This window comes from Lynx canadensis, chromosome B1 (genome assembly GCF_007474595.2).
Source record: "Lynx canadensis isolate LIC74 chromosome B1, mLynCan4.pri.v2, whole genome shotgun sequence".
Lineage (NCBI taxonomy): Eukaryota > Metazoa > Chordata > Mammalia > Carnivora > Felidae > Lynx > Lynx canadensis.
In genome coordinates, this window is record NC_044306.2 from 91,838,804 (window position 1) to 91,982,982 (window position 144,179).

Genomic DNA, 144,179 nt, shown 5'->3' on the forward strand with positions numbered 1-144,179 from the left:
AAATCATTTTAGAAAAATAGATGCTGTAAATCAAGAAACTATCTTCATATCGTTCTTGGGACACAAGTAATTTACTTGATAAAATTGTCTTTAACCATTTTGCCCCAGTCTATATTTCAATTTATGAATCATATTATGACATACAAGAGACAATCACATTTAAAAAAAAAAAAAGATGGTAATTGTCAATTACTAATTGAGATGTTGCCAGGCCATTGAAGCAAATGAGGGAATGAAATGAAAGGTAGAAATTAATGAAATAAGGAGCAAAGAGAAGGCCTTTTGTGAATTCTAACACTAACAGATGGAATCCAGCCACAGATAAACCAAATTTTAAAATATCACCAATTAGGGGAAAAATAAAAAAAATAAAATATCAACAACAAGGGAAAATGATTTTTTACCTATTGTTTGAAACTCTTGATCAAACAAGATAAAATCAAATTCTTACCCAGCGATCTAAGTGTTGTTCTAGACTGTCATTAATTTCAATCATACTCTTACACTATCATTAAAAATATTCCAAAAATTGTATTTTAAAGCAATTGGTTTTAATTTCTCATTAGTCGAAAACAGGCAGCCCATACAACCATGAAAATGGAGTGTGTTACCCTACATAGTCCTGAGAAGCTATAAAAGTCCAAATGTGACTTCTGCTGAATTGTTCCTTAATCTAGTTGCAAACTAATGAACCAGACTGTCATTGCTTCATGAGTGCTGACCGAAGGCACTACGCTATTGGTTCAGAGACAGAGAACTTTATTACTCATGGCAGAGAAAGCAGGATGCTCATTACATTGTTGGTGCTGTGAACAAAACCCTGGAAAACGTATTCCTGGCATACTCAGCAAGAACGTTCAGGGATGCTCAGGGTCCACTGCCTCTCCCAACAGCCCTCTTGGCTTCCCAAAACATATTATGTTTAACTCTGTGGTGCTGTTTACAGCGCGTCGCCCTTTTGATGCATTAATTCTTTTCTTCCAACTAGACTGTGAAAACATTGAAAGAAGAGTCCGTGCATTTTTGTGACCTTAGCATCTATGGACATTAACATGAATTTGGTCTTTCCTCTGCTTCTCTATTGCTGTGTAGTGAGTCACTACAAATTTAGTAGCTTAAAGAAATAATTTCACTAACTCTCCTTATTTCTATGATCAGGATATCACAAAGGGCTTATCTGCGCAGTGCTGGCTCAGGATCTGAGAAGTTTGTAGCCAGATAGCTACTACTGCTAGTACTCTGTGAGCTGGAGAAGATAGGGACGATCTGGTAGTCTTCTCATTCCATGTAGCATCTGTTTTTTGTTTTTGTTTCTGTTTTTTTTTTTTTCCATCTGGTCTCCCATCGGGAGTAACTGTGGCTTTTCACAGCGTGGATGTCTCAAGGTACTTGGATTCAGTGCTCCAAAGGGGAGTGTCCCCCAAAGTGAGACAGAGACATTTTTTCTCTCTCAGTTACTTAGCTTTAGAAGACACTCCCTTCCTGTTCAGTAGCCTACCTAGATACAGGAAGAGAACATAGGACTTCTCATAGCATGGCAGGAATAACACGATTACATTTCAACAGAGAAAATATTGTGGCCGTGCTTGAGAAATACAAATTGCTATATCATTTTAGACATTATTGTTGAAAGAAAAAAAAAATAGAAGACAGAAGTATGATACTGCGATTCAAAATAAGAAATACATATTGGTCTTCTCCATTTCTGGCACATAGTTCCTAAAACCTTTTGAATTTTTCGAATGATAAAGTTTTCTTAATATTCATAACAAATCCCTTTCAACTAGACCTGTTATATTAATGAGGTGACGTTTGCAGGATTCCTAAGGATGGGGGCTGGTTCCCAGGGGAACCAACCACGTGATGAGAATGTTGGAACTTTCAGTCCCGCCCACTGACCTCCAGGGAGGGAAGAGGGCCCAAGGTTGAACTGACCACCAAAGGTTAATGACTTAATCAATCATGCCTAGGTAACAAAGCCTCTGTAAAAACATAAAAGGATGGGCTTTGGAGAGCTCAGAGTTTGGTGAACCAAAATGATTCCATGTGCCACCATGCTGGGCCCAAACTCCACAGAGACAGAAACTCCATTGGTAAAAACCTTGCCATATGTATTTCTTCATCTGGCTATTGATTCCTATCCTTTAATACCCTACATAATAAACCAGTAATCTAGTGAGTAAACGGGTTTCCTGAGTCCTGTGAGCTGTTCTAGTATATTAATCGAACCCAAGGAAGGGGTCATGGGAACCTCTGATCATAGAAATATAATTATAGTGACAAGGAAAACTATAAAACATGCATAAAATTCCTGTGATTGCATACATTGGATTATTTTATTCATATATCGAGTACAATCATCAATAAAATTTATATCAAATGAAGAAACTAATGGATGAATAAAAGATTGAAAATATAATGAAACGCGATTGAATGTTTTAAAAAGAAAAATAAAATATGAATCTCCTAATTCTAAAATAAATTCATACATCTTAACATTATTTTACATTTTCCTCCAGTCATTAGTAGCATAGTATTATTTCGTTCTTACTGAACACTGGCAATAACTAGTAGTCCCAATAAAATAAAAAAAGCTGTTTTATTACCAGCACTGATATAAAGGAATGAATTAGTGGAAGAGAGAAAGAATAAATAAATGAACAAATTATAATTCACTAATTAAATAGATGGGCGCACCCAATTTTAAATTTCAATTGGTTAACAGGTTAGACTTTTTCTCCCACACTAGAATGAATTTTTAGTGATTCCAATTGCCTTTATTTCTGAACAAAGGGTTTGTGGAGTTTCTAATACATTTTCGAGTCTTTGAAAAACATCAGAGCTATACCTTAAAATAGATATTGTCTATGTCTTATAACATTGTTGGTCAATGGGCTTTTTATTACTTTTCTTTTGACCTTTGCAGCATTTCCTGAGAAGTTTCTACTGCTGTAGACTGATAGGCAATTTACTTACATGTAACGTGACTCTTCCACTTGGCCCTGTAAGCGTCAACTTCTTTGAATGCCACCAGGAACTTCCCAAGTGGGTGTGAGTGACAGGTCTGCTGATAATGGAGGTCATGCCACGTGGAGATGAGGTGTTCTGGCTTTGCAGTCTTTGATGCAGCTTCTGCCTATCAATTGTTCTTTCTGCCTTGATTGCCGAGTGGGCAACCCTGTGTCTATACGGAGATAACATTATCTTGGAGTGTTTTCTGACAATATATTATGCTACAATTATGTCTATTTTTCAAGCATGTCCCTTTCCCTATGCAAACATTTCAATCCCTTTAATCAGTTTTTCAGTCAGCACATTATCTTTTTTAAATTCTAATCAGAGAATGGTATTCTTTTACAGAAATAATATTTACTTAATTTCATGAAATACCATTTTCCTCTTTCCTCTTCCAGTCATTTTCATATTCCCTATATTTCCAGACGTGATAATAATTAGAAATATTTTGATTTAGATGTTCTTTCTTAAATGGAGATTTGCTTTAAAGGTATTTTGGTTTCACTACATGAAACTTTTTTTCATGAAACTACATGAATTCTTTTTTTTTTTTATTTTTTTTTTAACGATTATTTATTTTTGAGACAGAGAGACAGAGCATGAACAGGGGAGGGGCAGAGAGAGAGAGGGAGACACAGAATCTGAAACAGGCTCCAGGCTCTGAGCTGTCAGCACAGAGCCCGACGCGGGGCTCGAACCCACCGACCGTGAGATCATGACCTGAGCCGAAGTCGGACGCTTAACCGACCGAGCCACCCAGGCGCCCCTCACTACATGATTCTTAAGGCAATGCTCTTTACGTAGTAAACATAATACTAAACTGGCATCCTTGGCAGCAGTGACTCTCAGTATTTCTCTCTTCACCATCTGTTTTCCTGGCCAACTGAACTTCTTTATTCCTGGAAGTTATTGTGTTAGCTTCCGCAGCAGGACCTTCAAGAGGTTCTTCCTTTTTTTTTCCGGAAAAATTATTATTCCCTTGACTCCAAGCAGTCCCTAAATACTCCTTCCTCATATGCTAGTTCTCCTCCTAAACATTCTTTTTCTGAAGACTGACATTCCTAGCCGTATATTAGGTTCTGATTCCGTGATTCCCCAGAAATTCAAAGCCTCTCTCCTTTTTCTTCCCTTTTCCCCCTCCCCTTCTCTCTCCTTCCATCAAAACTTCCTTAACTCACTCTTACTTGGTAGACTATAAGCTTAGTGGGGACAGAAATCAAGTTTGGCTCATTACCACAGTGCCTAGTTCACCATAGGTGCTCAATAAATAATACATGAATACATTTGAGCTCAATATTAATCCCTCTTCCTAGCTTGTATCAACATTTTGAAAAAGTGCTCTCTGGGAAAGAAGAGAAAGAGGAAGGTGAGGAATTACAAAGAGAAAATGTCAACAGAAAGGAGATGTCAGAAAGGAAGGAAGGTAGAAATGAGAAACGCTGAGGGAGACAGAGTTAAGACAAGTATGTAGTGGTCTGTTCTCTATATAAAAGAAATGAGCTATATTAAGAGTGACTGAAAAGACTTCAGTTTCTAACGATAAATCTGCACTTAATAAGACTAATACCAAAGAGTATTTACTTTTTTAATTTTGCAGGGTGCTCTGACACATCCAATCTAATACGTCCTTATATAAACAGTGTGAATGAGTTTCGTATTTTTACCTGTGTGATAAGCGTTAGAGGTGAGTGAGTCTGCTCTGTGTGAATCGAGGTCTTGGTCCTTGGACGCCCCGCGAGAAAATTTACGTGAGCGTCCATGCTCCAATAAAGACAGCCAGAAGGAAAGTAGCAAACACATAACAGCTTATTGAGGAGAAAGTACACTATCAAGGTGGGAGAGAGGGCAGGTTCTGTGAGGCAAAATCGGGCCCTAGGCTCTTTTGGGATTGGTTATAATCTGGTCTTTCTGGGCTGGGAGGAATTATCGCGCACAGTGGGTGGCCTCTAATGGACTTCCTATCATTTGGGAAATTCCCCATGCAGATTGCCAGGGAGAGTTTTTAACCCTACAAAGTTTGTGCTGGGACAGTCAGGGCAGTCTTTCTGCACCTGCTGGGGCTGTGCCCGCATGCATTGTAAGGACGCCAAGGGTTACCCTGGGGCAGAAGTGGAAGAGAAGAGCCCAGGCATGCTCTGCACCTGTGACTCTTGGTCTACCCGCCCCCAAGGTCTCCGAAACAACAATGTCAAGATGTTAAGCATCCCCACCCCGCCCCCGGTTTATAATGTGTAGCTTTTATCATCGTCCTTACCCCCCGATCCTGTCTCCTTCAAGGACTTGGGACTCTCCTCGAGGTGTTCCTTCTACCCCTCCTGTCTAGTTTCTACCTAAGGTGGGTACAAAGAGTCTCTGAGAGTGTCCCATGCTTGTGGAACATGCTGGTTATCTCCTAGTCCGTTCTCTCCTGCCTGTCACCGTTTCCCCTTGCTTATTCTAGCTATTTACCGTATTGCAAAAAGAAGTTTCAAATAGCTTCCTCATGTCTCTTCACTTGCTTTCCTGGCCACTCCGTATCTTCCAAGGTGCTTCCAGAGTGCTCCTCTAAAATTTAAAATTTATCATTTCACCCAGCTTTAAATCTTTCTGTGGCTTCCCATCACACTCAGGTAAAGGTTGAGTATAATTTGTTGCCTGTCTTATTTATATTCCATTTTCCATTATGCCTCCCTCTTCTTCCAACACTTTTTGATTATTTATAGATGCTTGAGAATGACCTTCTCTCATACTCCTCTGGGCCTTTATACAAGTTTCTGCTGTCTAGCATGACTTTCTCCCACATTCTGCACTTGTTTAAATGCCACTTATGCTCTAACATGCAGTTCAAGTATCATCTCGGCTCACAAGTCCTTTGTATCTCTTTAACTGAATGAGTTCCCTTTCTTCTTTAGTCTTCCAAAATATGTCCATTATATCCTGCATTATAATATTTTGGTCCTTATTATAATACTCCACTCCTGTACTATACACATTTACTGAGGGCACAGACATTTCTCTGAACATATACATAGTATGAGTACTTGAATCCTGACCTGGCAGGGCACATGCATCGAGAATATGGGCTGACCACGGTGGTTTTAATCCAGATTCTTTAGGGTGCGAATGATAAACATCCATTTCAATGCTGCTTAAATAAAAGTTAACTGTATAAGAAGTGAATTTAAATGTTCGATAGAATCCAAGTAAAAGTTGAACAAATAGGAACTTGGAATGATGTTTTTCTTTTCTTTCCTTTTTTTTTTTTTCTCTCCGCTTTTCCTTTGCTTCTGGAGTTTTAGTGCTCCAGAGGGCATATGGCCACTGCAAAGCTCCCGGTTTGGTACTGAGAGTAGTTAATTTGCTTTGCTGAATTCCAATTCCAAATTCCTATAGAAAGAATTACTACGAAACTTTCATAGAGATTAAACCATTTGTCACATGGCCACACTTTGGTCAATTGCTGGCATTGAGGTAAATTCAAGTAGAATTTCTTGGATAGAATCATCCTTGTTGGCTAGAACAGCTCTCTTAGAGAAAAAGGATTATTAGAACCTGAGTAAATAATTTTACATTGGTCACTAGGTTTCTCTTCTCTGCCCTTTTTTTCTTTCTTGACGTGCCGTTCTGGTTCTTTTATTGTTTGCTAGATTCCTTTTCACCTATTTTTATCAGATAGGGTGAGCGATACATTTTCAGTGTATATACAAATAAACTTCTTTCACTTTGTCAAATGAGTGACATCATTATTACATGTAGGATTCTGGGGGGCAGCTCTTTCCTTTTGGTCACTGTAAATGTTATTTGCCATCTTTGGGTTCCAGGGTTGGTGAAAAGAAATCAAATTTACTTATCAGGTAGCTTGTTTTCTTCTGAGTAAGAGTCCTCAAAACTTTCTTTTAAGTTTTGAATTTCTTAAAGTTTGTACTGTTTTGTTATCAGTCCTACTCAACCTAATGGCATCGCTTGCATATCCAGATCCTTGTGTATCTTAGGGACATTATTCTCCTTCTGTTGGAACAAATATTATCTCAACTCCATTCATTTCTTCCCCCCCTCCTGTTATTTGTATATTTCCCGGATTTATCTGTCATTTTTCTTAGTTTTTCTCTGCAATTCTTACGTCTTTGATTTTTTCCTCCCCTATGTTTGTCATTATTGTTTTTTATTTGATATCCAAAGTCTCTAATTTAGGCCTCGACTGTAATTATTCTCACCTGCTACCAAATATTTTTGTGGGAAAATCACATATTTATATACATAGATATGTACATATACATTAGAGACATATTGTGTATATGTGCATATACCCAAAATATAAAGATTGTAATTTGTGTTTAATTAAATGGGATTTTTAATGATATATGCCGTCTTTGCATCTTGCTTTTCTATCTTACTATTTCCATATGGAAAATACTAGGTACTTTACGAGTCAACTAATAGAGGTGTTTCTGTGTTTTTGTTTAGAGTTGCATAAAATATCTTGAATTAAGTATACCTCAGTCTGTTGAACTGTTTGCTTGGCATAAGTCTTTATTTCTCAACTTTGGTTCATTCCTTTTAAATAGGGAGGTATCAGGATAAATTTCAGAATGGCTTTGAAGCGGGTCAAGTATGTCTGTTGAATAGAGCATTAGGCATTGAAACATATTTAAACAGACATGTGAAAATATTCTTGTTGCCTTTGTATTTGTACAAAACTGACTGTCAAAATAGTCTGTTTTTACAAAAAGACTGAAAATACCATCCCCAAATCAAGAAGAAGAAGAAGGAAAAGATTAGAGATAAATTAGAATTAAATCAGTTAAATGTTTAGTTCAGGACAAGTGAGACAGCCCAGAAAATTAACCTCAGAAAAAAAAAAAACAAAAAACAAAGAGGAGTCAATGAACATCAAAGTTCATACATGGAAATCATGATTAAAATCACAAACCATTCATAATCAAGATCCCACAAGACAAAGTACAATTATTTCTAACACCCCAGTTTATATGTTCTTGAAGGGAATTACTAAATATATTTATAAGGATTAATTGTAGACTCCATACTCTTTCCTTCTTATTCTTAGAGTGGTCATATGTCAGACTAATGTTAGTAATAATATACCTAAGTATTCAATTTTCTTTTCAGTTTTAATTATTACATTGAGATTTTTGTTAAATTTGATGGGAGGCTTTGTCAGTGTCAAACATAAATAAGAAAAATAAAATTTTAGGCAATTTAAGAAAATAATCTGTGTTAAAATTCTCAATTTTTCTGTGTATAAAAATAATTACTGTGCCTTTTCTTTTAATAGGCTGAAATAAATAATATCTTTGAGAAGTGAAAAATAATATCAGTGCATCCTGTTATAATATGATAACTAATCTTTGCAGGTTTTTTTTTTTTAATTTCATCCTCAATTGGGCTAGAATAGCATACATTTCTTTTTGTAAAGTTCATTTTATGGGTTGGAAGATGAATGTACATTTTGGATTGAATTCAGTTAAAGATACTATGCATTCTAATTTTTGTCCACCAAGGCTGCGTTGATGTATATGCACATGTTTGCATGCTTATCAGATATTTATAATTCCATTTATTTATTTGTGTAGTTAGTGTAATTTAGTGTATTTTTTTAGTGTATTAAGCTTATTCCATGTAATTCAGCTTTATTCAATCTCAGCTTTCATGTAGTGCTAGGTATAAAATAAAACTAAGATGTTTGTCCTTCATAATTGAAAATCAGCCATTGAGAATTATAGGTATCTTTGGTGGTGAAATGTGGGTGTGACTGAAAAATGAATGACATTTTTTGATACAATGGGATTATATGTATAGTCCATAGGTCAAATCCTGTCAGCTGCCTATTTTCATATGTCCTCAAAGCTATTGCTTTCCCATGGGCAAAAAAAAAATGTAATGAAGAATATTATTTCATGATACATAAAAGTTACATGAAATGTAAACTTCAGTGTCCATAAAGATTGATTGGAACACAGCCACATTCATTTATATTTTCTTTGGTTGCTTCCATGGTACAACCACAGACTTGAGTAGTTACAGTGAAGGTTGTATGGCTTGCAAAACTACAAATATTTACTCTCAGGTCCTTTACAAAAAAGTTTGCTGACCCTTGTGATACAAGATATAACACACAATTTTTACAACTGAAATTATATTTAAGGTATAGCTTTCATGTGAAGATCCATTGCTAACTATTAACCATGGCTTGTAATTCTCTATTTTTTCTCAGTATGAATTTTGAAATGACTAGATGAAGGCAAATTGTATGTATAACAAATGTAGGTTTTTAAAGAAAATTAAGAAATATAATAAACTATAAGCTGGATTTTTGAACAAAAAAAACAGTGTATATTGATTATAACTTGTGACATTAACAGAACCTGCGTAATAATGCTAGCATCAATCCAGTTTTGAATGAGAAAATGTTTGTTCCATGCATGTCATATGCAGGACTTAGAAGATGCTGTGGAGAATAAAGGGATGAGTAAGACACAGTTTCTGCCACAAGGTGGTTAAATTCTAGTAAAAAAGATTGTATAAGTGTGATTAATGGATATATAATAAAAATCAAAATGAGAAATACAGGGGCACCCAGATGACTCAGTCAGTTGGGCGTCTGACTGTGAGTTTTGGTTCAGGTCATGATCTCATGGTTCCTGAGATCGAGCCGCCCCTCAGGCTTTGTGAGAACAGCATGGAGCCTGCTTTGGATTCTCCCTCTCTTTCTCTCTCTGCCTCTCCCCTACTCTCTCTCAAAACAAATAAGCGATCTTAAAAAATACATTTTTAATGAAAACATAAAATATAAGAAATATATGTATGAAAACATCAGTACTGGGAAATTCAGAGCCTGTTTCTCTATGTTTTGTGGGGTTTATAGAACGTGTGTCCCTGATGAACAGCTTCCATATAAACAAAAGAATAAAAAAACTCCTTTCCGACTCATTTTGTAAGAAAAAACATATTACCCAGAGCGTCATATTGCTTTTATTGAAATAAGAGTTTTTAACAGTCCATATCAAAAGTTCATTATATTTCAATAAAGTGACTTTTGCAAATACCCGATTTTATATAAAGTAAATGGCTACAATCTTGGCTTCTATCTTCTCCCTAAAGACTTATGTAGAAAACAATATTAGAAAGAACCAAAGTGTAATTTTTGTGTCCATGTTGGCAAGAAACACTTTTCTAACACTTCTATACAAACAATGCACCTTAAAATAATTAGGGTGAATATATTTCGCTACTTTTCTACTTTCGTTTTAATTCAAGCAAAATTAGTGAACCTCCACTCTTTACCTCTCATAAATGTCCTGGTTTAAGTGATTAATTATACAATCACTCAAATTATTATAGCAACTCTTTGAATAAAGGATAGTGGGTGGTTTTAATGCTGGAAATTTTTTGCTAATATCAAATTTTAATTGCTATTCTTAATTTTTGGTGGACTTTCAATAGTGCCATTTTTTAAAAGTTTTTATTTATTTATTTTGAGAGAGAGAGAGAGAGAGAGAGGAGAGGGAGAGGGAGGGAGGGAGAGTATATGTGAGTAGGGGAGGGGCAGAACGAGGGGGAGAGAGAGAATCTCAAGCAGCCTCAGGCCACCATGGGGCTCCAACCCACCAAGTATGGTATCATAATCTGAGCCAAAACCAAGGCTCTGATGCTTAACCGACTAAGCCACAAATCCCCCTATTTAGTTGTTTAAAAATGACACAATTATAGTACAATAAGCCTTTCCTCAATCTTGCCATTTGCTTGTCAAAGCAGAAGAAGCTCTTCAACTTTCTTAAAATACAACTCAACATCATACAAAATTAGAGGTATCACTAGTCTTATTTTGACTTCTACCACATAATTTTGCTTATTTTAAAGTATGGGTCATTTTTGTAGTAGCCATAATGTGATATCACAGTCATGAGGCTAGGTCTGTATATATTCTCCTGTGTATGATCACGTATCTCTTCCTGTGTTTCATAAATTAGGGATATAAGAAAAGAAGGGTAACACTACTTCCCTAATTTTCTTTTGTTTTTGTTTGTTTGAGTGAGAGAGAGTGAGAGAGAGAGAGAAGGTGAATGAGGGGCAGAGGGAGAGGGAGAGAGAGAGAATCTTAAGCAGGCTCCATCCACATCTGGCACAGAGCCCTGGCAAGGAGCTCAATGTGGGGCTCGACCTCATGACTGTGAGATCATGACTTGAGGCAAAGTCAACTAATTGAGCCGCTCAGGCTTCCCCAATCCCTTGTTTTTCTAATTAAAATTAAATTAATTCTCATTTATTTTTTTTTAAATTCCGGAAGTATATATGAAAATGGTCTTTTTTTTATTACTTAAAATAGCTAAATTGTTCTCTTTACTTAAGCTTTAAAATAACAAATCTCTGAATCACATCTCTCCTTCATAACTGTATGATTTCAAAAATAGGTATAATAAAATGCATTTGCGGCCTATATGAAATTTAGAAGGCATTAGAGGCTATATTTAGATGGAAGCCTTTAATATTGATGTTAAGAATATTGAAAATACAAGATGAAGCAACAAATCTTATTGAGTATCTGGAACTGAGAATCCATAATAATATATCAAATCATGAGGTTTTTGATAAAGAGATACTTGAATATAAACTATGTTATTTAAAAACTGAAACACCTTGATGGGTGCCTGGGTGGCTCAGTCGGTTAAGCATCCAACTTTGGCTCAGGTCATGATCTCATAGTTTGTGAGTTTGAGCTCCAAATCAGGCCCCCTGCTGTCAGTGCAGACCCTGCCTCTGATTCTCTGTCCCCGGCCCTCTTGCCCCCTCTCTGCCCCTCTCTGCCCCTCCCCTTCTCTCCAGCATACACACACACATGGGCTTTTTATCTCTGGGGAAAAAACAAAACTAAACAAAACAAACAAACAAAAAAAACCTAAACTAAATCACCTTGAGTAAATTACTGATTGATTTGAGGTTTTGTTTCCTCATCCCTAAAATTAGGTAGGTGCTATCTAGTGAAAAAGACTGCTGTAACAAAATAATGTAGAAAAATTCTTGGCAAACAATGCTGAGCTTGAAATACTCAAACTAGTGATCTTTGCATGTTATTCTAAATAGTAGAAGTTCTAACACTTTAATATGCACCGTGCACCCACTTTTTACCTGGCATTTTATGGAAATGTTTCCATTATTGCCTTTAATTAAACCAGCTTGAACTAACTTGAGAGATAATATTTTATTATCTATGTCTGAAAGGTTTTATTAAGCATATTAATAAAGTAAATGTAACATTAGGATTCTTATATCAGTGAAGACAATATTAAAGTATTAATCATGGTATCTAACTTTGGAAGGGTCCTTAGAGATCAAGTATCTATCTACTTTATAGATGAATAATGGTTAAATGATATTTCCAAAATCATTTTGCTAAATTATTCTTATGTGTTTATGAATTTTGCATATACAGTAGGCAGATCTTTTTAGCTCTGTGAAATTAAAAAGGAAATAAATAGAAAAAAGAAGTTGGAACTCAGTGAAAGTGAAACAAAGGTATAGTATTTGATGTGCTTTAAAGAAGTTAAGTCACAAAATGAATATGTTATTGTCAAGAAATGACAGGTTTTCCTACTAGGTAAATTCTCCACTTAGTTTAGTAAACTAAGCTGCTCGCTTAGACTTAAAAGAAGCAATGTCAAATATCTGCCAGCACTCTATATGCCTGTGATATAAATGGGTTAAAGATGGACCCTGTATATTGACCCCATATTGTTTACTTCTTCAAGGCAGACTGAAACCATTAGTGCCAAAACCCAAACTCCAATTTTTACACAACTAATTGCTTTAAATATAGCTAAAATCAGCAGGTATTTAGACATGTAAAGGCTTCCTTCTTTGCAAACCTCACACACTATACACAACACCTGCTAATCATAGATAAGATAAACCCTGGGACCAAGAAAGACCACATGCCAGGGCTCCTGGGTGGCTCAGTCAGTTTAATGTCCAATTCCTGATCTCAGGGTCATGAGTTCAAGCCCCACATTAGGCGCTGCACTGAAAGGAAGGAAGGAAGGAAGACCTCGTGCCACTGCTGCCCTTCAGAATTCTCTGATTCCGAAGTCTTCCCTGTGCTACTAAACAACGTCAACAGGACATGTAAGCTCCCTGTGTGATCCCCTCCGAACCCAGAGCTCCCGTCCCTTCCTCCCCTTCTGGTTGGTAGTGGCTCAAGCTGTTGCCTCTAGAAGGTCACAGGCTGTGAGGGATTCACCCTCACATGCAACCTCCCAAAGCTGCCCCCAAATAAAGCTCATTATGTGCTATTGCCACCTTTTATCTTGATCAGCCCTAAATTCCTTTAACTCACTACAGAGTAAAACTTAAAAACACAGATCTTTTCACTTATTGAATTAATGAAATGTATAAAAATGTAAATGATATTTAATTCTATTTTTTAATTTTTGAAACTAACTAAACCTAAATAGTCATAGATCACATTCCCCCACTGTTTCTGTGAACCAAAAATTCTCCTGAAATTATTCTGATTTACACTTAAGTGAAAGAAAAAATCTGATGCAACTGGTTTAGGTAACCAACGATGTAGTAACAATGTACTTGTTTCATAAATAGTATTTTAAGGATTCAGAGCAATAACCCATAACATACTTTACACATAACATACATAACATGCATTGCATAACATTTCTTTATACAATCATCATTCTTAACCCTGTCACTAACCCATTTGGTACACTTGAAGATTATAGAATTGAGAAATTCCATGATAATAAGAGAAGGAAGGCAATTTCTTCCTTAAAGCGCTAAACAAATCTTGCACTTTTGAGTATCAAAAAGAATAAGACTGAAAAAAAGTTGTATAAATTCCTTCTCATTGCAGAAGTCTCACCACACATGTTATCTTCCTTTAGAAATTGTGCCTGAAAGACTTCCTCACTCTGTAAGTTCCTTTCTTATGTTTCCCATTGATTATGGCAGTTATTAAACATTTCTAAGCTATCTATTTTCTGGCTTTTCTCCCTCACTAATTGTTATATTCAATAAAGTCAATGGTCGTGTCTTTTATCTCTTCATTCTTATAATGTGTTACAATTCCTTTTATTGTTTCTGGCATAGAGTGCTCCTTTTTTTCTTTCCCCTTCCTTCCTTCCTTCCTTCCTTCCTTCCTCCCTTCCTCCCTCACTCCCTTCCTTCCTTTCTTCCTTCCTTGAACAGATTTTCTTCATTTTTTTTTCCTTTTCACAACGAAATTGAACTTAATTCATTAGAATAATTTTATACAATATTTAATTACGAAGTAATTGGGCCAACACAATGCCCATCATGGTGAGAGGGATATGTGGAAATTATATCAGAACATCCTAATATTTTAAGAAAATTAAAGTTAAATAGAAATATAAGACTTGATCAATCATAGCTTTCAGTTACGATTTTGGTACTAGGTTATGAGTCATAACAGTCATGTCACGTACAGACATTGAGTTAGTTAAGGCATGTATGAAAAAAGCAATAGGATAGGAATAATGTGACTTTGGAAAAGAATTGAATCACTAGAAAAATGTATAAGCAGGAAAGTATAAAAAAGAGTAGTTTTCTCTTCCAGTTATTTATTTATTTATTTTTTTTACATTTATTTATTTTTTGTGAGACATAGAGAAGAAGAACACAAGTTGGGGAGGGGCAGAGAGAGAAGGAGACACAGAATCCGAAGGCAGGCTCCAGGTTCTGAGCTGACAGCACAGAGCCCCACGCGGGGCTGGAACCCACAAACCGTAAGATCATGACCTGAGCCGAAGTCGGACGCTCAACCGACCGATCCACCCAAGCGCCCCTCTTCTGGTTATTTATAGCCATCTCTTGACATGTCCCTGGTTCTGAATTATTTAAAAAAGTCTTTTCATCTTTTCCTCCACAGTTAACTTTTCAAAACCTAGGTCACATAATTTCCCTTCTCAATAACCTCTTATTACTTATCATTGATTAAAGGATAAAGTCCACTAAAGACTTTCCGCAGCCAACCATTTTGATCTAATTCATTACATCATTTTACCCACTGGACAAATGTTCAAAATTGTCTTTGTGTGTTGCTAGGGATGAAGTCTAACCATATCATAGAAACAACTAACTCATCCTATTGGGTTTTCAAGATGTGTGTATGTGAAAAACACAGATACTTAAAACTTTTAAAATGTAAATTCAATTTTTATTTTATTTTATTTTTTAATTTTTAACGTTATTTATTATTAAGAAACAGAGACAGCGTGAGCAGGGGAGGGGCAGAGAGAAGGGGAGACACAGAATCTGAAACAGGCTCCAGGCTCTGAGCTGTCAGCACAGAGCCTGACGCGGGGCTCAAACTCACAAATCGTGAGATCATGACCTGAGGTGAAGTCGGACGCTTAACCAACTGAGCCACCCAGGCACCCTGTAAATTTAATTTTTTTTTTAATTTTTTTTCAACGTTTATTTATTTTTTGGGGACACAGAGAGACAGAGCATGAACGGGGGAGGGGCAGAGAGAGAGGGAGACACAGAATCGGAAACAGGCTCCAGGCTCTGAGCCATCAGCCCAGAGCCTGACGCGGGGCTCGAACTCACGGACCGCGAGATCGTGACCTGGCTGAAGTCGGACGCCCAACCGACTGCGCCACCCAGGCGCCCCTGTAAATTTAATTTTTAATATCCAAAGAGTTATCATTTAAAATATGCCAATATTTGACAAAAGGAGGCATCTTTGGAATCTAGAATATTTTAGTTTTATTGGCTTGTTACAATTAAGCAAGTACATATACAGGAAATGCTTAGCTGTGTATTTTCATATTAAAATACCTCTTATTTAAAAGTGTCATCTTAGGAAATTTGTCACTTGTTTTGAAATATAGCAATGCATATTTCAAATGCTTAAAAAAATGTATGTCAGAGTTTCAAATACTGGACTGTTTCATGAAAAATATTATTTGCCATAGAGGTATATTTTTCAGTTGAAGTGTGTATATCTCTGCAAATTGAAAATGTCCTTTTTAATATCTCAAAAGAAATGTTCCAGAATCTGACAATATTTGCACTTGATTTTAACTTATGACCTAATTTTTCACACCTGCAGTTAATGTCAGAATAATCCCGTCACTGTGATTCATTGATAGAGACCTACTTAATCACATGGTTATATTAATAATTTTTGTTACACTTTATACCTTACTGATTTTAAGAGGTCAACATTTATCATTCTAGATCTTGTTGGGCAACATTTCTCTGAGAAAAGCTAAAAATTGAATTGAGTTTTCAACTTTATTAAGACATGAGTGCCCTGGTAATACGTAATTGGTCATGCTTGTCTCCTATTTGCATTTACCTCTCAGTGTTTTTTTTTTTTTTTTCTGTGTGGTTTGCAAAGCAGAAATCTGCATTTGCTGTAGATATTGACAGGTTTAGAAATCATCTAGTAGATGTTCTAAATGACTGAGGTTTGAAGATGTCTGGAAACAGTTATAAAAGAGAGAAATGGTTGAAGTAACCAGAAAAGTTTGAACTGAGAAGAGAATAATTAAATGGGATTTGGTCATTTTTTCGAATATTTGAGAACCAGGAAAATGGAATAGTGTTATACCTTTGATGTGTGGTTATAGATGTACCGCAACCAAGTAAGTACCTAGGAGCTCACCAACAGAATTTGGAGAGATGTCTCAAGGAGGTACTGAATTGTGCAGAAACATAGTATGTCCCAAGGATAAGAGCTTTCCAAACTTTAATGTCCATACAAATCACCTGGGTGTCTTGTTAAAATGAGGGCTGTGACTCAGTGGATCTTGGGTGAGCCCTTAGATTCTGAATTTTTAACAAGCTCTTAGATGTTTTAAATATTGCTGTTCCAGAAAGATCGCTGAGTAACAAGACCTAAGATAACTGCCAAAGAATTACCACCTATGTTCACCTGTTGGTAGTCAGGGGCAGGGAAAGGAAGTACTCAAAGACTATTAGCACTCTGTTGAAGTCCTCCCAGAAAGAAACTTTTACTGAGGAAGACACCAGGGGAGCTTTCACGGAAGCTTGAGGCTACCTAAAGAAATTTATAATCATGAGAAATCTAGGGTTTGTTTCATTCTGGCTGGTGAGACTGAAGGAATAACTAGGATCTGAGTTCACGTAGGTTATTTTGGGAATAAGCAGAAATTGCAGTTTAACTCCGTTACAGATTCAAAGAAGCTAGATATCCGCGCAAATACAGAAAACAGCAGTGCCCAAAGCATCCAACTGAATGAAATGAAATATACAAGTAATCCTGGATAAAAATCAGATCACATTTAGTATTGCATGAGAAAAAAAAAAAAGTTATCAGCCTCAGAAACAAAATGAACCTGCTGACAATTGGCAGGATCTAAATTTTGGAGCATCTAACAAAATTAATTGATTTTTCCCCCCACAATACACACACCACTGTTTGTTTATTAAATGAACTATATTACTATTTACCTTTGTATTAGAACATATCTACGGGGGCATCTGGGTGGCTCAGTCAGTTAAGCAGCCAACTTTGGCTCACGTCATGATCTCACGGTTTGTGAGTTCGAGCCCTGCGTTGGGCTCTGTGCTGGCAGCTCAGAGCCTGGAGCCTGCTTCGGATTCTGTTTCCCTCTCTCTCTGCCCTTCCCCGCTCAGGCTCTGTGTCTCTCTCTCTCTCAAAAATAAACATTAAAAAAAAATTTAAAGTATATAGAATGTATCTATTAAAGTCATTGAAGCAGTAGAATTAGGACCAGTAGAAAATAAAACAAAGCCAATTCAGCTGACTATAAGAAATTCTTTTCTTAAAACATAATGAATGTGCTTAAAAACAAAACAAACAAAAAATCATAGTGGATGGCCTTGCATTATGGTATACACTGCAGTTTTTGAAAACCATGGAACCACTCTACCCTTAATACATATAAGAATAGGGATTCTGTTTTAGGTTAAAACAAAAACAAAAACATACATTTAAAAATTCTTTTATATTTCTGACTTTAAGAATTTTATAATACTAAGTGAAAGCTATGAATTGTTAAGATTTTTATCATTTTATGGTCCCCACTGATTTCTACTGATGCGCCGTGCCACGATAGTTCATAAAAAAGCACATCTAAATTGAGAATATCGCCCTTTTATTTTGAAATGTCCAGTAGATTTCTTTTTGACTCTGACAAGTCACTGTAGGGGAGGAAAACTAATTTTCTCTCTGTTATAGGTTCCTTCTCTCTCTCCCTCTCTCTCTGCCTCTACCTCCACCTGCCCTCTCTAAGAATAAATGAATAAACATTAAAAAAATAAAAAAATAAGAATATCCCTGGTGATTCGTATAGGCAGTGAAGGAAACTAATTACTCTATAAAGCTTGAGAAACAGTTGAAATGTTTTGTTTCATACCTCATTTATGAGCTTCTCAGTCAAGATAGCAACTTAACACATCATAGCATCATTTCTTTTACTTTGAAGATCATTTGGCTTCATAATATATAAGAAAAATAAAATATATTTTGAAGAAAATCATATAACAGACTTGGGGATTAATGGTTGACATAAGAATTACCTTATTTAACATAGTTGAAGATATTTTCTGTCCAATTGCATGCAGAAGTCTGCATATTTTAAGACATCTTAGTAGAGAGGGATGGTAGAAAAAATACAGTTTTTGAAACGAAATTAGATTTGTGTGATCTGGGTCATTTAAAGATAATTTGACTCAGCTTTTGAGAAGTGGAATATTTTTAATTCTATTAAATGAAAAAAAAAGCTAGTCTGGGTAGCAAATGTTGATATATTTTAAGTTAAAGCATGGATTGAGTGAAACATACACATCTTTGTATATAACCTAAAATCAAATGCGAATTGAAGGGATAATCTATTTTTAGGTATGATAGAAACATTGCCATTTATTTGGAACATAATTTATTGGTCTCGTTTCATATCTTATCCACACACATACTGAATAAATGACACTATTGTAATTTCACCAGTCAATCTAAACAAAGAGGCTATTGCTGCTTTTCTTTTTCCTGACTTGTTTGGTTGTTAATTCCCACAGTTGTATAAAAATAAAAATGTTGTTTACAATTTGAATTGACAGTTTGGAGCGTCATGAGAGTTTCATTTGTTTTAGAAAAGTAGAAAATAGAGAAGATTCCTTTCCTCTTTACCATTTTCCAGCTTTAACTGTTCACATAATATACCCATGACCGCTTCAAATAAACCCAGTGAAAATCTTATTGAAAATAAAAAGTCATCAGTAAGAATTCGTGATGTTTGGAAGCAAAAGTTTGGGCAAAATTTTCTCATGCAAGGGGGGAAAAATCTCGTCTGAACTGTGTTAGTTACCTAAATTAAAAATCTCAGTAGAGTCAAATCTTAGTTGCCTAAAATTTACTGTAATGCAATATTTCAAAATGCAAATACTGATACAACATATTAGAGTCACAGTGTTCTACCTTTGAGTTAAATGATCTTCTCTCTCTCTCTCTGTTTTTAAGAGAGAGAGTGCATACTAGGGAGGTAGGGGCAGATGGAGACAGAGAGAAAGAGAATCTCAAGCAGGCTCCATTCTCAATGCAGAGCCTGATGGCAGGCTCAATCTCATGCCCCTGAGATCATGACCTGAGCCGAAATCAAGAGTTGGATGTTTATTTATTTATTTATTTTTTTCAATAGATGAAGTTTATTGTCAAATTGGTTTCCATACAACACCCAGTGCTCATCCCAAAAGGTGCCCTCCTCAATACTCATCACCCACCCTTCCCTCCCTCCCACCCCCCATCAAGGAGTTGGATGTTTAACGGACTGAGCCACCCAGGCATCCCTCTTCTTTTTCTCTACCTGGACTTCTGATTTTGGATACAATAAACATATTAACAAATAAACAGGAATATTACAGTACAGTTAGCAACTTTACTAATCATCATATAAAAATATTACAAAATTATTTATATAGGCCTTTATACTTGAAAATACAGAGATTCCAGGGCTGATTCAATGTTAGCTGCTATTATTTTTCTGTTTCCTTCCAAAAAACTTTGTTTTTGACAGGAAATACGTATTTCTCTTAGAAGGCAAAAGGAAAACAGCAAGAGGAAATGTATCACTAAAAGTGATATTTTATGTCTTCATTTTGGTTATAAATAAACTCCCAATTAAAGCTCTATACATATGTTTATTCCTTCCTAAAAATGATTACTTGCTGGAATTTAGATAGTCCACAGAGTAAGCCTTTTTCCAAAATTGTAAAAGAATTTCCTTCTGAGAACAATTTGAACTATTGACTGATCTGGCATTATAATAAGTAGTGTCATATTTGACTTTGTTCTATGGGAATAGTTCACCTTTAATTGGTCAACTAAATGAGACGAGATACCTTAGCATGGTACAATCCAGGATAACATTTGATCTATGTTATAAGGTAGGCTTGGAAATAGTAAAAATACCCCAGCTTCTTCTTTTTTTTTTTTAGCCCTTTTCCAAAAACAGATCGAGTAAGTGCATATACATTTAGTCTGCATTATCATATTCATGCATTCAGTACATACATTGATTATCTTTCAAATATAACACTTCTAGTAGTGATTACCAAGGGACTGAAATCAACCCTTCTTTATAACACAGGGAAATCCAAACAAAATGCAAGGGTTTTGCTTAATCACATTTCAAATTTATACGAAGTAAATAATGTGCTATTTTCTTTCTGAATTGTAGTGGGTGTGCCCTGGGCACTTAAAAGTTGTTAAATTTATAAAAATTCAATATTCCAACAATGTGCTGCTTCAATCTTAATTCAATCAGGATGAATTTGTATTTCAAGGGAAGAGACGGACTGTAATTATGAAGTTGTTTGATGCTCTTAAATCGATTCAGGGGCTGATGGTTGGAGCTCCAGCTGCATTATCAAAATGTCATGTGTGGCTCTTGAATTTTCCAGAGTACTAAGGTAGTTCTCTGAAGGACAACAAAGGATGGGAAAGGAGAGAGTGTGGCTGCTGAAATGAATGCAAATGGATCTCCATTCATTTCATTCACAGCAATCTGTCACCTTTTAGTTTCTCTTTCCAGATAGAAATAGGGGATAATGCTGGAAATAGTAATGCATAAGTGGACAGGGCCTGACCATTAAAATGTTTACCGTTTCCAGAATGATGCCTGCAGATGTTACAAAATTGAAACTGGATAGGTGTTAGAATTGCTGCCGGCTTCTATTCATTTGAATGGCAGCAACCCAGAACTCTGTTTTAAGGTTTCATGTGGAGGGGCAACCCATTACCTTTTTTTCCTTATCTAGGATCAAATAGTATTTTTGTGAGGATTACATCCCTGTGCTAAGCAGCAATAGAACCAATACTATGAGGTTTGAATGTCAAGCTTATTTCCAAATTCAACTCCTTTACAATTGCAGAGTTGACTTAGAAATTGAAATCCCAGTGATGTAATTGATTTTTTAAAGTTTTGAATAGAAAACTCTTCCTTCAAATTAAACACTGAAGAGACTCATAGGAAATAAAAAGTAGCAGAAGAGAAAAATAAATGTTTTTGCATCGTTAGAATTCTTGAAAGATTGTATGGATACCAGATAACCGGTACGATATACCGGTTTGCACATACCATTTTGTGCAAATAATTTTATCAGCAGTTTTTGTAAATTACAAAAGTGAAGCATAGAAAAGATAAGTGTATTTTTTTCTCCGAAAATTTACACACTTGGGTGGCTTGAGATTATAAAACAGTGATTTTTGGAGACAAAAGTCTACTTGGCTTTGAACGTTGCACTTAATATCAAACCCAAAGAAAATAGTCATATTTGTAGAAAGACAGATTTTTTTTTCTGTAATAAAAGATGGAATGAGTTCAGTAGGAAAAAAAAGTACAGAATATTGTTCTCAGGCATATTTTAAAATAATCTAGAATATTATGCCCAGGAAACAACTCTTATTGACTCATTTGCAAAGGAAGACCAGATTGTGTATGAATGGCTTCACTGTTTCTCTCCAGCCCTCCTTTAGTCCAAATTCTATAAAGAGCTGTTTATACTTACTGGTTTCAATTTTCTTTTTTTTTTTTCTTTCTTAAACCCACTTGATTCAGGCTTTTATCCCTAGACATATGTAAATATGCTTGGCAAGGTTATCAAAAAGCTCCACATTGCAGACTCCAGTGATCAGTTCCTAGTTCTCATTATATGTGCGTTAGCAGTATTTGACTCAGTGGATCACTCTTTCCTTGTTCAAACAGTTCTTCTCTTGGCCATTAAGACATCACAAGCTCCTAGCCTTCCTCCTACACAGTAGCCTCTCTTCTCATCCTCCTTGTGAGAGTTTCTCTCGGTTCCCCACCCTCTAAGCAGTTGAGTAGTCTGACTACAATTCCTATCTCCGAGCTCTTCCTAGAGATCCTCTTTCATACTGCTAAATGTCTCTATATGTCAATGAGACCTCATTGTTTACCTAACATCCAAGTATCTCCCACTAACACCAGAGCTGATAATTCCATTTGGAGTTCTAAATAGGCAACTCCAACGTAACGTGTTTGAAATCAAAACCAAAATCTTAATTTCTCCCTCCTCCCCACCAATCTTGATGCTGTCTTCCCCATCACAATTAATGGCAACACCAGCCTTCCAGACATCTGCTCCCTTAACTTGTCTTCTCCTTCTTTCTTCCTCTCTGTCACCTTAGCATATCCTACTAGTTTTATGCCTGCCTTTAAATTTCTGTAATAAACAGTACCTTATATTCACATAAAATGGTGCTAGTGTTATGTGACCACACATATTGGCTTGACACTAGGCAAATGTATTTAAAGTTCAATGCAAGGCCCTGGCTACGTCTTCCAAGCAGATTGCTGTTCTTAAACTACCTTTAGAAATAGTAGGGAGCATGTAAGACTATTACAAGTATTCAGAGCCTCAGAGTTTAATGAATACAAACAGTTTCCAGGTCTTAAAAAAGAATAAAAAAAATAGATAACATGGTTTAGGATAATTAAATGCATTGCTGAACATCTTCCTATCAGGCAGAAAGCTTAAAAATAAATAAAACTATCTGCTATTTTCATCCAAATTGCTGACGATAAACAAAGATAGTAAGTCCAAACTAGCTTCTTAGTTAGGAACAATGATACAAAAAGAAACAACAGAATCAAATGGAAGAGAAGTCATGGTCAGATGGCTTAGGAGGAAAAAAAAATAACAGGGGGCAATGAGACATCTCAGAATGTAAACTCTGTAGGAGTTTTCTGCTGAACCGACTGGTTTAAGAGGATGCCAGGCACTGGATGGGCATCCAAGTATTTGCTGAATGAATAAATGTTGCAATGACCTTTTCCAACCCCTGAGCGTGCATTTTCACATTTGCTCTGGATTCATTTAGAGGAGCTGAGACAAGAAGCAGAATCCAAAGCTGAATTAGGAGTATATAATCTCAAAGGGGACATTTTCAGAAATTTGATTCTTTCTTTTATTTTTTTTTTATTCTGGTCTGATGTCTTTGATTGGTCTGAAAAGTGTAAAATGTGGCAAAACTGTTTTCCTTTTGGCATTTGTAAGTTATTTAAAAATATAGCAGCTTGGACATAAAATCCTGTTTTTCCCCCTTTCTTTCTCAGGTCTGATGTTCAGTGGTTTAGTGGATGCAACCTGAGTCTCTTCCTGAGTCTTTTTTTTTTTTTCATGTAATCTTTGAATCTTAAAAAGTATGTCAAGAATCTTGAAGATTTTAACTTTAAAGTGTCTTCAAATATTGTACACAAACTGTAAGCACTTCCTCGACTAGTAGACATCATTTGACAAGATGTATTTTTTTTTTTTCTTGATACCTGCTTCTCTAGGCTTGGGCAGGTAATCAGGTTCTGGTAAGCATTTTCTTCCCAACTAAAAATAATAAAACAATTACAATACACATTACTTGCTTCCAGATTGTTCTCATTGAACAGGATGAGGTGATTTTTCCACCATCTGATGTTTTAAGCATCCATGGATAATTGCTCCATAGTCTTATATTTAAATGATCTTTAGAAGATAACACTTTCTAAATCTCCTTTCCAGAATGTTATGCAAGTAGCATTTTTACATAATCTGCATAAGAATATAGAGCCTCACTAAAAGTTGCTGGATACCAAATGTGATGTAAAATGTGTTATTAAAATGTAAGCTCAATTTGGCAAAAATATATTTCATATCTTTTCTTATGGCTTGGCATTTATTTCTTTAGTTTCTAAAAACCTGTTTTCCTTGAGGCTAATCAGGGTCCCCACTTAGAGATGTAAGGAAGTATATGAGATGTTTACCAAAAGGTGTCTTAGTGATCTCAGGGAAATATTGAAAATCTCTTTGTAGAGTTGATAGAGCTATTACTTTGGAAGACAGTGAACATTTTCTTTGCATTCTCTAATTTAATAATAGACCATTGAAAATGTACAATACCCAGAATGAGGCTTATTATTTGAAGGAATTCTACATTTTGTAGAAGGAATGTGCAGGCTACTGTGTATTTTTGTGAATGATTTACCCCTTAACTGAAAGTTCAAAAATTAAGCCTGTGTTGATCTTAAGGCACAAGTGGTTATCAATCAAAGTAAAAGTTTTACAAAGTAAGTTTGATTTTTTTTTCTATAACCATATAAAGCCTATATTGTCCCCCTAAAAATCATTGTGCAAACTTCACTTCTATGTGTTTACCCTTCAATCCACTTTGATCTTCTAACCTACTCTGAAGAAACCCCAAGTTTTTTCAAATTATTTTCTTGCATTTGATACGGAGAAGGCAATAAAATAAATAAAATTTGAATAAGTTATTTATTTATTCACAAAGTGCATTGGGCATTGTTGGGGAGCAAGAACTCCTGTCCCCTTCACAGGTCCTTCTGGCTGGACTAAGATTCAAATTGCCGTGAGGCACATTAACAGAAGTAAATCAAATTTAATAGCATAGAGAGAATCCACACAGGCATGGAAATTCCAAAGACAGTCATGCAAAATGAAGTATATATGTCATTGTGAACTAAGGAGAAGGGACTGGAGGTCTGGGACTTCAGAAGAAATGAATGCTTCAAAAGGTGATAAGAAAGAGTGGATATTTGGTAATTAGACATTTGCTCTGCCATACAGATGGGTCATTCAGATAAATTTATATCTACTAACAACCCTTATTCTGGGAAAGACCCCAATTTAGTTCCTTCTACATAGTTAAGGGAGGCACAAAAGTTTCTCTTGAGCCCATAGGCTTTCAGTTGCTTTCAGGTCAGCATAATCTTCCTGCCAAAGTGGCCAGTATTGGGGCTGCAGACTCTCAGTCCTTACAGCACTCTATTTTGCAAAGAAAAGCTTTAGGTCCTGGGGCTACAGTAATAAAACAAAGAAGCAAACAAAAAACTGTCAGAATCTCTGGTTTCAAGGGGCTGACTAATAATAAATACTGTAAAATAATGCTAATGATGATGAATGTATTCAAGAAAAACAAGTAGAGTAAAAAGTAGAGTAGAGGAGTGACTAGGGGTGTCCTCTTAGGGTGATCTGGAAGAAGTTCTCTGTGGGGAGGGTGTGACATTTTAGCAGAATCCTCACTGAAGCTTGGGAGCTAGCCAAGAGTATAGCTGGGGGAAGAAAATGTCCCTTAAAGGAAAAAAATAAATGCAAAAGTCTTGAGATAGGCGTATGCTTAGGTATGTAAGAGAGAGCAAGGAAACCAATGAGGTTGCAGGAGAGATAAAAATGGGAGGTGAGAAGCAATGAGCCAATCATACAATGCTTTGTAGCCTAGGATTTTTTTATGGATTTGAATACTATTTGAATGCTATTGTTAGCTTTAGAAGGTTTTCAGAAATAGATGTATATGACCTCAAGTTTGAGATCCACTGACTTTGGGCGCCTGGCTGGCTCAGTCAGTAGAGCATGAGACTCTTGAGCTACAGTTGTGAGTTTGAGCCCCACACTGGGTGTAGAGATTACTTTTTTAAAAATCTTAAAATTACTGATTTGCGGCTCCCCTAATACAGCTAGTTCATTGATTGCTATTACATGTTTTCAACCTCTTCTAGACTAAGTGTAGCCTTTTTTCACCTCTACATAACACAGAGATAGGCACAATGATGATGATTACCTGAAAACGATATGTAAGAAGCTAAGGCAACTCAGATAAAATTAGCTTTGAAGTGGTGACTCATGAAAAGTGAAAATCGACCAAGATGAAGAAATAGTGACATGTTTAGAAGTTGGTGATTTGGAGGGGCGCCTGGGTGGCTCAGTCGGTTGAGCGTCTGACTTCGGCTCAGGTCATGATCTCTCAGTCCGTGAGTTCCAGCCCCGCGTTGGGCTCTGTGCTGACAGCTCGGAGCCCAGAGCCTTTTCAGATTCTGTGTCTCCCTCTGTCTCTGACCCTCCCCCGTTCATGCTCTGTCTCTCTCTGTCTAAAAAATAAATAAATGTTAAAAAAAAATTAAAAATAAAAAGAAGTTGGTGATTTGGATACCAAAGTTACAGTAGGCCAAGGATTCAATATGAGAGCACTGTCAGTAAGTGTAGAGAATATATAGGTGGTAGTTATTAAAGATAACCTGAAACATATTTAAAAAATTAAGAATTCAAACAAAAATTGATCCTAATCTGGCAGTGCCAACCCAGACATGACTAGGAATGTGACACCAAGAGGAGCTTGGAGAGAGATTTGTAGAGAGAAAAGGTGGAAGCAAAGTAAGAAGATGGTTGATTGGCTCGTAACTTAAAGCCCCTTTGGCTGTTTGTGATTCGTTATCCTTAGGTTTTAGTTTTCTCACCTTGAAGTGTCATAGGCTTAGGTCTGGGTGCACTTATGAGGGCTACCATAACATCAAAGCCACCTCAGCCTAGTGGCCTCCTGTTTAATTAGTTTAACAGGTGAATAATCTATTTAATGTTTGATCTATTATTGGAACATCATGTTTTATGTTCATGTTATTTTGTGAAGAGCAGAGTTTTATATGATCATGGAAATCATTACATAGGTATCAATATACACATTCAGACAACACATTGTTATGAGTATTTTAAAATTCCTTCTAATCTATGGCCATTGTATAATAGTAGAGTGAGTACTTCGTTCTTTGAAATTGCTCTTTGAGAGGTAACAGAGAACGGTTAAGTCTGTTATACATTCAGAACCATATTGTCAGATGGAAGACATGTGGAGTATATTATCAAGCTCTATATTACAGATCTCTCCTAAAATCTGAAGGTAATTAGGCGAAGAAGATAAAGAAGTAAAAACATGTTTATTGAACTAAGTTTACCAAGAATATGGATAAAATTGGAAGAACAATCTGTTCTGGAAAGAAAAAACTGTTACCTTGAAATAACAAACTTTAAGAGGCTGTGAATTTTAATGGACTTTTCGTAAATAATGTCTGGTGATCCTAATAAAAAATGCTAACTTAGTTTTTCATATATAATGCCCCTAATCTTTTACCTAGTAGTGTTTATTCGTTTGTTTGTTTGTTTGTTTGTTTTTTAACAGGTTAGCAATTTTAGTATCCAGGAACATAACATAAAGGAACTAACAGAAGATAAATTAGTCTTTTATGTTCTCATAAGCAATTTATATTTCATATTTTCCTAATGAGATTAATGGAATCATTGGCCTTCTTGGGTATTACTTCAGGGTATGCCACTTTAATTTACAAGTAACATTATTTTAAAAGAAAAATACTGCTTTTAATATCACTTTATTAATAGCATCTTATTTGTTAAATGTCTGCTGTGTATTTTTCAGTGACTTAAACATATTTTTTAGTTACTTGACAAATGGTGAAGAAATCTGTTATTACAAGCATAAGGTAGACATATATACTTCTTAGGCTAAGAAAGCTATAATGATATGTTTCTATAGCTGAATAAAATTTAATCAATGCTTTTGAAACTAATTTAAAACCATCACTTGAGCTAAAGTGCTTTATGCCTCCAGTTGTTATATGATATTACTTTGCATTGCAAGTGAATTTATTGCTCAAGAAAATGGTATAGAATGGATGCTTACAGCTATCGTTATCTTTATAGATGAAGGTAAAAACCAAACAAAATATTCAGCAAACATAGAATTTTGATATTACAGCTTCTTTTATACTCTGTAAGTTTGAGTCTACCTATGTTCTAGTACTGAATTCACCTTCATTGCTTGGGGTGGGAGAGTTACCAGTGGTGGGCTTACTCACGGGTTCAGGATGCCTTTCAATAAAAAAAATGGAAAAATTGAACGAATATAGAAATGGAAAAAGAAAAGAAGATGGCTATAACATTTCTTCAAGCTTCATAACGCATCAAGGGTGTTATTTTTTTTAAGTACTTTAATGTTTATTTTTGAAAGAGAAAGAGCCCGCAAGCACCCGTGCGTGCGCAAGCTACTGTGGGGAGGGGCAGGGAGAGAGAGCGAGAGCGAGAGCGAGAGCGAGAGAGAGAGAGAGGATGTGAAGTGGGCTCTGTCCTGTCAGTGAGCCTTATGCAGGGCTCAACTCACCAACGGTGAGATCACGACATGAGCTGAAGTCTGATGCTTAACCTGACTGAGCCACACAGGAACCTCAAGATTTGTTATTTAATAACTATGTTTCCTAAAATTTATTACCAGCAAAATCATTGAAATTAAAATAACACGTGCACTAGTGTCTGGAGTGAAACAAAGCTATTTTTTGGGGGGGGGTAGAATTCCAAGGCATAGAGGCGCCTGGGTGGCTTAGTCAGTTAAGCATCCAACTTCAGCTCAGATCAGGATCTTATGATTCCTGAGTTTGAAGCCGCATTGGGTTTGGATCCTCTGTCTCCCTCTCTCTCTGCCCCTCCTCTGCTCACGCTCTCTCTCTCTCAAAAATAAATAAACATTAAAAAAAAATTCCAAGACATAACATGCATGGTGACAGATTGAAAGATGAAAGAAAAGCAGTTGGATTTCCCTGGGTCAGGCCACAAAAATTTTTTTAAGTATATAAATGTATAATAAATATTTAAACATATCTCATAAAATATAAATAAAAAATGTAAACATAAATATAGTCTGAGAACTGCTTGTAGGGCTTTTAAAGTATTAGGAGTTAAATCTTTTTCATAGAAGAGCAATAGAAACTAAAAAAGAGACTAGAGCCATATGGTTAGCTTACATTAAAAACATTGTTAATAAAAAGCAAAATAGCAAACCCCTCCCAAAGCAAACCAGGCATTTGAACATTAGAATTACTCCAGATGATTTCATGAGTAATGCTATTTGAATTTCCAGTGACACTGATGGTGTTCTTATAAATTATTAGAAATCAAGGGCCCTACTGGGGTGCCTGGGTGGCTCAGTCGGTTTAGCGTCTGACTTGGGCTCAGGTCACGATCTGGTAGTCTGTGAGTTCGTGTCCCACATTGGGCTCTGTGCTGATGGCTCAGAGCCTGGAGGCTGCTTCCGATTCTGTCTCTCTCTCTCTCTCTCTGCTCCTCCCCTACTCGCTCTCTCTCTCTCTCTCTCTCTCAAAAATAAATAAACATTAAAAAAAAAAAAACAACAAAAACAAGTGTCCTAGTCTTTGATAACCTTAATATGTCACTCACTGGAAGGACTACAAAATACAGATAAACCATGAAAAATAAAACCAAATACAAACAAACAAACAACAAAAAGAAAAACAATGGGAAAGAGCCAAGTCAAAAAAGAAATGGATTCTATTAAAAAATTCTTGGATGAAAGGGAAAATACAACTGAAATATCAGCATAATGAAAACAATAGAATTTATGGGCTTTAAAACAGTGAGCAGAGGATACTTTATAGCTGTATGTATGTTTGTTATTAAAAATAATAGGATGAAAAATAAAAGGATGAGAATGAGTAAATTAAATCCTCAGATTAAAAAACTCAGAATAGCAAAGTTGGAAGAAAGAACAAGAAAGACACTGGGGCACATGGGTGGCTTAGTCAATTAAGCTTCCGACTTAATTCAGGTTCAGGTCATGATCTCTTGATTTGTGGGTTCAAGCCCGCGTCAAGCTCTTTGCTGACAGCTCAGAGCCTGGAGCCTGCTTCGGATTCTGCATCTCCCTCTATCCCTAATACTCTGTCTCTCTCACTCTCAAAAATAAATAAACTTAAAAAAAAAAAGAAGAAAGACAATGATAAAGAAAAAAGCAGAAATTAATAAATTGGAGAATGTAAAAAGAAATCTATATATTAAAATTTTATTGTTTGTTTTTAAACAAATCACTAGTTTGATCAAAGAGAGAGAGATACAGATGGACAACATTATAGAGACAGAGAGTAAAGACCTGGCAAAGGGAAAACGAATATTTAAATAGAGAAAATTTAAAGAAATTCACAGAAGGTGCCTTGCAAATGAAATGAAAAATTTCCTAGGAAAAAAGAGTTTATCAAAATTATTCCACACAAAAAACGTATACAGTCAGATTTTCATAGAAAAAAAGAGTAATGATGAAATCACCTTGCAAAAAAGAACCAGGCCAAGATATTTACACAGGGAAATTTTTTTTTAAACTTTCCAAGACCTCTCAGTCTCAACCATGTTTTAGGTTCTGTGACATATCAGTCGTACCATCTTGAAAAAGACAGATTTGGGGATACACTATCCTATGTTTTGAATGTTAATGTTAGTTTCACCAGGATCATTCTGATCCTAGGATGATCTTACCCTAAGATAACATTCACTAGGATATATTGTCATCAAATAATATATGGGGCTTTTTTGAAATTGGTGCGTTAACAGGAAGAGACATGCTCACGCTTTAATGTTGAGGAAAACACACTCCAGACAGAAGGGGAAAAAAAATCAGCCCTGAACAAAAGATGACGGTAAGGCATACTTCTCCTCCTCGGCAAGGGTCTACTGTGAACATTTATCAAGTCTAAATTTGAAGACAAAACATTAACATCTTCACTTCTTAACAGTAGCAGAATCAAAATACAGTCTCTTTCATCCTGGTAATAGAATCTCAATGCAGTTGTTAGAAGAGAGAGTACAAACAGATTATCCCTATGGACTAGCTGACCTTTCCTAACCTTTTGATTTCTCTGGGCCTGAGAGTGATACTGGTCCACAGGCCTAAATTCTATCTCTAAATGTAAGATCCTATATAAAAACAAATGAGCTCATTTTTCTCAAAAAGTAAAAGAACCACATGCACGTCTACATACACAGGCTGTCTTCTCATAGAGATTCGAAAATGAGAATTGCGGACTATTAAAACTTGGTTTACAATACCTCCTTGAAATGAAAAGTAATCTACTAAGAAAGCCCTTTAATTCTTTTAATTTTGTCAGAAAGCCGTTCACGTTGTCTTCTGCCTATTTGCCGAAATGAGTGATGTCCCTTAACCTTTTTAGAGCACTTTATTTCCGCTTTCAGAAGTGTCATTTCACTTTTCGTGGAGCTAATCAAGATCCATCACACATTTGCTCTCAGGCTGAAAATATACACAGGGAGTTTTGAATTTTGTGAACTCTTCTATTATTAAGTTTCGTCAATTGTCAGCATCCGTATTCCATTCTGATGATGAATAGAGGCATTATATTTCAGCATTAAAATGCAGTTAGGGTTGTGATGAGCATCATTAGGGACTCTAATGGAAATCAGGACTGTATGTCATTTCATTCAGGTTTATTTTTAAGTTTATTTGTGTTTTATACTATTTTTACATGTTTCTACCAAGCAGGTGGGAGTGGAGCACTGCTGTGATCTTAGATGTACATGTATACACATCATTCTGAAACATCTACTCAAAAAATATTGTTTCTAATCCTATCTAGCTTATTTAGTCTTACCTTCAGTAGCCTTTTTCTGTGGAGTAGGGTAACAGTCCTTCCTAACGTCAATATTTGCTTCCAATTCTTTCTTATAAATCAGGTCTGAGCTTTTATTGAATATATATATTTAAATAAATATTGGACATCTGTATACTTAAATCTGAATAGATGACCTTATCCACTATAGACATGACAAGACTTGCTTTGAAGTCTGACTCATAAGTGGCTCTTTGATTTTGCTTTAGAAATTAGAAGGGGCGCCTGGGTGGCGCAGTCGGTTAAGCGTCCGACTTCAGCCAGGTCACGATCTCGCGGTCCGTGAGTTCGAGCCCCGCGTCAGGCTCTGGGCTGATGGCTCGGAGCCTGGAGCCTGTTTCCGTATCTGTGTCTCCCTCTCTCTCTGCCCCTCCCCCGTTCATGCTGTGTCTCTCTCTGTCCCAAAAATAAATAAATGTTGAAAAAAAAATTAAAAAAAAAAAAGAAATTAGCATATATGTTTGCAGAAGTTGGTGAGATAAACTTTGTAACTCTTCTCAATCTCCTGTGTGATACATTGTGTAGTTCTATACAGATTAAACATGGGTTAATATTCATTGTCAATCTTTGTCTGAAGCTCATTTTCAACGTGTTAAACTTTTTGCTAGCTCTTAGAAATGAAGAAAACTATTCTTTAAAGGAAAAATAAGTTTTTTAAAGGAAAAGTTTTTTAATGGAAAAATTAAGTTTTCAGAATTTAGTCTTAATTCCTTTATTCTGTAATTTCCTACAAATTTTATGTAAATATAATTTTGAAACTTCTGTGATAAATAATGATGTTTATTAATCAAAAAGGATGGGTGACCCCTTTCTATTTCATAAACTAAGTTTACTATCATGGTACTTTTAAAGCATTAAAGATCTTAGACTTACTCTGACGAATTAACCCTACTCCTCTGAAAATAGATTTTAGTGGCAATGAAAGAATAAAAGAACTCCCAAATGAAATATCAAACACAACTTAGACATTCCAAGCCTTGCTGCTGTATTGGGAACAGAGGTGAAAATCAATGTCTGAGAGAGCGCCAAATGCAAATTACCAATGAAAGAGAAACACTGCTCTGGGTATAACAGCAAAACCAAATAAGGTGACATCTGAGAGGTGACAGACTCATAAAGGACACTTTTTAGATTCTCTTTTGAAGTAAGGCATCTGATAAAAGTAGTTTAAGTAGAAATAAGAGATCAAATCTTGATTTCTAACTCACACTGCATAATTCAAAATAGACACAAATTTAAGGACAAGGAATATTTCCCCAAATATTCTGAAACACCATAATAAACCACATGTATTTTTCTTCATAGTTGAAGTTATGATTATTTCCAGTATGATACAATCATTATATTTGAAGCATAACAAGTTGGCAGGTAAAAACAATCTTTAATGAAGAAAAAAAACTAATATCAATTTTTATATTCGTTTGATCAATTATATCTTTCCGGTCACTTCAGTAATTTAAAATTTTTTCCTTACAGTTTAATTTTACTGAAAATCTGTTACTTGAATAGCTGTTACAAATACATATATCATTTTATAAAAACTGTCTAAAATTAATTTTAGAATTGCTATGATTTTTTGTAGATCTTAGCTGTTATCACATCCAGTGACTAAATAGAATGATATTTTATCTCTATTTCTGTGAAGTAACAGAAAAATGTCACATGCACACACACACACACACACACACACACAGGCAGTCATACATTGTTACAATAATTTTTAGAAGATAAAAAAATTTAAAAAGTAAATGCTGCAAAGTTATCTCTATACGGAAAATTCAGCCTCCTAATGCTGGGACTACAATGGCTATTTTTCAGTCGCTGAACTCTTTATTCTAGCAGAGTCTAACAACTGAGTAATTTTATTTTCCAGGAGACTGATCAATGCTAGCCCACCATGGCATCCTTTTTAACCTTTTCTTTTTCTTCTCTTTTCATTCTCTCATTCGTTCGTTCTTTCTTTTTAATGTTGAGCAATAGAGCAAGCTCATGTCTTAGGAACAGTGGTTTTCATTTCCTGTTTGAATAACCACTTTCTTTTTAGATCCTTTTAAATACACAGTATGTGACACATCCACAGGTGATATTAACCAGAAAAGAAAGCAGCCCACGTCTGTTATTTTTATGCACATGCTTTTGGGGCTCATTATTCCATTTATGGAAAAGTTCAGGGAATATGTTATGCCTTAATTAGGAAAGTAGGATGCATGAACATGGCTGAACTAATTCAGATAATTCCTGTGCCTGGCATGAGTGTAGAGGTATTTATGTAAGCTTTTGCTTTAGTGTTAGTTATGTAAAATATGGGAGGGGTCATTTTAAATTAATTATCATCTATCTTAAATAATTGCATTTCTAATGAGTTGTTTTAGATAAGCAGTTTCATGCTCATACTTTGTTACATCTTTTTGGTCCTAAAGGTATGAACCTCTGTTTTTCTTTACTTCCTTAAACTTTTTTTTTCTCATGGACATTTACCAAGACAGTGATATTCTATGTAATTTAGTTAAAGATAAATATTTAATTGCAAAAGCATGATCGAAATCTACATCTCACATAATTACAAACTTGATGAAAGCAATTTGAAGAATATATGGAAATAGACTCATACTAAGTATTTTTTTAAGGTTTCTTTATTTCTGAGAGAGAGAGAGAGAGAGAGAGAGAGAGCAAGCATGAGCAGGGGAGGAGCAGAGAGAGGCAGACACAGAACAAAGCAGGCTCCAGGCTTCGAGCTGTCAGCACAGAGCCGGATGCGGGGCTCGAACTCGGGAACTGCAAGATAATGACCTGAGCTGAAGTTGGATGCTTAACCGAGCTACCCAGGCACCCCTCATACTAAGTATTAAGAACAACCTTCCAAGAGTGTAAACAGGCATTAGAATTTCTAAAATAGGAGAAATAAAATGATGAATGAGGAGGGTGGGAAACAAGGTATAGAAAAAAACCCAGACAGAATATAGGAAGTTTTGGTCTTAGAGACTTTTTAGGTAGGAGGTGAAAACATGTGCACACTACTCTGAGAAATCACTTACAGCTTTTGTTTTATTGCTAATCCACCTATCCCCAAAACATACCTTGTTTATCAAACCGCACCCCATGGGTTAAGCCCCATAACCAAGACCAATAATTTTATCTAGGGTTCTTTGATTTGCACAATGTGTTGAAGCTTCCTATTCCCTCTTCTGGAACTCTAAAACATTGAATGAAACAGTGGTTATTTATTTATTTATTCATTCATTTGTTTTTGAAGGAGAGATGGAGAGCAAGTGGGAGAGGGGCAGAGAGAGGAGACAGAAACCCAAGCAGGCTCCGCCCAGTCAGCGCAAAGCCTGATGGGAAGCTGGAACTCACAAACCATGAGACCATGACCTGAGTCGATGTCAAGAATCAGATGATCAATTGACTGTGACCCCAGGAGCCCCTATAAGTGGTAATTTTTATAGCAGCAAAAATGCAAGTGCCTTCTTAGCCTTTCACCAAAAATCTTACTATTGAGTAAAAAAAATACTGTGTGCGTCCAGATTGCCTAATTGTATGGCTGCATTGGATAAATTGATATAAAGAAAACAATGGTTAATAAATGTACCAGAAAGGTATGTAATATTGGACAGAAGAGCTCAAGACTGAAAATTTCATGAAACTGAATTCAATCATATATGGTACAGAAGACACACATGCACACAATTTAAGCAATATAGAAGATACAGAAAAAGGTCACACAGCAAACTTTTCCCAGAGAAGTTTGTTACCATGTATGATAACAAATCTGTACACAATAAGCTGTATATCAGGTAAACTATTAGTGCTATAAAAATGTCACAATGGGCAGTAGTAGCACAGAGGTGGAAATATTGTAGGAGATAAACAAATATAACAGGTCATTCATTATTATGGACATAAGTGTCATCCACATGATGACATTGTGCTCGCAAAGTATTTACATATACATACGATGCATATATACATACATATACATGCATATCTTCATTCAGATATATAGTAGATACACATACATATATACAAATATGTAAGTAATTTTAATTTAATTAATTTAATTTAATTTAATTAATGTATTTTTTTTTAAGTAGGCTTCATGCTTAGTGTGGAGCCCAACATGCGGCCTGAACTCATGACCGTGAGATCAAGACTTGAGCTGAGATCAAGAGTCAAACGCTTAACCAAATGAGCCACCAAGGTGACTCTGTAAGTACTTTTACATGAAAAAACTTTTGTGTATATACGTATACACACATATCTAATTTTGTCTTGAGCTATATCTTTATCCACATCCGTATCCAAAACCATTGTCCCCTCTAAGCTTCAGACCTCCATGCCCGATTGCTTGCACGAAACATCTTGTTGGATATCTCACAGACATTTCAAATTTAACAGGTTCAAAGCTGAGCCTTTAATTAATTATGGCTTCAACAGATTCCCCTCCATGAGTCTTACTTTCTCACTAAAAGGCACCACTAGTTATTCAGCTGCTCAAGTCAGAACCTACATATCTTATGATTCTTTCTCTTTTCTAATCCCCAACATATAAGCCAAACTGCAAGCACTAATGATAAGGTCTTCAAAACATGGGCCTATTCTTTCCACAGTTAAAGTATCTTCATTTCACTGTGATTGCTGGCCTTATGGTTCCTGCATCTATCAGTCCATTCTGTACTCCTAAGGGAATGTGAGCAAAAAAGTAAATCAGATCATGCCACTTGATAAATCATCTCACACACTTCCTATTTCAGTTTTAATAAATCCAACGGCCTTATCTTAACTCAGCCTATCTCCTAAACTCATCTGTTGTTAGGGTGGTTGTCAGAGACTTTTCAGACTCTCTTTCTTCCTCAAGGCTTCTTTGACCATTCATAACCCTAATTTTCACTTTTTAAATTTCCTTAAGTTCATGTTTCAGCCAAGTCACCTTCTGTGAAAAGTTTTTTTTTGTTTTTCTTTTCCTGAAGATTCTACCAAAATCAGATCTCTAGGTCACTAATCAAAAAGAAAAAAAAAAAAAGGAAAGAAAAAAAAAAAAGAAAGAAAAAAAAAAAAGAAAGAAAAAAAAAGAAAGAAAAAAAAAAGGAGTGTTATGGTTCCTCTTTCTTTCTTTCTTTCTTTCTTTCTTTCTTTCTTTTTTGTTAGGTTTTATCATAATTAATGATTTTTCTGTGCATTTGTTTATTTTCCTATTTCTTGGGAAATATGTCTTATTAACTAACTTACCTTTATCACTGAGCTTATAAATGTCATAGACAATATATATATATATTAGTATACTAATATATATATACTAATATATTATATTATATATTATATTATATTCTATATTATACACTAGATATATTAGTATACTAATATATATATATATATATATATATATATATATATATATATATATTAGTAATCTCTATGCCTAATATGGGGCTTGAACTCACCATTCCGAGACCTAGAGTCACATGCTCTACCAACTGAGCCAATCAGGCATCCCCCAGTATATATTTCTGAATAAATAGATGGATGTATGTACAGAGACATTCCATGAGTACAGTGAGGAAAAAGTAGATGCTGTAAAATGCATAAAATGTTATCTGGTCAACTGAGAATAAAGAACAGTAATGGATGTGTAATAGAGAGATGAGAAATGGGGCTACAATAACGGAAAATTAAATTATAACTAGATTGTGGAGGGCATTGTATTGTATTTTTTGAAAGCAGGAAGTCATCTTGTGAGAAAGCACATTATGAAAATAACTGATGCCAGCTTGGGCAATATGTTGAAAAGAGCTTAAAGTCTGAGCACAGTCCATTTAGGAGGCTATTAGAATCATTCAGATAATTAATGATATTTGTTACTCAATAAGTACACAAGTAGATTTACTCAACAGATATCAGTCTAGTTGAAGTTTCAGGATATGAAAATACTATGCTATCTATTCACTAATTCATTAATGTATTCACTTACTAAATGAAGATATTCGTTTAGTTGTTTTTCATCTTAAGAACTGCCATCAGTCTAGATAAGTTCAAGACATAGACGATCCATTCAAACCTTGGCCTCTCAGCTCTTTGACTTCAATGAATTTTCCTTTTTCAGCATCTGCCATCAACTCCCACATTTATATCCTCTAAGTTGTAATCACTCTAAAATGTTCCAGCTCTGACATCAGACACTCTCACATCCGAATAGACTATTTGCTGAAAAACCCCAACATCACCTGTCTTTGACTTCCTGGGAACATCAAGTACATTAACCTCTGAGTGCTTTCCCTGCTTATTAGACACTTTTTTTTGTCATCAGTTGTGTTGTAGAATACCCTTGAACAAATTCTCACATGGGGTTAATATCATTTGACATAAACATGTAATGATTTTTCCCTCTCATTCAAATGAGAGGATAACTGACTGTGATTATTGTCAGTTGTTTTTATTTTTTATTTATTTTTTTAAAAATTTTTTAATGTTTATTTTTTGAGAGAGAGAGATAGAGCACAAGCAGGGGAGGGGCAGAGAGAGAGGGAGATACAGAATCAGAAGCAGGCTCCAGGCTCTGAGCTGTCAGCACAGAGCCTGACGTGGGGCTCGAACCCACACACCCTGAGATCATGACCTGAGCCGAATTCTGGCGCTTAACTGACTGAGCCACCCAGGTGCCCCTTGTCAATTGTTTTTAAACAAAGTTAACCAAGATGTATGAATTTCTTTGCTGAGAAAATCCATGGGAAAATATCTAAATCTTTAAACCTCAGTCCTTAAACTTCCCACTTTTCAAGTTGGTATAAAATACAGGGAAATGCATATCTTATCATTCTAAGGAAGTAAAACAACAACAAAACCAAACATTTGACAGGGTATCACTTGGAGCCACATGTTACACCCTCAGGAAAATATAAAATGGATATAAGCACTCTACCTGCTTCTGGTTCCAGGTCTAACACCTTACACAGAATTAGCTAAAATGCTTGGGAGGAAAGCTGCCATATGACCACATGGTTGATACATTCACACCAATTCTGTGGCCAAAAAGTATTCAGAACCTTGGAGAATCTCATCTTTATCGTAAGTACTGGAACCAGTGTTAATAGGTTGGTATTATGGAACAATGCATTTGATAGGGAGCAAAGGAAGATGAAGATATTTGCATGATTTTTCTTACTCTTATTCTTTACTCATTTCAGACCAAAAAAAAAAAAAAAAAATCAAGCACGTTTTATTTCCAGAGGAAAACAATTTCTAATTTTTTGGATCCTATAATGTATTACTGAAATATGTTTATATTAAGTTGTCCATAAGTTCACTTATTATTTATCCAATCACGTTAAGTCCTTGTATATGTTAGTCTGTCATTCTTATAAGACTAAAACCTACCTTCTAGAGGATCCCCTAGTTCTATTTCATCCACACTTGTGTCTGAATTGTCAAGAATCACTACAGATAATCACTCGACAAGGCATCTATAAAGTTATCCTTTATAGGATATTATATTTAACAGAAACTATTACACTGCTCAGTAATTCCACAAGATTTCTCTAAATTGGTTTACTCTCTGGTTCTCTGTACTACTGAAAAATATTTGCTCTTTCAAATATCTGATCCAACCTTCTCTTTAATTCTTTGCAAGTTATTGTGTTTCCCAATTTAGAAGGAAAATGAAAAACCTCCATTTTAAACTACCTCAACTTCCGGTCAAATATATACATATTCAGCCTTCCTGCTGTGGTCTCCGAGTTGGATATTTAAAAAAATAATTCAGAAAAAAAGGATTATTTCTGATGGTCATCGTCCAAGAACTGCCACTCTTGTTCAGCAGATACTTTGTGACAGTTCACCTTAGAAACCACTGCTCGGAAATGCAGTTAACCCTGGAGCAATGAAAGAGTTAGAGGCAATGGCAGGAGAAATTTCAGGTATAAATTTTGACTCAAAAACAACTACTAATAGCCTACTGTTGACTAGAAGCCTTACCGATAACATAAAAGTTGATTTACACACATTTGTGTATGCAATATTTACTGTATTCTTACAATAAAATAAACCAGGGGAAAGAAAATGTTATTCACAAAAGTAAGGAAAATACATTTGCAGTGCTGTAATGTAAAAATATGCATATTAAGTGAATCCATGCAGTTCAAACCTGTGTTGTTCAAGGGTCAAATATAGATAGATAAATGGATACATAGATAGGCAGATATAGACATAGACATAGATATAGATAGATAGATATAGATACAGATACAGATACAGATATAGCTATAGGTATAGATATAGATAGATATAGATACATGGATATATCCCCCTGAGTTGCTTCATCCAGAGAGATAAGATCATGTCTCACATAGTAAAGTATAAGCTTCCTATGCAGTTTTATGAGGGAAATCAAGTACATAAATTGTGGGAATGGATAAGACATATTCAAATGCCACTTTCCACAGTAGCTGTAAGATATTGAGCAATTGACCTGCTTGCTGTGTGTTCGGTTTTGAAAATGGAAATTGTAGCCATTACCTTTCACGTTTGTCACGAGGATATGCTTAATTCTCACCATGTATCTTATAAATGTTTGACAGAGTTGGGTCTCACTACAGCATAGAAGTTATTTCAAATATTGTTATCCATATGCATACAACTCCCTACAGCTCGGTTCTAAGTAGAACAGTCTCTCTCAGGACAGGGTAGTGTGAAAGGCACCGAGAGCAGTCATGGAAATCTAGTTAGAAAAAATATACAAAGACCAAAGTATTTTAATAATAACTGGGATGGAGGGGAGGTGGTTGATCAAAATTGTCAAACCCTCCCATGGCCAATTAGCATAACTTGTCACAACAGCTATTTCTATAGGGTCATGAATGATATTTCAGCCTATAAGAAAGGTGAGAGGGGGCGCCTGAGTGGCTTAATCACTTAAGCATCTGACTTGATTTCAGGTCAGGTCCTGATCTAATGGTCGTGATATCGAGCCCTGTGTGGAACCTGCTTAAGATTCTCTCTCTGCCCCTCTGCCTCTCCTGCTCTCTCTGTCTCTCTGTCTCTCTCTCTGAAAAAAAAAAGTAAATAAAAAGAGAAAAAAAAAAGTGAGAGAGGTAAACTTTGTCTTTGTAAAGACATCATATTTAAATAATATGTATTATTCTTCTCAAAGCAACTCTAAACCAATATATTAGTTACAGCTCTGGTTATCAATTAATATCAACCAACTGGTTCTCATATTAGTTTTTGCTTTTTCTCTTTAATATAATTTGTGAATATGTTGAATTATATTTTAGAAATTAGATTTAATAATAAAGTACTCTGAGACGTTTTGTAGACACTAATCTCAAATTTCATAAATTTCACTTTTGGAATTTGATTAAACTAATTTCTTTTTGGCATTCTGTTCATTGGGTTTCCCCTAGTTTTTATTGGGAAACAAGGCCAACTCTTAATTTGCACAAGCTAACATTCATTGGATTTAGGTAATATCCCTCCCAAATTTGTATTACAAATTCTAAATATGTTTAAAATATTTAATTATCATACATAATGAGTTTACTTCCTCATTGTTATTTTTTTTTCTAAGTGGGGTTTGTCTTGGAACAAAGTAAAAAGCAGGGGAATTGATGTTTTAAATTAGTGAAGGAAAAAATTAAAGAATAATTTTTAGATATTTCATTCAATATAGAGTCACAAATCCTGACTAATTTATCCACTATCAGAAAAAAAATATTATAGGTTTGTTTTTAAACAAACTGAAGTATAAGGAAAGAAAAGATAGACAGGGAAACTTTTATCCCATATCTAAAAGTAAGAACAGTGATATATCTTTAGTAAAGATAAATATCCATCCTTTTCTTTTTTCATTTTTCAGTTTATATTATTTGTTTGCTGACTAGAATGAGAAGGTTTTATGCTTATATTGTGTCTGAAACATTATTACATTTTAACACAGCATTTGAACATTAGCACACAATTTCCTTACGAAAAAAAAAAAAAATGCGTGTGGTACATTTCTACCATGATTCCAACCTTGGCTTTTATTGGGCTTCTGCTTTGTGACCCAACATACGGTCAATATTGGCAAGTGTTTTATATTATTGTTAGCATATGTTTTAAATCTTTATTTTAATTTTCTTTGTACTATTATTTTCTATGAAGAACATATTAATTCAGATTTACTCCCATATTTACCTTTCCCTTTGTTCCTCAGCATATGGTGTCCTGATTTGCCCCATCTTGCTCCTTTCTTTTATGTTGACAGCACTGGATGAAGACTTTAAAAGAGAACAAAAAGTTCAAGTGGAGATGAGATTCAAGAGAGCCCTATTAATAATGAATCTTTTCCTTGTCACGCCCCGGAATCTCAATTTTGTCCCCTCAATCCAACTAGTCTATTAAAAGCTCTGCTTAGCTTAGAATTTCGCACACAGCCTTCCTTTCACTATGGCAACAGATAACTGTTTCTAGTTGAAAGTTACCCTAAAAGATAAGCTCACCTCTCTTGGCCTTTCTCCTTTCCTGGACTTGGGATTCACAGGTCCTCACAGCGTTGATTGCTTACTAACACCTTCAAACAGTCTTTAAGAAGATACTTTAAACATTTTGTCCATCTCTTCTAGCTGTTAAATGAAACAAGATTGGTTTGAAACACCTATTCCATCATTACCAGAAGTAAAAACCTAAGGTAATTTTTTAAATTTTATTTTAAATCTTTTTTTTTTAATGTTTTATTTATTTTTGAGAGGGACAGAGACAGAATGCGAGTCGGTTAGGGAGACACAGAATCAGAAGCAGGCTCCAGGCTCCAAGCTGTCAGCACAGAGCCCGACAGGGGGCTCGAACCCATGAGCTGTGAGATCATGACCTAAGCCGAAGTCGGACGCTCAGCCGACTGAGCCGACTGAGCCCTGGTCTGATTTTTTTACAGGGATGTCACCTAATTATTTTCATAATATGGAATTTATAATCCAAGTAAAACAGTAGTATGTCCTAAAAATAGTTTTCACGATTTGCCATTTTTCAACTTAATGACTTTTAATCAATTTTGTTGAAGTTTAAGGATTAGAACCCTGTTGAATTATAATAGCATTTGTTACCGCACCATTATTTTTCACAGCAGCACCAGCAATGTTTGTAATTCTTTCTTTGTTTGGTGCCTTGAAGTTTTTTACACATTAGCGCAATGCACTATATTAACAATTGAGAATGCATAAGTTTGCCTTTCTTTTATAAAGAGAGAAAGAAGGATTCTGGCAGGGCAAACGGGAAAGTACAACTCATATTATAAACTTTTAAGCAGGTCAATTTAGGAAAGAATACATATGAAATTTGAGAATCTGAAACTAAATACTTGAAAACGAATCCAGGCCTGATAATCCAGGGAAAATTGTCATGCACTCCCCTGAGTAATGGTTACCTGATTTTGAAGAAAACTGACAGGTCTCAACATGCTGGAATGTAAGTAGCTTCAGCCCAGGTTAGTCACTTTTTGCCTCAAGATATAAAAAAATAGTGCCGGCTAGGTCTAAATGCCTTTGAAGCAGGGAGAATTTCTTAGATTTTTTTGTTTTGTCATGCACTTCCTATCTTACGCCACTCAACTCATAAATATATTCATATGATATATCTATCATCAAGTATAAGATTACTATTATGAATGTTTCTGGCTTGCATTTCCAACTTTTATGTTTATTATACTTAATTCATGATGCACAACTGGGATCCTTTGAGTGCTGATACATGGTATATTTAACAATCTATGATAGTTAACCCCTGATGCACAAGTACATCCTGTGAGAGCTGATTTACAATATATTTAACAATTTGTTAAATATTTCTTTTTCCATCACATTCTTCCCTTTCTCCTTTCCCTCTCTCCTTTCTTTCTCTTTTTTTCTTTCCCTGCCTCTTCCCCTTCTCTCTTTCCTCCTTCGCTCTCTCCCTCTCTTCCTTCTTTCCTTCATTCCTCCTCTATATTTTTCTTTTTCTTTTTCAAAGTTTATTTATTTATTTATTTAGAGAGAGTGTGTGAGCAACGTAGGGGAAGAGAAAGAAAAGGAGATAGAGACAATCCCAAGCAGGGTCCATGCTGTCAGCTCAGAGCCCGATGCGGGACTTGAACCCTCAAGCCCTGAGATCATGACCTGAGCCAAAACCAAGAATTGGAAGCTTAACCAACTGAGCCATCCAGACACCCACCTTTATTTTTCTTTTACAGTGTTTTCCTGATTCAACATTTAACAAGCCAGGAATACACGGCCACTTTTTGCTTCACTCTTGTTTTGGATTTCTGTTAAATCAATCTTATGTTTCTCTTCCTCTTGCTTCTTCATATTCCCCCCACCCCACATCTGTTTTGGTGAGTGAGCACTTTCTATAGAAGCTTCCTGAGAAAGGTAACAACTTTTAAAACCCCCCATAACTCCATGTGTATATCTATCAATCTATTGATCTATAGATCTTTATATAGATTAAAGATATATCTGTCTTTTCACATGTATATAGATGTATATATATTTATATATATAGATAGATTACAGATATATATGTTAAGATATATATGTATGTATATATATATATATAAGATGCCATTCTGCCTCTTGATTCTTTTCATATATTTGTGTTTTTCTTCCCTCTTTTCTTTCTTTCTCTTTCCTTCTTTTGTCTTTCTTTCTTTCTTTCCCCTCTCTCTCTTTTCTTTTAATTCTTTTATTTTTCTGTCCTGTACATTTTTTGGATCTTATCTTTATTCCAGGGTTTTGACTTCATAATGATGCCTAATGTGGCTTTGGGTGAGACTGGCATTTACTGATCTGCCAATTCTTCAGGTCCTTTAGCATTAAAAATGAATCTTGGAGCCCTGGAAAATTTTCTTGAATTATTTCTTTGATCATTTTCCTCCATTTTTTGTGGAAGAAATGTTTTGGAAACATTTTCTTTATTTTCTTATCTTTTCTCTCCTTTTCTCATTTATTTTCCATTTGTTTATAATTCTGGTTATTCCTGAATTTTCCTTTGAATTGTTCTATTGGATTTTGTTAACATTTTCCTATAATTTATTTTTCATGTTAGGAACTAAAAAATATCTTTTTTATTTTGTGGTATCTTGTTCATTTATTATGGATGCAATATGTTCTATTATATATATATGTGTATATATATATATATATATAAATGTATTTAAAACATCCCATTTTATAATATTTACACTATAAATATATATGCAATGCATGTATATGTATGTATGTGTGTGTGTGTGTGTGTATTCCATACATGAAATTCCACGATGACACTTATAATTGCATGTGTGTATGTTTATATACTTATACGTAAACTCGATTAGCTATAAAGTATAGCTTTTGCTAGCTGAATTATTTCTGTTTCTTCTGCTTATTTTTGTTCTGTTTGTTTATTTTTTTCATCCTTGACCTTTATGGTAAAAAAACAAAACATTGTTTAACTTTCTGGTGAATCTTTCAATATAGTTTGGAGCTTTATGTACATGAATGAAACTAGATAAAAACAGGGCTTCTTGGGGCACCTGGGTGGCTCTGTTGGTTGAGGATCTGACTCTTGATTTCTGCTCAGGTCATGATATCATGGTCTGTGGGATCGAGGCCTGCATTTCATCCAGCACTGACAGTGCAGAGCCTACTTGGAATTCTCTCTCTTCTACTCCCTGCCCCTCGTCTGCTCTCTCTCTCTCTCTCTCTCTCTGTCTCTCAAAATAAATCAATAAGTTAAAAAAATAAGATTTCCTTTTAGGCAATCTCATAGTAATATGATAATTTCTGGAAGAAATCATAAAAATTTATCCTAGATTAGAGAGTGGTAATTGCCTGCATATTTTGGAAGAGAGTAGGAATTCTAGAATAGACTATATAGACTTAACTGTCACATATTTAGCCCTACCATTTACCACCCCACCCCCATCCCTTGAGGTATTGATCCCGCCAATAATTGAAACTTTCTGGATTTTCGCAGTGCAGTTCAGTTTGATTTTTCCTGGATTCTCCTATAGTACTCAGGTTTCAATGTTCCCTGGTGTTCTATATTAGTTACCAGTCTAAACTGTTTTACTCTTCTATAATTAAACTCACCTCTCTCATCTGCTGTCATCCCTTCTCCTATTCTGTTTGTCTTTTTTGGCTTATGAAATAGTATGTCTTTAGTTCCAGTATGCTGAAGTTTCATAAAGGAGAAAATATAAACATGTTTCTCAATTCACTATATTTGTTTTTCAGGAGAATTATAGTTGGTTTCAAGATCAAGGGTATTTATCTATTATTGATGTGGAGAGTAAACATTTCATTTTTCTTTTTTTTTTTTTTTTTTTTTTCAACATTTATTTATTTTTGGGACAGAGAGAGACAGAGCATGAACGGGGGAGGGGCAGAGAGAGAGGGAGACACAGAATCGGAAGCAAGCTCCAGGCTCTGAGCCATCAGCCCAGAGCCCGACGCGGGGCTCGAACTCACGGACCGCGAGATCGTGACCTGGCTGAAGTCGGACGCTTAGCCGACTGCGCCACCCAGGCGCCCCAAACATTTCATTTTTCAAAATATAAAGAAGTAAATTTTGAACAAATTTATCCTGCCTTCTCACTCAGGATGTCATATTATCAAACTGCTTAAATGATGCACCATAATATAACGAGACTGAGAAAAGGGCTATACACTCATTTGAAGTAAAAATCCTAGTTTATCATATAAAGTGCTTATCAATTTTTTTAGTATATATTGGCAAAGCTATGTTTAGAGAAGAATATAAGAACAAATGAATGGGATATGCTATTTTTTGCATAGATTTGAAGAAATAGCAAATTTTTTTTGCTACTGTTTTCTCAGATCGTTTCACTGTTATCTTCAAAGTATTTTGTCTTTCTTTTCTTGCTCTCTATTTTTTTTTCTTTGCAACGTCAGTTGTTTTCACAATTGACTAATTACTGATATGCAAGTAGCATTCAAATTAAAATTTCTGGTCCAGTTCAATTCTCTGAACAGCATAACTACATTCCCCAAATCCCATTTCTCACTGGGTACTTCAACCTTAATATTTTTTCATCAACTAATATTAGAAAATGCTGTTTTTGTCACAAGTTGGATGTGGTTATAAATAATGAGATGTTGTTTTTCTGTGTCTCATAAATGGTCTTTGAATTTACCCCCAAAAGGGAAACTCAATTTTTCTGCTTCCAGAATTTCAGATGGAATAAATGTCCTTTTCTCTATTTCTACCAACAAGCACAACCAAAGTGTAACTTAACAAGTATATGTGTAAGGCTGATGTGTGAAGCAAACTTTAGAAGATTGAAAGATAGAGAGAAGACTGATGGGCTAGAGCCAATGGGATGGAGGGAGTGACATGGTGATGAACTCCCTAGGTTTTATTTTTGCTTCATGCATCTCAGGTTTGAGGCTGAAGAAGCTGGTCACCCCCAAATGCAAGTAGATGCAGACAAAAAAAGATAAAACAAAAGCCTCTCTCTTCAACCCAGCGACCATGAAAGGGGTGTCCTAGCAAAACAAACTTTCAGATAATTACCACAATATTCCTGGAAAACACCACAGTCAACCCCTACCCATGCCTGTGAGGGCCAAGCAAAAATCGTACGTGTCCACTGTTGCCAAGTTGCGACAAGTCACCCTTAATGAGGTTTCATAGAAGGCTGGATGGGGATCCTGGACTTCTATTCCCAACCAGTAGGGAAAAGGCACTCCTCCCCCTCACCTCTGGGATAACAAGAGAGGGCTGGAGGAGGCCTCATGGATAGACAAGTCTTTCATCATAGCCCAATAGCAAAGAGGCCATCAGCATCCCTTCCCCATGGCATCAGTGGAAACCATGTAGGAAGCACTGACAAGGCACTTCTCGTCAGGAAACCATCAGTGAAGGTTTAATGGAGGAGACCAACTTTTATCTCTACCTAGTAGTGACAAGTCCACTACTTGAGGTGTTAAAGGTAGCATATGAGAAGGTGAACTTTTGTACCAAATGGCAGTGAGAAAGTGGACCATTCCCCGCCATGCTGGAGCAATTAGCCGAAATATAATATTTAGATAAAATCCAAAATATCATAATATAGTGTGTGTGTATATATATATATATATATATATATATATATATATAACATATGGAGATTTCAATAGAAAATCACTCATACAAAGAAATGGGGCGATTTCAAATGAAATGAAAAAAGGCCATCAATAAATGCCAAACCAAGATGACAGACATAATGGAATTATCTGGTATATTTTTATTTTTTTATTTTTTAAAAAAATTTTAATGCTTATTTATTTTTGAGAGGGAGGGACAGAAAGAGAGTGAGCCAGGCAGGGGTAGAGAGAGAGGGAGACACAGAATCCAAAACAGCCTACAGGCTCTGAACTGTCAGCACAGAGCCCGAGGCGGGGCTCAAACTCGTGAACGGTGAGATCATAACCTGAGCCAAAGTCGGATGCTCAACCGACTGAGCCACCCAGGCAGCCCAAATTATCTGATATATTTTTAAACAACCAACATGAAAATGCTTCAATGAGCAATTACAATCACATTTAAAACAAACCAAAATGTGGTCTCAATAAAAAATAGAAAGCATTAACAGTAAAATAAATGATGTAAAGAGAATAAAATGGAAATTTTAGAACTAGAACATACAATAATTGCTATAAACTGAGGGTTGATGGAAGGAGGGAGGTAGAGAATGGCCTAAAAAGGTGATGGATATTAAGGAGGGCACTTGTGATGAGCACTGGGTGTTACACGTAGGTGATGAATCACTAAATTCTATACCTTAAACCAATTTTACCATATGTATTAACTAACATGGATTTAAATAAAAACTTGAAATAAAAATAAAAAAGAAATTCAAAAGATGGGGTCAATAGAATAGGAAGGATAGAGGACATATGCAGAAATAATGAGCTGTAAGATAGAACAATAGAAATTACCACTTGAATATCAGACACAAAATATCCTGAAAGAAAAAAAAAAAAGCCACAGAGGTCTCTGTGACTATAAGCAATCAGCACGTTACTATTACTATAGTCTTGGGGGGGAAAGGAGAGAGGGAGAGGAAAGAAATACAAATTAAATGACCAGACTCTCAATGCAGAAAAAAGCATTTGACACCCATTATATGCCTATTCATAATAAAATGTTTCAGAAAAATAGGAAATGAGAGAAACTAACTCATCTTAATTAAGGAAACTTACAAAAACAAAAACAAAACAAAACAACAAAAACCCTACACCTAACATTATATATAATGCTGAGAGACTGGCTGGAGGTCTTTTCTCTAAGATTGAGAAAAGGACAAGAAGATCTGCTCTCACCACCCTCATTTAACATAACAATGAAAAGTTTTTGTCAGTGCAATAGTGGAAGAAACGGAAAATAAAAGGCATAAGAACAGGAAAGGAAGAAAAAAATTCTCTAGTGTAGATGACCTGATTGTGTAGAAACTAAGAACTTTATACATGTAATTCCCAGAACTTACAAGTAAGTTCAGCAATGTTGAAGGATAAGAGACAAATGTTCCAAAATCAGTGGTATTTCTATATACTAACAATTAGCACATGGACTCTAAAATTAAAAGTGTAACACAATTGCTCAAAAAAATTAAATACTTAGGTGTAAATCTAATGAAAACATAAGATTTGTATGCTGAAAACTAGAAACCTAAGGAAAAACAATTAAAAATATATATATAAAGATACATGCAAACATATGCTCATGCATTGCAAGACTCCACATAGCAAAAATGTCAGTTCCCTTCAAATTAATATACAAGTGTGACATGAGAAATGCATATTTAGTCTCTGCCTCTGGTTCTTGGCACAGGGTTTCTAAACCCTTGGAATTCTCTGAGTGGTAGGGGTTTGAGGAGTACCTTTTATTTTTCATCATACTCCCATTCCAACCACAGGTGAGTATGTGCTAATGAGGTGACTCTTGGAAGATGGGATCTGGTTGCCAGAGAAGCCAACCATGTGATTACAGGTTTGGAAATTTCAGTCCTATCCCTTTGACTTCAGGAGACAGGAAAGGAGTTGGAGGTTGAGTTTAATCACCAATGGCCAAGGATTTACTCAGTCATGCCCACATTATGGACCTTCATTAAAACCCTAAACAAAAGGGTTCAGAGGGTTTCTGGATTGATGATCACATGGAAGTACCAGGAGAGTGGTGCATCTAGGGAGGACACAGAGATTCTGCACTGCTTCCCACCTATCTTGCTATATTCATCTCTTCCATTTGGCCGTTCCTGAATTATATTCTTTATAATAAACTGGTAATAGTAAGTAAAGTGCTTTCCTGAGTTCTTTGAGTCATTTTATCGAGTTACCAAACCCAAGAAAGGAGTTGTGACAAGCTCAGTTTATAGCCAGTCAGTCAGAAATACCAGAATCCCAAACTTGTGATTGGCATTTGAAGTGGGGAGCAGTCTTGTGGGATTGACTTTAATACCCTTTACCTCACCCTTAGTGCATCCCTTTAATCTGTAGGGTCTGTACTAACTCCAAGTAGTGTCAGAATTGAATTAAATTCTAGGACAGTAGTCAGTTTCCACCAAGAAGAGAGAATTTCTTGGTGTGGAACAACCCACACAACTGGTGTCAGAAGTGTATGAGTATAGGAAAACACAAGTTTAACTTTTTCCCAACCAAAATCACAGCAATATTTTTATAGATATACACAAGATTATTCTAATATTTATAGCGAAAGGCAAAAGATCTTCAATCACTAAAACAATTTCAAAAAGAAAGTTTAGAAAGGAATTGATCTACCTAATTTCAAGAATATGAGATACCTGGAGTACTCAAGAATGAAATGTTGATAAAGGCACTCTGTAGTATTAGTGGACATATAAACACATAGATCAGTGAAACAGAATAAAAACCCAGAAAAGTCCCACATATATGTGCCCAAGTGATTTTTAATGAAAGTGAAAAAATATTTCAGTGAAATTAAGATAACCTTTTTAACAAATGGTGCTGGAGCAAATTGAACATCTGTAGGTACAAAAAAAAAAAAAGAAATTTTACCCAAGTTTCATACATAATACAAAAAAAATATATATTCAGAATGGGTCACAGACTTATATATGAAATGCCAAACTGTAAAACTTTTAGGGAAAAAAGAAAACATCAGAAAAGTTTTCAGAACTAGGGTTAGTCAAAGAATACTTAGACTTGACACTAAAAGCATAGTGCATACAAAGAAAAATTGATAAATTAGACTTCATCAAAATTAAACTTTTCTCGGTAAATACCTGTTAAAATGATGGAAAGACAAGCTACTGTAGGGCTCAGAGCAAGTCACACCAAGATATGCCACTTCATCATGCAGATTATTTTGAGCTGCAAAGAAGGTCCAAAGGATGCAGGAAGAACTTTTGACCTTCTTCTAATTGCTTAAAAAATTTAGATAAGAGGACTACTCCAGGAATAGGGTTATCACCATAGATAACTGTAGTCTAATATGAAATGGTGGTGCTAGATAGGGAGGGATGTAGCAAGGTTGATTTGTTATTTTCTATATCCCACTGTTTCTTTTTTTTTTTTTTTTAATTTTTTTTTTCAACGTTTATTTATTTTTGGGACAGAGAGAGACAGAGCATGAACGGGGGAGGGGCAGAGAGAGAGGGAGACACAGAATCGGAAACAGGCTCCAGGCTCTGAGCCATCAGCCCAGAGCCTGACGCGGGGCTCGAACTCACGGACCGCGAGATCGTGACCTGGCTGAAGTCGGACGCTTAACCGACTGCGCCACCCAGGCGCCCCTATCCCACTGTTTCAATATGGCCTAGAAGAAATTTGTTTACCAAACATTTATTCTGTTTCATCTTCCTGGGAATTGCTTTCCTTCCCATTGAAGTCACAGACCCCTAGCCCCTGTACTTAGTTCAGGATGACATGTATACCTCATTTTACTTGACTGTCTTTGGAATCTCATTTTATGTGGATTCCCAGTATGTATGAAGTTGAATTTGATTTTCTCTTATTAATATATCTCATATCAATTTGATTTTTAGACCACCCAGAAGAACCTCGAAGGGTAAACAAAAATTTTCCTCCCCAATAATATAGTTTGGGACAAAATATTTACAAACCATATATGGCACAAAGCACTGATATCTAGAGTATGTAAAGAACTCTCAAACCCCAGCATTAAAAAAATTATTCCAATTAGAAAATGGGCAGAATACATGAAGAAATATTTCACTGAAGAATATATACACATGGGATATGTATTAGTCTGCTGGGCTGCCATAACCAAGTATCACACACTGGGTGGCTTAGAAAAAAACAGATATTTATTTTCCCACAGTTCTGGAGGCTAGGAGTCTAAGATCAAGGTGCTGTCAGGGTTTCTGGTGAGGTTTCCTCCTGGCTTGGGGACAGCCACTTTTTCCCTATGTCCTCACGTGAAATTTTCTCCATCTATGTGCAGAGTGAGAGAAAGAACTCTCTTGTTTCTTTTCCTCTTCTTGTAGAAAGATTCCAGTCCTATCAGATTAAGGCTCCACTCTTAAGACCTCCCTTAACATGTATTATCTCTTGGGGCACCTGGGTGGCTCTAGTCATTTAAGCGTCCGACCCTTGATCTGGACTCAGGTCATGATCTCATGGTTTCTGAGACTGAGCCCTGAATTGGGCTCCTATGATGGTTAGGAGCCTGCTTGAGATTCTCTCTCAGTTTCTCTGCCCCTTCCCTACTCACATGCTCCCTATCTCTGTCTCTCTCTCAAAAATAAATAAGTCAATAAGTAAATTGGAAGATGATAGATAGGATAGATAGATAGATAGATAGATAGATAGACATTAAGAAAAGATTTATTACCTCTTTATTGATCTTATATTCAAATACAGTCAACTTTGGGATTAGGGTTTCAACATATGAATTTTGGAGGGACACTGTTCAGTCCACAACAGCATATAAGACTATGAAAGGTGTTCAACATCATTAGTCATCATGGCTTTTAACTTTTAATGAGGTAGGAATAGAAATATTTGTGTCATTAGATTTAATGCAGAGAATTGAGTCTCTTTTGTTTAAAAAATGCAAAACAATATTTTGAGCAAAGGCAATACAGTTGAAAAATAAGATCATAGGCTTCAGGATGACAACTTTAAAATTGTAAATTTATTTAGAGCAGTGTCTTTCTTACTTTTCTTAAAGTATATTTCTTATTTAGAAGTAAGTTACACAAATAACTTCTATTCATTCCTTGTTTGTCACTGTAGAGATGTGCTTAGATGGCTACAAGCAATTAACGCACAATTTTTTTTCATAAAATTCTTGGTTATATTCACTATTAGGAATTTGTGTTTAGAGTTCTTTGTTTGGGTATAATCATTGTACTAAAATGTAAGAATCAGGTGGAAGCATGTTTTATAGATATGTAGACACGGAATGAATATTATTACATGTTTTTCATCTTGATAGCTCACAGAACAAGAATAAACACAATAATCTGAAATTTACCTCCCTTTTTCTAGTGATTAACTGTGAAAAATATTGGTTAAAATATCTAGTTTCTACTCTCACTTAAAACATTTACCAATGCCGTCTTAATCAGTTCTGGATTATCATATATACATCAATCACAACTGAAATAATGTCCTTGACCTTAAAGCAAGGATGGTGGGGTATAGATACAATTTAATTACAGTTTGGGACAAATGCTAGGGACTGAATGAAATTTTTGTTGCTGTTGTTGTTGTTGTTTTTTTAATCCCAAGTTTTTCCTAAATATGTTATGTGTTGTACTGAATTTTCCAGATAATTACCTCCATTCTCTACGGGGTAGTTTCTATGGACTTGGCCCTGTGTTTGTTGATTTTACCTACCTTGCTTTGAATGCCTATAAAGAAGTCACTGTGACCACTGAAGCATTAAAGGCCCACAGGTAATGATTCATTTATGTTACCCAGTGAGAAGACACTACTCTATACCAGTAAACAAGCTACCCACCCACACTCAGCAACACTTTGCGACTTTACTAATCAAAGCAATAGCTAGCAGTTGTGCATATAAAACTAATTAAAAAATGTACCAAGTTCATTTCTGAAAACTATTACAGATTCAAGGCTGATTAAATTGTATGTTTCTTTTCCTTGTGGCTTTAGGAAAGAATTTGTTGAAGTTGAACTAAGTGAGAAACACAATTGTTCCTATGTAGTGTGGTCAAGCTCTAATTTGTAACTAGGATTGCAAATCCTAATTTGGTGGGTCCTAATTGGTGGGTGCATAATACATGTTATTTAGTCACTCCAAAGTATGGTTGTGGATAGTTGAGGTAACAATCTTTAAAAAGGAAGATTATTATAGCTATGGTTGAAATGAAAATAAAGAATTTAAAATATTTACTATGTCTACTTAGTTTTCATTGCTAGAATACCAAAAATGAATTACTTGTGAGCATAATTTGTGAGAGGGAAATATAAAACTAAACATTAAAAAAGTTCCTTTCTTATGAAGTCTCAAACACTCTTGCATCAGGTTTATACAACGCCAGTCTTTATTCTTGTGGTGACTATATCCTTTTTCATTCAATTATATTAAATGTACACTTAAAAGGAACTTAAGAAGAAAGCCAAGAGGCAGTATTATGGGATTTTCCTGTTATGACTCATTTCCAAAAGGATTCATTGCCATTTTTAGTTTACATTTGACCTTTCTTCATTATATGTACCGGGTGAAGTTAACTGAGCATGGGTTTACTTGCATAGCAAACTTTGAGATAGATCGTGGAACACACAATGGTCTTCCCTTTTTGATGATGGTGCCATCTTTTTCAAAGAAAAATGCAAAAACCAAACTATTTTTACTTGTTAAAATAGTTGATGAAATCATGTCGGTTGAGACTGTTGAATTACTTTCTAAATATTAAGGAGAAAATATTAAAAATACATCTTTGCTACATGTAAATTTAAACCGTATACAAATGTGAATGGACTAAAAGGAATTAAAGGGTTTAATTAAATAAGTGAACAGGTAAATTTAGAATATTCTGAGGGCTACTGTAATTATGACTTCCACAATTTTTATTTGTATTTTTTTAACATTTATTTGTTTTTGAGAGACAGAGAGAGACAGAGCAGGAGCAGGGGAGGGGCAGAGAAAGAGGGAGACACAGAATCGAAAACAGGCTCCGAGCTCTGAGCTGTCAGGACAGAGCCCGATGTGGGGCTTGAACTCATGAACCATGAGATCATGACGTAAGCCGAAATCGGATGCTTAGTGGACTGAGCCACCCAGGCACCCCAACTTTCACAATTGTTAAGATACGGGGCACTGAACAGACTGTTTTGAAATTGACCTAGGGAGATGGTGTATCCCATGAGTCTCAAGGTCTTTAGGTAGGTCCAGTTTCTTCAGCGGACATTTCCAGGCCCTTTTTGGTAATCAGTTGGTACCCTACTTCCATATTGCACAGACAAACAGGTATATATAATTTGGCAAAGGATAACAATGACTCTTGCTTCTCCTCTTTCTATAATAGACCTTACTTATTATTTATCTGAAATACATACAATGAAAGGAAAAACGAATCCCATTTAATTTATATCCAATTCTGCAACCCATTTTTATTGGCTCAGGTTATGGACACATATAACATCTGAAGACATATATAAACATTAAGCATTTTCCTGGGTTCATTAAAAGTCAGCAAAATAGTTTACATCAGCTAAGAAAATTAAATTATGACTTCACATTAAAAGGTGATATTTCCTTTGTTCCAGAGAGGCTATAAAATTCTATACTATAGTCACAATCAATCTAAACTTTTGACATGGAATTTTGCTGCTTCGGTTCTTTTCAGACTGTGTCATTAGTTGAAATAACTCCCCAAGGCTTATTTACACTTTAAGGATTTTTTTTTCAATGCTTAAAAAGAACATTTTCTAATAAAATTCCTTACCCTGAAAGCTAAAATAATCAGTGTATATAAATTTGTTTCGACTACATCCATTATTTAAAGCACTGTTACCCAGAATTCCTCACTGGCAATGGGAATTCTCATTGCAAGCTGACTCTGTCCTGGATTTAAAACCTACTGTGGTTTTGGTTGTCTTTTGGTTACAGTCTGAAAACTGTTAGCAGTATCATTTCACCAGAGTCATTACCTACACCGTGATCAGAACAATTATAGTCTAAGTTTAAATGGGCACAGTAGTGTTATAGGCAAAAATAATAATAATAATAATAATAAGGTTTAATATTCTTATTTTATTGACAATTTGATGTAATGTGTGTACTACTTTTGACCATGTCACTCGTAGGCCACTCATATAAGGCCACTCATATAAAAGAAATACCTTGCCTAGAATAATGGACATAGTATTTTCAAATTTGGGTTTGATAACTTGTTGATTCTTCATGTATAATTTATAATTTTACATACCTTAATTGAGAGATTTAGAAGAATCATGAGAGTGTGAATATTGCCATTCTCATAATTACATTTCATGGTATCGAATTAGTAATCTTTAAAAATTATAGCTTTTATTATATGCTAGCCAGAAAAGCACAATAGCTTTAAACATAGTAAACAATAGAACAATTAATTAAAATATGTTCAAACACAACATCTAGCATTGGGTGAGGAGTATTTACCACCTTCTTATAAACCCTTTTACAAATATGGGCACATGGAGAAAAAAAATGGGCCAATAGAGTTGTTATGAGTTAATTGTCAGGCCACATTTGTGACTTTTCTACCCATAGCTTAACACTCAATAAAACTCTGATCTTTGAGCTTTTTTTATTATATGTTAGGAAACTTGTTTTTTTTTTAATGTTCATCTTTAAGAGAGAGAGAAAGAGAGCATGAGTGGGTGAGGGGCAGAGAGGGGAAAACAAGAATCTGAAGCAGGCTCAAGGCTTCGAGCTGTCAGCACAGAGCCTGACATGGGGCTGAAACTCACAAACCATGAGATCATGGCCTGAGTCGAACTTGGACGCTTAACCAACTAGCCACCCAGGTGCCCCATGGAATTGTTTGACCTATCTATGTACCTACTGATTGTCCTCCACTACTTTTGTAAATTGTGCAGCATTTTTCAATACTTTAAATATGTCAGGAATGAATTGATGTATCATGAAATTATTTCATTGTCATCTGTAAGAAACAGTATGGAATAATTTCAGATAGAGCCTGTGATTGTGTCAAGCTGTTCAATATTTAAATTAAGAAATGTCTTTTGAGCATTCCTGAGACTCCTTCATTAAATGACTTTCCAACCTGTCCCTAGGTTTCCTTATTTAAATATAAAACTCATGACGTTGAAGAGGCTTAAAACAAAATGTTATTTAATTTCTTACCTTTTATTCATCATCTCTGCTTATTAAATAAGTTTAGCACTATACTTCATCTAATCTTAAGAGTGCAAGTCAGTTAATCACAACATATCAAACTCTTTAATTAAATTTATTGACAAGACACATGAACCTGATCCCACTGGTGAATAGAGATCAAAGCGCTGACATCTTACAACTGCACTAATTTTCAGAATACTAGGGGAACTTCTCTGCAGTTATGAAGTGACATTCATTGTATTTTATAGTTTAGTTAAATTGTCATAGGTGAAAAGAACTGAATTAGACTCCTTTACCATTCTTAGTTCAGATAGCTGAATATTAGATAACACTGGTACTAGAATAACATGTTGATTAAATAACTTGCAAATTAACTTAAACATTGATAAAAAGCAATGTCAAGTATGCAAAAGGGAATACACAGTCCTGATCCAATAATAGGGGATGCAGTAAGATGTGGTAACAAATAGTATAAGTGGTAAAAATGAACACTGCCAGGTAGTCAGCTCCTGCTGTAGACTGAATGTGTTCCCCCCAAATTCATATGCTGAAACCTAACCACAAAGAGATGATATCAGGTGGTGAAACCTTTGGGAGGCATTTAAGTCAGGAGGGCAGAACCCTCACAGAAGAACTCTCATAGAAGAGACCCCAGGGAACAATCCTTGTCCCTCTGCCTCACGGGGACCCAGAGAGAGGATGGCCATCTATGAACCAGGAAGTTGGCTTCCACCAGATATCTAGTGTGTCTGCTTCTTGATCTTGGTCTTCCTGGACTCCAGAACTTGTTGTTTGAGTCTGTGGTACGTTTGTTACAGCAGATGGAATGAACTAAGACAGCTTCTCTGTAGCTGTTTTCAACCAGTACATGTTGAATTGCCTGTTACTCTGGAGGCTGGTCTTGAAGTGTTAAAATTTTCAAAGTTGTTCATGTAATCTTTGCTGAAATCCTGATAGTATTAGTATGCTTTGTCACAGGAAGGAGATAATTCAGCACAGATAATAAAATAGGAGATATCCAATTATTATGTTGGCCTATAGCCAGATTTTTTGTCCATTGTAGGCTTCAGAAGAAAAAAAAATAACACTTGTTTTCTTGCTGACATGGTAATGTCTGTTTAACTGACCTAGAAAAGAGGAAAGACATCTGTATCTTTGAAACTTTGATAATTTTGTTGTTCACTAAGTTACTGTGATTAGTGTGACATTTTTGAATAATTTATAGAGTCTTTCATTGTCATTCTCTCAAAATAATGGTTTTGGTTCAGTGTAGGTTTGATGCTAAGTGATTTGTTCTCATTTGAAAGCATTAGTTCAACTCTTAAAGCATTAATTAGTATTTTATCAAAATGTGTAATTGGAGAGGTTGGGATCAGATATTAGTGGCCACTTAGTTATTTTAATTTCTTCATGCAGACTTGGATTGTGATCTCAATCCTTCCCATTGCAGGTGAAACATTTGATGATGGGACTGTGACCCAGAAACCCTAATGTATGTTATACTTGATTCCAGAATTTGTTCTTATTTTTACACAATTATTCACACACACGGGAAAAGTAAAATCAAGAAAATTCCTAAAACTTAGGAATTTGAGAAAAATAGAAAGTGTATCCACTTCCTCAAAATTCACACTCTCCTGCCCCAATGCAATAATTAATATTCCTCTCCCGACATGAAACAATTCAGATGGAATCTCACATCATTAAAGAGGTGTGATGATAACATTGATATATATTGTTCTCTCTTTTAATTTAATCATACTGTAAATAACTCAAGATCAAAAGGAAGTGAAAACAGAAAACATATGACTTGAACCACAGACAGCAGACTATTACATCTATAAGCAAGAAAGAGAAAAAAAAATACAGGAAATAAATAAATAAAAGAACCCCAAATATAACAATTATATTTTTAATACTGTTGTATAATTGACACACAAAGTAATTAGATAAGTGTAATATACTGTAATGTTTCTTCCACTGTTGCCTGTGAAGAAGGACTGGAAAGGCACAAGCTCAGTCATTGCTTTAATTATCAGATATTCTCCAGCTCAAGTAGATTGAAATGAAAACATAAATACATCCCTCATGATACTACACCTCACTTAAATACCTTCAATTAGCATGGGTATATCATTGTGTTACATGTTGAAAGAAAATCTCAATTGAGATGTATTTTTATAATGGTTACGGTTCTACAGGGCCAAGGAAATGTCTGGGCTATTCTTAAACTTTAACTTCAGATTTAGGTGTTTGCAAAGAAGTCTCTTAAGTACATCTTCTTAGTTTATTTTACTTTGGTATATGTAAATGTTAACAAGATAAAATTCATATGTATATCTTCAAATTTATATAATCTTATGAAATCATTATTTTAAACAGAGAAAGTATATTGACAGGTTCTTATGTTTATCCCTTGTCTTCAGGAAGACTTGTAAATAGAGTCGTATTTCCTGATCTTTTTTTTTTTTAAATAAAACTTTTGGGAAAAAACACACATTTTATCATGTTTTTTAAAAGCTTATTCCAATGGTTAGCCATCTTTGCCAGCAGAAATTTCAAAATTAATATAGCAGTCTTGCAGCATAATAAAGTCTGCAAACTCTTCTCTACACAGTTTAAACACAGAATGAGTTTAAAATACAGAAGGAGACATTTCACATGTCCTGACACATTATAAGCATGACCATATCAGAAACAACCCCAGGTGAAATTGTAGCATAAAAAAATCAGAATTGGTTTTAGACTCACTGCTGGCTGCGTACCTCAGGCACCCTGGTTCCTTATACTTCAATCACAACCCTCAGGAGGTCAAGCTTCACTGCGGGATTCTTTGTAGACCTTCCCTTTCCACCCGGTGCTGTGTATGAGATATTTGCAATTTCATGAAGCAAAACTGACATTTTTTCCCTTTTATTTGCAGAGCCCTGAGACCACAAATTCTTTAATTTTATAAAGTAAACTGTGACAGTGTGTTAATGAAGCCTGAACCATTTGTATATTTTAACAGTGATTTTCTGAAGATAATTATTTCACCTCAATTCAAAGAAGTGCCTCTAGCTATGGGAATTTCACCTCACTCGTAAACAGAGCAGGGCCCCATGGTAATCTGAAACTCTCACTTTTCTATCATCTTTGTCTGTATTATTCGCACTTGTTGTTCTTTGTTCAAGGTTGGAGACAGTAGACTTGGGGATTGTGAAGGGATCTGATATCATCCAAAGCACTTTCAACTCTGTTGGCAAGACACTTAAGGTTAAATTGGGGACTCCAGTAGTAACTATTCTTTCTTTCCTGGGCCACCATTACAATATGAAAAGAAACTCAAATTTTAAGCATAATCTAACCTTTCAATCACTTTCCTTTCCCTTCCTTCTCCCTCAAGAGGATGCTTGGCCATGCTTTAATCAGACTTTAATTCTGAGCAGCAAATAATGGTGGAAGGAAGGCAGGCATACTTGTAGACCTAGACTCTTGTTTTTTTTTTTTTCAATTCTGTCCAGACTGTCGTGTGATTACAAGCCAGTCAATGTTTTTTAGTCGTCAGAGCTAAAAAGACAAAGGTTTATGATATTTAGTGAAAATGGAAATAAGGGAATTCTGGTACTTTTAAGGTCCCCTATACACGTGATTTTATAGTGAACGGATTAGAGGACATGGTATGAAAATGATGTGCCAATATGATCTCTCAGAAAAAAAGTTAATAAAAATCTGCATAACAGCAATGCTACCTACTCAGCATGGGGGACTGTGTTGAAGAGGAAAATTATCAGGAAAGGGGGTGGGGTTAAGCTCAAAAGGATAGAACAGACGAGTGGTTAGGACAGCAGAGGTGTATATAAATATTAGCAGAGGTAAGATCATAAGAACATAGGCCCTTTATGAAAGGACATGGTTTCGGGAAACCTATCTGGAAGGATTGAATAGGAAGTAGGTCCACCCTGCAAGAAGGAAGACTGATAAACCCTATCTAATCTCTGTCCTGGAGCTCTATGCCCTTCTCCCCATGGTTTCACATACTCACACTATTTAGATACTTCCAAATTTCATATTTTCATGCAACAAAAGTCCAGAATCAAACAAAAACAAAAACAGAAACCATTGGTATTCTAGTTTTCCCAGCAAGAGATCTAAAGACCCTTGTTGTGCCCTATGAACTCCCAAATCAATCTCTAAAACCCAGATGATATTGCTATTCCCACTCGACAGATGAGAAAACTAGGAATGAAAAAGTAATAAATAAAGGATTCATGTTTCTAAACAACCATGAGGGTTGTTTTGCATGAGGAAGGGAAACTTATTTTAGGATTAATAATCAGAAATATTTGTCTAATAGCTTAAGAATTATTCACATTTATACACCTAATCAATTTTATCTTTACTATTTCAGAAGATAACTGTTTCAGAAGAAATGCATAATATTGGTAAGACTGTAAAGTTCATATGTACCATTGCATTTTTTTTGGTATTTATTTTTCTCTTGTGATCAAAGAATAAAGTAAAACATACAGTTACAAATACCAACTTTTAAAACCACTGTTAACCGGCTAAATATTAGAGAAATATTTAATTTGAAGGACGCATTGCTTTACTCATGATGGCCTGTGTGAGGAATTATCTCATTGCTTTGGTTCTTTCTGTCAAAACAAAATGGGAAATTATGTATTATAGGAGAATCATAATGCCGTACAAATCATAAGTTATAGAAAGAAAGTAGAAAATGATATGCTGCTAAAGATAAATTTTATAATTCTAATGCTAAGGCATAAACTCACAATATCAATGAATGTTGAGAATGTCTGCCAGCATTCAGTTTTCACATTAATAAGTATTAAACATCTCCATATTCTTTTACTCTGAGTTCTGGGAACTCAGTTGTATTTCATATCTAACCTATGGCATGATTGGAAGAAGGATATATAGTGCAGCTAAGATTAGTGGTGGTGATGCTGGTCTTAATATCTGTAAAAGGTATTAAGTTACCAGTATATATCTCAGAAGATGTATACATACATAGAGTATATGATTTGAAATATCTATCAATACACCTTCATCGTCATAATATTGTCATTTATGTAAATTCAGGTTTGCACTTAATTTTCTTTGTTCTCATTCAGAAATCAGGATCAGGTATCTGTTATTTTCACAAACAGCAATAGTGTGCTTTATGAAAATAGTTTTAATGGTTATTAACACTGTCTCATTTACAGATGTGTCTATTCTATTTCATATTTTTTAAAAAATTACACTCCCAGATCGTTTTAGTGCTCAAATATTTTCTAACACACACATTTGATTATTAAAAGTAACTTTGGTACCTACTTCCAACTATGTTCTAATAAGCATCATTTTCCTTTTTTTTTTAATTAAAAAAAGTTTTTCTTAGTGTTAGTTTTTGAGAGAGAAAGAGTAAGCGGGGGGAGGGGGAGAGAGAGGGACATAGAGGATCTGAAGCAGGCTCTGTGCTGACAGCAGAGTCCCATGCGGGGTTCAAACTCGCAAACTGTGAGATCGTGGCCTGAGTCCAAGTTGGACACTTAACTGATTGAGCCACCCGGGTGCCCTTAGCATCGTTTTCTAAATAATACTTTCTAAAACCAGCTGACTGGGTGAATTTATCAGTATCGTTTCATCTTAGAGGCAAATCTTTTATTAATCACACAAATATTTACTGAACACCTGTTATTATAAACATTCTTCCAGTCATTAGGAAAAAGTAGTGACAGAGGAAATTGACAGAGGGAACCTCAGCCCTTAAATAGCTCATATTTGAATGAAACAAAACAGTCAACAAAGAAATATCTAAATAAATAAGTAACACCAATTCATCTAACATGGAGAACACATAATATGACTTCAGGAGATAAAATAAAATTTGCGATGTGGAGTAAGGGTGTGGGGAAGGGAGTGTGGGAAGCATTTTCTCTTAGATATGAGGACTGGAAGGAGGACATTTCATCACTTGATGAGAAAGAAAACAAGAATATTTTCTATAAATTAATACTGAGAAATGTGAACATTTGATAGAAATTCAAGGATCCAAAAATTTTTAAATAATCTGTGAACAACACATAAAAGACCATCATTTTGGGGTATTTGATGATGGAAAGAAGTCAATGTGTCACCAAACTCCAAGCTTTCCATTTTAATGTCATAGCAAACACAGGAACTGGGTGATACTGCATAGAGGATTCAGGAAACGATTTTGACTGCCTTCCTTTTAAGTACTCTAAAATGACTCTGTTCCTTTCCAATGAGGCTTACTTGAAAATGCAACCTAATTTTGTCTTCACTGTTCTTTGTTTTAATGTATCTGTCTGGCAAAATGACTCGTGTGTTGGTTAGAATCAGAAAACTGATTAAAAATTCCTTTTCTAGCTCAGAAAAACTCTACCTAACAGGACCACAAGTACAGACTTACCTTGAGTAACCTGATTCAAGACTGTTGTTTGGCATAATTACTAACGGTGTTCTTTTCACCCTCAAACTATACTGATTTAGACGATAAATTTGACAGTCACCTCAGCTATACAAGTCTTTATCCTCTGTTGAGATTATGGATAGACTATGAATAGCCCTCAATTATTTATGCAGTTAAGAACACTGAATTTTTTAAAAATAAAGAGCAGTTAGTAAGAAATGTAAAACTATATCCAGTATGAGACTTTTCAAGAATGCAGTTATATAAAATTATGCCATTTCTTAAATTTTCTCATTTATTCACTCTTTGAAAGTACTTTGAAAGCATTTTTCTTTTCAATTTGCAGCCTATTCACAGTTATCAAAGCACCTAACATAGTTTCTACAGATGATGTGCATTCAATAAATCTTTTTGAGTGAAAAAATAAATTAATATAGAGAAGGTCATTTCTTGAGGATCAAAAATCTAACATTAAGAGATGATATAAGTATATACTATATAACCAAATGTTTATTAGTTCATGTGTTTATTATGAATATTAAATGTGTAAAAAAACAAAAAAAATGAAAAAAGACAAAACGCTACAGGGACGAAGTTTTTCTCGTCCTGGATTTTCTTCATCCTGATAAAGCTAAAGAACTTACACTCTGTGAAACAAGTAGGTAATGCATCTTTTTTTTTTTATGATTATTTATTTTTGACAGAGAGAGCATGAGCACGGGAGGAGCAGAGAGAGAGGGAAACAGAGGGTCTGAAGCAGGCTTGGTGCAGACAGCAGAGGACCTGATGTGGAGCTTGAACTCACAAACCATGAGATCATGAGGTCGGACACTTAACTGAATGAGCCATCCAAGCGTTCCAGGTAATTCATCTTGTTCAGTTATTCATAGACAGAGTTGTAACTTATAACTATTAAATGAGTTTTTAGTAGCCAAACTTCATATGCACAAGCAAGCAGACTGAGAGTTTGAGTAAATAAAGATGAGTCTAATATTATGGTGTTACGGGAGCAATATAACTTAAACAAAACCACTTTTAGGAAACGAGAAAAAGCAAATCAGTAAACAATCAGGGAATATATTAGAGGAGGAAATATAAAATCAATCAGATGAATGAATGTATAGTAAGACATGATATGTCTTATGTAGAAGTCTGATTATTTCAACCATAGTATAGCCACGTGATAATAAACTCATTAGTAACTGAGCCAACGTCCCTGCACTGTCATATCTAGAGAGCGAGTAAGGACTGATGACCATACCTCAGTATATTTATATTTCTTTTTACTCTGGTAATACACTGGAAAATAGAAATCTTTCTACTTTATTGGGGCCCATGACTAAGAGAAAATTGGGTTAAAAATAAACATTAGATCTTATTCTCCTCCTTGGAAGTTACTATGCCATAGATTATCATAGAACCTCATAAATGAAGCAAACTTATATTATAATATGAATTTAAATCAACAAGACTCAACAATTATTATAATTTGACGCAAGTGAATAATTTTATCCATTCCTTTGAATAATCAAAGTAACACCACAAAAGATATTTACTCAATGTTAAAGATGATTTACATGTTCCTTTAAAATATATGTTACATATTTAATCAGAAATGAACGAAGTAGCTTTCGTTCAAAGCAGTTTGTATTGGTTCATTTATTTATTTATTCAGGAAAATGTTCATAGCTGGTAATAAGTGCACAGAATTTAAGTTTAAAATCTTACAATAAAAATAAAATATCACCTTTCATCTAAATATCAGATTTGTTACTGTTTTCTAGGAAAATCATGGGAATTTTTAAACTTACAACTTGTTTTTCCTTGTCAAGTTGGATGTTAGATAGTTCTTCACTCTGTGACAGTTATTTCTTAACTACAGACTGCCTCATATTATGCAACTTGTATATCAAACTATCCAAGCTTCATCTTCTTTTCCTAAAGTTATTTTTTTCTTTTGCTGATTTCTAAACACATTTCACTTTCTCTATACTGTGTGCCTATTTGTAAGTTAGCTTTCGCTATTTTCGAATGCGTCACAGTGCAAATTTGTAAAAACAAATGATTAAGTACAATAAACGGTAAATATATGATTACAGAAAACAAGAAAAGTACTTGGTAGAGTGTGTTTCTCAATCACATCCTCCCAGTGTTTCTTCACTCCTGCAGAATCGCAAGGAGGTAGCCTTGTTTTGTGCATCATGGTTCACTCCCTACCTTCTCACATCTTGCTCTCATCACTGGAATTCATAAACCTTTTTTGTTTGATCAGTAGAGCTAACGAAATGTATCCTGTGCCTAAAGTAAGCCATTTTAATTTTAAGTAGAACACACATTACATGGTTGATTCTTTTTTAGGTTATCAAAACAGTTAGGGTGGCCCACCAGAAGGGTTTGCACTTTTGCTTTACAATGAAATAGGTTGCTTTGTGTCAAATTGTTCAAAGTATGTGACTTTTCTCTCCTTCATCCTTTATTTTCTGTATGTTTGATTATGAGGAGAGCATTGTCACCCTATATTTATACATAGAATGATGGAGGTCAAATAAAATTAAATAAACTAACCTGCAGAATAATAAGAAAAATGTGATTAGAGAGATACAGATTTGTATTTTTCTAACTTTCTTAAAAAATGCCTTTATTAATACAAATAATTTTTATTTTTTGGGTAGGTATAGGTTTCCTACAAGAAAAAATTTCCCCACAATTCATTACTGAAGTTTAAGTAATTTCTCACAAACAACATTTATTCATTCAGTCCAAAATCACTTATTGAAGATCTGCTCTATTGTAGACCATTTTGGGGTGGGGACCTCTTGTATCTTCACATACTGTTTCTACTCAGTCTAGCAGATGAGGCCCAACTAGACTCTACATCCTCTACTCTTCTAATGAGTTACATGGAGGAACCAACATTTACATGGCAGGAAATATGTCCAGCTTATCTTAACTCAACCCTGAAGTTCACAAACCAGGCTGCAGGGCAACCAGTGTCAACAGATTATTGTTAGTTCTGAGCTCATCCCTCTCAAAGCCCCAACCCAGCATGCAGCTTACTTTGATCTCTTCCCCAGAATCTCCCCAGACCACCTTGATGCCATAGTCTGGGATGAAAGAAATCATACCTGATATATAGCAAGGGTCCTTGTGGACCTGCTGGGGCATGACGGCAGGTGTCCACTCTGATTGTCTTCTTGTCTATAAGATGCTAAGAGTTAAAAATGTTGAAAACAACGCCTAAAAAGAAGTGTTGCTCATTTGTTTGCTATTTAACTATATCTTAATATATTTATAAAATATGCATATAAAGAACATGGCCATAGTTATTAAATAAAATGTTTCCTCAATTTTTTCATAACATTCTTCCCCTTAAACATTGTTATGTGTTTATTGGAAAAATTTCAGCTTTACGCTTTAAAATATACTCCATGTTTGAACAGGTTTCATTGCTTTTGGAAAAGACGTGATAAGCAATAGATGAAGACAAAGACAAAAACAAATTTTGCTTTAAAGTAGAACTTGAGGGAGCTCCTGGATGGCTCAGTTGGTTAAACGTCCAGCTCTTGATCTTGGTTCAGGTACGGATCTCATGGTTCATGAGTTCGAGCCCTGCATTGGGCTCCATGCTGACCTTAAGGAGCCTGCTTGGGATTCTCTCTCTCTCTCTCTCTCTCTCTCTCTCTCTCTCTCTCTCTCAACATAAATAAATAAATAACAACAACCTACAGAGTTGTTTTAAGTGAGATAATTAGCTAAATGTACATGTCTGTACAAAGAGTGTTAACAAGAGTTTGCATAAATGTTATTACTACTCCATTGAAAAATCAGCTTGTTAATTTTCATATTCTCCCTCTCATGCCAATATTTTTCCTACTCTAATGAGTTTACAGTCTGTTGAGGGTAGGGGCATACTGCTAAATAATTGCACAAAAAAGTGTGCATGTTCAACTATGACAAGTGCTCTACAAAAAGTACATAAAAAAGAAGGACCAAAATGAATAAAATCACAAATAAGGAGGATAAATCACAACCAACACCACAGAAATAGAAACAATTATAAGAGAGTTTTGTGAAAAATTATATGCCAACAAATCTGGTAATCTGGAAGAAATGGTTAAATTCTAGAAACACATAAACTACCAAAACTAACACAGGAAAAAACAGAAAACTTGAACAGACTAATAATAAGAAAAGAAATTGAATCAGTAATCAAAACTCTCTCAACAAACAAAAGGCCAGGGCCAGATGTCTTCATAGGATAATTCTACCAAATATTTAAGGAAGAGTTAAAACTTATTCTCAAATTATTTAAAAAAATAGAAATGAAAGGAAAACTTCAAAACTCATTCTATGAAGCTAGCATTACTCTGATTCCAAAACCAGATGAAGACTCCACTAAAGAAGAGAAATATAGGCCAATATCCTTAATGAATATGGATGCAGAAATTCTCAACAAAATACTAGCAAACTGAACCCAAAAGTACATTGAAAGAATCATTCACCACAATGAAGCGGTATTTATTCCTGTGTTGCATGGATGATGCTTCAATATTTGCAAATCAATCAATGTGATACACCACATTAATAAAAAAAGGGTAAGAACCATTTGATTCTCTCAATAGATGCAGAAAAAGGATTTGACAAAGTACAACATTGACTCTTGATAAAAACCCTCAACAAAGTAAGGATTGAGGGAACATACCTCAACATTACAAAGATTATATATTGAAGGCCCACAGCTAATATCATATTTGTTGGAGGAAAACTGAGAGCTTTTCTTCTACAGTCAGGAATACCACAGGGATGCCATCTTTCACCACTGTGATTTAACATAGAACTGGAAGTGTTAGCCTCAGCAATCAGACAATGGAAAGAAAAAAAAAAAACTGCATTCAAATCAGCAAGGAAGAAGTCAAACTTTCATTATTTGCAGATGCTATTCTTTAAAGATAATCCAAAAGATTCCACCACCAATTGGTAGATCTGATACATGAATTCAGCAAACTTGCAGAATACAAATCAACATACAGGAATCCGTGGCATTTGTATACAACAATGATGAAGAAATAGAAAAAAAATCAAAGAATTAATCCCATTTACAATTACACAAAACCATAAGATACCTAGGAATAAACCAAATCAAAGAGGAAAAATATCTGTACTCTGAAACGATAAAACACTATTGAAAGAAATTGAAGATGACACAAAGAAATGGAAAAAAAAATCATGTTAATGGATAGTGTTAAAATGTGTACACTTATCCAAAGTAACCTACACATGGAGTGCAATCCCTATCAAAATACCACCAGCGGGGCGCCTGGGTGGCGCAGTCGGTTAAGCGTCCGACTTCAGCCAGGTCATGATCTCGCGGTCCGGGAGTTCGAGCCCCGCGTCGGGCTCTGGGCTGATGGCTCAGAGCCTGGAGCCTGCTTCCGATTCTGTGTCTCCCTCTCTCTCTGCCCCTCCCCCGTTCATGCTCTGTCTCTCTCTGTCCCAAAAAAAATAAATAAACGTTGAAAAAAAAAAATACCACCAGCATTCTTCACAGAGCTAGAACAAACAATCCTAAAATATGTATAGAACCACAAAAGACCCTGAATAGCCAAAGAAATCTTGAAAAAGGAGAGGAAAGTTGAAGACCTCACAAACTAGACTTCAAGTTATATTCCATAGCTATAGTCATCAAAACATTATGGTACCTGCACAGAAACAGATCCATAGGTCAATGGAACAGAATAGAAAACCCAGAAATGGACACGCAACTATATGGTTAACTAATCTTTGCCAAAGCAGGAAACACTATGCAATGGAAAAAAGTCTCTTCAACAAATGGCGGTGGGAAAACTGGACAGCAACGTGAAAATAAATGAAACCGAACCATTTTCTTACATCTTACACAAAAATAAATTCAAAATGGAGACAGGAAACCATCAGCATCTTAGAGGAGAACACACAGTCAGTGACCTCTTTGACTTCAGCCATAGCAACTTCTTTTTAGACACATCTCTAGAGGCAAGGGAATCAAAAAACAAAAATGAACTACTGGGACTTCAGCAAGATAAAAAGCTCTGCACAGAGATGGAAACAATCAAAGGCTAACAAACAATCAAAGCTAAAAGGCAACCTTCAGAATGGGAGAAGATATTTGCAAATTACGTATCTGAAAATGGGTTAGTATCTAAAGTCTATAAAGAATGTATCAAACTCAGCACCCAAAAAACAAATAGTCCAGTTAAAAAAGTGGGCAGAAGACAAGAATAGATATTTTTTCAAGGAAGATACATCGTTGGCTAACAGACGTATGAAAAGATGTTTAACATCACTCATCATCAGAGAAATACAAATCATACTTACAGTGAGATACCACCTCAGTATGTCAGTCAGAATGGCTAAGATGAACAACACAGGAAACAACAGATGTTGCTGAGGATGCAGAGAAAGGGGAACCCTCTTACTCTGTTGGTAGGAATGCAAACTGGTGCAGCCACTCTGGAAAACAGTGTGGAGGTTCCTTAAAAATGTCAAAATAGAACTACCCTACAATCCATCAGCTGCACACTAGATCTTTACCCGAGGGATACAAAAATCCTATTTCCAAGGATACATCCCCTCTCCCCCGATGTTTATAGGAGCATTATCCCCAAGAGCCAGATTATGGAAAGAGCCCAAATGTTCATCGAGTGATGACTGGCTAGTGTCTTTATGTATTGATCTTTAATCAAAAGTCCTGTCACTTTTTTGTCTCTAGTTTTAAAGTAAAACAAACTCATTGTTTTGAACCAGTACTATTATCCTGTTGCCTATAACTCAGAGTCATTATTTCCACTCATCTCTTTTTTGTTACCCTTCATCGTTTAGTTTATAGAAGAAGCTCTCATGGAGGTTGCATTTCGTTGACTCATTGATGGTTGAGAATTTCTACCTTATGTCTTTACAGAACAGGGGCAAATTGCCCGATTATATAATACTCTAGATTTTTCCTCAGTATTTCATGGCCGGTTTGCATTCGTTTTCTCATGTTAATGTTCGTGTCTAGATGCTTATGTTTTCCTTATCTGGGTGGCGGAAGAAAATATCTTTATAGTTGAATAATAATATAACTTGAATGTGCTTTGAGGTTGGCAATTTTGAATCAAATTATCCCCTTATAATTTAAATTCAATCAAAGTATTCATTTATTCCTTTATTTCATAAAAGAAACTTGCTATTATGTATTTGAATTTCTATTTTGTTTATTGATTTTTTGTCACTTGTCACAAATTAACCTTGTATTGAACTAGTGCTATCTGTTCTCCTTATCTGTGATTTTAATCATCTTGTCTTTTTCCTGCCTCTGCATTATTCCATGCATGACATTGACTTTGATTTTATTCTTTAGAGGCAGTGTACCATGGTGGTACTTTGTTAAAAGCAGTATCTCTGGAGACATACAACAAAGATTTGTATGCTACCTTTATAATGCACTATCCTAAGGAAAATTTAGAAAAGTTGTGTAGCCAATTTGTGCCTTATGTTTCGTAATCTTTAAAATGGAAAGACTAGTATTTTGAAGTATTACTGTGAGGACTGACAGTGGTAACACACGCAAGAGTTCTTGGCATATAGTAGTTACTCAATAAATATTAGATATCATTGTTATTTTTCAAGTTTATTTAGAAAGTAAATGGTGGTTCAATAGATTGTCTCAATTTATTTCCCTAGTTCAGCTCTCTTATTCCATTATTTTATCATCTCCTTTTTGATCCTATGTATAACGGAATTAGTAAATTCTTCAAAACACTAGGGAAATCAATTTCAGCCTTTTGGAAAATATTCTCTTCCAATGGGAATTATTCATCTGCCTTTTATATTCTTTTTAGCCTCTTTTTGGCTTACTATTGTGCTTACACAATTTTCAGGCTATTTATTTTATTTTAATATGGCAAAATGTGACTAACTTGGTCCTGATATTATACTTACATTTGAATGTTGTGGGAAATTCATTCTGCTACTTTTTCCATCTTGTCTGGGATTAGTTTGCATTGGCTCAGGGAACTTTACCAGGATGAGAGGATCCAAGATGGTTACATTCACATATCTGCCTAAGCTGGGGTGGGTAGAATGGTTGGGGCTGGTTGGACCTCTTGTCTCTCCTCATAGTCTCTTATTTTCCAGGGTCTTTCTGTAGCCACCTGGCTTTGCTCTCCAACAGGGCAGTGGGCTTTCTGAAACGGCAGCTTGTTTCTAAGAGCATTAAGTCAGATATTGCCACTTTGGCTTTATTCTATTGGTCTAGCAAGTCACAAAGCCAGCCCAGTTATGGCTGATGGACACAGAAGCCACTTTGTGATAGGAGGGAAACCATTTTTTTTTTTTTTACCAAAATGGTAATTGTTTTTCAGTATTTTATGTTCTTGAAGTTCTATAACAATACTGGTGCATTGTATTGGCACGTATTTACTGAATGGAAGAATGAATATCTCCTTCAACATTTTATCAGTTTAAGAATATATTTAAGAACATAATCATTTCTTCTTCCTCTTCCTCCTCTTTTTGCTTTGTCTCCTTCTCCTTACCTCTTACCCCTCATCCTTCATTTTTTCCTCCTCCTCCTCCTTTTTCTTCTTTTACCATAGGAAACTATTATTATGATAGAAAATATTAGAATACAGTGTGGGAAATGTTGACTTATATTATTATTATTATTCTGAAATATCACATTGCCTTTTAAATAATTATATGTAACAGCACAGAAAATGTTCTGATTAGTGTGTTTTTGTGTGCTTAAAAATCAGTAAATATTTCATAAATATGAGGCATGCTGATTCAGATGATTTTTAATTGGGAGATTTAAAGATCTTGTTGTGTGCGTGTGTGTGTGTGTGTGTGTGTGTGTGTGTTGAGAGCCTCCTGAAGAATCTCAAAGTTCTTTTTTTCTATTTTTCTTTAATCCCTTCTTACACATTCATGCAAAAACAAGATATTTTACAGTACTATAGCCTTTGCAATGTGGTCTGTTTTTCTCTTTGGGATTTGTTTCCTGAGATTTTTTCCCCCATGTGATACTGGATGCAGAAATGAACTTATTTGTTGTTTCTGTGGACAAGAAGTTGGCCCACATGCTCACTCTTTTTTTTAAATTTTTAATGTTTATTTATTTTTGAGAGAGAGACAGAGCATGAGTGGGGGAGGCGCAGAGAGAGAGGGAGACACAGAATCCGAAGCAGGATCCAGGCTCTGAGCTGTCAGCACAGAGCACAACGCGGGGCTCAGACTCACAGACCATGAGATCATGACCAGAGCCGAAGTTGGCCCTTAACCAACTGAGCCACCCAGGTGCCCCCCCCATGTGCTCTTTCTTTATTTTCTTTTTGTTTTCTGCTTTTGGATTAAACTTTTAGTATGAGCTGGAGAAGTAAGAAGCAAAATTTGGATGCTGTCTCTTTCTTCTTCTTGATATTTCTCCCATTTTTTCTCTCATTCATTTTATTGGCAGCTGAAACAGGCCTGTTATGCTGCCATTTAGTGGTCCGTCAACCTGACAAGTGGTGGCATCTCCTTGTGTTTATCTTGCATTCTCTGTCCAGAATCTCTCTCTTTTTTTTAAATTTTTTTTTAATGTTTCATTTATTTTTGAGACAGAGAGAGACAAAGCATGAATGGGGGAGGGTCAGAGAGAGGGAGACACAGAATCTGAAACGGGCTCCAGGCTCTGAGCTGTCAGCACAGCGGCCCGATGCGGGGCTTGAACTCACAGACCGTGAGATCATGACCTGAGCCGAAGTCGGGCGCTCAACCGACTGAGCCACCCAGGTGCCCCATGTCCAGAATCTCTTTTATCTTACAGTTGGTTAGGCTGAGAACAGGTAGGCCTGGTGCTAGCTGCTTTCTGAGAAACCAGTACTTGAAAGATCTTGCTTTGGCATTATCTAAGCATTATAGATTTTTTTTTTGCACAACTTATTCTTGCTTATTATCAGTGTAGTGAAATATAAAAGCCTACACGTCAGGTGTTTTTTGATTTGTTTATTTGTTTGTTTGAAATTTCTGATAGGGATTTATGTCTCACAAGGTCAGGGGAAGGGAATGCATTGGTTTCTAAAATAAATACGAAAATATATTAATTTAAAATTTAAAAATGTTAAAAATAGCTAGGCAAAAGGTGTTCTATTGTTGTTTTCCACCAAGGCATCTCTGAAAGTTAGCTGTATGTATTTAACAGTGTTTATTAAATAAATTTTTCTCTTTTTGTAGTTCTCATATTAGGGTTCTCCAGGGAAAGGGAATCAATAGAAGATCGTGTAACAGTAGTTGCTATGGCAGAATTACCTAGAGAATATTTTCAGCAGCTAAAATGAAGCAGGACTTCTGAAACTCTAGAGTAAGGAGTTCAGCAAGTCCTCTTCCTCTAAACATCAATGCTGCGGGGTGCCTGGGTGGCTCAGTTGGTAACTATCTAGCACTTGGTGTCAGTTCAAGTCATGATCATACCGTTTGTGAATCTGAGCCCCCCTGATGGTGCAGAGCCTGCTTGGGATTCTCTATCTCCCTCTCTCTCTGCCTCTCCTCTGCTCTCTCTCTCTCTCTCAAAATAAATGAATAAACTTAAAAAAAATTTTTAAAAATAAAATCAATGCTGAAATTAGACAACAGTGTGAAAAACAGTCTTATCAGGATTTTGGAAATGAACCCAAGGCATAGAACAAATTGCGAAGTAATCGTTCAAGGAAAATGACTAAAGCTCAGGTAAAAACAGCGACAGCATGCAGTGTTTTATTTCAGGCTAGGTCCCCCCCTTCCAACTACATCAGCATGGAAATTTTAGGAAGGCAGGGCAAGTCATGAAAACCAGAAGTTTTGCATCTGAGGCTGACTTGATTTGGAGCAGTGCACGCTAAATTCCCATGTTCAAGGGGGATGTTAAAAAAAAAAAAAAAGAAAACTCTCAATTCAACAACATCACAGCTCATCTGTGGTTGTGATATTTGTTCGAACAGGAAACACATAAACAAACTAGCAAGATACTTAACAAAGAGAACTGGAGAACAATATAGCTATAGTGGAACTTGATAATCTCATATATTAGATCCTTGTAAATCGTAAGCCAGTTAGGATAATATTTATCTTCTATGGATTTAGACTATACAGTGCCAACAGCACTCTCAATGCCTGAATATGTGTGTGTGTGTGTGCGCGCTTTTGTGTGTGTGTGTGTGTTTTCTCATAGTTACTCAAAATGATCTACAAAGACTTCATACTTTGAGGCTCTATGTGTCTTAAAAATATCTGGTATGTCCTTGTCCATCACTGCAGTTATTTGGGATGCTACTCAAAGCTAAATGTATCAAATTTAGGGATATATGCTAATTAAGTCATTTGTGTATTGAATATATGAAGATTGTATATATTAGGAAGTTGGATCTTGGAGCAATTATTAGTATCCCTACTGATAGGTGCAAATTTGAAAAGTAGTGATTAGAATAAGTAGAGTATGGGAAAGATAGAGACCTAGGCTAAGGAAGCCTGGTTAGCACCAGTGGTAACCTGGCAATGGTAACCTATTTTCCCTAGACCTGCAAAATGTTATATTTAGCATATAGTTATGAAATTTCTGCTTCTATATTGCAGTTGTTTTTGTTGTTTTGTTTCAATTACCTCAAACCCCTCAGTTAAATTTGATACAATTGTCTGTCAGTGTTGTGGAAAATAAACACAGAGAAGGTGAGGAAAGTCCAGTTTATTCTATGTCAACTTACTTTCTAACTTCCACTAAGGAAGCAACATCTAATGGAAAATTGTGTCCAGGAGTTCCAAGAATAGCATTAATGAAGGGAAAGGCAGAAAAAAAAAGGAGTAGAAAAGAAACACACAAAAAAAATAGAAGAAATATCTAAATAGGAGATTCAAAATTAATGTGGTATGGTACCTCATTTTTAAATATATAGTGGAAGAAACTCACGTTAGGAAAATTAAAGGAGCAGCTAAGGAATTGAATACAATAGCTAACACTAATAATGGTCCTTAACTGGATACATCTTTTTTTTTTAAGTTTAGTTAACATACAGTGCAATATTGGTTTCAGGAACAGGATTAAGTGATTTATTACTTACATACAACATTCAGTGCTCATCACATCAAGTGCCCATCTCAGTACCCATCACCCATGTAGCCCATCCCCCCACCTACCTGCCTCCATCAACCCATAGTACCCATAGTTTGTCTTCTATCAGTAGAATCTCTTGTGGTTTGCTTTTCTCTCTTCTCTTACCCCCTTCCCATATGTTTATCTGTTTTGTTTCTTGAATTCCACATATGAGTGAAGTCATATGATTTTGTTTTTCTCTGTGGATACATCTTGTTTCTTACTTCAAATTATCTCTGACCGTCTTCTATATGAATCGTTTTTGGGAATACCAGGTTGGAATAGTTGTAACTTGACTGAAGATCCCCTCAAAAATGTTACCTTATGTTCTACATTATGTCCTGGGACTGCTCTGATAGACTATGAGAGCCTGCTTAACTACCCAGGCATGTGCAAATCTGAAAGTATAAGGTATTAACACTTCACAGGGTGACTTTCGACCAATGATGAATGAGATTTGGTGGGTACATTTTCATTTCATTTATCCCTCAGGAGACAATTCTGTGCCATGTTCTATGGGGAGGGGGGGCAATAAGACATGGGCTGCCACAACTGGTGCATCTACAGTTCAGCTTCCCAAAAGAACAAGCTTATGACTTGTTTTGTTTTGTTTTATGTATCAAAACTTGTGGGTTCTTAGGGGCGCCTGGGTGGCGCAGTCGGTTAAGCGTCCGACTTCAGCCAGGTCACGATCTCGCGGTCCGGGAGTTCGAGCCCCGCATCAGGCTCTGGGCGGATGGCTCGGAGCCTGGAGCCTGTTTCTGATTCTGTGTCTCCCTGTCTCTCTGCCCCTCCCCCGTTCATGCTCTGTCTCTCTCTGTCCCAAAAATAAATAAAAAAAATGTTGAAAAAAAAATTAAAAAAAAAAAACTTGTGGGTTCTTATGTATCAAAACTAATTTCTTAGAAATGACTGGTAATGAAATATGATATTGCAATTATACAATTTATTAAATACATCAATAAGAGAGGTAATAGGACAGCAATATTCTAAGTAGTTCTTAATTTATATACTTATTTTTACAAATGTGTACATTTACCTGATTTTTTTCCTTTGGTCTCTTTTTAGATTCTAGAACAAAATTTTCACTTAGTATTTGTCTGTTATAGTCTATTTAGTCTCATAGATAGTTAAAGAGTGCTGAATGGCATATTTATGCACTTGTATTAACATGGCATTATAATAGAAGAACAGGTTGGTTTGGCATTGAAGGCTATGTAGTTTGGAGCCTGTTGTGATAGTAGCTAGTCCTGAATCAAGCACTATTTCAGATCTTAACCTCAAGGGCACATTGGATGTATATACTCTCGGTACTTTTTAGATGGGTAGGTTGGGAGGAAGGCACAAGATTAGTTCTGGTTGTTTGTTATGTATAAGTCAAACACTTATTTGCAAGTGTGAGATCTTTCAGCTTTTTATACTCATGTCTAGAAAATGGCAGCCAGAGTGGCTATTTCATCAGCCTTGAGTCCTGAGTGACTATGATAAGCAGAAAACCCCTAAAGATCTGATAATCTGTGATAAACGTGTAGATTGGTTGAAAAATTAATATTTTTGTTTAAAATTGCTAAGATTCTGGTCTATTACTATCATGTAACCCAGACTGAAAAAACTAAATTTATTCCTTAGTGATAAACTTTATTTTATTATTTCACATTGTTTGTAATTATTAGTATGCTTTTTTAAATAAAACTATGAACAAATCACATATTTCTTTTCTGTTTTGACTTATAGACACAAGTTGTAATTTAAATGCCTATTTTTTCCCTATAGAGCTCTAGTAGGTTTTTTTTTTCTAATTCAATTCTCCAGATTAAATATCTCATTTCAGATAACTACTTGGTAGAAACCAGTTCACTGATCTTTTCAAACAAATAATTCAGAGGTTATGGAGAGGCATTTGTACATTTTCTGATATCTGAACCCAAAAAGAAGAACCAACATATTTTATGGAATTCAGATATTCAATTTATGTGTTTATTGTGTGTTGTCATTTTACTGATACTATTTTCCAAAATATAAATGCTTGCAATTCATTTGTCGATTATTTAGTAACTCAAGTCCAATGAATGCTAATGCCCAGTATTAAAATTATGAGTTAGGCTTACAAATAGATTCTTTCTCTTCATCTTTATTCAATTTCATTCATATGACAATAATTATCCCCCAGCCATATTTCTCTAATTTTTATTTAAATGTTCTTTCAGTGAAAGGATACTTGCATTCAAATCATTTATGCATACTATTCAAATCAAATCATTTTCAACCCAAGTGATTACATTTCTTTATACCACCAGCAACAAATCACACTTGGAAGAGAAGTAACACAAAAAATATGTCAGTATAGATTCAAACATTTTATAAAATATTGAAAGAAAGAGCCTGCCCTTCATCTAGTCATTTACACAGAATTCACTGAGAATTCAAACTAGAGTTACTTTAAGAATAAATTCAAACCATCTATTGTTTCATTCAGTTTCCCTTTTTTATTCACAAAAATCAATTAATAAGTAGATATATTTTAATTTATATTTTCTGGAAATTAAAAAAAACATTTTATATGATCACCACTGAAAAAGTATTATAAATGAAATTTCAATAACTGTAATTTATGTTCTTTGAATAATTCTAATAGAATAACTTAACAAAAATGAAAGAGAAACTCTTCAAAAAAGAATATATGCACAGATATTTAACAAAGTGTATATGAATATTTGAAGGAAAGGTAATAGTAAAATAACTGTAATAATAATTATGAAAATATAAGTTTAATGATGTTATGTTAAGAAAACACCACATATTCTGATTGTTACTTATATATTAAATAAATATGGCATTTAAGAAACAATGAACATTAAGATGATTTTTCTCTACAAATAATTTGTTACTCTTTTTCTGCCTTTGATTTGGAAATGATTGGTATTTACAAAATGTTCCAATAAAATATTGTTGGAACTTCTTAGCATAATATAACAATATAACATCAGCAAGCTCATAATTTTACTTTCTATGATTTTCACAATGAAACTTAGAATGCATTGTTTGCTAATTTCCTGATGGTAGCCATCAATAAAAATTAGCATCATGTCTCTGAGAGGCTGATGCTACTTATTTTGGGAATCAGTATAAAGGGATTTGGGGAATTTCTAATATGAATTAATGGTGCTTTTTCTATGGATCTCATTATGGTCATAAAGTGAGTTGAAATTTAAATCAAGGATAAATAACACATTAAAACACAATATATAAAGCTCATTAAAATTTAAAGTTTAAGAACTATTCAAAGGAATACATTATTTTGTATCTGAAAGAATAGATTTTTGTCACAATTTTAAGTGCCAATAAATAGAAAAATATGTCTAAATTTAGTTTTCATATGTAACAAATATATATTACTCTTTTTTTAAATTTATTTATTTTGAGAGAGTGAGAGAGAGAGAGCACTCACAAGTCGGGGACGGTACGAGAGAAGGAGAGACAGAATCTCAAGCAGGCTCCGAACCATCAGCTAAAAGCTTTATGTGGGCTCAAACTTCTGAATTGTGACATCATAATCTGAGCTAAGATCAAGAGTTGGACGCTTGACTGATTGAGCCACCCAGGTACTTCAACATATACTGTTCTTTAAGCTTGAGTCATGTTCTGTATATACATGTTGATTTCTGTATGCCTACTGTTATATGCATATTATATATATGATAAGGGATTAATATCCAAAATATATAAAGAACTTATATAACTCGTTAGCAAAAAACCCCAATCTGATTAAAACATGAAAAGTACTGAATAGACATTTTTCCAAAGAAGATGTGCAAATAAACAGGTACAGGAAAAGGTGCTTAACATCATTAATCATTAGGGAAATGCAAATTGAAATTACAATAAGATATCACCTCACACCTATTAGAATGGCTATCAGCAAAAAAGTAAGAGATAACAAGTGTTGGTGAGAATGTGGAGAAAACAGAACCCTTGTTCATTGTTGGTGGGAATGTAAATTTGGGCAGCCACTATGGAAGTATAAAAAAGTATTAAGTTTCCTCAAAAAAAATGAAACTAGAACTACCATATGTTCCAGCAATTCCATGTCTGAGTATTTATGTAAAGGAAATGACAACAGTATATGGAAGAGATATCTGCACTTCCATATCAATGCAACATTATTGACAATAGTCAGGATATGGAAACCACCTAAGTATTAGTCAACAGATGAGTGGAATATTATTCAGCCATGAGAAAGAAGAAACTCCTGCCTTTTGCAACATGGATGGAACTTGAGGGCATTATGCTAAGTGAAGAGAGTCAGACAAAGACCAACACTGTATAGTATCATTTACATGTGGAATCTTAAAAAGCTGAATTCAGAAATAGGGAGTAGAATGGCGGTTACCAGGGGCTGAGGGGTGGGAGAAATGAGTAGGTCAAAGAGTACAAACTTCTAGCTGAACAATGAATAATAAATAATGTACAGCATGGTGATCATAATTAATAATATTGTTCGACATACTTCAAAGCTGCCAAGAAAGTAGATCTTAAATGTTCTTACCACAAAAAAAAGAGTAGTTAGGTGATGTGTACCAAATGTTACCTAATGTAATGGGGGCAATCATTTTGCAGTATGTAAGTATATTAAATCAACACTTTGTACACCTTCAACTTACACAATGTTTTACATCAAGTATATCTCGATAAAGTGGGAAAAATAATTCCACGTGTAGTGTGAAATTTCCAAAACTCAACATTATAAAGGGATACAATACTCCAAAAGTATATATGTATCTATTTTATATGTAGGTGTGTAACTTAAATTTTAGGAAAAGATGAATAGGATATTTCTCTTCAACTAACGTGATGTGAAATGGCTTGTTACATATGGAAAACACTATGTGATTTCAGATAGTCTGAAAGTTCCGTATAACCTTCCCATGGAAAGCATACAGTACTATATTTCATATTATAAAAGGAAAACATTTAAATGAGGTAGTTTGGTTTCTAAAAAATAGAAGCAGTTTTGAATATTATTCATATTATGATAAATACACTTTTTGAAATATTGTCAGGATAAAAGAAGTTTAGAAAACTTTGGAATATAGAAAAATCTATTCTTTTCCCTTGATATCCAAGGCAAAACTTAACGAAGGTCATACAACTAAAGTATTATTTTTCTGCCACTATGCTGTTTTGTATTTTTCTGTTCCCTCTGCATGGTATGTTTTCCCTGGTTTCCTTTCATAGCACATGTTTGCGGTTCAGATTTCAACTGACAAATATTATCTTGGCGATTCCCTCATCTAAAAGATCTCCCATAGAATCTTGAAAATATTATCCCACCTACTACTTTCAGAGCGCTAATGTAACTCTAGTCATTTAACTTTTTGTTTGCCCCATGTTTGGTGTCTCACTGAAATATAAGCCTCAGGAGGACAAGAGACCTTTTTGATGTTATTCAGTTGTATTTTTAGCACCTAACATATTGCTTAGAACTGTAATTTCTTGTGATATTTATATTTGTTGGGTTAATAAATAGGCTTTCATCCATTTCCTACTTAAAAAAGAGGGTGACAGGATGCCTAAATAGATAATATGTGTGACAGAGACTGGATTATTTCTCTCAAATCCTGTGTCTTCAACCTGGGCATATGGGAGACAATACTTCCCAGAACTGCAGTTCTCCTGTGGCTCCTTTCTTCCTATGTGACTTGCCAAAGGACTGTGAGTAGGAGGTATTTACGCACTCAGAGGTTTGGCCACAACAGATCGTTTCTATCACAGGCTTTCTTTTGTTTATGGTTATTTATTTATTTACTTACTTATTTTTGAGAGAGAGAGAGAAAGAGATCACGAGCAAGAGAGAGTGCACGTGCACAAGGGTGGGGAAGGTGCAGAGAGAGGGGATAGAGAGAGATCCCAAGAAGGCTCCACGCTGTCAGCACAGAGCCTGACATGGGGCCTGATCTCACAGACTCTAAGACCATGACCCTAGCCGAAATCCTGTCAGCTGCTTAGCTGCCTGAGCCATTCAGGAGCCTATCTATCAAAGATTTTCATTGCTCATTGGCCAACTGTACGCAGAGGATTCAGTGGAATGATTCTGAGGCAGACCTTAGATGGGGATGATGGAGCCACAAGATACACGTAGCTTGGGTATCTGGATCCTTCCTGGAGGACAGCAGTACTGTAAGCACACCTTAATTGTGACGGACTATAATGTATACGAGAGGTAGACTTCTATTATATTCATTCGCTAAGATTTTGTGGCTGTTCCTAGCCATTAGGAATTATTATCCTGCTTATAAAGTACGCAATCATATAGAAAGGTTTTCTGGGTAAGGATGTTCAAAATAATGGTGCCAGATATTTAATAATGCCATAAGTTTCAATTTATTCTGTTTTGATTGATCAACTTAAAAGAAAAGCAGTATTAATTTATATGTATAATTAATTTATATGAGTTTTGTTTCTTGGATTTCAAATGTCCAAGGAAGTTCCTAAAAGCATTAAAAACATAAATTTTAGAGAATCTTAAAGCTGGTTGCCAATTACAAGTAATAGGAAATAAAAGTAGAAAGTGTAACCATTATACTTTTAATATTTTGGCTTAAAAGTTATTACATTCTTGGCATGCACTTGCCTGTATAAAATAAGGCTTAATAACACACAAATGTGACCATCATTAATGCAATTCAGAAACCCATACCAAGTGATTAAAGCAACTCAAATCGCCCTTGATCATATTTCTGACCACTTATCAGAAGTGTCTTTATACTGTCATTAGCTGAGCTTCTCCTTTATGATTTTCTATGTCCTTGTCAAGTAATTGCTTCAGAACCAGATCAATGAGAATCTATAAAAAGAATTAAGATCAAACTTAGCTTAAATATCCTTTTCAATGTGGAACTGTCCTCCCTGAAATTAGCATGGAACAATTAATACACATACATGTTTAGCCTCCCCCCATCCAATTCCCCCTGTTGGACAAAATAATTTTAAAAACTCAAGATTCTTTACAGATTTCAACATAACCTCCAGATAAAGATAGAAATGTGCTTATGGCATCTCAGACTCTACCAGTTCAATGCGTTTCCTCGGAAAGATTATAAATGTTTAATGGTTGATGTGCCTGAAGAAAACGTTCTGCATGATGGGAAAAAAGTAATTAAACCTAGTAGCGGTTTCTTTTGCAAGCTGTCAAGGTGAAAGGCTAGAACTTACAGAACAGTGAATAAGTGCTGATCAAATATCTATTGAAATTTATTCAGAAGTAGTAGTCAATATATTCAACTTCAATAACAACAATTATTGGCTGAGAATATAGTGTGAGTGGGTACCCATAGGAGGTACTGCTGTCACTGTGTTAAATACATTTATGGTCTGATACGTATAGTCCACAAATAAGTAAAAAAAAAAAAAAAAAAAAAGTACAATGTGGAAACGTTAGAGAAGATGTTCAAATATGTGCTTGACCAAGGAACATTAATAACTTGGGGTGCCTAGGGGCGCCTGGGTGCTCAGCTGGTTAAGCGTCTGACTTCAGCTCAGGTCAGGACAGTTTGTGAGTTCAAACCCCGCCTCGGGCTCTGTGCTGACAGCTCGGAGCCTGGAGCCTGCTTCGGATTCTGTGTCTCCCTCTCTCTCTGCCCCTCCCTTGCTCGCTCTCTTTCTTTCTCTCTCTCAAAAACAAATAAAAATTGAAAAAAAAAACTCATAAAATATGGAGAACAAACTCAGGGTTACTGGAGGGGTTGTGGGAGGGGCGATGGGCTAAATGGGTGAGGGGCATTAAGGAATCTACTCCTGTTGCACTACATGCTAACTAATTTGGATGTAAATTTAAAAAAATAAAAAATAAAATTAAAAACATAAAATAAAATAAAAAAATGAAAACAAGCAAAAAAATAACTCATGAAAAATATTCGTCTGAGTTTTAAATTTATTTGCCTTTGAATTTCTCTAGTTAAAAAAATGTGTGCGTTTGTACAGATTCATTACAATCTCTTGTTTTCATTTTTCACATCCATTGTTATTTTATTTTCCTTTATAGTTCCTTATAGGCTCACTTTTTTGAAACACATTATTGTTCATTACATACACCTACCAGAACCACAATCATGGTTTCCACAGTGGGCAAATCTGTGTTGAGACCTCTTTAGTCCATCCACATTGGCTCAGACAGTGTTGAATGTTCCAAGAAACCGTCAATTATATTATGTTTTGAAAAGGTCAAATATTTGATTGAAAAACAAATTGTCAAAATTGTTTTGGAAACGTGATTTTAAATGCCATACATGCATAGCTTTAAAACTTGTTTTTTTATTTATTTTTTTTAATATTCATTTTTGAGATACAGAGAGAGCACAAGCAGGGTGAGGCAGAGAAAGAGGGAGACACAGAATCCAAAGCAGGATCCAGGCTCCCAGCTGTCAGCACAGAGCCTGATGCGGGGCTCAAACTCACAAACCGCGAGATCATGACCTGAGCTGAAGTCGGGACACTTAACCGACTGAGCCAAGCAGGTGCCCCAAAACTTGTTTCTATGTAGCACAATTTTATTTGAAATGAAAATAACTTGTCACCACTCTTGAGTCAAGTTTATAAGAGCTGTTTCTGGTTAAAAGGGGGGAACCACATGGCAAATTTGGACAACTTTATATAATCCTTCGAACGTGGTGATCAGAATTGTAACTGAAGAGCAGATTTCATTATATTCACACCTTTCAGGTAAAACTTACGATGTTTTTGCTGTCAACGTTTTGGAACCATTTCTCTTTTAAAATATGACCTAACAAAGATGGTTTTTCATTAACAATTAGTTTATGTGTTTTTCCTATTAATTGTAGAATGTAAAAAAATAGTTTCATTATATACGTATTTATTCTCTTTTAAAAATATTTTAGTTCAGAGAATAAACTGAGGGTTGATGGGGGTCTGGGGGTGGGGGTGGGTCAAATGGCTGACAGGCAGTAAGGAGGGCAGTCTTCCGGATGAGCACTGGGTGTCACATGTAAGAGATGAATCACTGGGCTTTACTCCTGAAGCCAAGACTACACTGTATGTTAATGAACTTGAGAATAAAAAAAACAAAAATAAAAATATTTAGTGAATTCATTAACAAGCACAGTTAATATACCTATTTACATATATTTTCTTTTTGGCCTTGTATATTTCTGAGTAAATGATATAAAGTTCATATCATTTTTTCAAAAGACAAGATCTATAGTTTGGGATAGAATGTGAATTAGAGTAAAAGGCTCTGAGTTAGATTTCTTCGGGTGAAATTGAGCTACTCTTCATGCTGAATCTGTTACATTGGGAAAGCTATTTAGCTTTATTAAATATCGGCCTGCTTGTTTGAAATCTATGATAAGAACAACCTTAGAATTGTGCTCAATGGTTGAAATAATACATGAAAAACAGTTAGCACAGTACTTGGCAAAGAGGTGATTGGTAATTAGTAATCAACACTAAGATTAGTATAAGGAATAATACCATAAGTATTTAATGCATGAGAAACTATTTCTAAACCACACAAATTTCACTTACTTATTTTTAAACTAATTACATTTTATTATAAACACAATATTTATCTCATTTTAACCTACATATTAAATGGAAAAATAAAACTAAGCAGTTAATGTTATATGATTTTAGAACGAAGTGGAGTAAATAAATGTGAAATCAAATAATATGAAATTAGAAATGAATGCTTCATATCTGATGTTTAGCCTTTCCTCTATTGCATATAATATTCTCACAAAGGCATTATTTTCTCATTCATAATTCTGTCTTGTTTCATTTTTAGTGGTGGGGAGAAACCTAAAAAAATGTGTTCTATTATTCATGTATTCCAAAGTACTATCCTTTATGTCATTTGTATATTTTTGTGCATTTAGTTCATCTAAACCAAATTTTATCTATTCATAATTGAGTTAGTGATATATTTCCATTGATTGCATACCATAAATTTGGCAGTATTCACTACTTGCATCATTTGACATCTTTGGATTGCCTTTCACGTGTTAGCAGAAGATCACACTTTGCGGATCTGAAAGTACTAATGAGTGCAATTTCTTCTCACTTCTGAATTTTGAAACAATTGAGAAATTCAGGGAGATGAAGAGTAAACTATCAGCTTTATGACTAAGTATTCAGACAATGTGTTATAGGAACATCCAAGCTGGTTAAATGTGCAACCTCCCAAATATCATAAACATATCCGTCCTAAAATTCTTCCTACCCCTCGAAAGTTAAATACCTTTAAATACTGAAATGAAATATTAAATTAAAGGAAATGTATACCTGAATGCATCCTGACTGTAAGCAGTGAAAACCCAGGAGATACTGGGCCGCCCATGCTTCCTTTATGAGAACTGAGAAAGGCAGAAAAAACCCGGGTAGCATACAAATGGGGAAGTATATCCTCTGGAAAGATTGGAAGAGACTTGATGTTTTCGTTACTGCCTACATTTTTAGCTATTATATGTGTCATTAACCAGATTAGTAAGAGTATTGTACTAGAAGCATTTTTTTCATTCATTTGATAGTGTATTTGCATATGATTTGATTACAAATAAATGCATAAATAAGAACAATGATAGTCAACCATAAAAAGCAGTAACCATAAAGGAAATGTCATAAATTAAACTACATTAAAATTAAGAAATAATAACACAATTTAATTAGTACATATCTTTTATAGTGTGAAGAAAAAAAACTGTTTCACTCTTCTTCAACTATAATCCATTTTTCATATATTAGTCTCAATGACCTAAAAATAATTCATACCCATTGAAGGCCTGCAAAATAGAACTTTTTTTTTCCATCCCCATTCTCTTCTTTCCAGTTGTTTGCTATAATTCTGCTTAGTTTCAATTCCTCAAACTTTGTGTCCTTAAGCAAGGATTTTCCTTTACCCACGTTTTCATCTCTAGCCAGTGCTTTCTGTCGTCTGTTTGCTTGGATTGAATCATATAGGTTTTCAGGTGGCAGGTCACTGTCTTTGAGAAGCCAACTTTCACAGCCTAAGTGAAAGCAGGTTCCTTTTGCCATCATCTCTCAACAACTGGTATATTTAAATGTTTGATTTGCCTTATAAACTACAAGCCCCATGTGGGTCTTGTTACCTCTAATAGCTCAGTATTTAGAGTGAAAGAAAAATAGTAGATACTTGAAAACCAACTTTCTGAATGAATGAATGAATGAATGAGTGAGTGAATCCACTTAACCCTACCCCTACTGCTAGCAGCAAAGGTAACACATCTTTGTTTTTTTTAATTGGATTATTAAAATAAACCTAAATATTTCTTTGCATCTACTTTTGTCTTGTACTAATCCATTTTTCATCTCCACTTTGCTAAAAAAACCCATCTTGTAAAGTGTCAATTTGATCTTAATCACATCTCTTCCTTAAAATACTCCATTATTTTTCATTGTATTTAGTATAAAGATAAAAATACCCTTCATGATGTACAAGGTCTTACATGACAGGTTCCAGGTCAAGCCATGTTTTCTGGTATTTGTTCCCAGATCACTAGACTAGAATCTCATGAAACTTCTTTTATTTTTGATCACACCTAGCTTATTTCTGCTTCAAGAATTTCACGCATGATGTTTTCTATGCCTGGTCACAACTTCAACCCTTGACATTAACATTAACATTAATAATTCTTTTCATATTAATAATCCTTGAAGTTTCAGAATAAATTTTACTTTCCCTGTGGGGCCTTCTCTATGCCCCCAGGAGAAATAAAATGTGCCCATCTGTTATATGAACAGTAATAGTTAAAAACACAATAGTTGGTTTAACATATGTTTTTCCCCATAAGATTATATGCTCCCTGAAGACAGGCCATGGCTTACCATACACATTGTTGCAGTACTATTCCAGGCACATGATAGGCAACCAATAGGAATGTTTCATAAGTTAATAGATTATTAAACAAAAATAAAATTGGGTGAGATTTGTAAAAGATAATTAATTGAATTATTCATTCAATTATTTTTTATATTTATGAATATTTAAAATATTAACCATAAAATAATAATTACAGATAATATAATATTAATCATAAATAAATGTTTAGAAATACCTACTTTGATTCAGAAACTGTTGTAAGTACAAGGAATGCAATAAGGTAAGAGATAAAATGCCTGGCATTTGGATTGCTTATATTCAGGTAGGGATAATACATAATAAACAGAATAAACTATAAAATATAGAGTAGGATGGAAGGTAAATGCTAACGAGAAAAAAAAAATGGAGAAGGCATCAGGTGTTGAGTAGTGTTCTCCACTACTTTGGAGAAACATCCAAATCTTTTTAATAGGGATAAGAACATAGGCATTGTAGGCCTTGAATTAATCAGTTCTTCCTCCTATTCATTCAGGACACCACAGAGACTTTGCTGAGCCTTACTGGAGGCCATCTGGTGTAATCTTTCTGCTCTTAATGAGGCCTTTTTCCCCTTTTATTTTAACCTTGAAGAGTTTACCATGAGCAGAGAAGGTAACACTGAAAGGCAACAGTAAGCCTTAATGCAACAAGTATCACTGATACAGTGTAATAATTATTTAGGATGACTTGACTAAAGGTCCATAATGTTCTTGTATGGTTTTTGCAGGCTGCTATATATTTGATAGAGATGTATCAAAGATAATAGACTCCCCTCCTTTTCCATAGATGATTTGATTAACCAAGCTGTACCTGGAAGAAGATACAATGTATAAGGAAAGAATAATTGCTTTTAGAATCAAGGAAACCATACTCTCATTTCAGCTGCTTAACTTTTTCAATGTATCATCCTCTCTGGACCTCTATTACTCTTATTGTTTAATTGCCTGTCTCACACACCGTGATTATTCAAAAAGGTTAAGTGGTTAGAACTCATTAGCCAATTTTAAAGTAATAAAGTAATAAATAAATGTAAATTGATACTATCACTCTTACTGAACCCTTTAAAGGTACATAACTAAACTATATTTAAGGAAAATATGTAATTGAAAGTTTCGGGTTATTAATTCATGCCTGAACATCTAAAAATTTTTCTCTGAAGATTTATCTGAGCCTACTAGTGTTGTTAGGAATGATAACTTGAATTCTATGTATACATTAATATGACATTTTATATTAAATTAAGTGAATTATGAATACCTTAAAATTACCTTAAGGATACAATGAAAGAGTGTATGAGTTTGTAGTCTTTAGGGATGTTTCAATGTTTACCAAATTCAAGTATTGCTTGAAGTTTTCAAATGACTAGGCAATACATATTTAAAAAAGCAAACATTTTTATAATCCTTAGAAGCTTCACTGTAAAGAGTAGCGGTAATCTTTGAAGATTTACTGGAACACCAATATTTTATTATCTTGAATTCTGAAATGCAGTTTCCAGCCAGATGCATATGTTTAATCAATATCTCATTGTCATTGTATTTTTCAAGAATCTGTGAAATTTCATACCTATTCACTTGATCCTGGAATCATTAGTTTTACTCTGAAACCATGGAAACTATTGAGTTCCTATAATCCTGTATTCTTCATCTGTTTTTATAAAACTCTGTTAAGCTAGTGTGAAAGTATGTTAGTTACTATAGATGTGACTTGTAATTTATGGATATCCTTTTACCATGTAAGAACTAAGTAGCACGATATTAGTTTTAAATAGAGTCATTTCATATAAAATATATATCTATGTTGTTATGATTCTCCTTTACTTATAAACATTATGCTATTGTTTGCACTTGTTGTCTGAGAATTTTCTTTGCCTTTACTAACAGAAGGTTCACACTGACAATCCTGAACTTAACACAATAGTATTAATCCCAACTCCTTTCATTCTCACGAGAGGAGGAGGCTAAGTAGTTTTCCAGATATAGTTATTTCTATTCATGCAGAAAGTAACTATCTGCTATCCTGCGCAATGGATAAGTTATCTGACAATAGGTTATCTCTCAAAGCAGGTGATTGAGGGTAATTAAGCTTAGTATTATCTGATGGACTATATAGCACAATAAGTGGTCATATTGGTTTTAAACATGTGGTCCTTTCTGTGCACGTAGTAGAGACTGCCCTCCCAGTGTGTCCCTCCTTCTGCTCTAACTGGCCGGTACGTTTCCACATGTTTCTTTTGTGTGGATGCTTACTTTCATTTGCAATTGTGAAAATTGTGGACATGATCAACCGTGGCAATAGAAGACAGAGATCAAGTATGTGCATGGTAGCCAGAGACTGCTGGAGCTTGAATCCTAGCTCTCCTCCTAATTTGGTATGTGCTATTGGGAGAGTCACCTAACCTTTATTAGTAGGATTTTGTCTGATATTGTATGTTGTGAGAATGAAGTCACTCTACAAATGCAAAGCATTTTAAATGGTATAAAGTAAGTGTCATGTAACTTCTGGCTATTATTTTGAAATGGTGGCTATTGCTGTCTTTCCTCTCCTTGGCTTTCCACTTAGAACTAGGTCAAGTGTTATCTTTTCTGTTAATTATTTTACAACATTCTGCGAAAAATTTACTTTTCTCATCTATTTTTTCGTAGCACTCATACTGTGCACTTATGACACGTAATATGATGGGTCAGAGTAAGTTGTATGTGTTTATTTCTACTAATCTGTGAGCTCACTGAGAGCATCAAGTTATTTATTTCCATTTTCACTGTATTTAGTATAGAGTTTGCTTATAGTAACATCTTAAAATATTTGTTGAAAAATAAATTTAAAAATACATATAAAATTGTTTGAAGAAAGACAAAAGAATTTAGTTAAGTGTGATGGTGTTTGATTTGCTCACTTAATAAATGATTAACTGTAATGTACTTAATACTGTTTAAGTATCTGAAAACTACAAAGAAATTTAATTTTAACTTCAGATCTGCTCCCAAGACATATTTCAAGTCTCTCTCTTTATTAATTTCTTCGCAAATTTCAGTAATTTCACATGTGCTTCCTCATTAGAGTCTCCTAAACATTCTGTGGGTTTGGCAGAACAGGTGTTGTTAGTCCTAATTTTTACAATGAAATGATGGTTTAGAGAGGTTAACTGACATGCGCATAGTAAAAAATGGAAATATAACTGTAAGTACAAAGGCTATGAATTTTGTTTCTTCACCATAGGTTTTTTTTTTTTTTTTTTTTTTTTTTCCCTACTCTACCCATGGCTCTGCTTGAGCTCCAATGGGAACTTAATTCGAACAACTTACATACCACTTGTTATCCCTTTAACCTAAATGGCTTTATGCTGTTCATAGTGAGCACTGAAAACAAAGAGCTAGGGTAATCAACTCAAAGTTCAAGTTACGAGTTTGACAACAAGCTCTTCTCATTCCTATTTTATTATTTTTAGGATGTCTTCAAATATTTTCATGCAAATTCCATTAATTCCTTAGGGAAGTGAGAACAATTTTCAGCTCTGTCCCTGAGCAGTGCTTTCATCAGATAACTTGGGTTCTTCTTGTGCCTCCTCTTTCAAGAATTTTATATTTCCTGTAAATATTTCCACATAGAGACTCACAAATCTTCATGGAAATAAGCATGATGAAGAACAGATGCATCATTGATTTGTGCTTTTTCAGATAACTTCCAAGCCAATTTAGAGAAAAAGATTTTTTTTTATTGCGCTAAAACTTAAAAATGTATATATGTTACTTCGTATTAAGGAAAATATCAAGTTCAATGTTTTTTTTTTAAAATTCATCCAAACATTTTGCTTTTTTATTTACGTAATATTTTTCCTTCATCCCTGAGGAGATTTGTAAATGGAAATGTAACTAGTTTTTCTCAACAAAGGAATTGAAAATTGAATTCTTCTTCCACAAACAACCAAATGTGTTTATGATTTGCATGAAAAACATTAAGAACTAGCTCTTTATTCCTTGTACTCTTGTTAGAATTTTTTTTCATTGTAGAATTCTTACATTAAAAATGTAAGTAGGGGATATAGATAGATATATTTATATAAATAAAAGATATAAATAGATATATTAAGATATTAGATCTTATTTTTTTTTTTAATTTTTTTTTCAACGTTTATTTATTTTGAGACAGAGAGAGACAGAGCATGAACAGGGGAGGGGCAGAGAGAGAGGGAAACACAGAATCGGAAACAGGCTCCAGGCTCTGAGCCATCAGCCCAGAGCCCGACGCGGGGCTCGAACTCACGGACCGCGAGATCGTGACCTGGCTGAAGTCAGACGCTTAACCGACTGCGCCACCCAGGCGCCCCAAGATATTAGATCTTGAAAATAAAGGCATGTACATGCTAACGTGGATGATGAACGGTGCCTTCTCTTGCTCAGTATCATAATAGATGAGGCATTTGTAAATCTGCTGAAGAAATTTACTTAGAACAGGAAATATAAATTATTTCGGTTATGTTATTCATGAGTTTGCCAAAACTAGAAAGCCAACAAGGCCATCACCCAATCAAAAACAACAGTGACAAAAACAACAGAAGGAAACATTAAATCAAAGTGAGGGCTGTGTTGGAGTCAAATACCAGTGTTAGCATTAGGGTTGATGACAATAGACTTTGCTTCTGATATGGGTATGTAAGTTCCTGTTGGACAGACCCTCCTGCTGGTAACAGCTACCAATTTTGGACAAACAAACTCCATTCCCCTTCCCCCCTCCCCCCTGCCCCCAGAAAAAAGAAAAAAAAAAGAAGAAGAAGAAGAAAAAAAAAAACAAACACCTGAAGGCATTGGAGAGCAACAAAAAGCAGGTACTTCGAAACAGAAAATGGTTTGGGATACATTTTTAGGGTTGTTAACCGTGGTCAGCAATGTGGGACTGGCTAAATCTCTGAGAGATAGCCTACTATTTTTGTGACCTAAAGAATGACACTCAAAGTGGCGGTAACCAGGCTCGTTGGATCATGCAGGGGACACATAAAGGAAAGAATCAAGAAGATTCTGACCAAAATCTCTCACTGGCCAGTAAAATATGTATGTAGGGGGCAGACTCCAAGCACCGCAGCTAAGAATAAAATAAGTGAACCCAGGTTTGACCTGTCACTCAAAATATAGAGATTATAGCTTGAGACAACCAAATTAACTGCCCCATAGAACAAAAGAAGCAGGACAACTGGATGGCTCAGTTGGTTATGCATCGGACAGTAGCTCAGATCATGATCTTGTTGTCTGTGAGGTCGAGCCCAGAATGGGGATCTGTGCTGACAACTCAGAGCCTGGAGCCTACTTCCATTTCTGTGTCTCCCTCTCTCTCTGCCCCTCCCACTCTCTTGCTCTATCTCTGTCTCTCTCTCGCTCTCTCTCAAAAATAAACAAACATTAAAAAAAGAACAAAGGAAGCAATTTAATAAATGCCCAATATTCTTTCAAGCAATATAATAACATCATCCAGATTGTCGAAATAAATAATACCCTACTATCCTGAATGTATTCCAGATTATTAAACATATGAAGAAATGGGGGAAAATGAATTATTCTCAAGACAAAAATGGAACAAAACAAAAGAAAATTGGTTGATACTAATTCTTAAATGACCTAGTGGTTAGTAATATATAAGGAATAGTTAATAATAATTCAGCTATTATTATTATACTCAATGATAGAAACAAAATTTGCTTGAAGTGAAAAACATAGAGGCATAGAAACTATAAAAATAAAGATAATAGATGGTATTAGAAGGAAATGTTTACCCAAGCAATTGTGGAAAAATAGAACTTAAAACACCCAGGTAAAACTAGGATGTAATTTATGTTCAGTTATAGGGTGAGCAAAAAAGTAAATCTACTTATGGAAAGAGTGATCCCAACATAAAATGTCCAACTTCATACCAACACTAGGTACAAAAAATATAATCATATTTCTCTTCCTTGAACATAGGCTAAAGATCATTTGTATGGTATTCAAAATTATAGAGCCAGTGTCATTAAAAAATTGCAAAGAACAAAAAGCAAATAAAAAAAGGTCTCTATATTTGCAACCCCTTTTTTCTTAAAAAAACAATAATTTCTTTTCTAGACTAATGTATTAAGAATATTCAATACCATTACAGGGGCACCTGAGTGGCTTGGTCAGTTAAACGTCTGACTTCAGCTCAGGTCATGATCTCTAGGTTCCTAGGTTTGACCCCCGTATCAGGCTCTGTGCTGACAGCTCAGAGCCTGGAACCTGCTTTGGATTCTGTGTTTCCCTCTGTCTGCTTCCTCCCCCACCCTCCTGCTCCCCACTCCCTCTCTCTCTCTCTCTCTCTCTCTCAAAAATAAATAAACATTAAAAAAATTAAAAAATGAGAGTGTCTCTTCAGATAGCAACTATTATTGTAAATTGTAGTATTTGAGAGATTTTGATATATGCAATTGTAGACAAAATAATGAGTCAAACAGAGATAAAAGAATGATACGTGGGGCGCCTGGGTGGCTCATTCCGTTAAGCATCCCACTTCGGCTCAGGTTTGTGGGTTTGAGCCTTGCATTGGGTTCTGTGCTGACAGCACAGAGCCTGGAGCCTGCTTCAGATTCTGTGTCTCCCTCTCTCTGTCCCTCCCCTGCTTGCTCTCTCTCTCTCTCTCTCTTTCTCTTAAAAATAAATAAGCACTAAAATCATTTTTTTAAAGTATACTTTTACTTGAACCTATGGTATATCACAGATATAACATGACAAATCATTGGGTGTAGAATTGAATAAATAACAAGTAATTCTGGGGTATTTAATTGTTTGTGAAAAATATGTGGATGTTAGCTCATGCTTTTAAAAAAAAGTTTTAATAGATTAATGAATTAAATATGAAAATTGTATTTCATATTCTGTAAAAAATATAGTAGAGCATTATTATGACCTTAGGAATGGATCTCTAACATTATGATGAAAATAAGGGACATAATTATAACCTTAGGACATCGAAAGACTTTGAAACAAAACACAGTTAACAATATTAATACGTTAAATAATTTATCTTTAACTATAAAAAAATATTTACAGTCACCTGCATGGCTCAGTCGGTTAAAGAGTCAAACTTTGTCTCAGGTCATGATCTCACAGTTGGTGGGTTCAAGCCCTGCATCAGGCTTTGTGGTGAGCCTGCTTCAGATTCTGTTTCCCTCTCTCTCTCTGCCCCTTCCCTGCTCACACTCAGTCTCTCTCTATCAAAAATGAATAAACATTAAAAATTAAAAAAAAAAAAAAAACAATCCACCAGACCTCTGTTGATTGGCAATCCTGGTAGTAGGCTTATGTATTTTTTTATATTTGATTCATTGATAGAGTAAAAGTATTCTTTTGAAGAGTGAATTGATATGATTCATATGATTACTCATTCACAAATTGGTTTATGAAGGATAGCATAGAAAGGTAGTGTCAACCTACTTTCTTAAGGTGGAAACTTTCTTGTCTGAGAAGAGTTTGGAATTTCCTTAGATAAGGAAGCAGCTGCTCCCAGATGTTGCAGATGCCAAAATGGCTATTTGTACTCTTGAGGTGAATTTGAAATATTCATTTATTTCATCTATGGAAAACTTTAGCTTTTCTGGATGAGCATGGCATCTTTTCATTAGGCTTAGCATTTATGTGACATACCTTCTCAGTAGTGGATTAACTTTGAGTCACCATAATAAGTAACAGAACAATGTAACATCAGCTACATTGGTGTTTTCCTTTGTTAAAAAATAAATTCAGAAACAAACAAAAACAAAACTATTCCTCAAAGTTATAGACCAAACTACTTTTCATGGTGGAACATCATCAAGAATCCAGTATTCTGACCAAAGTTGATACTATCACAAAATGATTTATAAAGGAATATCAAATATACAGTCCTGAAAAAATTTATTACTTCTTGAGACAAATGAAAATGGAAATAAAACATACCAGGACTTGTGAGATTTAGCAAAAACAGTTCTAAAAGCCATGTTCATAGGATAAATGCCTATATTAACAAACAAGGAAAATCTCAAAAGCTAACCTAACTTTACACTTCAAGGAACTGGAAAAAAGAAAAACAAGGGAAGTCCAAGGTTAGTAGAAGGAAGGCAATAAGTCAGATCAGAGTGGAAATAAATGAAATAGAGACTCAAAGACAGTACGAAAGATCAATAAAACTAAGACCTGGATTTAAAAAAAGATAAACAAAATAAACAATATTGTAGCTAGATTTACCAGAAGATAGAAGTCTTGTAAATAAAATTAGAAATGAGAGAGCAAGCATTGCAATTGATACCACAGAAATACAAAGCATCATAAGAGACTGCTATGAACAATTATATGCCCACAAATCGACATCCCGTAAGAAATGGATACATTCCTGGAAACATACAACTAAAACCAAATCATGAAGAAATAGAAAATTGAGAAGACTAATTACGTTAAGGTGACTGAATCAGTAATCAGAAGCCTCTCAAAAGAGAAAAATGTCAGCACTAGATGGACCAACATTGAAAGAGGAATTAATGGCAATCCTTCTCTAACTGTGCCAAATAAATAAATAAATAAATAAATAAAAGAAAAAGGAACACTTTTAAGTTTTATGAGGCCAGCACTACCCTGATCCCAAAACTAGAAAAAGAAACCACAAGAAAATTACAGAGTAATATCTCTGATAAACAAAGATACAAAATTTCTAAACAAAATATTAGCAAGTTGAATTCAATAGGATTCAATGAATCAATGAATTAATTCAATGAATTAAAAGGATCATGCACCATATTCAAGGGGAGTTTATTTCAGAAATTCGAAGATGGTTAACATCAACAAGTCAATCAATGTAATATGCTACCTTAACAAAATCAAGGATAAAAATAATACGATCATCTCAACAGATACAGAAAACAAAAACACTTGCAGGATTCAACATCCATTCATGATAAAAACTCTCAAAAAGCTGAATATAGAGGAAACATACATCAAGATAATAAAGACCATATATGAAAAGTCCACAGTTAACATTGTACTCAATGGTGAAAAGCTGAAAACTTTTCTTCTAATTTCAGGAACAAGAAGCTATGCTCACTTTCATCACTTTTATTCAACATAGTACTAGCCATAGCAATTCAATAACAACAACAACAACAACAACAACAACAACAACAACAAAAGAATTTAAATTGGAAAAGGAGAAATAACATTGTCTGTAATTTCAGATGACATTATATTATATACAGAAACTCTAGACACTCCCACAAGAAAATTCTTAGAACTAATAAATGAATTCAGTAAAATTTCAGGATACAAAACCCATATACACAAATTAGTTGCATTTCTGTACATTAATAATAAACCGGCAGAAAGAGAAATTAAAAAAAAACAAATACATTTATAATTGCATCAAAAAGAATGAAATACCTAGGAATAAAGTTAAACAAGGAGGTGAAAGATTTTATACTGAAAACTATAAAATATTAATGAAAGAAATTGAAGAAGACACAATAAATGGAAAGATATTCTATTGTCATGGATTGGAAGAATTAGTATTGTTTAAAATGTACATTTTTCTCAAATCTACAGATTTAAAGCAATCTCTATGAAAATTCCAACAACATTTTACATAGAAATATTACAAACAATCCTAAAATTCATGGAACTGCCAAAGATCCTAAAGAGCCAAAGCAATCCTGAGAACAAAGCCAGAGGCAACATGTTTAGTTATTTTACCGTATCGCAGACCTATAGTAAACAAAACAGAATGCTACTAGCATCAAAACAGACATATATAGCAATGGAACAGAAAACCCAGAAATAAGCCCATGCATATATGGTCAATCTATGGCAATGGAGGTAAGAATATACAATGGGGAAAAGAAAGTCTATTTAATATGTTTTGCTGAGAAAACTGGACAGCCACATGCAAAACACTGAAACTGAACCATATTACATCATACACAGTAAACCTCTACATGGATTAAAGACTTAAAATTGAAGGCCTGAAACTATAAAACACATAGAAGAAAATAAGACGTAAGGAACTTTTCATCAGTCTTAGCAATGTGTTTTGAATTAGACACTAAAAACAAAAGCACAAAAAAACAAGAACAAATAAATAGGATTACATGAAGCTAAAAACCTTGTGCACAGCAAAAAAAGAAACATGACGAAAAGAAAAAGCAAGCAAGCAACACATGGAATGGGAGAAAATATTGGAAATCATATATCCGATAAGTGATTGGTATACAAAATATATAAATAAATAACAAACTCAATAGAAACAAATGAACAATTCAGTTAAAAAATGGCAGAGGATCTGACTAAACATTTCCCAAAGAAGACAGATGACCAATAGGTACATGAAGAGGTGCTCAAAATAAAATCTCTAATCATTAAAGAAATACAAATCAAAACCACAGTGAAATGTCACTTTGCACCTGTCAGAATGACTATCTTCAAAAAGATGGGAGATAACAAGTGTTGTCAAGGATGTGGAAAAAGGGAACCTTTGTGCACTATTGTAAATTGGTGCAGCCACTTTGGAAAAGAGTATGAGCATTCTCTAAAAAAATTAAAAGTAGGAATACAATATGATCCAGCAATCTCACTTCTGGTATATATCCAAAGTAAATGAAAACATGATATCAGAGCTATGTCTGCATTTCCATGTTTATTGCATCATTATTCACAATAGCTAAGAAACAACGTAACTGTCTGTCAATGGATGAATGGAAAATAAATGGTATGATGGAGTACCATTCAGCCATAAGAAAGATGGAAAACCTGTTGTTCACAACATAGATGAACCTTGAGGGCATTATGCTAAGTGAAATTGGCAGACAAAGAAAGACAAATACTGCCATGATATCATTTATATGTAGAATCTAAATAAATACTTAAACTCATAGAAACAGAGAGGAGAAAAATGGTTGCTGGGGTGTGAGGGAAATAGGGAGAGGTTGGTAAAAGGGCACAGACTTTCAGCTATGGGAAGAATAATGTATGATAATCTAATGTATAACATGGTGACTATAGCTGATAAGTCTGTATTGTAAGAGTGAGATTTGTTCAGAGAGTAGAACGTAAATGTTTTCACCCATACAAAAAGAAAAATATGTGAAGTGATGGTTAATTTATAAATGGTAGGAATCCTTGCATAATGTATATGTATAGTATATCACAATTTACACTCTAAATATCTTATAATTTTATTTGTCAAATATAAGCTTAAAAAGAATTATGAGGGGGTATTAAATAAATAGTCCTGATATTTTTTTTAAATTTTCTTTAACATTTATTTATTTTTGAGACAGAGAGAGATAGAGAATGAATGGGGGAGGGGCAGAGAGAGTGGGAGACACAGAATCGGAAGCAGGCTCCAGGCTCTGAGCCATCAGCCCAGAGCCCGACGCGGGGCTCGAACTCACGGACTGCGAGATCGTGACCTGAGCTGAAGTGGGACACTCAATCGACTGAGCCACCCAGGCGCCCCAGTCCTGATAATTTTTTATGGGGGGGGAGCTAAGATGGTGGTATCATATGAGGATCATCGATTTGCTTCATCCCTCAAACACAGCTAGATAACTATCAAATAATTCTGAATACTAAAAAAACTGACCTGAGGACTGACAGAACAAACTGCACAACTAGAGGGAGAGAAGAGGCCAATTTGAGGAAGATAGGAAGTGCAGAGACTTGGCTGGAGGGAGAAACAGGTCACAAGTGCTGTGGAGGGGAGGGAGCCCAGGTCACAGAGAGAGGTGAACAGAGGGTGGGGCCCACAGGGATATGCACAAGAATATTTCCCCAAAGCCATTGGCTGGGAAAATGAAACCAGCTGAATTTTGTATTTTTGCAGCCAGGAGAGCTCAAAGACTGGATTTCTAGAGGTTCACAGTGTTTATACTTTTTGGAGTGCATCTGTAGGAGGTAGTATTGCCTCTGGGCACAAAGCAATCAGTGGGCACCATTTCCCTCCTCTGCTCCTCAGCGTAAACCAACTTTAGTAAACATCACAGCCCGACACTGGCTGCCTAATATGCTTATACCAAGTGCCAGCCACCAGTGCTCCGCTGATTTTGCTTTTCCTGGGTAACTGTGATTGAGGACCAGTGCAGTGGGCCCCTTCTCCAGAAGACCAGCGCAAACTCCCACACACACCATACCTACTGACCAATGTTCTGTGAAGTTCAGTTCTTTCACAAGGAGACCAGAGCACATCTAGTTAAAACTCACCACACTCTGGTAAGACCCAAATATTGCCCACTGCAGCCAAGAAGAAATTGCAGAGGCCTGACCCTAAGGGATAGAGTGGTCAAAACACAGCAGCAGAGTGCATACAGAACAACAGAGACCCTTCTAGATGTGCCAGGCCCTGGATATTATATGACCTCTTTTTCATAAAGTCATTACTCTCAAGAGGAGAAAAGAACAACAAATGAAGCCTAAGGCCAGCAGAAGAAGAGACATAATAAACAATAAACAGACATAAACTGTATAAAAACTAAAAACAACAACGACAACAACAACAACAACAAAAACCAAAAACAATAGAACATATTGATGAAACCAGGAGATGGTTCTTCGGAAAAAAAAAAATACAATGGATATACTCCTAGCCAGACTTATCCAAAGAGAGAGAGAGAGAGAAAGGACTCAAAGAAAATAAAATCACAACTGAGACAGGAGAAATCACAGTTAACACAGAAATACAAACAATTATATGAGAATAGTATGCAAAATTACATGCCAACAAATCAGGCAATTTGGAAGAAATGGTTAAATTTCTAGAAACATATAAACTACCAAACCTGACACAGGCAGGAGTAGAAAATTTGAACAGATTGATAGCCAGTAAATAAATTGAATCAGTAATCAAAACTCTGTCAACAAACAAAAGGCTAGGGTCAGATACAGATGGCTTCACAGAACATTTAAAGAAGAGTTAATACCTATTTTTCTGAAATTATTCCAAAAACTAGATATGGAAGGAAGGCTTCCAAACTCATTCTATGAGGCCAGCATTACCCTGATTCCAAAACCAGACAAAGACTCCACTAAAAAAGAGAAATACAGGCCAATGTCCCTCATGAACATGGACACAAAAATTCTCAACAAAATACTAGCAAATCGAATCCAACAGTACTTGAGAAGAATCATTCACCACAATCAAGTAGGATTCATTTCTGGATTGCAAGGGTGATTTGATGTTCACATATCAATCAACATGATACACCACATTAATTTAAAAAAAGGATAAGAACCGTATGATCCTCTCAATAGATGCAGAAAAAGCATTTGGCAAAGTACAGCATCGATGCCTGATAAAAACCCTCAACAAAGTAAGGATAGATTGAACATACCTCAACATCATAAAGGTCATAGAAAAAACTCACAGCTAACATTATCTTCAATGGGGAAAAACAGTGAGCTTTTTTTCTACAGTTAGGAACAAGACAGGGATGTCTACTCTCACCCTGTCTACTCTGATATTTAATGTCTACTCTGTTATTTAATAGTACTGGAAGTCTTAGCCTCAGCAATCAGACAATAAAAAGATATAAAAAGCATCCAAATCAGCAAGGAAGAAGTCAAACTTTCATTATTTGCAGATGATACATACTTTATTTAGAAAGAAAATCCAGAAGACTCCACCAAAAAATTGGTAGAACTGACACATGAATTCAGGAAGTTTCGGGACACAAAATGAAGATACAGGAATATGCTACATTTTTATACACAAATAATGAAGTGATAAGAGAAATCAAAGAATTAATCCTAGTTACGATTACACCAAAACCCATAAGATACCTAGGAATAAACCAAACCAAAAACGTTAGATATCTGTACTCTGAAAACCATAAAATACTTATGAAAGAAATTGAAGATGATCCAAAGAAATGAAGAAATATTTTATGCTCATGGATTAGAAGAACAAACATTTTTAATCCATCTATACTACCCAACACAATTTACACACTTAATGCAATCCCTATCAAAATGCCACCAGAATTCTTCACAGAGCTAGAACAAAAAAATCCCAAAATTTGTATGGAACCACAAAAGATACGAATAGCCAACACAATCTTGAAAATGAAAGCAAAGCCAGAAGCATCACAATTCTAGATTTCAAGCCATATTACAAAACTAGTCATTAAGACAGTTTGATTCTGGCACAAAAATAGACACATGGATCAATGGACCAAAATAAAAACTCAGAAATGAACCCAAAACTATTTGGTCAACTAATCTTTGACAAAGCAGGGGAAAAAATGCAATGGAAAAAAGACAGTATCTTCAACAAATGGTGTTGAGAAAACTGGACAGTAACATGCAAAAGAATAAAACTAGACCACTTTCTTACACCACACATAAAAATAAATTCAAAATGGATGAAAGACCTAAATGTGAGACAGGAAACCATCAAAATCCTAGGGGGATAACACAGGCAGCAACCTCTTTTACCCCAGCCATAGCAACTTCTTACTAGACACACCTCTGGAGGCAAGGGAAACAAAAGCAAAAATAACTATTGAGATTTCATCAAGATAAAAAGCTTCTTCACAGAGAAGGAAACAATCAGCAAAACTGAAAGGAAACCTTTGGAATGGAGAAGATATTTGCAAATGACATATCTGTTAAAGGATTAGTACCCAAAATGTATAAAGAACTTATCAAACACCCCAAAACAAATAATCCAGTTAAGAAATGGGCAGAAGTCACAAAAAGACATTATTCCAAAGAAGACATACTGATAGATAACAGATACATGAAAATATTCTCAATATTACTCATCACCAGAGAAATACAAATCAAAACTACAACGAAATATCACCTCACACTTGTCAGAATGGCTAAAGTTAACAACACAGGTACCAACAGTTGTTGGCGAGGATGCATAGAAAGGGAAATGCTCTTACACTGTTGACAAGAATGCACACAGGTCCAGCCACTGTGGAAAACAGTATGGAGGTTCCTCAAAAAGTTAAAAATAGAACTACTCTATGATCTAGCAATTGCACTACTAGGTATTTACCCAAAGGATACAATAATACTCATGCAAAGGAATACATGCACCCTAATATTCATAATAGCATTATCAATAATAGCAAAGTTATGGAAAAAGCCCAAATGTCCATCAACTGATGACTGGATAAAGAAGAAATGATGTATATATACAATGGAATAGTACTCAGCCATAAAAAATATAATCTTTCCATTTGCAATGATGTGGGTGGAGCTTCAGAGAGTATTATACTAAGCAAAATAAGTCAGTCAGAAAAAGACAAATACCATATGATTCACTTGTATGTGAAATATAAGGCACAAAACAGATGAACATCAGGGAAAAAGAAAAGAGGCAAGCCATAAAACAGACTCTTAGCTGTAGAGAACAACAGGGTTGCTAGAGGGGATGTCCAGGGAGAATGGATTAAATGGATAAAGGGGCATTAAGAATGACACTTGTGGTGATGAGCACTGGGTGTTGTATGTAGGTGATGAATTGCTAAGTTCTAAAACTGAAACTAATATTAATTTCACTTTATGTTAACTAACTGGACTTTATCTATCTATTATTATTATTATTATTATTATTATTATTATTATTTAGAGAGAGACAGAGAGAGTGTGGCCTGAAAGAGAGAGAGAGAGAGAGAGAGAGAGAGAGAGAGAGAGAGAATCTTAAGCAGGCTCCATGCTGAGCACAGAGCCTGACACAGAGTCTGATTCCATAACCCTGGGATCATGACCTGAGCTGAAATCAAGGGTCGGAAGGACACTCAGCTGACTGAGCCACCCAGGCATCCCTGCTAATTGGAATTTAAATAAAACTTGACAAGAAAAAAAAATGTTGTTTGGTTCCCTAAGTTATTTTTTTTCATTCTCATTAAGCATTTATCATGGATAGGGAGAAAAAGTACAAACATAATTTCTAAGTTCTAAATGCCCAAAATAGTTCTTTTTCATAATTTATAATGGTAAGCCAGCAAAGTATTTCATTTTACTTAGTTTATTTATCTTCTGTTTTATTCTTTCTCCATATTTTGCTATGTCAGTGACAAAGCAACACTTTGAAAGTATTAGGTTGGATATTTTCGAAAGGAAAGCTACAAAATAATGTGGTTTAGTTTTAAATAGAAAAACTGAATGGTAAGTAATAAGCTTTCATTACTAGATAAGCACCATAATACCGCCTACCTTGAGCTAGAAGAATATTGACATCCAAAGTTTTAATTATCAAAACTTAAAGATGTTTGTGCTTGGGAAATAGGTGTTTCTTTGCAGCAATACAATAAATGAGATTTTGAGCTGTGTCTAATAAACATTTAATAATGATTATATTAGACTTTATTTTCCTTTGAGTGTTCTCGTGATGTGTACAATCTAAAACAGGTGCCAGATTATTCTACAGATACCAGAGTTTAATAATTTTTTCTGAGCTTGACATTATTCATCTAAAATCAGGCCACTTGTACTGCTATAGCTTTGGAAAAAGTAATTAGGAGTTAGGGAATTTGAAGTGCAAGTAATATAATATAGTTCACTCATGATGAAAAATTATTGAGATGCATTATGTCGAAAATATGAATATTATACATTCAATGTTTTGTGATTTAAAAATAATTTATTAGAACAGGGAGAGGCACATGTGACCAAAAAAGAAAAACAAAAAAAACTCTAAAGACTTTTGCCTCAAGAAGTTTTGCTAACTTGGCAATTTAATCTCCTGCCTACTCTTTTAAAATCATGGTAATAGAAACTATACCTGTTACCTTATCAATAAAACTCTTCTTAAAACCAAAAAAAAATCTCAGTTCTTGCTGAGTTCCTCTTTTTCTTTCCTTTAGTCTTGGAAAAATTATATCTTTAAAACATTTTCTTACAAATATGGGAATTAGCTGTATTTTAGTCCCTGTAATTTTCTGTCTAAGCATAGGTCTGTTTGGAGTTGTAACTGGAGAAATTTCTTATACCAGAATCACGTTTTTACCTACCTGTAGTCCAATCTCCATATCATCCTCAAACCTCATCTCTGAGTGAATATGAAGCAAGCTTTCTAAAAAAGTAGACACTACTGAATGAAGCTTGCCTTCTCTTTTATCCTGTTATATATGTTCTTTATGCTTCAGACCTGATGTTTCCCCACCCGTGTAGGAGACTGTAGGTGTTATAATCATTGGTGATCTCTGCAAAACTTTTCTTTCAGTCAATTTCCAGGCTTCTCTCAGATATGCATGCATAATTCCATCTTCTGAGATGTCATGGTCCATTATGACAGAGTCCATTTATTTCAAGTTTTGTTACTTTGCTCATTTGTTCTTGTTTTTAAAGCCATAACTGTATCAATAAGCATTTCCTCTTACAAAAGTAGGGGGAGATACCTTAATCCTTTCTGCTAAAGGTTGTCATTATTCTATTTTCTTTTCTTAATTCTTCATATACTAGTCAGAGCAACATATTCTGTCCCATTGAATTCTCTAGCCCTAAATTTGTTCTACCAGTCCCTTGAAACCTTTTGACTTCTTGAACCCCATTTTGGTTATTATGGATGTTTGCAATTTCTGTTGCAAGACAGAGGAGTTTGAGTAATATGTCTCTAATCTTTCCATCCTTTTCACAAAATTGTTAATGTCCCTAGGGGTATTGAAACAAAATCTGTGCTAAATGTTAGAATTCCAAAGCCATACAAAACAATGGATCATTTACATGATCCTATTTTCCTCAAAGTAATGAAAGAAAATCTTGAGTCATGCCTGCTAGACCAATGTAATCTGAGAAGCTGCCCTGAAAACAGTATTTCAATGAATCGCTAAAATCCTGACTTTCATAGATTGTGGGGAGAAAGTAAATATCTGTGCTCTTGTTACAATCTGTTCTGCCTGTATAAATCATGGCATATAATTATATTAGATCATAAATAATGTCTATCTATTGATAAACATTCATTTGTACTTAAAGTGAAAAATGTTTTTTAAAATTTACATCGCTTCTCTAATTCATTGCTTCTAACAAATTTTATTCATGAAGATATCTATTCATGAAAAGTAGACAATTAAAATTAAGGCTGCATTTAAAAAAAGTTTTGCATCTCATCCCAAATCTAGTGCTGCCTGTCTTTCATTACTATAAAAGATGCTTTCATTACCGTAATATGATGCTTTCTCCAAAAATTTAATGTTTTAATTTAACAAATGGTTATATATTATTTTTAAAGTCAGTCACTACCTTTCACAGATAAATTACAAAGACAAGTATTCTTTTACATATCTAGAGATTATAAGTATTGGGTTGGGTAAAAATATGGCATGTTGAGGCATATTTTTAAAGCATTAAGGTGTGAAATCTTTGCCTAATATTTCACTTTCAGCAGGTCAAAATTTTCAGCATTAAATGAAATATGTAGTTTACTTATAACAATTCCTTTGTAGGTTTTCTATGTGAATGAGTAGTTTACTTATAACAATTCCTTTGTAGGTTTTCTATGTGAACGATTATAAAAAATATATTTTTTATGAATGGTGTTCATATGGTTAGTATTTCAGCGATATAGATATACATAGATACGGATACATAGTTCAAAAGCATTTTATAGTTATCTAAGCAATTATACATTCGTTACTTTTTAGGGAAATTCATAAAATACATCATTACTAATAAAAAACAACTATCATCATTACAGTAATTATACTTTTGAAGGGAATAATATTACAATCTTATGACCTTTAAGACTCAAAGGTCTGGATTGATTCAAATCTGGTCCTAATTCATTTCAGTGGACCAAATTCTACTGAGCATAAACTAGGTACAAGACACTATGCATACAATCTTGCATGTAGATGTTATTACCTATATATTGAGGAAGTTGGTGAAGAACCCGAATCTTAAAGGAACTAAGCCTCTCACTCAAGGTCACTCAACCAAGAAATGTAGCTAGAGTTCAAACATACACTCATGTGACTCTAATTCGTGGACCTTTTCGAATTTGAACAAAAAGACATTTTATTCTAAAAATTAAGTTTGAAATTTGACATACAAAAAAAAAATAAAACTTCCTCTTTTATTCAAGCAATACGACTAATTTTTTTTGAATAGGGAAAGCTTTCTTTGCTCTGAAACGTGTGGGAAAATACACTTATAACTGATATAAGAAAGCACTCTGGAATATATATATAAAACATGGGACAAGATGGTGAGTCCATTAGTTTATAAAGCATCACAGAGAGAGTGTTAGGGATCGGGTTGAGTGGGCTATAGTGTAAAATGTCCATATATATATAACTCCAGGAATAAAATCTGTGTCAATGTACATGAGTAATTTCTATTATAAAAAAAATCTTGATTATGTGTGAAGTAAGAGTTTGAACAAAGTATTGCATGCTTGTGGAGTTCTAAAAGCTACAAATTACTTCACAGAGATTATTTTTACATGTACTTGAAATTACAGAACTAATTTTGCTGCATGAAACAACAATTACAAATTTACCATTAAATAAAACAGCAATTATTTTGCTAGCCGGTGAGTTTTAGGGGAAAAATAAAAAGAGGGTGGGAGCTTAAGAGTTATATTTTGTCCTCCAAAATGTTCATAATCAACAAAATAAATATTTGAAATGTCTCTTTGTTCTATATTAAGCACTGTAATGGACTGAATGTTTGGGTCCATAGAAAAACTCATATGCCAAAATCTTAAATCCGAATGTGGTCGTATTAGAGGAGGGGCATTTGGGAGATAATTAAGTCATGAGAGCGGCACTGTCATGAATGGAATTAATTCTCTTTATAAGAAGAGTCATGAGAACTTCCATTCTCTCTCCCACAGATGTGAGGATACAAGGAGAAAATGAACATCTGCAAGCCCGGAAGAGGCTTGTCAGCCCACACTGGTTTGTTAGGAGCTTGATCTTAAACTTTCCAACCTCCAGAACTATAAGAAATAAATTGCTGTTCTTTAAGCCACCAAGTCTGTGGTAATTTGTTATAGCTGTCCAACTGACTAAGACGAACACTTCCTCTACAATGGACACTACATTTCTTACACAAGAAATGTGATTATTTTGCATATTCAACCATTGTAGAACAAACAATTACACCTTAAATATATTAGGGGCTTAATTAGATTTCAAGTAAGCAATTATTTCTTAACTTTCCCTAGGCATAAAGTTTGTCCTGGACTATCGCAGAATTGTTGAAAGATTTAAACATGATTTTGCTATTATTGATCACTTGCTTACTAAAGGTTAAGGTTATCAGGAGTAGATTCTTTGCTTTTAATACTGTAACACATATGACGTTAGGTGGCCAAAGGTATATGAATAAATTCATGTAAAGGAATGAAGAAAATTGACTATTTTTATTTCCTCAATTTACTTAAAAAATATGTTAACATCTTAAAAAATGTATTTTTTCCTTTCTATTTTATTGTTGTGGGAAAATTTGTTCAGAAATGAAGGAGTTTCTATTTTATCATTAAGTTTTGATAACAAAACAGCATTAATTTCCTCAATAGTATTAGCATCTTTGATGTTGAAGAAGCCATAAATCATGTTCATGAATTTTATGTCTCTATTTAGTCATGTATTCAATACACATAAATGTGCACATAATATATTGTATATTGATTGAATTATAATTATTTTTAATTGTTTGGAATTGAAGATAATAATTACATGACAAAAATATAATATTTCTTATTTTCTTTCTTTTTAATATCCAAAGAGCTGATGTTATTACTATTTCAGTATAATGAAACTAACGTGCAGTCACGGGAAATTGATGAAAGACATCAATTTGAAAGAAATGCATTTGAATTTCATCTTCTCTATCACATTAAATTAGTGTTCAGTTGTGAGGTTTAAATATCAAAACAACACATATATTTTTGCCTCTATAATTAAGTATTTTCCAGCCTCAAATTATGTTAAAAATAATCGATCCAGAGCCATTGCAATTTAGAAGTAACAATGAGTCAAATATTCAACAGACCAAGTTATTATAATTAAAAGACATTTTTTTTTCCTATTAGGCTAAACTGCTGATTCTGCTAAATAACTACTTAGTAGTAAAATCTGATACAGAATTACCTTAGTAATGCAATTTTCACTTAGCACATCCAGTTTTTCAATATAATTATTTTCCATGTATTATTATTTCAGTTCAAGAATATTGAAACCACATATACTGTCAATCAATATCAAGGATAAATTTATATTTTATCTTTGAACATATTTCCTTCCTAATTGATCCAAAGGTATAATTTGTATGGATCAGTCTTAAATCTTGTAAAGTCTAATTGAGGGTTGCTTAAAAGTATTTTAGTAATAAACCCACCAACACATAAATTGCTTTTACAGCACAACATGGTGGATCTTGATAACATTGGTTACTATTCTTGGTTATTTTTAATGAGGTGAGAACAGCAGAAGGGCTATGTACAGATTAAATAAATACATCAAAGGGTATTTGGAAGTTAGCTATATATCTAGAATGATTATGTTTTCCAAAATTAATAAGATACTTCATAAGAGTAGACAATTGCATGACAAGTCTCCCAGATATCCTGTGAACTCCTAGGAATTTGTTTAATATAAAAAGAAGGAATATCCTATTTTCATAATTCTCTCAGGGCATTTCAGTACCTCAGAAAAACTGGGGTGACCAAAATACTCAGGCAATGTAGCTACTGGGTAAGACAGAGGCTACATTTAGCTGGTCAGAAGCTTCCTGTAGATATATGTCCAACACCTGAGTCAACTCTTGGTGTATTGGCATCCTAACACGTTTTCTGAGCTTTAGCAGATATCTGGTACATGTTCATTTTCATTCCCACTAGAGAAAGAAGGAAGATTCTGGTGAATAAAATCAACAACTATACAAAAGAGTTTCTAAATCAAGGAATCATCATATTTTAGCATTTTACCAGTAATTAAAAATTTGGTTGTACAATGACATTTCAGGTCCAAAAAGACAATAGCTTATATTTAAAAAAAGAAAAAAAAGGAATAAACGTACTCCAATATTTCTCCAACAGTATATAAGTTTCAGTCAATGGTTTGGTTCAGAGACAGTATCTTTGTTATACAGAGAGAAGCCAATTAGCTCTACATGAAAGGCTGCTATTTACATTTCTTTTAATGTTTTTATTTATTTTTGAGAGACAGAACACAAGCAGGGGAGGGGCAGAGAGAGAGGGAGACACAGAATCTGAAGCAGGTTCCAAGCTCTGAGTTGTCAGCACAGAGCCCGACGTGGGGCTCAACCTCACAAGCAGTGAGATCATGACCTGAGCTGAAGTCAGATGCTTAACAGACTGAACCACCCAGGTGCCCTCAGGATGCTATTTTTAAAACTACTTACAAATAGATATTGGTCCATTAGTCTTAAGGGTTTGGCTCTGGGATTGACATTTTAAAAGACTTGACTCCATTTCCTATAAAATAATTTATCAATTTTTAAACACAAATGCCATTTGCTTACTAAATGTAAGACATCTTGGTGGGTAGGGACTAAGAATTGAAGGACAAAGGATAAAAGATAGATATTTGTAAATATCTCACAATTCCGAGAGGAAGGGGGAAAAGAAGGTAACAACAGTAACATATGTAGCTAGTAAAATATGAAGATCATCAAAAAGAGATGATAATCAATATAGAAAAAAAACCAAAAATATTCTGTTTCTAACCCAAAGTAAAGCAAAAAAATAGATACATAATAACACTTGAAGAAAATGGGAATCATGGTAATTTATAATGGAAAGAAAGCTTAGGGATCATTTAGTTTAAACATCTTGGTTTTCAGGAGAGGAAAAAAAAACAACTATGGTTTTACAAGTTCAAGTGAACCGTACAAACTCATACCAGCTTTAGTATTTAATAAACTGAAAAACTTTTTTTAAACTTTTTTTTCAAGAAAATCCATATAGAGTGTCATATTAGGCTTTATCTCTACTAACAATATTTGATCTCTTTGCCAAGCAAAAGCAATATTCTCAATAGCATTCTTTTTATCTGCCAATTGTAAGAGGATTTCCTTGTGTGCTCAGTTAAAAATTTCCAGAAATATCAAGGTGCCATGACCATGTCTGCATGGAACTAATACGGGCAGCTGAGGCAATGGGGTGCACAGTCTTATTGTAAAGTATCTCTAGTTTCTGTATCTACCAAAATGGCCCTGTTCCAGGACTGGGGTGTTGTGATTGAGAGCAGGATGGTGATTCTGATCATGTCATAGGTTCTTGCTCTTCCCACTAGTCACCCTCTACTCTTTTTTTTTTTTTTCTTTTTTAATTTTCCGCTATAGTGACTATATTTGGTCTTTGGCTTTTCCATTTAAATTTTAGTATTAGCTTTTCAAGTTTTTCAGGTAAACAATCCTGCTATAATTTGAAAAAAAAAATTAACATTTTTATTTATTATTGAGAGACAGAGAGACACAGAGTGTGAGTAGGGGAGAGGTAGAGAGAAGACACAGAATCTGTAGTAGGCTCCAGGCTCTGAGCTGTCAGCACAGAGCCCAACATGGGGCTCGAACTCATGAACTGTGAGATCATGACCTGAGTCGAAGTCAGTTGCCTAACCAACTGAGCCACCCAGGCGCCCCAATCCTGCTATAATTTGTATTAGAATTGTTATAAACTTATCAAATAATATGTGAAGAATTAGAATTAGAAAGTTTTGTTCTGTTTTGCTCACTGAGATATCTCAATTCTTTGGAAGGGGACCTGACACTTAGTTGGCATTTAACAAATAGCTGTTGGATCAGTGGATGAATCTTTATGGCTAATTTTCTCCTACCCACGAACATGCCGGATCTCTTCATTTACTTACAGAGATTTTATATTTTTAATTAATTATATATAAAAGAACATAGAACATGTTCTCAGATTGCTGAATTCTCTCCTGTTCAACTTCATATTCTACTCCCCTTGATCTGCTTCCTTGCAGGATTTAGCCATGTATTTACTATCTATCTATCTATCTATCTATCTATCATCATCATCATCTATCCGTCTATTTAGAGACTGAGCACAAGTGGAGAAGGGCAGAGAGAAACAGACATGGGATCCAAACCAGACTCCAGGCTCTGAGCTGTCAGCACAGAGCCTGAACCTGGGCTCGAACTCACAGACCTGCAAGATCATGACCTGATCCAAAGTCAGCACTCAACAGACTGAGCCATCCAGGTTCCCCTGTATCTACTCTTCTAACCACTGTTATTATATGTTATCTAGGTTCTGTGGCTACTTTGAGACATAGTCTCTGTCTCTTTTTTTCTCTTAAAAAAATCCAACTTTTATTCAGTGGAATTATCTTCTGACATTGCTAGTTATTGATAGAGTAACCAGGAGGGAAGTGCAGGTATATCTTAATGGGATAACTGTGTGTTGTATTGTAAGGCAGAGTCCTCTTTGTCATATTCAGGTAAAAGGTAGTTTTAACAGGGAAGAGTGGAACAATTCTGAACGTGCAGAGGTTTTAGGTAAATCTTGGAACTGAAAATTTCCAAATGTGTTGGCCCAAATGTTCCTACCCCCGATCTCATAGAGAGATTTGAAATTCTCATGAGATCAAGAATTCATCCTTGTCTGGAGTTCTGTTACTCTTATATAAGTCCAGGGCCTGGTCATCATATTTGTCTGCCCTTGAGATTCAGGTGATAAAAGTCTATTTATATGATTCCAAAGAATTATTTAGCTGTCATACTTAAGTTTTTATTAGTAACTAATCTTCCTCAGCATTTTCTGGTCATTTTCCAAATCATCAATTGCTCCCATACAAGCATTACACTTCATATTCCTTATAATTATTATTGCTTCATATTTAATAAATTCCTGATATACTCTACCCACAGGTCCATCCACCATTTTGCCAACCTGGTTCACCTCCGGTGAAAATGTTCACAACTGTAACACTAGTGGATGCCAGGACCATCTATCTGCACCTATTATTCTTCACCTATAATGTGCTACTTTAAGCCAGCTGATAAGCAACCAAAATCCTGGTTTATGGTTTGCTGTCTCAGACCTTTTCCAGTGCAAACTACTACAAGTCAGATACTGCAAATGCATAAGTTTAGCTAGACATTTGGGCATACAAAAGTTACTGAGAAGAGTCTAGGGAACCAGTATCTGTGGGAGAATAAAGAAATAGGATTGCGGAGAAAATACAATTTAAACCGTGGTAACAATACCTCGCTGTTCCTATGGGAGCTCTGGCGCTGGATTGATAATATGGATTGAACTGTGTTCCTCCCCCAAATCATATTGAAGTCCAAACCCACATCACCTCAGAATCTGACCTTATTTAGAAATGGAATCACTTCAGACGTAAGTAATTAAGATGGGCCAGACCGGATAGGGTGAACCCCTAATCTATTATGACTAATGTCCTTACAAAAAGTGGAAATTTAGATACCAAAAACACACCGGGAAAATGCTATCAGAAGTTAGAGGTCAGGATGATGAAGGAAAAGCCAAGGGACATCAAAAATTTCAAGTCAACCACCTGAAGCCAGGAGAGACACCTAGAATAGCTCTGTCTCTCATGGTCCTCAGAAATAAACCACTCTACCCTGCTGCCATCTTGGTTTCAGACTTCTAGCCTCCAGAACAGACAATACATTTCTGTTGCGAAGTGCCCAGTTTGTAGTGTTTTGATACAGCAGCCTTAGAAAATGAATAATTTTTTCAGAGTTGTCTTAAATTGGAACTCCAGGTCTAGATGTTTGTATCTTTGTATCATCGAATCTCTTGATATGAATTCCTGATGTAACAACGAGAAAATTATGTGTGGACTTCACAAGAACTGTTTCACTGAATGATTTGAGAAATCATGGACTGGGCTAAAGAAAAAGTGAAAGAGAAAGCAATGGAGGCAGCAATTTTAGGAGACATTTTCAGAAATCTGCATGTGAAAGAGAAGAGGACAAGAATAGTGATTGCATATCTGGAGGATAACATTCGGTCAAGAGAGAAGTTTTTGTTTTGGGGTGTGTGTGTGTATGTGTGTGTGTGTGTGATAGGTTTGGGAGGTAGGGAACATTTCTTTGTTTGGTTTACTCCACAGCCCTTCTTTCGTTTTTTAGGGTAACAATACCCTGCACTGTTGGCAGAATGGCCACCTCTTTTGTCACGTTTCCAATGGCGCCTGACTAATCAAAGCATCCTAATTCATGACCACATTGATCCAGGTAATTAGAGTCTTTGTTGTTGTTGTTGCTATGGTGGCGTTGGGGGCGGTTATAGGTGTGGGTTGTGAGAGGGATTTTTCTATTTCCTTGGGTTTGTTCAGTAGAATAATGTAAGCCCGGCCCGAGGGACTCCTGCTTACTTTCCAAATGCACAAACAGGTGGGATGTCAAACTTAGCCACAAGTCTTGACACGGGGCTGATTCCACCAGAGAAAGAGGCACGCTTTACTATGATGGATGATGATACACCCCATATGGCTAGGTCTATTTTAGAGAAACATGTTTTGATAATTAGTTTACCTACCCAGATACATTTTCCATTTCACACACACACACACACACACACACACACACGTTCCATATAGGCCCATCAGTGGCAGGCGTCCTTCTAGTTACCTCTGTCCATTTCCTTGGATTTTATACAGAATCATATCTTGGATTTTATACAGAAAACAAAAAGTTTTCTATCGGGTCTATATAGAGTGAGAAGGAAATATCAGTGACAACACAGAGCAAGAAAAAATTACAGAGAGATTACAGAGATAGTGAGAGTAGAAATCTGAACTTATATTTTGTGTCCCTCTTGGCTGTGAGACCCATACCACACGTGGACTTCCCAGTTATAACAATTAATTTCTTTTTAAAATGTTCTCATATCCGACACTAATTTGAGCTAGGATTTTGCCATTTTCAATGCAAGCATTCTGATTGATATACTGCTTACCTTGTACTTTAAAAAAAAAAAATTGCCATATATTCCTTGATCCATGAAAATCACTTCTTGAATAGCTTGTGGTAAACCTATATAGAATCAAAATCAGAATCACCTACGTCTTTTTCTTACATCTAGAAACATATTCCTCATTTTCTTGGCATCACAAAATTCCCTTTAAGCCATGTGGAGGACAGGCTTCTTCTTTCATTCTCCTGGGAGAGAAACTTCTTGTTAGTTACCTGGTTGCCACAGTGACTTCTCAGCTGTGGTCTATTTGTATTCATGGCCAAAACTCTTTCTGTTCATAGCCGGGGTTCCTTTAGGCCCCCTGTAAATCAAATGTTTTTCAGTCTCCAGGTTCAATCCCATCACTACCGATGGCAAGCACTGTTGGCCAGTAGCTGTGTGAAGATGAGCTGCACCAGCCTCACGATGTCCTGGAGAAGAAATTCTTTCTGACCTGTACTCCAACTCTATTAGCTCCCTTCTTTCTTTATTTCTGGACCAGGGACTGGATTACAATAATACTACCAATCGGCATGTCTGCAAGGGTGTGGGTAAGGTGTTTTTTTCCAGGTGCTCTCCTCTGGTTTCCACGAAGTGAGGTTTCTCTAAGCACTTCTAGCTTCTAGGCCCATTTCCACATACTCTACCTCACAAAGGAAGTTGGAGTAACTTTTGGGTTTGGAAGCTTGAAGTCCAAAGAAGTCACATTTTCTGCTCTAGTCTATCATGCTATACGCCTTCTATGAATTAGTGCCCTATGCAGAAAGCCTATAATAATTCTTGTGATTAAATAAAGAAGACTCTCTAATTTTGGAGTTTCAGTAGTAAGATTCTACCGTAGGCCTAACATCCATTCCGGGTTAACTCAGGAATAAAGTAATCTGCTTGACTCTTTTCCTCTGTCTTACTTAATACTGAATATAGATAGAGAAAAATGGTGTTATATCGTGACCTCCCCACATTCTAAACAGGTTCTCATCATGTTTTCTAAGTCTTAATCCCTGACTTTGAAGCCTGTACTCCTGCATCATATTATTTATCATCATTTCTCTATACTTGGACAGAGTCCCAGAGTTATAACCAGATTCTTTGATGCTGTCACAGATCCTAGCTCCTTGTACCCCAGCTACATCTTCTTGTACTATCCTCTGTCCAGTTGTTAGAGTGTCAGCAGTTCACTGCTGTGTTTATCTCAGGGGTATTGCCCTTGACCTATGTTACATTTCTTGACCTTCCAGTAACTCTTACTTAGTCTCCTTGGCTAGATCCTCTTTTTCCCATCAACCTTTAAATAGCAAAGTTTTCACAGCTCTGTTCCAAGATCTCTTCTCTCTCCACATTCTCTTGTAAGATTATTTAAATGATGTCTTTATAAGGCTGAACACTACATGTGTATCGCAGAGCAGATCACTGCTTTGAGTGCCCTATTCTTACATCCGCCTTTCTCATTTACATCTAGAGTGGAATGTCTTTCAAGAATTTTTAACTTAAACACATCCAAAATTGAGATCTTAATTTCCTTTCCATTCCAATTAATTGCTCCCTCTGTTTTCCTCACCTGCTCAGATATTATTAGCATTCACCTTAAAAGGAAGTTTGGAGGTCATTCTTACCACTGTCTGCTCCTTCATGTCTTAATTACTTCCATATCCAAATTCCATAATTGTCTCACCTAATTTCTCATAGTCATTCACTTGTTTTCATTGCAACTGCTACTCAAGAGACCAAGGTATCTTGTTCTCACAAGAACACCAATATAACCTTCTAGCTGGTGTGAAATGCAAACATGTTTGTGAAACTGCTTCAACAGTGTTCTCATTGCCCTTGTAAGACTATCTAAACTTTTAAATACGGCTTACAAGCCCTAGAAGACATGATCTATAGCGTCTGTCTCCTATTTCATTTTAAAACAACCATATCCTGCAACACACTCTAAACACATTATTCCTCTTCTTTTTTTTTTCTTCATAAAATATTTTATTTTTTTAAGTAATCTCCACACCCAATGTGGGGCTCGAACTTAACAACCTTGAGATCAAGAGTTGAATGCTCCACTGACTGAGCCAGAAAGGAACCCCCGTGGTATTCATTTTTTAAAGTTTATTTATTTATTTTGAGACAGACAGAAAGTTCAAGTAGGGGAGGCACAGAAAGAGACACAGAGAGAGACAGAGAGAAAGAGAGAAAATCCGAAGCAGGCTCTGCACTGTCACCATAGAGCCCAATGTGGGGCTTGATCTCACAAACCATGAGATCATAACCTGAAATCAAAAGTTGGATGCTTAACTGACTGAGACACTCAAGCACCGCTCTTCCTCTTTTAATTCTCAAAATAAGTAAGCTCTTTTTTGGGGGTTGATCTTTAGTATTTATAGTGCACTCTCCCTGGAAATAATTCCCTCAAATATTCACATGTCTGGCTTCTTTGTATTATCAGGTCTTATCTAAAATGTCAGTTCCTCCAAAGGGCTTTTCCATAGTATTCACTAAATAAAGACACTCCATAATGTTCTGTGATTGGGGCTTTTTCTTTCATTGTTATTATCATAATATCTAATGACATATTTTTCTTTTGTTTATTAGTTTATTTACTCACCTGTTAGATAGTGAACTCTGCAAGCTTGGGATTGAGTCTGACTTGCTGATTACTATATACTCTGTTAGCGCTCAGTGTTAGAGTAGCTCAGTGTTAAAGTAGGTTCTCAGGTAAGAATTTGTTGAATGAATTAACAAACGTATTCAAGAATGAAGCCTAAGTAACTTTCATGAAAATATTGAAATGCAGTGATGTGTCTATAAGAGTATAACAAAAATTTATCCTGACACCTCTCCAAATGATTCTATCTAGCAGAAGCTATACCTAAATTGGCAATTTAAGTTCCTTTACCAGTTGGACTGTTTGTAGTGCATATATACCTCCAGAATACTAGTTAGATATTTCACTAGATGCTGGTTCATGTTCCAAAAGGCATAGTACCCTTCAGATTCAAACACTAATGACTAGCACTTTTAAATGTTTTGGCTTACTACTAGATGACCCTACATGTTCTTAAAATGAAGACTACTATTTTTTTAAGTTTATTTAATTTATTTTGAGAAAGAGAGGGGGGGAGAGGCAGAGAGAGGGAGAGAGAGAGAGAGAGAGAGAGAGAGAGAGAGAGAGAGAATCCCAAGTAGGTTCGGCACTGTCAGTGCAGACTCGATGAGGGCTTGAACCCATGAACCATGAGATCATGACCTGAGCTGAAGTTTGACGCTTAACTGACTGAGCCACTCCGGCGCCCGAGACCATCATTTTATTACACTACAGTGGTACAGAGTGGACTGCAAAAGCGAAGAACTAAGGATGATATATGGCTACTATGTTGATTCTCATTATTTTGCTCCCTCTTAAATTTATTTAAATATTGTTAGTTAATGCTTTCTCAAAGTTCTCGCTTCATTCCATCAAAAGGATATTTGTTTGGATTAGTAGAATTTTTTCTAAATTTTAAACATTTATTTTTTGAGAATTGTGGCTGTTGGTTAGGTGTCTCTGTATAACCTGGCTTTTTGTAGGATGAACAAGAAGGCAGGGAGAGAGATGGGAAAGAAGGAAAAAAGTAGTCTAAATGAAGAGGAGAAACACAGATGGACTTTAACCTCCACTGCCACCCGTTCCCTCTTTTTTTCTTGTCATGGTGGCCACTGTGTCTTTCCATATGGTTCCTTCAATACTGATCCCTCCAAAGTATAACTCATTTAAGAGAAAATAAGTTGATTACATAAACGACACCTATAGAAATTGTATGCTTAAAATAGTTTCCTTCACTTAGGAAAAATTGCTTTCAAAAAATATCCTTAAAACTGTTTTTTTTTTTAAATTTCTAATAATAGAATCAAAGAAGAGTTTCCTGACAATATGAATTTCACTTTGTTTTTCAAGGTATCTGTAATGAGAAAAAGCCTTGTGATTTGAACAGTGAAATCCTACATGATTTTTTAAGTAAGGTCATTTGATTCAATAGGACTTCAGAAAAGAGTGGGTAAAGACACAAATTAATTTAATGGATGATCCAGCAAAAGGCTGATTAGAAGTTGGTTATGGACACTTCTTTAGCTGATTCTAAGATATACCCAATAACCAGGGGTTAACTGGAAACAGAGACAACAGGTTTTCTGTCAAGGCTTTTGAAAATGAACAGAGAGTGTGAATGGTCACCTTTATCTTAACATACTCATTTTGAATAGTACATTAATAATTAAACCTTTGTGCCCTAAAAATATAGGCATAATACCAACACTGAGTCACTGGTAATCAAATACACGTCACAGGCAGCAAGTCCTTTGATTGGCTATTGCTGGTGCTTTACAAGGAAAAATACATCCCCTTGATATTGTTGAATTTAATTACTTTTTACAAAAGGTAATTGTTCTCTGTCATTCTGCATACAATTAGGACTTAACGTCATGATTTAAATTTATTTAAAACGTGGATTAAACAGGTACAGAATGTATGCATATATTCAAAACGTATTTAAAATCTATAAAAAAGATCTCTGCTGATAATGCAATAAAAAATTTAGAGTCTAAGGTATTTAATCTCAAATACCTACCATGCACCAATGAATGACCTATTTGATTGATACGTAAAAATTCAACACCAGTGTATTTCTGAATTATTATGAATTATGATAAGCATCCTGTTGGCATATTACTTTCAGCTAATATGATTCTTTCTAATCTTTATGAGGCGACTTAAAAAAAAATAAAAGCTTTTATGTCTTTTCAAAGCCAGTCTCTTAAATCTTTCTTTCAATTGTTCCAAAGTATTATTAAATTACTACTTAGCTTTGGGTAATATATCATTGAATAGACTGAAGGAAATTTGTGAGCTTGTAGATTTAATTTTTCATGATGGTTCATAAACCTGATTATCTTTCTTTTTTCAACACTGAATTGGGCGATCAATTTTTCTTTGGCTTCCATGTGGATATCACTTAATTACACAGTGGTACTAATCTTTTAATGTTTATGCCTGTAACGAGAACAGAAATTACCCCAGTTTGTGTTGTGGAGCATTGAAAAAACATGATGAAGGGAACTTTGAATTTGATGCACTTTGTCCATACTTTGGCTTTACCCTCCATTCTACCTGCTCCTGTTCATGTTCCCCACCCTTCTCTCCTCGAGGGATCAGTAAGACTAACCACTTCTCTCACTATGTACTTCCTTGATTTTCTTGTCTTTTTTTAAAAATTTTTTTCTTTAACGTTTATTCATTTTTCAGAGACAGAGAGAGACAGAGCTTGAGCAGAAGATGGGCATAGAGAGAGAGGGAGACACAGAATCCCAAGCAGGCTCCAGGCTCTGAGCTGTCAGCAGATAGCCCGACGCGGGGCTCGAACTCACAAAACTGAGAGATCCTGATCTGAGCCAACATTGGACATCCAACCAACTAAGCCACCCAGGTGCCCCTGTACTTCCTTGATGTTCATGTTCTCAGAGCTAAGTCGACTAAAACTTATCTCTCTGTGATATAGGTATAGTATATCCATTACACACAAAAATCTGTTTGTACAACTTAGAGAAACAGCTAAAACAAAAATAGTCATAAATGAAAATCTTTATACCAATTTAAAAACCCCAAATGTTACTACTAGTGTAGAACCCCTTGTGCTGTCTTCCCTTATCTCATCCAATTTCTACCACCCGTAGGGTTCAAAACTATCCTAAAGCTGGTGAGCAGTTCCTTGACATTCTTTTCAAAATATTTCTATCATCTATGCATGTTTCCTTAAACTCTGCATTGTTCAATTTTGCAGGTTTTAAATTTTATTTAAATGTGGACGTATGGTGTATATTCTGCGATTTGTTTCTTTCAGTTACTCTAACATGTTGTAATGCAATTATATCAACGTTTGTAGCTGGGGCTGATTTCTTGTCGCTGGTGTTTGATTTAAGGATTAGCCCCGATTCGTTACTGCTTCCCATATCCATATTCTTGCTAAGGCGTTATCGTGGATGAGTATATTTTCCTATCCATTGAATCTGGGCCAGACCATGGCATGCCGACATGTTTTGGCCTCATATTGGACATAATTGTAAAGTAGGTGGCACTGACTTTGCAGAAATAGTCAAGCCAAAACCGTCACGACTTTTTGTAAGAACTTTACAAGAGTTGTGGTGACAACCTGTTATCGTTTCAACTAGAAATGGACTTCAACAAAGGTAAGAAAATAGACCTACAGATGCCTGATGTGTTCAAAATATTTCTACTTGACGCTAGAAAGAGAGGCACTTCTTTAAAAGTGTGTGTGACTAAAAATTTGTGTGTGTGACTTTTGGCACACTAACTTGATTAAAATAAAATATTTTTAGAGACAACCGTATTGGCAAAAGCATTGACAGCCTAAACCGAAAGGGAGTGAGAGTCCATGATATAAGAAGACATCTGAACCCCCAGCTCTCTACAGGCCAAGCTGGAGCAGGATATGCAAACAGCGCAGCACCAAGGTTAGAAGAGACACTCCCAGTTTGTAGAATGGGAGCCTAAACAAGGTACTTTTCATCAGCTAAGTAGAATACTTAACATTTTCTCCATGGAAATTCAGAATCTCTATGCACTAAAGGCTACCACAGCCTTCCCATCCTTCCCTTTTTAACAGGAGTGTTTATTGTGGTTTTCTTGTCAAACTCTCACTGTTTGATGATTTAAGGTTGGTTGTGTACAGAGCAGATAAGTTTTTAGTTCACAGGGCTCTGGACCAAAAGTAACTTCCATCAAACCTGAGGGCCTCATGTATTTAAAGAAATCTCAGTGTCCGAATCAGATGAGGTTTACAAGGTCCTAAAATGAGGGTGAGTGCTATCTGCCGGTGGGAGGATTATGAATAATTGTGGCCAAGAGAGAATACTATGGCAAATTGAACTAACAGTCATGATCTGTTTTACCCCTTGCACCCACAGGCTTGACATTACCTCAGGAAGGAGGAGTTGGTGGGGTGTACTTTCTGAACCCTCATCTTTGGACTCGGTTGTGTGATTCGCTTGGGCAAATTAGATGCGGTGGGAGTGAAAGTGCAATTCCACGCCTAGGTCTTAAAGGAATTTGAACTTAACGAAACTTTTTCCAGCTTGTCCTTATGTGCTTCTGCCATCACTAATATTGCTGCTGTTCCTGCAGTCTGGACTCGAACACAGACCTGACACAGCTAGACTTGGACACTGAAGGAGGGTCACCTCAGTGAAGCCTGGGTCAGCCAACTCCTAGCCCTCGCTTAGATAAAGAGCTCTCCTGCTGACCTGTGAGAAAGAATACCTTTTTATTGTCTTTCACTGAGAACTCTGTTGTGTAGAATAGTTAACTGATTCAGAAGTATAGCTTATTAATTAACATACCGTAGTTTTGTAGTCGTTAACCTAACCATAGACATTGAGGTTATTTCAACTTTGGGCGGTTATTAAGCTATTGATCCTTAACCCCGAACATCATTCTCTACCTTCCTTTGTGATTCTGGGCTAGACCTTCTGCAAATCACATTTCCACTTCGTGAGCTGATTCCTGGTTGGGTTCCATCAGTGTGGGGTGTTCTAAGGAGACTGTGAAACCAGGAGAAAAGAAAGGAAGGAGAGAAAGAAGGAGGCTTCTTCCTACTTGCCTCCTGTTGCTTCTGTCAGCTTCCTTTGAGAATCATTCCAGCAAACATTTCATCTCAGCAATATGAGTTCCTACCTATAGCAACATTTTGATCTGCTTTGTAGTTTCGCGCAAATTCACAAAATCTTATTGTGCCCCTACCAGAGACACCAGTACTGGATAAGAAGACTCTAACTGATGCCTCTTACCTAGAGGTTTGTTTGCAAGCCCACCACTTCTTTCTTAAAGGTCTTGGCTACTTTTCAGCTCTGCAGGGCTTTCTCCCCAAACCTTTGTGTTTTAATACTTTCAATCTTTTCCATTTTTCCCCCTACCCTTAGGGTTGTTAGCGGCTTCCAGAAGTTTCTAACTTATGGAAAACATTCTGTTTTCTTTCTGACTTTTCTGATATGTACTTAGGAAATTTACATTAACACTTTTTAATGTTTAATCTTCTCTGTAAAAAAAGAACAACAACAACAACAAAACTGGAGATGTTTCCAAATCCTTACGGAATCTTCACTTTTTTTTGTAAGTTATTAGGAATATTTTCAAGCATTACTATCCACACACGTATGTAAGAATTTCTCTAGCTGGATACCCCTAACCATGGAATTGGATCATAAGCTATTCACATGTTTAACAATGAGGCAATTCCCATTCTCTCCACAAAGTGGTTATGCTCATTTATACTCACAGTAGTAGTAAGTGAGAGTTCCCAGTATTCAGCTTTCCCATCAACCCTGGTAGTCTGACATTGTTCTTCTAATAGTTATGAAATATATCTTATTGTCATTTTCATATGCACTTTTAGATTACTAATGAGTTTGAATGTCTTTCTATGTGCATAAAACCGTTTAATGCGGTGGTGGTGGTACTCAAAATTAAGTGATGGGTGCATTCATGGGAATTGCATCTGTACTCAAGCCACCCATGTCCAAGTTCAGAGCTGCAATGGAAGCATCATTATAAAGGATGAGTGATTTTCCTAGACTTTCACACAATGCAGCAAATGTACGTTCAATGCTACGTAAAAAGAGAAGGTAGGATAAAAATGAAGCAATCGCAGAAAAGAAGACTCTAACATGCATAGAGCAAAAACTAAAAAGACAACCTCATCCACCTTCCTCAAACGTACAACCACTTTGGGACCCTTGCAAGGCAGGGACTAAGCTGCTTGATGACAATTTTAAAGCATTCCTCATTTTAACCCCATAGGCACTATCTCCAGAGCCCATGCTTTGTGGAAAATCGAGGCAATTGTCTTGCTCTTGTCAGTTTTAACTAAGTATGTGCCTGTTTACCCAATATTTTTAGAGAAAACATGTGTGTCTCAGTTTGCATATGGCCACTATTAAAGGGAATGCAGAAATGGGGTAGCAGTGAAATTGTGTACCAAAAAGACAGGTAATGCAGCCAGAATCATGATATCAATACCTCACCATCTTGTTTTCTCTACATGATTAGATTTTGTGCTAATCTTATAAAGGTGAAATACTTTTTGTGTATTGAAATCAATGAAGAGTGGGCATTAACTGCACATAGGCATTGTCATTACATGCGTCTACCACACATGAAATCTCCAAATGGATGCGTGTCCTCTATCCATGCAGTTCTCCTTAAACTCAAAGTACAAAACAAGGGAACGGGGTCTGCATGTACCTGAGACAAGGGTTTTTCATCCAGAAAAATCAGTTACTGTTTCTAATGCAATTTATAAAAGCGTACCACAAACAAAATACACAGAAGCCTTTGGAGGTTCAACTGCATGTTCAGACATTTTGGTAAACTAGGTACAAATCTTGTTTGAGATGATAGCCATATCTTAAGAGCTGAGAAACATTCATTTTGGAGATTTTAAATTCTCCTACAGATTTTAACTACAGTACACAGTGACAAGAAAAGTTACAACGAAAAAGAAAAATATGGCTAACTATGGAGCCTGAGTATTAAAAAAGTAAAAACAAATCAAACATTTACCGTGATAAGGAGCTTTAATTATGGCATAGATTCTCAATTTCCAGGGATTATATTGAGTAAATGATGCTAATGTTGAGGCAGGGCACATAGATTTTGAGAGCGATTTGATCTCAGAAACACAGTGATATCGTATTTTCTATTGTTACTGTCGTTTTGGGTCCAGGTATTTTCTATGCAGCCGGACCTTTCATGTCCTCGTTTCCTTCCAACTCATACCTTTGGAAAGCTCACCTGTATCATGTTCATCCTATGGTTTACCACGATTATCTTCTCTAACTGACAAACAGATGTGACAATAGCTCCCTTATTCTGTAGAAATCTATAATAAAAATATGCAATTTGGCAGAAACTCTCCAAACAGCTTGCCTCAAAATTGGCAGATCTTTTGTTAACACAAGTGGCATCCAATTAAGTTTCCACTTGTAGTGTGAATGCTGGATGATCTCAGGATTGTCCATTGCTCTCTTCTGACAGACTGAAGATGTCCTCTCAAACAGCAGCTTTGGAATTGTGTCCTCACTGTAAATCCAACGAACAAAATTCTGAGCACTTTTGACTACTTATGCTTCACGGGTTTTAAGTCAACCTAGTGTTAAACATCGGCTAAAAAAATAGGTGTATTTTCTTCCTGTTCAGATTAAATATGTGATGCCATGGTAAATTTTGATTTCCTTTTTGCAAACTAAAATACACCCAAAGTAGTTCGTTATCTCTTATTTATATTTCTGTTCATTCCTAGTTGTTAAGAAGACTTCAGAACTTTGGCTGGGAAAAAATAAAAACCTGTCATAGAATATAATTAAATTAGCTGATCATTAAGCTTGTGGATCTAACTGGTATAAATGAACAACAGAAAAAAAAAGTATAAGTTTAGCACAAAACTGACATAGTTTTGTTATACAGCCACAGATATTCTGTGTGTGCAAAACAGAGGCTTATGTCTATACTTCTAGTATTTGTGTAATGTCTGTAAGTGTATACATATATTGTCTCTAGGTGTGTTTAGTGACTTTTTCTCTTATACACACTGTTGATATTTTAAAAGTACGTCTGTACATTTTGTATTGTATCCTCCAAATAATCTTGTGAAGTAGGTATGCTGTATCCACTTTGTAGATGAGTAAATAGAGCTACCATTAATTTGAGTAATTTACAAGAAATGTCTTAAACCCAAACCCGTTCTTCTTCTTAGTATATATCTCTTTTTATTTTTATTTTTTAATGTTTATTTATTTATTTTGAAAGAGAGAAAGTGGGAGAGAGGCAGGCGGGGGTGGGGGGAGAGAGAATCCCAAGCAGGCTCTGCACTACCAACATGGAGCCCAACAAGGGACTTGAACTCACCAACCGTGAGATCACGACCTGAACCGAAATCAAGAGTCGGATGTTTCACCCACCGAGCCACCCAGGAGCCCTAATACCAAGGTCTTTCTTAAAGATAGTATTTATCTGTGACAATTTCTTCCTTAGCCAAAGAAGAATAATGTGCAAAATTAACACACTGTGTGTTACTCATAATTTTCTAAAACACTTAAGGGTCAAAACAATTGTTTATATAATAGAGAAAGAGAGAGAGAGAGAGCACATTTTACAAAAGAAATATGTTCTAATTAGATGTTGAGATTATTTTAATAGAAGAGAATGCATTTTGAAGTAATTTCCCATCTGATTTAGAAATATTTTAAGAGAGGAAATGGGTATGTTGTGTTTTTCAGTACTCTTTTTACTTTCATTAATTAAAGTTCAGATAAATATAGCTTTTTAGGTTATTGGCCATCTTCAACATTGTTTTTATTATATAACATTCTTAATATAATTTACTGTAATTACACATCAAAACCTGGATTTACTACCCTTGAGATTAAATATGTGAAATATGAGATGTTGAAAAATGTTCCCTATGAACTGAAGCTATTTCTCTTTAACAGCATATAGCAACAATAAATAATCCAATTGTAATTAAACAATTGCTTTAATAAACACCATTGCTATCTAAAGAATCAATGAGCTTTTAGGATAATGCACAATTATTATAAGACTAGTATTTGTATGCACAGTACTTTTCCCATCAAGTAAATAATATTCTTTGTCCATTCATTCTGTAGTTTCTACCATATGGACATAAACACTCAAATAATGTTATATGAAAAATGTATTAACTAAAGAGGCACTTTTCTTAAAAAAAACTACATTTTTCTGTGTTTTAATTTCTGCATTAAAATTATAAGTATAAAATTCAGTTAAATTCATAATGATTTAAATTATTAAATATGTTATTATTTATTTATGATCATTCTGGTGTAAAGTATATATATTATGACCAAAAAATATCTCAGATTCACACATTTTTAATTTGTCTGTTCTTCTGATATTTTATTTACTGACAAATTTGCTCAAGAAGTTTGAATTAACAAGGATATTATATGGTTGCAAAGGGTACTAATTTAAATATTTTTGAGTCCACTAAGATAATGGATAATAGAAAATAATATATTATGTGTATTTGAAGCTGAATCTGAGGTTCAATTCTACTCTAAAGTATAACACCAAAGATATAGTGAATAGCTTCTTGTGAATAGCCCTTTGAGTTATGGTTTTTATAAAAGTAATTGGTTATATATAAAATACGTTAAAGCGTCCTTATAACCATTCCCCAAATAGTTCAAAATCAGCTAATAAAGTACTTACAAAATGCATTCTCTTTGATTAAAATAATAAAGCAGTATTTAAGATTCAACACTTCTTTTATCCTTAATCTCATAGACATTTTTTTTAGATAAAAGTGGCCCACATAAATTTGGGCTCTGGACATGGTGTGACATCCTTAATCACACAGGTGTCTGTTAAAGTTGTAATTGCAAAGGCAGAAATGTCATGAGTTTCAAAGAAAGACCCTGATGGAACCAGGATTTGGGATCCTGATACAATTAACATCAAAACTGATTCAGCTCTTTCATCATTAGAGAGAAAAGAGAAAGAGGAAGGGAGGAAAGAACAATGTTATAGGTAGTTTTCTTTATTTGAACTTTCTTTTGGGGGAAAGAATGACTATATGAATTGAGAAATTAACTATAAATGCTATTTCATCAAAGCTTGTCATACATGATGATACAACCTTTATGCAATGTTTTCCACATCCATTTTGTTACCAACAGTTGCATAAACAAAGATGTGGACAGAGAGCTGTGCTACTACAAAGCAAATTTGTTCTTGCCATGGTTGAATTTCTAATTCTTACTGATCTATATTCTGCATTATTTACTCTTAAAATGACTTTGTTGATCATAAAAACAATGTCGTAAAGTTTTGCTTATTTTCTTGATGACAGGGAGAAACAAACAGGACACAAACTAAAAATTGTTACTAATATCGTTAAATCAAGTCTCCATTTGCTCTACTGTGGTGTAATTGTGGTAAGTTGTTTCCTAATAACTTGTAAGTTCACCTACGTTTTTGCAAATATCAGTTGGGATTTTTTTTTCTTAGTAGGCAATAATAATAACCAGATCTGATTAAGAATGGGGGGGGGGGAAGCCTCTTTAAAGCTATCTGAAAATCTGTAAGTTTACAGGTTCAGTTGTTATAATTAGAAAGATAACGAAAACATAAAAATCAGGATCAAAAATATTCAAATATTCAGATACCAGTGCTAGCATGGAAAAAATTGTAATGTTTTATTACACCTTTGCTTCACTATGTAAAAAATTCAAAACCTGTGGAAAGACAGTTTAATTACCTAAATTTAGGTTTTACCTTGACTCCTCTAGGAAGACAGAGACCAAGAACCCCGAATGCTTTCAATGGCTGGACTATCTACCTTTACTAATGTTTCACAAACCAATTGTTTAGTTGAATATATAATTTCCTAAATTGTATTATATAGATAATACAAATGATATACTCTGTGTATCTTCAGCTATATTTAAAATTCTACATTTTCATAATATATGGGTTCAGAGCTATTGCTTACATGAAAGTGAGAAACAACATTGTACAAAAAATCAGGGCCCTGGAAAAGGGAGAATATATAGTAACATACTTAGTTTATCTATTGGTTTTGTTTTATGTTATTGTGTTAACAAATTTGAGTATTTCTCTGTGTTATTAAATATTTTTTGGAATCGAAGTCTTAATGATTGTATCCTGGTACATCACAAAAGTACCTATTGTTCTACGTTGCTGCTTTTTTGATGGCTTACTGATTTAAAAGGCACCCTGCATGCATTGTTGGAAATTACAATGGAATTACAAATTAGAAATTTGTAAAGGAAAATAGCATATATCTTTCTTTTTATCCCAAGTTAGATCACCCTCCATTTATATTATTATTGGAATTGGGATATATCATTAAGTTGATATATAACTCATTTCCATTTAATTGTAGTTACAATTATCTTACAATCAATGACATGTTAGAACTGATAAAATATAGTCTGGAACCATTGGGCTATTTAGGTATTTAGGTCATCTCTAAACTAAAAATGAAGAGCTGGGTGGACTAATTCAACTAAAAAAAATGCTATTAATGTGAAGCCTAGAAATTAGGTCTTAAATCTGAAGATTTAAGATTTTTTTGACATTAAAAAAATCAAAGAAACAGATTTATTTTGTTTTTTTTTTCGTGAATGTCTAAGGAAGTATAATACCTTTGACCCTAACAGATGTTTATTTAAAATCAGAGGACTTCTGCTTCTGGGGAAATAGGGTGTACATACTTTCCTTTTATCTCACTCTAATTAAAACTAAAAGCTCTCAGCATTATATATATCAAACAAACATGAGAAGATTCTTTTTTTTTTTTAAATTTTTTTTTCAACGTTTATTTATTTTTGGGACAGAGAGAGACAGAGCATGAACGGGGGAGGGGCAGAGAGAGAGGGAGACACAGAATCAGAAACAGGCTCCAGGCTCTGAGCCATCAGCCCAGAGCCCGACGCGGGGCTCGAACTCACGGACCGCGAGATCGTGACCTGGCTGAAGTCGGACGCTTAACCGACTGCGCCACCCAGGCGCCCCCAAACATGAGAAGATTCTAATGGTGGATTGATGGTGGCAGATGAGCTAAGAACATTGTTATCTAAGGAACAACATAGCAGTAAATTCCCTCGTTTTCTTTTTTGCATCATATATTCCAGACTTGGAGAAGTCAACAACCCCTGTACCACTAACGGCAGTTGGTAAAAATGGTCCCCTAAAATTCTGTTCTTTCTAGTCAAAGGACCATGTCAAGGGCAGGCTAGCCGGGCAAAAAACTTTTAGAGAAATACCTCTCCACTTCAAACAAATATCACAGAAAAGACTGAGTCAGATCCTCCCCACATCAACAACGACTGAATGGGGAGCCTATTCAGTCTTTCCATGCATGCTATTTCCATGCTTGCTAAGCTTGTAACAAAGCACTCCATGTCAGACCCAGGACTGGTATCAGAGCAGGCAGATTTGGAGTTACAGCTTTTTTTTCCTCACCAGGCATTAATGATGCCACATCTTATGATGTCAGTAGAGACTGGATAGCCAGCCAGATTTCTACCCCAACCTGCAGCAGAGAGATCCTCTGCCCTCTCTGCTGGAGTAGTATCAGATCTGTCCTCAGGAGTAATAAGGATTGACACTGTAGACCAGCAGTTAAAAGATTGCTTACCCCCCTTCTCTGTGGTGTCATGGAGACCACATGAAAAGCAAACATGAGATATTCATGTCCCTCCCAGTTAGTAAGTCACCATTGGAGGTCTATGAGGAGCCAGAATGACCACTCCTATCCAGCCACAATAAAGATTAGCCCTCACTGGGTGTCAAAGAGGGGAAGGGAATAATCCAGATTCCTACTACAAGAGTATTTCAGAGGAAACCAGCTGAAACAGAAAGTTTAAATAAGATCCGTTCTCATAGCATAGTATCTCAACTGTTCAAATTTCAATAAGAAATCATTAATCAACAAAACAGATTGGTGGTTGCCAGAGGCAAGGGTAGGGTCTGGGGAAAATGGGTGAAGGGGGTCAAAAGGTACAAACTTCTAATTATAAAATTAGTCACGCATTATGTGTGTTCTTTAACCAAAATGTAATTAAGTTAAATTAAAAAATAAATAACAGAAAGATAACAGGAAAACCTCCAAGTACTTAGAGACTACACAGCACACTTCTAAATAATCTATGGGCTAAAGAAGAAGACTCAAGGAAATGAAAAATCATAGACTTAGCTGAATTGAAATAAATACAATATATTCAAAATGCTGGGGGACAAGTAGATCAGTGCTAAAAAGGAAATGTTTATTTTTTTTTTAATTTTTTTTTAACGTTTATTTATTTTTGAGACAGAGAGAGACAGAGCGTGAACAGGGGAGGGGCAGAGAGAGAGGGAGACACAGAATCTGAAACACGCTCCAGGCTCTGAGCCGAAGTTGGACGCTTAACCGACCGAGCCACCCAGGCGCCCCTAAAAAGGAAATGTTTAGCACCAAATGTATACATTGAAAATGGGAAAGGTCTAAAATCAATAGTCTTAGTTTTCATTCTAATAACTTATTAAAATAAGAGTAAAATAAACTAAAAGGAAGGGCACTGAAGAAAATAATAAAAATAAAACTAGAAATCAATGAAATTAAAAACAGAAAAGTAAGGGATGCTGTGCTGGCTCAGTGTGTTGAATGTCCAACTCTTGATTTTGGTTCAGGTCATGATCCCAGGATCATGGAATTAAGCCCCGTTTCAGTCTCCATGCTGAGCTTAGAGCCTGCTTAAGATTCTTTCTCTCTCCCTCTGTTCCTCTTACCCTCTCTCTCTAAAATAAAACAAAAAGAAAAATAAGGTAAAATCAATGAAACAGTTGGTTATTTGAAAAAAATCAATAAATTTGACAAATCTCTGACAAGAACAAATTGAAAGGACACAAATTAACAATACTACAAAAAAATAAAATAAAATAAATAAGTGATATTGCTACAGACCTGACAGATATCAAAAGGACATTAAGAAAATACTATGGGGGCACCTGGGTGGGTGGCTGGTTGTTTGAGTGTATCACTTTGGCTCAGGTCATGATCTCATAGTTTGTGAGTTCGAGCCTCACGTCAGGTTCAGTGCTGTCAGTTCAGAGCCTGGAGCCTGCTTCAGATTCTGTGTCTCCCTCTCTGCCCCTCCCTGCTTGTGCTCTGTCTCTCTCTCTGTCAAAAATGAATAAACATTAAACATTTTTTAAAGAAAGAAATTACTATGAACGACTGTATATACATTGACAATTTAAATGAAATGGATTTCTAAATAAACACGAATGATCACCACTTACCCAACATAAATTAGTTTGAAGAATTCTATAACATTAAGAAAATTGAATTTATAATTAAAAAAACTCCACTCTGCCCAAAATATTTTCTAGACCTAGGTAGTTCCACTAGACACACCTCTACAGAAGAATTACACTGTTTCCACAATATTTTCTAAAAAGTCAAAGAGGAGGAAGAACTCTCAATTTATTTTATGAAGCCAACCCATACAAGGACAGTTCAAAAAAATTATAGGGGCGCCTGGGTGGCTCAGTGGGTTAAGTGTCTGACTCTTGATTTCAGCTCTACAAAAAACCTAGAGCTAACATTATACTTAACGTTAAAAGATTGACTACTTCTGGAAACAAAGCAAGAATGTTCTATTAAGAACATTTACCACTCATTTAATATGATGCTGGAAGTTATATCTGGTGGAAGAAGTCAAGAAAGGAAATAAAAGGCCTAAAGAGAGGCAAGATACAAGAAAGATATAAAAATATCAATTGTATTTCTGTATACTAGCAATGAATGCAAAAATTAAAGTATAATATTATTTGCAATCCGTCAAAAAGGAAGATACTTGTGTAAATCTAATAAAACATATATAAGACTTGAATATAGCAAACTATACAGCACTGTAGTAATCACAGAAAATGTAGATAAATGGAGAGGCATGCTATATTCTTGGTCTGAAAGAGTCAGGAGAGTAAAGATGTCAATTTTCCAAAAGTGATATAGAGATTTAACATTATTTCCATCAAAATCTCATCAATATTTATACATTTCTTAAATTTCATTATAATTTAAATATAAAATTATGATGTAACTGAACATACCTTATATAATTGTAATCTATATTGAAAGGCAAAAGAGGTAGAACAGATAATTGAGGTTTTTTTAATATTAAATATAATTTATTGTCAAATCGGTTTCCATGCAACACCCAGTGCTCATCCCTACAGATACCCTCCTCAACGACCATAACCCACTTTCCCCTCTCCCCAACCCCCATCAACCTTCAGTTTGTTCTCAGTATATAAGAGTCTCTTATGGTTTGCCTCCCTCCCTCTGTAACTTTTTTTTTCCCCTTCCTCTCCCCCATGGTCTTCTGTTAAGTTTCTCAGGATCCACATATGAGTGAAAACATATGGTATTTGTCTTTCTCTGCCTGACTTATTTCCTTAGCATAATACCCTCCAGTTCCATCCATGTTGCTGCAAATGGCCATATTTCATTCTGTCTCATAGCCAAGTAGCATTCCATTGTGTATATAAACCACATCTTCTTTACCTATTTGTCAGTTGATGGATATTTATGCTCTTTCCATAATTTGGCTATTGTTGAAAGTGCTGCTATAAACATTGGGGTACATATGCCCCTATGCATCAGCACTCCTGTATCCCTTGGGTAAATTCCTAGCAGTGCTATTGCTGGGTCATAGGGTAGATCTATTTTTAATTTTTTGAGGAATCTCCACACTGTTTTCCAGAGCGGCTGCACCAGTTTGCATTCCCACCAACAGTGCAAGAGGGTTCCCGTTTCTCCACATCCTCTCCAGCATCTATAGTCTCCTGATTCATTCATTTTAGCCACGCTGACCAGTGTGAGGTGGTATCTCAGTGTGGTTTTGATTTGTATTTCCCTGATGAGGAGTGATGTTGAGCATCTTTTCATGTGTCTGTTGGCCATCTGGATGTCTTCTTAAGAAAAGTGTCTATTCATGTCTTCTGCCCATTCTTCACTGGATTATTTGTTTTTCAGGTGTGGAGTTGGGTGAGTTCTTTATAGATTTTGGATACTAACCCTTTGTCTGATATGTCATTTGCAAAAAAAAAAAAGTCTAAATTTAAAAAATAGTAACAAAATTAAATGCTGATAAGATTGCATAAAAACTAGGCCACTTATACTTTGTCCGTCTCTTAAAACAAAAACAAAAACAAAAACCAACATCCTACAACTACCACATAATCGAGAAACTTCACTCATGGGCATTAGACACAAAAGCTGAAAACATGTTCACACAGAAGATGTATATAAAGACATTTATAGGAGCCTTATCTGTAATAGCCAAAACCTAGACAGACATCCTTCAAAATAGTTAATAAATAAACTGTGGCACATCCAGATCATTGGTTACTACTCAGCAATTCAAAGAAATGAACTACTGACACAATAAGTGACTCAGTCTCCACTGAATTATGCTGAGAGAAAAAAAGCCAATCCCAACAGATAATGTACAGGGTGGTTATAATTATTGTACCATTTTTGAAATGGCAAAATTATGGAAATGGGGAACAGATTAGTGGTTGCCAGAGGCTAAGAAGATGGTAGGGGAAGGAAGGGCAGTGGGCATGTCCATACAAGGGCACTATGGAAAATTCTTGTGGTGATGGAATCATTCTTTATGTTGAGTGTATAGATGTTGCTGTCCTGGTTGTTATATTGTACTATAGTTTTCTAAGATGTTACTTCTATAGACAGCCAAGTAAAAAGTACACACGATCTCTTTGTGTGATTTCTTACAACTGCATGTGAATCTACAATTATCTCAAAATAAAAAGCCCAATTGCAAAAAAAAAAAAAAAATCATGGGGCGCCTGGGTGGCTCAGTCGGTTGAGTGTGCGACTTCAGCCCAGATCATGATCCCACGGTTCGTGGGTTCGAGTACCACATTGGGCTCTGTGCTGATGGATCAGAGCCTGGAGCCTGCTTCAGATTCTGTGTGTCCCTCTCTCTCTGTCCCTCCCCCCTCTGTCTCTCTGTCTCCCCAAAATAAATAAGCATTAAAAAAAATAAAAAGAAATCATGATGGGAGTATTATTTTTTACTGAAGGAAAGAACCAGACTCGACCACTACCTAAAGAATATTCCTCAAAGAAAGCACCTCTGAGGAAGTATAGACATAGTCCTGTCGGGGGGTTGATAAGGGTGCCGAGAAAAATACTTAGTCAAATAAAATGTGTATTTTAGGAGACAGCTACATACAAGAAGGATAAGATGTAGTCATACAAGATTGGGACAACATTATTTTTTTATTGTTTTTTTTTCTATTTTTTAAGTTTATTTATTTTGAGAGGGACAGAGAAGCAGAGTGGATGTGGGGTGGAGAGAGAGGGAGAGAGAGAATCCCAAGCAGGCCCCATGCTGCCAGTGCAAAACCTGATGTAGGGCTTGAACCCCCAAACCGTGAGATCATGACCTAGGTCAAAAATAAGAGGTGCTTAACCAACTGAGCCACCCAAACACCCCTAGGACAACTTTAGAACTTTAAATGGTACCAAAATTGTATCAGATCTGTCCCTTAATAGAATTTTTTCTAGTATCAGCACTTCATTGTGTTCTGTTCTCTTTTTGCCATTTAAACCAGACAAGGATAAAACATGGTTATAGTATTAGAGAGTAAATATTGATTGAATAAAAAACTAGAAGTCTTCTAATTTTTTTCATTATTTCCCTCTCTGTGATGACATGTTGTTATCTGTTTCTTCTTGCTTTATTTCCTATACCATTCTTAAAGAAAAAAATCTGGGCACGTGTGGCTCAGTAGGTTAAGCATCCGACTTCGGCTCAGGTCATGATCTCACAGTTCACCAGTTCGAGCCCTGCAACAGGCTTTGTGCTGATAGCTCAGAGCCTGGAACCTGCTTCAGATTCTGTGTCTCCCTCTCTCTCTGCCCCTCCCCTGCTTGCTCTCTGTCTCCCTCTCTCTAAAAAATAAATAAACATTAATAAGTAATAAAAAAGAAGAAGAATCTAATAATGCAAATGCATACCAAGGTAAAAAGGAAATGGTTCTACACTTAAAGTAGTATTCAAGATTTGGACTGTCAGGGATGCTTGGGTGGCTCAGTGGGTTGAGCATCTGGCTCATGATCTTGTTCATGAGATCAGTCTCTGTGTCGGGCTCTGTGCTGATGGTGTGAAGCCTGTTTGGGATTCTCTCCCTCTCTCTCTCTCTCTCTCTCTCTCTCTCTCTCTCTCTTTCTCTCTCTGCCCCTGCCTTGCTCATGCTCTCTCTCTCAAAATAAATAAAATAAACATAAAAAAAAAGTTTGAATTGGCATTACACTATCTCAACACTGGGAAAAGCCAGAAGTGTGGGTCATGTGTTGAAAATGAAAATACTATGGAGAACGTAGTCTGAATTAGCCATATATTTGGTCAAATTTCAAATGGTATTTCTGTATGCTTATATTAAGCATTATACCCTCCACCTGATATAAAAGGCTGCTATTTTTTTCTCTCTCTCTCAATCTCTGTATTTTTCTCTACTGTCTCTATTCCATTCCTTCCTTCTCTCCCTTCTCTGCCCCAACATTTTCAAGCTTCTATCATGTTTTTTTTTCATATGAGTTCATTGTCCATGAATCATACTCTCCAGATAGTTCTTAAAGATGGTTCTATGTTTCAGTAAAACAAATAATATTAAATTTAGGTTTGCATCTCTAGTGGTCTGGAATAATGAAAACACTGTGCCATTATTTATTGTATTCATTTCCCTATAGGCCAAAGATAGAAATCGTTGGAACAGAAATTCAAAAAGAAATAAATAACTGTTAAAATAATATTGGGAGCAAGAACAGATATAAGTTCTAAATCCTAAATTCTTCTTATGCCTTGCTCCCTACTCTATTATACCAAGAGTCAGGCCTGGGGGACTAGAGCAAAAACTACTCCAATCCATTGGCACTTCAATTTTTCTCCCCACTGGTCCACTGAGTTATTTTCTTATCTCCAGGTGATTCACTATTGAATTTAGATAACAAAATTCATTATTTTAATGACTATCCAGTCAAAACACTTAAGCATTTCTTTTCTTCTCCCATATTAAAAGAATATATGCATTATAAAATATTCACATCAACATAAAATAAGTAATAGAAAAGAAAAACATTACTAAGATTTTTCTATTTTTACTGATTTGTATGCTTCCCAATTGGACAAGTAAAAATATACACATAGGGTATGGCCCACCAATAAAGATCACAGGGCTATATTTATTTTTAAAATAATGTTGATAATTCACTTTTTGGCTGATCATGTCAGAGCTGATTAAGTAAGACAGTTAACGTGTCTAATCATGTTAACATTATACTTTGATCTTATGTTATTAGTATTACTTTTGGAAAAAAAAATCTTAGACTGTTTATCTTTTTGAGTCTTAATTTAGCTAAACCTACCAAATTTAATCTAAGTATACTTTATACTAGAGACATATGAAATTTTAATGATGTGATTTACTGTGATAAATGAAAAAAGAAACAGGACACTTACCACCGCTCTATAAATGTTCCCCTTTCTCAAGATATTTTACTTCACATTTACTCTTACCAGTATAGATTAGAGACAACCAATAATATATGAGAATTCACCTTTCTTTACACCCATACATTACTCAAAATACCCAGACATTTTGAATTATATGAATATTATGGATATGGGCTTGTGTCTCAACATTGTGTTATTTTATACTTACCTAATTACCAGTTAAGTCAACTTACTTTTCATGTTTACTGAGAGGCTCTTTAGCTTAATCTGGTTCTTCACTGAGTAGAAGATCAAGGTCACATATCTTCTAAACATGAATGTGGTCACACTCCTATCTTTATTCTTGAAACCTGTTTCTTGGGCTATCATGGTGTCAGCTCAAGACTGCTGTTTGGGCTTGCGTTTGTGAGTTCCCTTTTGGTATCTGATAGTTGTTCCTTGAAGGAGTTTTTTTCATTACTCCTGATTTGACTAGGATCCTTCTTTGTCTTCATTTATTTCTGAAAACTATGCTGAATGCGTACTATGTTCCAGAACATAGCACTTGTTTATTATTTTAGTGACCCAGTGATAATGCAATGTTAAAGAAATCAGCTATAAAAAGCGATTGCAATATTTACCCACATGTTACTTGGTGGAGTTAATGATGCTTCTGTTTCTGACTATGCAAATATTATTTCATATGGCACTCAACAAAACATCAAACTGTTTTAATTATTTTCTCTTCATTCCCATGTTAAGGGAGGGATTTCCACCCTGGGCTCTGAGGATTGGCTGACACATGACACATAACACTAGGCAGATGAAACTGACAGAAAATTAGTCATATATTCTCACAGCTCAGGGAACGAGGAAACTGTATGCTATGCAGGGCCATATGGGGTTGTAATTGGGAATAGAGTAAGCCAGCATCTGAGGGAGGTGCCAGGCTTTGTAGTGTCAAAATGGTGGTGTGCTCTGATTTCCCATGGAAGGATGTAATTCGCTTGTCTGAATAATTCCATAGGCTGTCAGAGAAGCTTATTACTCATGGATGAGCGGGAATTGTATCTGACCCTTAGAAAACAGAACGTGTTTGGCAAGGGGACCTTATCAATGGAAGCAGAGTGGGGAGGCCTGATTGCAGTTAGGCCATTTTGAGGCCATCCCAATTTTACTAAATGCCATGGAAGCACATAATGTTGACCTTAATTAAAAGCCTTTATGCCACACATGGGGCATCTGGGTAGTTCAGCTGGTCAAGTGACTGACTCTTGATTTAGCCTTAGGTCATGATAATATCATGGTGAGATCAAGCACCATGCTGGGCTCTGTGCTGATGGTGCTGGTCCAGCCTGGGATTCTCTCTCTCCCTCTCTCTCTGCTCCCCACCTCTCTCTCCCTCTCTCTCTCTCTCTCTCTCAAAAAATAAAATCCATATATATAAACTGAGTTTATTCTCATTAATATTACCTTTGTTCAGAGATTAGCAGATAATTGGGTCCTAGTATTGGTTAGAATTTTCAATGACCACAAGCTAGAAATATTATATAGAATTTTATAAAAATTTTGCTCCTAGAAAGGGAGTTTATTACCACACATTAAAATAATTTATAAACGTTTTCTTGTTCTTAGTTAATCTTTACAAATCTGAATAAAGCATTCCCGAGTGTTTCAGAAAACTTTTCTCTGACAGCTGTTGAAAGCTGCCTACCAAGGTGAAGAATATACACAAGTTAAAACAAAATCCCAGATGTATATTAGTTATCAAATGAACTCAATACAAGCTCTGAAGGAGGAAGAGTTCCCAATATTCACAACTGTTCTCTGAACAACATTCAATGAATTAAAGTACCTGAATCTCCAGGGGAATTGAACATAAATAAAAGATTTATGCTGTTTTTAGTGTACAACAGAGACACAGAAAAAAAAAAAGTTTGCATAATTCAAATTTGGATGATACAATGAATAGTCAGGGGAACATAGTAAGAAGTCTACATACTTGTAAATTGATAAAACAATGTCATAACAATAAATGGGTATTGGAAATACATGAGTAAAATCCAATGGGAATAGTGATGAAAAATTGACTTCTTTTTTGTTTTTGTCCTACTCAGAAGACAAGTAGTATTCAGATTAAGTTGATTGCTGTTTTGATGAATTAAAGCTTACAATTTGACCAATGTGCAAAATGTATAATAAGAATCTAGTATCTTTAATGTGGAAATTAATTTGGTGATATAGAGTACTGTACCAACTTTCAAATTATGAGAAAAGCACAAAACACATATGGGATCATTATCTTTGTATTGGAAGGATAAAGTACATGAGAATTCACACGAGCTCATATACTAAATTAGATATTTACTAAATATCTATATTTACTAAATATACTCATATTTAGTATATGAGTATGTATGAGTATATTTATACTCATATACTAAATTAGATACCTTTTATATAAATGCTAGGTATGTAATTAACTTTAAGTCATTTATCTTTTTTTTTATTCACTTAGCCATCCCTTCTATCATTAAGACATGAGTGGTTTACTATACCTAGGTACTCTGTTAAAAAAATTATAAGCTATTAATAATAGAGACGGCTTCTATTGTCATGAAATGTACAGTATAACATGAAATTTATGGCTGTAACTCTGAAGTAAGATACCCTGTGGTTAAAGTTTCAGGTTACTTACTATGTCTATCTCATTAAACAGCCAAATAGAATTTTATATGATGAAGAAATGTTCTAAATCTGTTATGTCCACTAATATCGAGCACTTTATATGTGACCAGTAAGATTAAATTTTAATTTTGCTTAATTTTAACTAATTTAAATTTAAATAGTCACATGTGGCTAGTGCCTACATAATGGACTGAGTTGTAGAACTATTATAAATATCAAATACACATAAAGCATTTAATATAACGCTTATACCATCATGAATGCTTAATATCAAGTAGTTATTAACATGATGATTAGCATGATGATGATGATGATGATGATGATGATGATGTAGATTTCTTGGGAAGAGATTAAATAGCTTCAAAATAAGAAAAACATCTCACAAAAACATATTGATATTAACGTTTAGCAATGGGGACTGATTTCTCAGTAACCATAAGGTAAATATTTATCATTCTCATGCCTACAGTTAAGGTATTAAATGCTCTGAGCATTTAAAAATAACCCAAAACGAAAGCAAAATCCTTGAGGAGTATCAATTTCTCACAAAGATGATGTCAGTTAGCAATAAAACGCCCCAAAACCAACCAACCAACCAAACAAAAAAGACTTTCAAAAGCTGGGGCTGACATTGATATGCACAGAAGGGAGTCCTGAAGATTTTTTCCTATCAATAAAAGGGTTACTAGAAACATAGCACAATCGAGAATTACTTATATTCTCTAAATTTTAACACTAGAGATTTACATTGGTGTAGTGATGTAATAATATCTTCAATAATTATTAGAAATGGGTCACCCCGTGGCACAACTTTGTGCTAATTTGGAAATGTTTAGAAATTGTTCATCTGCTGGCAATGGTTCTGTCTTTTAGAGTACAAATATTCCATAAGGTAAACAGATATTCAAAGTAGCATGATGTCTGGAGTGGTTCCTATTTTAAATATGGATCATTCTTCACAGAAACGTACAAACTGGAAAGGATGGTCACTTACTGCATCCACACACATTTTCAAATTGAGAAATATATAAAGTGTGTGTCAAGAGAACTCTGTTGGATATCTTCTGCAAGTTCCTCTTACTCCTCTGTCTACTCACCACCATCATGTCTGTGACTTAGAAAAATGTTCTGTTTAGATGGCATTGAGGAAATCCATTATCCTTTGGTTTATGTTTGTGTTTTGGAAAATAGAAAAGCTCCAGAATGAAATGAGAGGGTGGGAAGAAAGAATCCCTGCCCTGTCTTTTCATAGCTAAGGAAGGTAAAATTCCCTATTTTTCTTAGCCCTAGGATATCTTATTGGTGCTACTTTCTTTTGTAAAGTGTATTTATTTATTTTGAGAGAGGAACAGAGAGAGTGAGCAGGGGAGGTGGGCAGAGAGAGGGAGACAGAAAATCCTGAGCAGGCTCCACGGTGTCAGTGTGGAGCCCAACGAAGGTCTCTAACTCCTAAACCATGAGATCACGACCTGAACCAAAACCAAGAATCAGATTTTCACTGACTGAGCCACCCAGTCACCCTGGTAGTCTTATATCTTGTTTATAACTTCTAAATGATTTGTTTATTAAACTACCCTTTCTCTATTACAAGTGTGATTTGTTTCCTGCCAGAACCCTAACTGATACAAGAGCCAATCTTGGTTGAAATCATATATTTTTTTAATTAATTGAGAAATCTGAATAAAATATTGGGTGAGTTACTGCATGAACACTTTTAAGACTGTCTTTGAAATATGTGCTTTGGGGACTCTAAAACTATTTGGGACTCTGTTGTGGATAAAGGACGCAATATAGATAAGACCATTTGTCAGACAGCTACGTCTTAAAAAAGAGAGAACAAAGATGTGGACAAATTAAAAGAGAATGAGACTGACTAAGATCAAGTAGAAATGGAAATGATGGCAAGGCGATCTTCTAGATGCCTCTAGAGCAGAAAAGACGTTAGGGTATTACTGAGAATGAGACAAGTGGTAAATTAAGTCTAAAGAAAGACGAAGTAATTGTTTTCATTAAAATTACTGACTATACGCATAAATAAAATATAAGAAAAAAGATAGAAGAATAATGAAGAATAAGCTTAGTCCTAGATAATCTTTCAATATATTCTTGTTTGTTCATAATCCTAGAGCTTCCATGTGCAGTAGAACAAATTGTATGGTATTACACTTTGAGTGAAAAGTTAAAATAACAATGAAAAATAGTCATTTGCATCTTGACCTATTTTATGAACCACTAGAGTCTGTACAAATTAATTTTAATTCCAGGCACAGTATAAATAGAAATTTTGTGATGATGTATTTATATATTCAGTTTACTCAATGAACTAAAATAATATCAATGTATATCATGATTCCAATTACCACAGCTTTTCCCACCCAACCCACCCCATCTGAAGAGCCCCTGCCAACTGGAAAAAGAAATCTGGTAGAGGGTCAGTGTTGTGACTTCTCCACCAATTATATTTCCAGAGGTTATTATCTCTTACACAGGATAGCCACAAAATGCAAGGCATTCTAACAGTAATATAATGCTAAAAACACAGACTTTGGAGCTAAGTCCATAATTGCGATGTGGCATTGGTTAAGTTACTCAAAAAACAGAGATGATAGTATCCCTAAACTTTGGTGTGGTTATAGTTATTAGAAAACTTACCTCACGTAAAACCACTATCAATATTATTATTTTGGACCCATCACAGAGGGCTACATTTGCAGACTCATACTGTACCCAAGCTTAATTCAACTCTGAGCTTTACTCATAATTAGCAAAGTACACTAAAGGAGAACTACAACCATGTGGTTACCATCAATCAATAATCATGGGGCCCTAAATTTGTCATAGGTAAGTTCCTAAAATCACTTTGTCCACAAGACATCTTTTGGGTTCACAGATGGAAGCACCAACTATTCCTGGTACACGTTAGCATGGGAAATGAGTTCGTCCTGTAGTTTCTACTTTTCATGTATTGCTAATCAAAGCAGAGAAGATACATAATTAAAGATACATGATGCTTTTATTCTCCGGCACAGTTATAGCTCATAAGACCAGGTTTCCGTACAGTAAAAATTCCTGATAGAAAAATATGCCCCGCTAAAAAGATTGCTTAGATACATAATTAGTTCAAAGCAAAACTAGAAAGATGTCCATCCCATTTTGTTCCTAGACATATATCTAACAGAAATATTTACACGACTTCACAGACACATTCAACTATATGAAAATCGGCATGATTCTTAATAACCCCAGACTGACAATAGATCAAATGTCTACCAATAATTAAATGGATAAATGAGATACAGCTGCCTTTCAATAGAATGCTGTGCAGCATGTAAAACAAATGAACTATGGCAATATATGTCTTCAACGGATCTCATAAATATACATGTTACAGAATGGAAATACAAAAGTATGCCTACTGCAAAATTCATTTATCAAAAATCCGAAAGAAGGAACAAACAAATGTAGAGAGATGCGTATTCAGGTGGAATTCTTATAGACAAAGGTATTATTACTTTAAGGCTAGTTAGTGGTTTTCTTTAGGGAAAGTAACGGAATTGTTTGGTGGAAAAAGTAGAATGCTTCAGGGGTAACAAAATACTCTATTTCTTATCTTAGGTGATACTGTATTGGGAGGATGTTTTTCCTTTGGAGGATATGTTGTTTTCTTTTTAATTTTTTTTTTCAACGTTTATTTATTTTTGGGACAGAGAGAGACAGAGCATGAACGGGGGAGGGGCAGAGAGAGAGGGAGACACAGAATCGGAAACAGGCTCCAGGCTCTGAGCCATCAGCCCAGAGCCTGACGCGGGGCTCGAACTCACAGACGGCGAGATCCTGACCTGGCTGAAGTCGGACGCTTAACCGACTGCGCCACCCAGGCGCCCCGGAGGATATGTTTTTAAATAATTTGTTACACAGGACTCTTACATTTTATCCAATTTTCTCTATGTGATTTTACTTGTCATTAGAAGATCCACAGCAAATAATAGACTATATTTACAAAAAGAAACGAGAGGGTACTTGTCTTTATTTTCACAAAAATGGGTGTAATATTATACACTTAACTGGATATAATTTTTAGTCCTATGTCTCTGGTGTGAAGGTTGTTTTGAAATATTGTTTGACTTGATAGTTTGCACTGAAGGAAATAAGCAGATTACTTGTCTGCATGTACGTGTTTTTTTTTTTTTTTTTTTTTTTTTTGGCAATGGCCATTTATTGTTTTTGTAGTTTGAGAATAATATACAATAAAATATTTGGCCATGATTTCAGACTTTTGCAATGACGTACCATTAAATAAAATGTTTCTATATCATGGGAACATAATGGACATTGTTGTCTGTCTCTGTCATCCATTCCTACACCATCGTTTTCCAGTCTGTAGTATGAGTGGTTTGAATTGATCTCTGACCTCCAAGAAGGGCCCATGATTGGCATTCCTTCTTGCAAAGTTTTTGCTTTAAAATCTGGACTTAAATTGTTCTAAATGGAATCAAGACCAGAATGTTAGGTAGTGGTTGAAAGAAATGAAGTGTTCTCTTCTGGATAGTGTGGGAAAGAAATAGATCTCAAGATGCAGAATCAATTTTACTACTGCAAAATAGCCCAGCCTGTGGATGAAGGTGACGACTACAAGAGAATAATAGACTTGAGAACTTTTCAGTGATACTGAGAGTCACTGAAGCTAAATCAACCTGGGCTTTTTAGTTAGTTGTGAGATGGAAAAGAGATCTCTGTGTACCCTATTCTTTGTGTGGATGTGGGGTAAGTACCTGAATCTCCTTTGTCATTTCTCAGCTTGAGTTGGAGTCTCTGTTATCTGAAATTAACTACATTTTACCTTATAAAATGAAAATCTGGGTGGTGAACAGTCTCGTATGCTTTCATTTACTGAAATTTTTGGATTTGTGGATCTTTAAATTGTTTGAGATATAATTAAAATTTCAGTCTACAAACATTCTTTTTTATTCACAT